This window comes from Grus americana, chromosome 10 (assembly GCF_028858705.1).
Source record: "Grus americana isolate bGruAme1 chromosome 10, bGruAme1.mat, whole genome shotgun sequence".
Classification (NCBI taxonomy): Eukaryota; Metazoa; Chordata; class Aves; order Gruiformes; family Gruidae; genus Grus; species Grus americana.
In genome coordinates, this window is record NC_072861.1 from 10,926,996 (window position 1) to 11,029,221 (window position 102,226).

General features: G+C 45.9%; 1 protein-coding gene and 1 long non-coding RNA gene across 11 annotated transcripts; one reads left to right on the plus strand and one right to left on the minus strand.

Annotated features, from left to right (window-relative positions):
• Positions 1-2,384: 2,384 nt before the first annotated feature.
• On the plus strand, positions 2,385-11,246 carry LOC129210525 (uncharacterized). Its single transcript, XR_008578557.1, has 3 exons — positions 2,385-3,005; positions 5,900-6,107; positions 6,972-11,246. It is a non-coding gene; the product is annotated as an uncharacterized LOC129210525 (long non-coding RNA).
• A 2,796-nt stretch (positions 11,247-14,042) lies between these two features.
• On the minus strand, positions 14,043-86,480 carry MAPK6 (mitogen-activated protein kinase 6). 10 transcript variants are annotated; one of them, XM_054836290.1, is made up of 6 exons: positions 86,408-86,480; positions 21,268-22,477; positions 20,409-20,553; positions 17,904-18,068; positions 17,042-17,243; positions 14,043-16,416 (listed from the first exon to the last, which is right to left on the minus strand). In XM_054836290.1, the coding sequence occupies exons 2-6, from the start codon at positions 21,820-21,822 to the stop codon at positions 15,318-15,320; spliced, it is 2,166 nt and encodes a 721-aa protein (XP_054692265.1). In that variant the 5' UTR covers positions 21,823-22,477; positions 86,408-86,480; the 3' UTR covers positions 14,043-15,317. The 10 variants fall into 10 exon arrangements, with proteins under 10 accessions (XP_054692265.1, XP_054692264.1, XP_054692260.1 ...); XM_054836289.1 differs by lacking the exon at positions 86,408-86,480 and adding an exon at positions 44,296-44,499; XM_054836285.1 differs by lacking the exon at positions 86,408-86,480 and adding an exon at positions 43,581-43,833.
• Between the last annotated feature and the right edge of the window lie 15,746 nt (positions 86,481-102,226).

A 102,226-nucleotide genomic window follows, 5' to 3' on the forward strand; every position in this document is an offset into this window, starting at 1 on the left:
GTTCAGGAAAAACTACCGAAACAGCCAGAGTCGAGCACGAGCCGAGGTTGTTGCTGTTTTTTGTTTTTCAGCTGTTTAAACTGCTACTCCTCAGCAAACTCAGGTCAGCGGGTACGGCCAGAGTCTGGCAGCGCAGTGCTCTCTTAGGAGCTGATGGAAATGCAAGCCGAGCTGGTCACGGGCAAGCGGTGCCATTGGGTGAGCAAGAGACCATCTCCTCTGCCAATCCAGGCACGATCTCCCCCGTGCTTCACTCCTGAGCTGGGGCTGCCGGGACTGAGCCTGGGCAGCCCCGGACGGCAGCAGGCTGCCAGCCAGCCTGCGGAGCACGAGAGCATGGTGGCCAGCCTCTCACCACACCAGATAGAAAGTGTGAGGGCGTAGCTCCATTTCATCTTTTGTCTTTCATCTCCTAAAATTGTCCCACGTTGCCTGAATGGGCTGGCATGTTTTCAGCACTGAAAACCAGATGTTGCCAAATTTCCAGTGGTTTTTCTTGGTGCTTTATGCTGCTACTTTAACAGAAGTATGCATGTCATGCCTCTTGCAAAACCAGATAGGATTTACTCCCTTAATAAGAGTCAGCTCTGTTTTCAGCTGCCTTCCTCTCCGCAGAGATGTCTGTCTAGCTCAGAAATGTTTCTGTCAGCTTTCCACAAGCGTGAATTCAGTAACACCCTCCGTAGCCACACACAGTCCTCTCCCAGCTGCTTGCTACCCGGCCTCCAAGCAGCTGCTTGGTTTGTGCCTGCAAAAATACTCACCTGCACGTTTTTGCCAGTAAAATGACTTATCTTTTCAATCTGCAGTTTTAGACATTAAAGCCAGAGTTTAGTCACCAGCTCTGTGCTTCTTACCTGTCGACAAGTGCAGCACTGCAAAGGCTGGGAGCAAATCTCTCCTGCGCTGTTTAGACAAACCCCTGTGACGTGGGGTGGGAGGAAGGCGGGCAGTGCAGCTCTGATGGCAGTGGTGCACGCAGGGGTGGGATGGCATCCTTCTGACTCCAGCTCAGCAGAGCTTTTGCCTTATCTTGGTTTCATGCGTACTCAATGCAGGCTGTTAACGGAAGCCCTCAAACCAGCCCTGCAGCTGCTGCAAGCTACGCTCCCTCCAGCATCCCACCTGTCTGCAACGAACACATGGCATTTTTTGTAGTTCGGGGCTATGGAATAGAAGGAAAACCGGGAAGGTGCACTGCATTAAAAATAAGCTAAGAGGGCACGGTAGGAAAAGTGTGCTAAGTAACTCGAGCTGTCACCCGGTAGCACTCACGCAGTGGCCAAACTAAGGCTTCTAGCTGCGTCTCCCAGATGTCCGAAGAAACGGTGCCAACCCACACAGACTGAGGCTTGCCAAGGGCTGCTGCCAGGAGCTGCTGCCCAAGTTGGCTTAAGTTTCGAGTGTGGCTCACAGTCTTACATACATCTTCATGCTGCTTGCCCCATCACCCAGCTTCAAACCAGGAAAAATAAGTAAAATTCTTGTAGCAGTTTTCTTAGCATTTTTTTTTCGTACTTGCTGGAAAAATAAAGTGGCACATTAATAACCATCTTCTCAGAAATATAGCAAAACAGTATAAAGGGAAGGGGTGGGGTTTTAGTGACGGCTTAGTTTTTGTGGGCCAATCACTCTAACCAAAATTTAGTTTCCTTAACAAATTGTAAGCACAAATCCCAGTAGGGAAAGGGCTTGCTACATGTCCAGGCTGCCTTTTTACCTTATTTTAAAAGCCCCAGAGAAAAACGACAGCTACCTCTGGAAAAGCGACCAGGTATGTGCCGCTGTATAGTGGGACACTGACCGGTCAGGGCTGTAAAGCAGGAAATACACGGTATTCCCTTGATTCGGGAGGGCAGGCACGGGCGCTGTCACCCCACGGGGCTCTGTCACCCACGCACGGTGCTGCAAACGCAGCAGGGACGGGTTCTTCCCGTGCTCACACAAGCTGGAAACTTGGGAGACAAGTGTCATTAGTGCAAATGGAGGTTTATGTTGAATCAAGGTACCGGGACTCGCCATTGCGAGGGCCCCGTGTTAAGTATCACCGCTGAACCCCGAAAATACTGAGCCCTGGCAGTACAAGAGCCTTGTGCCACTGCCTGGGTCACTGGCCTACAGCCTGCCAGTGCTCTGCCCAGCCCGAGCTTTACTGCACATGTGTGCATAATATATACATACATATATGTGTATATATCTCGTATGTGTGCATGTGTATGTCTATATAATATAAAGTTATCTTATGTATAATATAATGCTATATTATACAAATATAATCTTTATATAAATATACATACATATTATATATACATACACATATATGTATATATGCTTATATATACATGTATACACATATATGTGTGTGTATATATAATATGAAGCTATATTACATATAAGATAGTGCTACAGTATATGCATCTAACTTTATGTGTCTATATAAAGGGACCTGCCACGGCAGCAAGCTTGTTCCAAAACGCTGCATCGACACAGCTGCGTTGTCAGTGTCCTGAGCAATCTCCAGCGCTCACGCTGCTATGCCATTCTTCACACAACCATACCTTACATAGGCACCTCCTCGTTAAGCTCCCTAATGCCTTCCATGTACGTATGACAGCCATCAAATTAAATTTCAAAAGCTGCTCACCCCAGCTACATAGCTGCCTCTGGAGGGGGGGCCGAGCCTCGAGCACAGCCTCCACGGCAGGGCTGCTAACGGGGTCTCAGTGCTGGGAGCCATAAAGCGCGCTGTGACCACTTTGTAGGCCTATTTTATTTTTTTTTTTGCTTTGTTTTTTTGCTTTTTACCTGTGCATGACTTTATTTATAACTTTCAGGGGTCAGAAGCACTTGTACTACAGGTGGCTATTGATTTCCAAAAGGGAAGCAACTGATGAATCGCTGGAGGTCCAGCTCTAGAAGATGCCCAAGTGCTGCTTGACCCAGCATTCTCCACGCACCTGCAGGGACGGACTCCCCCAGCACAAGCGTGGGCAGTGGAGCCAAAGGTGAATGGCTCATTTCCCCCGCAATGCACTGCAGAAACAGGCTTTTATGAAAAATAGAGCACAGACCAAAACGGAAGAGGCGACAGCCACTTTTGAAGGTCACACATAACATTACTCCATGGCAAGCTTGCCTTCCGTGACTGACAAAAGCGGGATGGATCAAGTGTCTTCCAATAGACCTGGATTAAAAAAGAAGTCATGTTACTTGGAGAACTGACAGTCCCACCAGCAATAATAGAGGCTGCTGACAGTTCTGGCTTCACGATAAAAAGCATCTTCCCACGTTGTCAAAAGAGCTTCTCCAGTATGGGCATAAATAAGGCGTTATTTGAATGGAAATGTTAATGGCAAAGAGATATAAATCATATTGGTCTGTCGTAAAAATACACTGTAGCTGAAAAACGCGTTCTTGTTTCTCATATATATGAAAATGTGTGTGTGTATAAACAAGATATGCATATCTATGCATATCTCTATATATTTATGTATAATTCTATGCATGTGTTGTACACATGTCAGTAGCTAAAAATACCGAGCAATCAGTCCTTCCCCTAAGAGCAAACGTTTGGTGCGATGCGCTGAAGGCTCTTGTGCAAGATTTGACTAAATATCTTTCCCATACATAAAGGCTGTAACATAGCAACCATTGTTTTCTGCTCAGAAGCCACTATTTCCAAGCTAATTGTCACGAGTCCTACCAGTGGCCGCTGTCACGGCTCCCGAGGCAGTATGGAGCCGGACGAGAAGCAAGCGGCTTTCATCAACCACAACCTTGATGTAGTTGGCCATGGAGAAGGGGCATCGCCAAGGAGGGCTCACCCTTTGATGGCACGCTCTGTGGGGAAGGAGATATTTAGGTTAAGAGCCTGAAGTGTTCAGATGGCCTCGCTGCGACAGCTAGCTGCACCTGGCTGCTGACCGGGCTTGTGGCCACGGCTCGGGAAGAGCCCATGGCCTGAGGCCATGCTGCAAACCCTGAGCTGGAAGCGGTCGGCTCTTTTACTGTGTCATAGGTATATATAAATATATACATACACACACACACACACACACACACACACACACACAAATTTGCACACACATCCCTGTGTGCACATCAGGATGAAGGAGAATTCCAGCTCTCAATGTTCAAAACAACTTTCTCTGCCTAACGGACCAAAGCAGTTGACCACAGGGACAGTATCTGCAGCGTCCAGCTGCTGAGCCTGGACGATCACCACCACCATGGTGCTAGAAACTGGGGGTCCCCACCACCTTGGGCGCTGACACCAAGGGAACACCACGGGAGGCTCCCGTGATCGCTGCTGTGAGTGAATCCCCGGCCAGGAGAAGGGAGGGAGCTAAGCATAAGACGCACCAACCCAAGCACGTTGGAGGGGCGCTCGCCGGCAGGTTGGGGACAGGACGAGGCCCGGCCTGTGACCACAGGCACCAGCGCAGTCCCAGTCCCAAGCCCGTGCCCTGGCAGGCCAGCCCCCGAACTGGGCACTGCCGGCACCGCGCACAGTCGCGCCACCGCCGGGCTCGTGATGGAAGGAGGTGTCGGGTGCAATGCCTATATAGGGTTATATAAATGTAAAAGCATTTTATGTAAGCCTATTTTATCTGCAAATCATTTATATTTAGAACACCTATTTCTACTGGAAACGCTAAAACCATGTTACATAAGAGCTTGTTTAAATCCTTTGGCTTAAGGTTTGGGTAGGGGGAGGGGTTGGTTAATGCATGGTGCATTCAGGCTGCGTTTTATAATCACAGCCTTAACGTGCAGCTGAAAGCTGGTCTTGAAATCCTTCTGGCTTTCACTCCGCACTGCCACGACAATAGCAGAACACTTCGCTGGAGGGAAATTGGGAAATTTTCCTCTCCCTCATTGCTGCCTTCGTGTTTGGAAATTTTCATTTGTAATGCTCTGGATGTGTTGCCAACATAGCAGAGATGGCAGCTCAGCACTGCCCGGCCAACTTCCTAGGCCCAGGCAGTTAGAGCAGGCGGGAACACTACTGGTATCACCTGAGTGACAGCAGCATCATTCTCAGAAATTGTAAAAAAGCATTAACTGGAACTGACTATTTAGCAGTATAAAATTACTTACCTCGGCATTCGTACAACAGTATTTTCTAATGAATTAATCATTCCCCAAGCCCTCCCCTGAGGGACAGGCAGGAAAGATGGTGACGATGTCCATAAAATACACGTACAACCGCACCGGAGGCAGTTGAACCCCTTTGGATGCACGGCCACGGGACTGCAGACGCCAGCCCTGGGGCCAGCTCACGCTGCTCTGCCACGGCCGTCAGGAGGTTTGTTCCCCCTCCTACACCGGAGCAAACTGCTTTGCTACAGGGCTGGGGTAGGACTGCACCGTGCTGCGCTGGCCGGCCACGGATGCGCACGAGGTCTGTACGTTACAGCTTCGTCACGGCATTACAGCACGGCTCTCGGGGAAGGCAGCATCTGCCCGCACGGGCACCATCCAGCCCGAGGCCAGGCACCAGCCCAGCCTTGCCGTGCACCCCGTGACCCCCCTCCCTTGCTGCGGCAAGGGCCGGCCAGTGAACCCCCGCAGAGCCTGGCGTCATCACTTGCCTCTCCTAGGCGCGCGGCTGGAGCACCGCGTCCGGGCAGGGTGTGCTGCGTCTGCCAAACGACGCTGCTCCCCGGCACCAGCACACTTTGCTCTCCGACAGCAGCACTGTGCTGAGCCCTCCCATCGCTTTCTCATCCGGACGCTGCCTTTAATCACCACCGCTGCTCCAGTTCTCCCTGCAACTGCTCCATAGTCAGGTGACATGGTTCATTAGTTTCTATACATGGCGAGGACGTTGCATAGATTTCAGGGACAAAGTCAGCTAAAGGTGTAAATGACCTTTTCTCCTTACCTTACCTTACAGCTTCCTGCCAGGCAACTCAAACTCCCGCATCTCGGAGGAGCCCGGTTTGTCCGGCCCCAGCCAGCACACTGCTCCATCGTCCATTTTCCCTGCTGTAAAGTGGAAAAGACAACACACGCATTTCTTAGGGGTGCGGAGGGAAAGCGATTAACACCTCAGCCTCCCGCAAAGCCGCCTGAGACTCTCTTTCCCTTGCCAGGAAGTGAAGGTGGGTTAAACTATTTGAAAATGATCTCATTCCCAAATTTCTGTGAGCTGAGCCAGACGGGCAATGGGGCTGGGGAGGTGCATGGCAGCGAGATGGCAGTGGGGTGCCCTGACACCCAGAGGCAACGTGTCCCGCGGGCGAGTGACCCAAGGGCACAAGCGGTGGGGTCTCTGACTTGTTTTTCACAGCAGCTCCCCGAGTATTTTAAGGAGAAGGGGGGAAGGACCAAGGTGGTCTGCCACCGACCTGCTGCCACGCTGTCCTCTCTGCCAGCGCGCGGGGTGCCCGTGCTGGGGAACCGGTGCTTTCCCAAGCCCGCCTGGCCGCTGGGCCACCACGGGGACAGGGGACAGGGGCCCGGTGCCAGGCAGCTGCCCCGCCGCCCTGCCCAGCTCCCCACCGCTGCTCAAATAGCTTAAGAAAATTCTTCTCATACTTCACTTGAGCCAGACGCTGTAAATTGGATTAAAGTGGTGCCTGGAGAGATTTCTAGAGCTAAATATTTAAAACTAACATGAATTTGAACTGTTTTCTGGGCTGTCACAGGGGTGCCCCTGCCTCCCCCCGCGGTGTACTGGGGGCTCCCCAGCTCCGCAGGTTTGAAGCTGGCTCTTGTGTGACACTGCCCGCAGATGCCAAAATTCATGTCCAATCCTGCAACAGTGAAGCAGTTCAGCTTAAGAACATATCCTCTCTTTTCTTCTTGGGAAAAAATTGTACTGGGGCTGATGGTTAAAGGAGGTGGGCATCCCCCTGCTCCGGGGAGCTGCCCGAGCTGCTGGGGCAGGCAGGCTCCTAATTCCAGCTAATTATTTCACTTTAAGCAGTCCATCACTTTCTATTATTTCTCACCTGTAATAAAAGTCAAGTGATGTAGCGAACATCTGTGACGTTCATGGATGAGCACAGCATTCTGACTATTTTATGGACCTGGGGAGCAGATCTGTCCCATTGTGCACGGAAGAAGAGAAACCGAGGCTACAGGACCTAGTAGGCATGCCGGCATCCTAAGGACCCAAATCATCCGCGGCGCTGATGAGAAAGGCAACTTGCAGATACAGCAGGGAAACGCGGCGGAGCCCAGCTTCACTGCCGTGGGACCCGCACGGGGCTGGGCAGAGCCTGGGGGAGCCCGCCATTTACTGAGCTTTCCTTCCTCTGCTGGAGGGTCACACCGACTGGACTGACGACTGGCTAGCTGGAACGCCCAACTGGGAGGAGGCCAGGTGGCCAAGAGCAATTGCTCAGGGATAACCACAGCCCAGCTGACTAAAACTGCCGATACACTTCTCACCCAAGGGCCGTTTTGCATCCGTCTGATGCTGCATTGCATTGACAAACACCAGTGCTGCGCGGTGTACATAGCAGATTAAATCTGACCGTGGACGGTAAAGAAGTGGATAGCGGTTTGGACTCATGGAAAATAGTGATGTTTATTTTACCTTAAAGAATAAAGCCGTTCGGTTTAGCCTTAGAGATTTTAGCATGCATTTGCTAATGGCTCAATGAACTCGTAAACGACAGGGTTAAGGCTGAGTTCACGCTTGCTCCTGAGCATGGTCTACACGTTCTGGAGACTGGGACTTCGCAATGTAAAGCCCTCTCAGGAGCCCACCACGCTCTCCAGGCTGAAACCAGCCTCTGGCACCCACGGTCTCCCCGCTCGCAAAGGAGCGGAAACGCCTTAGCGATGGGCACGTGAGGGATTCGGTGAGCAGCCCGTCGCCAGCTGCACCAGAAGCCTCTGACGGTTCACAAACCAGCTACTGGTGATGGCAACCAGCTCCCCCGTCCGCAGGGACCCGCCACCCCTGCCGTAAATCCACACTGGTAACTGCTGCTGTCGGCCCCTGAAAGGAAGAGTCAGTTAGCAAGAGAAAAACACTGGTTGGTTTTTATTTTGTTTTAGGCTGGAAGGAAGCCACGGATCGCAGCTCGGAGAGCAGGCTGCGATCGGCCGAGAGAAATACGGCTCCCTGGCGACAGCCGAGCTGTGAAATAGAGCTTCGGTTCGCTGCTTGGCAGTGCCTGTGAGGTCATCTCAGTTAAATAAATACGATGCCAGGCTGATGTGTTGTAGGGAATGGTTTATGTCCTTCATCGGATGAAGCAGAGAGCAGGCAGGTGCAGAGAGAAGGTGAGTGAACACATTTGTGTAAATAGCCACAATCAGCCATATTTTGGGGAACACAAGATGCCAGCCCGCTGCCAGCAGAGCTACCCTGCTTCTGCCTCGGGGATCGGTGTGGGCCTACCAACATGCCAGAACTGGGTGTTTTCTCCCAAAACAGCCCCTGTGGGAGAGCCGCCCTGCTCCCGGCAGCCCTCCAGCCCCGCTCCGTTACCAGCTTTCCAACATCCTGTTTTCACCGGGGTTATTTTAATCTCCCTGCTTCCCATCACATTTTTCCTCCTGCCCATGCCAACGCAGACTGTGATTCCTGGCAGGCAGGGTGGAAATCTCCTCCCCGGGCTGCGCCAGCATCTTGGAGCCTCTTTGGAAGAACCAAAAAAACCTACTTCACTGCTGACATAATTATGCTTTTATCAGGACAAGAGAAATGATGCAAGGTACTGATTTAACCAGCCAAGGGCCGTACAGGTATGGACACAGCCAGACTCTTCCATGTTCTTCCAAGCTAGCAGTGAAATTTTGGCAGCTGCAAATTGTGAGCCACTCAATGGCTGCCAGGCTTGCCACCGCTCTGCTTGGGCTTTCAGGGTTTGCTTTACTCTTGGGTTTCCTCCGTCCTGGGTGATGAATCTCCTCGCCCCGTGCAGGTCCCTAAGCCAGTCACGGTGAGGTTTTGTACCTTGTCTCGCTGGAAGGCGATGCTGTACTCTAGGTGCTGCAGTTAGCAAGGTCAATAGAAATATGGACAGAAGTGCCAGCAATACCCAAAGGACGTTGCCGCCCCCCCCAACAGCTGTACAGGCTGTCGCCTTGCTGCTTCACAGGGCGAGGTGTGACGGAAAGCTGAGACCTCAAACGGTTGAGGTTTGCATAAAGCAAGTAAACAGAAAATTTAAAAAATCATGGAAAAGCAGTGAAATAGCATGTGTAAGGGTCCAAAAGATAATCTAATATGTAGAAGTAACTTAAACTTTCAGTATATGTCAACGTCAAATTTGCTAAGAGACTCTGTAGCATTTGCAGAAAAAAATTCCGAGGCAGACATAACACAAAATAAAAACCAAACCCATCTGCTTTCTTAATCATAGGCTTTAAAAATGTCTTTGCTAGTTATCCAGCTGTTTCAAGAGCCATACTGTTTAAATCTATATCCATACAAACACAGAAGTCACAATAAATCTGTAAGTTATTTAGGTCTATGGCTTTAAATTATTAAAAATGATAAAATTCAAGACAGACATTAAATGGAAACGTCATTTCTCTACAGCCTCTAGCACTGGAGATTTAAGCTCTAATCCAGTCTGAACAGCATCCTCAAGAACGAGAATGAGAAAATGTCCTTTTATTGCCAGAGTCCAGGTTTGGAGCATCCATAGCTGAAGCCTCAGCCACAAACTAAAAGTGTGTTTAAGGATCAACCATCTTGTAAAGCAGAAACTCTCCCCTGGCTATGCTTGTGGGGTGGAGACACCTTTTTGGGAAGATGTTGTGGCAATGACGACAGAGAAAAATGATGAGGTCTATCCTTTCCTTGCGCCAGCCATGGTGGGATTAGCATGGCAAAGGCGGCTCCACGCTGCACAGCACCAGAGCCTTAGGGTATGGCTTGGGGAACATGGCCAAATTCAGATATAAAGGAAAGCCTGTATTTTATTAGGCCTCACATCTATTCCAAGAGCAGCCAGTAATGTTTAAGCAAGAGGCAGGAGATCACCCACATGCCTTGGGCTGTACTCAGCCACGAATGATTGCTGGGAGAATGTAATAAGCCTAAACCAGAAGTTACCAAAAATTTGGAAGAATCAAAAGCATGAGCAAAGACACAAGCAATGTGGAACCATACCAAAGCAGGACAAAAATATATCAGCCTTCTACCAATTAGGAAACAAAAGTTAAAACTGAAAAAAAACCCCAACAAACCATCAGCCACCATTTAATCACGGCTCCCTACCCTATTATCAGTAAGGGCAGATTAATCCAAGTCCCCCCCCAGTGCAGAAGTCGTCCTTCCCCACGTCCCCCTCCGTATCGCCGTGCTGTTGTTACTCAGCGGCCCTCCATGCCAGGGAGCGCAAGGGACCGCTGCCCCGTGGCAGCGCAGGATGCAGGAGCCAGAGCGGGAGCCCAGCCGCTCCACCTGCAGTCCTGCGGGTAGCCACAGCCCAGCACCTTTGTTTTATCAACGAGGGGACCAGAGCGGGTGAGCAGGCTGGGAAAGGCAACGGTATCGCTGGCTCCGAAGCTGCACAAGTCATAAGTTCCCTGTCCCACACCCAACTGCAAAAAGCGTGCCTTCCTGTTTCAATCCACGCATAACATCCAGGCTGGGCGACAGCAAGGTTAAAAGTACTTTTGGCTTCAGTAGACCAGCACATAGATTACAAGAGGAATTTGATTATCACGGTTCACTATAGAAGGGCTGCTTTGCAGTCAGGATGCGACGGACAGATCCCAGAGAAAAGCCAATGCCGTTACGCGACGGCTGCTGCCAGCTATTGACACAGCTATTTGCAGAGCGTGGCCGTACCCGGCTATCGCCACGTCCACATCAGCTGCCGGCACAGAGCTCCCCTGCGCACACTCTGGTGCATGCAGATCACCTTATCAGCGACGCTAATTCTCAGTCGAGAGAAGTCATTGAACTTTTCAACAGTCAATATTTTAAGGAGTTCTCAAATAGCACTCGGAGTAAGCAGATAACCATTTTAAATATAGAGACACCGGAATGGAAGCCCAGGAGTGCTGGGTGCCAGCAGTGATCTGGATTATTTGCTTGTTACCAAATACCCCGCAGCGTTACTTCCCAGGTTGTTCAGCTCAAGTCTGACGCACACAGTGGCAGAACAACAAACAAGAATTTGCAGGATTTTGTAAGCACTCAAGTAATTCAAAGAATAAGGAACGAGTTGGTTCAGGGCTGCTGTTGCTCAGGATTGTATCTTTGGAAGAATGGGGACAGTTTACTTGTTAATTACGTGTAAAACCTAACCCAAGGCTTGAGAAGCAATTCCAAATCTCAGCAATGGAAAAGCAACATGAGTATAAATAAAGGAAAGAAGACTTGTGAGAGCAGATTGAGTTCAAGGATGCTCTTCCCCTCTGTTGATACCAGAAATAACCTGCACCACAGTGCGTCACTGAATTCCTCAGGACGCTAACTACAGTTCTCTGTGTTTGGCAGCACACACACCTGTAGAGTAGGGGATGAAAGTCCACACACACGGAAAAACTTGCTACCTCTGACTAATCACAAAATTTAGAAGGGGACAGAAAAAAAATAAATAGCAAAAATAGCTCCAGAGCAACATTAGTTCTATAGGGAAGAAAAACTCTCCAGGAGGAAGCCTCCGCTCTGTAAAAAAGGCATTAAAAACCTGTCCGTAAACTAACGCCTCCAGGCAATAAGCCAGACCAAAGTGAGAACTTCGCAAGGCTTTAAACGCACGTACCGGGCAGGCTTCTAAGAACAGAAAAAGCAATAGCAAGGTGAGAGGAAAACAAAGTCGGTCAAGACGTACAAAGGTAGCGCAGGCGGCTGGCTCCCGGCTGCAGACAGGCGGTCCTGGTGCCCGGGGCAGCACCACGCGGCCGCAGCGGCTGCCCACCCGCCCCAGCTCCCAGCTGGTTTGCAGAACCTGACGTCCAGCCTACAGCCCCAGCAGACCAGCTCTGCTCAAGGCAGAGACTAGCTAAGACACACTGCTCACGCTGTAATCATACCACTAACAGCAGCGTGGGCAAAGTCTTGTATGAATAGCTGAGATTATATATAGCAATTCAAATTAAATACAATGGTGAGGAAATTAACTGGCCATGACTGAGAACTCCTGATCAGAACAAAGTGTCCAGCATTGCGACGGTTGGCAATTATTAGCTCTCATGTGATGACAGTACATGTAAAATGCTCTGTCCTGGTCTGCTCAGTAAGGGTAAACGTCACCTCTTGTAGCTGAAGATCTTGGTAGATATACTTTAAAATGCTGCCGTTTAACCAAAGGCCATGTAGAGAAGAAAAGCTATTTTTAAAAGATAGTTAGCATCCTCAGTTCTTATTTGCTTTTTTGTTAAATAAAGGCATTCCATTTTACTTGGCAAGCTCATTGGCATGAAAGAGTCATCCCTTTATCTGGTTTATAATTTAAGCCTCTTCCATAATTTCTTTTTAAAGACAATTCAGTTCCTAGGTCACAGCAAAAGCTACTCATGTAACTGTCCTATTTTTTTCCTGCAGGGATGGGCACGGCTGACGAGCATGGGACAGAAACCATCTTCCACCCGCTGGGAACAGCCCCGGAAACCCTGCCCTTCCAGCAGGCTGCTCTCCCAACGCAGGACTCCTGCGCTTTGCCAAGGGACAACCCAGCACCACACTCAGGGTATCTTCACTTTCCAGCAGCAGATTTCATTTTGCATGGTCCTTATGAAGCACTTTCACTTTGTCTCCATGTAGGGAATTACTTCTGCTGAATACGCCAGACTGTCTAGCTGTACCCTCCAGTGATCCATGGACGGAGCCGTTACAAGAGCAGGGTTTTCACCAGAGCAGCCAGCAGTGCCTGTACAGGGTTGTTCCCCCAGCACAACCAGAAAGTCAAAGGCAGTGAAGCACTGCGCTGGATTTAGGCTCAACACTTGACTCTCCCCTTCCTTTTTGAGTGTAAAATGTTCCTTTTCTACCATCACAGGCTTCTTAAGTACTGTTGAGTTTCAATAGGGTTCTTAAAAAAAAAAAAAAAGGCAAGAAAAAACACAACCACAAAACACCCCAAACCACGACACTTCATTTGCACAAGATGTGTTTTTACGCTGAATTTTGTTTCCAGTCTCTAAGCGCTTCCCACCCACTGCTTTCATCCAGTCTCAAAAAAACCCCTACCACACCACTTCAAAACAGTGCCTTGCCTAGGAGAGGACAACCAGCCCTTTCCTCCTCCCTCCAGCCCCACACATACAAACTGATGCGGCTACGCAAATGTTCACATCCCGCGCCCAAGGGCGCCCACTGTATCCTATCTCCACAAGTGACCGTTTTCCGTCACGCTGAAGGGGCAGCTCCTTGTTTTAGGCAAGTTGCTGCTGTGCCACCTGCCAGGGTAGGAGGGATGGAAACATTTGGAATAACTAAAACACCATAATGGCAAAAGTTGTAGCAGTTTGCCCAAAGATGTAGCTTTTCTGTCCAGCTAATTAGCTCTCTCGGGAATGGTTCTGATGGGAGGAAACTGGAAGAGAAATACACTGTTCATTGCAGCAAGCCCTAAGGAGACTCCATCTGCACATTTTGAAACATCCCGTAGGGGTTACCTGTCCTGCTCCTGAAATCTCCTCATGACAGCGCTCCAGACGCGTTCTTGGCCAAGGGACCTGCACGATTACCTTCACGGTGCTAGCGACACAAAGGTGCTCAACGTGCTCACAGCAGTTTTTCCACTTTAACGCTGTTCTGTCTAAAAAGTTGATAAAACAGTAATGCTCACTTGTACTCTGAATTCAATTGCATTTTCACCAAAATTGGCTATGGACACTACCGTACACTTAGGCTTTCATAGCTGTACCACTACACAAGATTTTCTTCAATCCAGGTGGTAGTTACTGGGACAGAGGTCTACTTCTGGAGCCTCCTTCCAGGGCACAGCATCGCCAGCAGCGGCCCTCCTAGGGCAGACTGCCAGTGTCTCCTGCTTCCTTGAGCACCTTGTGTCAGGGAGCACGGGCAAGCAGGTCTGCCTTCACGACACAGCTAGCCGCAGCACCGTAGCGCCTCTTACCTTACATTGTACAAAGCATCACAAAACCAGTCATTTTTGCTGGCCATGTTTTTATTTGTTTTTCGTTTTAAAGAGGGGAGCAATGATACATCCAGTATTTCAAAAAATCAGAAGGTAAAACAAATTTTCAGAAGACCGAGATGCTACATGCTATATTTAACCTAATTTTATTCATGCTTGCTTTTGAGGGGGGTTGGGAGTGGGACAGGAATCATTCAGTAAAAACATACAGTAAAAACAAAATGTCTCACCATATAGAACTTTAACCTACAGTAATGTTGTACCTTAATTATTTCCATGCACACAACTAACATTACAAAATTTTTTTAAAAATGAACACAATTAAGACTTCTAGGAGCATTTGATAATAAAGCAATTCCTAATTTCTTTTGTAGAGATCAAGCACCTCCAATTACAAATTCCTATACACAGTGAGTGCTTTACTTGAAATGAAAGCTAAATAATAAAAATAAAAAAAATGTATTGGATAGCCTCAGAATAAGCCGATGTTAATATATATCCAGCTATGTAGGCAATAAAACCATAGTGCTAAACAAAAACTTTTATCTGAAAGGTAACTCAAAAATTAAGTTGACTTTCTATAATTACAGAAATATACTTATTTGCTAAAATAAATAAAAGTGCTGCATATTAACACTTCACTATAAAGAATGCATACCAGAACATTTATAAATATTGAATGATTTTCAATAAGAATAGCTACTACAATAATGCTGGCTAAATAGAAGTGCATAATGAGAAGCACTATGGGTGGTTAATGTTTTGCCACATACTGCTGTTACCTTGAGGTAGATAACACATGCGTACCAAATTCTGCATTCGTTTCAGTTGCTGCTGGTATCATGTGTCTAAGAAATGTGTACAGTATGAAAAACTCTAAAATATGCATGAATGAAAAAATGTTTTGGGAAAAATAGATCTTTTCATGCAATTTTTACAGTCTCACTGTGTAAGTTTCAAGGCAAGGTTCTTTTTCTGCAAAACATGGACACTGTTTTACTGAGAGCATGGTTTTTTACTTGGTTTAGTGCATTTTTGTTACCTCCTGCATTTTGCATTATTTTGCTCTATTCTTTAATTTTGTGTGCAAACGACATGCCAGTTTAAAAACAAAACTAACTCATGTATAGAAAGTAATTCTGGATTGTAAAAACAATGGTAAACAGAAAACTAATGAAATCCATACCAAAATTACACCGTCTGATTCAAGTAAAAAAATTACTTACACTAGTAATAAAAAAAGACAAACACATTTCATGAATATAAAAGAAATGTCTGCTGAGTGTTTTAATTTAGATGTTTCAGAATGCTGCTGTACGTTTTGTGGGGAATCTGGGGAGATGATTTCATAGCAGAAGGTGTTAACGTGGCCTGTATTGATTTCAGTGGCGAACCAACAGGGCTGTGAAACTGAGGAATACCTATAGCCTCGAGCTGCTTGTTGAAGAGGAGTTCTCCACTGTTACTGAGAAAGCTCTCTTCCCTTTCCTTCTCCCCAAGCTTCCCCTCTTCTACTGGCTCAGGTTCTAGCATTTCAGCATCTTCTTTCTTACTAAAAAATTTGTCCAAATAACTGGTGTAAGTATTTTCTTTTTCAACTTGTTCATCTTTCCTTACTTCGCAACAAAACTGGTCTATGAGGAAGCACTCCTCCCCGCTACTTACAAACTGACTGTCCCAAGAAGTTTGGTACAGAGCTTCTAACTGCGCCAAATTAGCCATTCCTTTCTCCTGCTTCTCTCTGCTTACTGACTTCGATATGAATCCTTTCAACTCTATTTGAGACACTGAGCTATTCAAGTCATTTAATTTATCAACATCAGTAGACTCATGTTGTAAACTAAGCTGAATGGTTCCTGCTATAAATGAATCGAAGTCAAATCCTTGATTCTTCTCCCTTTCTTTTTCAACAAGTTGCTGTGATGCTTCCTCAAGTGCTATCTGAGCTTTCACCAACCCATTCTTTTCACATTTAGACTTGCCTTTCTTATCAGACTTTTCTTTGCTCTGTTCCTTCCAGTTCGAAAGATCTATAATAAGCTTGGGCTCATAATAATGGTTAACTTCACTGTCTCGCCAAACTAAATTATCTAGGTATGAAGATGACCTCATTTTGTAATTACAAGTGTGACTACATTCCAGATCACAATACTTGTTTTCATGGTGATCCGAATACTGCCAGCAAGGCTCAGTAGAGAAGTGGGTGTCAAAGGCAGGATCCTCCAGATACTTTTCACGATCTCCATCCAAATATTTGCGAGGATCTACTTGCACTTCTTCCTCATCAGTAACATCAGAAAGAGCCCTTGGATCACGCTGAACTTCATCAGCTTCATAGTTATTATGAATAGGCCAGTCATGGTCTGAAAACTGACTTTCATGGTATCTGTAAAACAATTTCCTAAGTGTTAGCAGCTAAAAAAAACAGTCTTTAGCTCCCCAGACACAGTTAAGTTTAGAAATTCCCTCCCAGAATAATGACAATTCAACACAGATAAAGTTTGTCCTCAATCCAATCAGGTACTTCTTCCAGGTTTTTAGTTCATTCTGGCATAAAGTAATCCTCATATGCACATCTGAAAGATTTAAGTCCAGAATTACGTACAATAGCTTACTCCATTTACAGAACTCTTCTTTAAAGTGTGTTTGACTGACTGTAAGTGACTACTGTAAATCTCTTTACTATTATATGAGCTAAGCATTGGACAAGACAATCATACTTAAAACTCTCTTCATTTATTTTTTAGAGAAATGTTTTTGGGGAAAAAAGTAATGGAGATTAACTTTAGATTCTAGAGTCCTGAGTGTGTCTCAGGAACGCATCAGCATATCCAAGTCGGTCTTCTGAATTATAAGCCCAATGACAATGCACTGCCTCTAAGGGAAAGGTTTATTCTCAGGTCAACTTAAGAACAAACAAACAGAAAATTAAATGATGCCCACAAAGCAACGTTACTTCAAGCACACAACCATTCAGTTATGTTACATGCCACAGTAAGTGATAAATTTACCTTTCCCAATTGTAAATATGGCTGTGACTTTCATCCATCAGCAGAATATCATCAACCTCGTCTTCAATGTGAAAAGGATGACTTGAAATAGGCTCATCCGTTGGAAAGGAATAAATGCTCATATAAGGATGGGACAAAGCTTCTTCTGCTGTCAATCGATCCATGGGACTAAATGTCAAAATTTGCTCCAGAAAGTCCAGCGCTGCAGAAAAGAAGTTGTTATTTTTTCTCCTACTTTATGATATTTCAGACAACTAGAATTTAAGATTAAGGTGCAGTGCTTTGCTCTAGAGGTGTGCATTTGCTTAAAAGTAGCCACCTGTGAAGTATCAGCTACTGGCAGTACACTGTCAAATACGCATTCTGCAGCCATAGGAAAGATAGAAGAATAGCAGTCCAATCTAAGATCAACAATAACTTAACTTAAAGCAAGAAAAAATACTAAGAGACAGAATGCTTCAAGCTGAATCAGTATCCGCCAACAGCTATCAGGAAGCATTGCTGTCAGTTTGGTTTGGGGACTTTCTTTTAAAAAGAGTTGAAATACAGTTGTTTTCTACTGACTCCATTCCAATGTTCCCTTGCATTTAGAAGGCCAGTGTCTCAAGACAGAGTGATTCAATCGGTCTTCCAGTGCAAACAGGTCCAGCAGAGATTCACAATTCTATTCCAAAGATGACCAAGTAGCTATCATGTAAGCAATTTCTTTTTATGACAGTAGAAGACAATCCTTCTTCAGAGAATGCACAGATTCTTCCAACTGAAACTCATTTTTAATGATCACACACATGCACTGTAAAGTTGTTCACTATTTTATGATTCTGAAATACAGGAAGTATATTTTTTTTTCTGAATTACTTACCTTCAGGACTGATGCCTGGAAGCAACTGAGTTAAAGGTTTGTGTGGCTCAGTCATATCGTTTCTAATGTAAACTGGAATTACATTGAGAAGCTCCTGACGGTCCTCCTCATGTACAACAGGAATTGATTCTAGAATCAACTGCATCTGTTCAAGTTCATGTGCACCTAAGTACCAAGAGAAAATACAAGCCATTTCAACTTTCAAATGCTTCTGATCACTGTACGTGAAAGGCATGTCAAAATTTTGTGCTCTGAGCAGCTATTTTCAGGAGAAGACTATTATCTCCTGCAACGGAGGAAAGGCTGAAGTTCTAAATTTGAATGATAATAAATCTGAAGAGCTCTCAAAAATGCTGTAGTGCATGAAGAATTATAGAGCTGCTAACACAGAGATAAAGCCACCTAACCCTAAGCTTTTGCAAGGATGTTTTCACCATGGATGAGGTACTCTACAGCAACACTATCTTTTTGTTATACACTCTATACTGCGATCCTCCCCTTTCACCGATCCACTTAATGAATTCAATATTTGACCTCGCTTTGAATTATATGTCCCTTATTAATAAAATCAGTAGTGGTTTAGCTCAGCAAGATATCTTATGCCATAGCCATTTGTATTAATATTCTGCTCTGAAGCCCTGTATCACCTGTGTCAGGTGCAACACAAAAAAAAAAATCACTTGCCAGTTAAGCAGTATAATCTTGTTTAGACAAAAAAAGCACACTGTGTTATGACTGAAATTATAGCACACTTTTAGCACTATCTGAAGTTTCCCTGGGTAAAGGACTATAAGGGCCTATAAAGCAGGTGAATTTTGAATAACGAACGGCATCTATATTCAGTACCAGTGTTAAAATTGGAGTACTCAGAAATACAGCTTGTCTACCTCAATTTATTGTTCAGCTCCAAGCAGCATGTAGCATCCTAGAGATTTAACCAGCAGATGAAACTATATAGGATTATTTGCATGCCAGTGTTTCACCAAACAGCTCTGGACATCTAAAAATATTTTTCTAGGTATCTACACAATGCAGTTAGGGCACATAAATGAGCCTATAAACTTAGGATTTTGGTAACTGAGTTTAAAACAAAACAAAAAAATCTAACTCACTACACTGCTACTAGACCAATAAGGAATTCTGGCAAATACCAATGCTACTCCAAAAAAAAAAAAAAAAGCCAAAATGCTATCAGCTGCAATAATCTATGCTGAATGCTGAAATCTGCAGACTTTCTCCGACGATTTCACTATTTTCCAGTAGAAGTGCTTGATGCAATGGAAACCAAATAAATCTCTGATCAGCCAAGTTAATCCAATAGTTAGTAACTCAAAGAGTTAGCAACTCACTGCAAGTGAAGAAAAGCCTCTTCACATATTAATTGCTGATTTCTATAAAATAATGATTTCGAGGTGACAGTATTCCATTAATAGTACTTAGTGGGAAAAAGCTCTCAATTTCATTACCTTTACATACAAAGCTAAGAACACCGCAGAGGTGTGCTTTTAGTCCACATGTGAACTTTGAAATGCAAGCTCAGATTTTAGAGGTTTTATCTGTATTACCCCAGTAATTTAGACCAACAGGAGCAAATCCAAGAGCGAGGCTGAATGAGACAGCTGCTGCTGAGGCCCTGGGGTGCACATAAAATAAGCATTTCAGGGGTTTACTCTAGACTAGCTCATATGCTCCCAGCAACTGAATGCCTATCAGCAGGTGGAGCACATTGGGTGATCTCCTACAGTGCAATTGGCAGTTCCATTTTATCTAAAAAGACTCTAGTTTGCGCACTGAGCTAAATCAGCAGTGTGATACAGGATGGCCATCAAAAGAAGTCCTTCAAAAATTTGCTCTCGATCCTAAGCAATGCACTAATGTAGATGCACCCAATGAGACCAGTGCATTGCTTCGTATCTCACCAGAAACATTCAGAGGTTACACGTTTCCTTGGTATGTCACACTAAATTTTAAATCTTAAGAGTCCTCCCTAGAGTACTGAAAAAAAGGTCACTTCAAAATCGTCTGTAGATGACAAAAAAATAGGGAATAGGGAAAAAGGTCTACTCTTTTGTAATTTAAAATATAAAGAAGTGAGAGGTGATAAGGTTGACTACTTAAAAAGATCTTTATGAATATGATACTTGGGGCATTCATAATCCTCCAATACTCCCTGGATACATCAATTCACTAATACACACGTATTTAGAGCACTACTTATGCATCCAATAAATTTACCTTAACGTAATTACAGATGGATTTATCATATATGCGAGTACTAAATCGTGATATTTATCTAAATACACACCGGTATGAGTAACAAAAAATGAAATGTCTTGTGCTTTACAAATACATCAATTTATAGTTTGCATATATAATTGCATAATAATATAGCATATTAGTCAATGACTATTGATATTAGTCATGAGAATCAACCTTTCTTTAGGAAGATAATTAAGCAGTACCACTCCTTTTAGCAATACACACGCACATTTTTTTTCTACCCACCTGCAAAGAGGGTTTTCCCAGTCAGCATTTCAGCAAAGATGCAACCGGCAGCCCACATGTCAATGGCTTTAGTGTAGTTGTTTGGAGAAAGCAAAAGACGGGGCGATCTGTACCATTTAGTAACCAATCCTTCAGAAAGATGGCCCTAATGAAATTTAAAAGAAAAAAGCTTACTTACATATTTAAGAGGTAGTTTTTTTAATTACTTGTTTCTCATGCACTACTACAAGATTTTTTGGTCTGAAGGTCCTAGGGATAGTACCACATGCTCCCTACTAAGCCTTTCTACCTTTTAAAATGGAACAGCAGTATCTTTATAAGTAAACAGCAGCAATATAGAAGTATGACACTATTTATTAGTCAAATGAGGTACTGCAGCAAAATTTTCTTCCTCCCAGATGCCAAACAAATACAGAGATGATAACGAACTCTCTTGTGAAACATCGCATAAACCAGGAAGACAGTATCTCTAAATCAATCCCAGGAAGCAGCCACACTTGCACACTATGAATGCAGCACTTATAAACTTAGATAAGACTTCTATAGCTATGCCTCTAAATGTTGCTCTTAATCTCAGGTTCTGTGTTCACTGTTAAAAATCTGCTTTTCTGAACAATCTAGTAAAAAAGAAAAGTTTTATGTTACGCTTGCAGTAGTCCTATCTGAGACAAAACATGTCATCCAGATACCTGTTTTACTCTATTTGCAAGCATTCCAGTTCAACTGTATGATCCCTAACGTGGTATCCCACCTGCTAACGAGGCCTTCCACAGACTATCTACCTCTGCAGCAGGAAGATGCTATTTTAAGAAGGCACGGTTGTCAGTGTATCACGTAATTATTCCCACTCTTCACATACCTTGTGGGAATAATGAGGATCCATGATTCGTGCAAGACCAAAGTCACCAATCTTCAGCACCAAGTCTTCAGTATTAATGAAAAGATTAGCTGGTTTGAGATCTCTATGCAGAACATTTGCAGAGTGAATATACTTGAGCCCACGTAGCAGCTGGTACATGAAAAGTCTGGCATGATCTTCCAGTAAAGGGCCTTGCTCTAGCAGATTAGCCAGATCTGTCTCCATGTATTCCTGGACAATGTAAACACAGTTCAATTCTGTAAGGGAGCCCACGTCATCTGTTAACTGGCTTCCACTAGGACCAAGAATTTCAAATACTTTGACAATGTTATCGTGGTCAAGTCTTCTAATAATTTTGATCTCACGTAGAGCATGTTTAACACTCTGGGGATCTGTAAGGACAATTTTCTTGACGGCCACTCTTTTGTCACAGTCATTATCGACAGCAGAAAAAACTAAGCCATTTCCACCACAGCCCAGTGGTTTTAAGTCCATATAGCGAGAGCCCAGATCAAAACCATGAATGTTCATGAGACTTTCAAATTTTTCTGCCATTTTCAAATTTTTTTTACGTTTCTTTTTCCTCAAACTACTAAGCTTCTGTAAACACGCAGAGACACTTCCACTGGTATCTGAAGGAAAGGTCTTACAGAAAGGGAGAAGAAACACTTGGCTTTGACTGCAAGATGGTTTCTTGACACTCTCATTTCATTATGAGCCAGCCAGGCCTGTTGTGTCCCCTTGAATTTAGAGCCCGTGAGCTCTAGAACTCAAACTGAGCATAAGATAGAAAGATTGCAGCATTCATAGTTCAAGAAAGGTGCAGCATTTCTGCAGACATTAAAGAAAATACTCACAAGAAACTCAAACGGAATGAAATGACATACTATGCACTCAGCTCTACTGTGCTAAACTGGTTAACATTTAACAAAAATGTGAATAAATATGCACATAATAGGCTTCTATTAACATCCTCCTCCTCACAGTGCAGATACATTCAGTGTTGGACTGGTCCTGAGCAGCGTCATTCTATGGTGCTGGTAAGCACTTTTCTTCCTTCTTCCTCCTTTTTCTCTCCTTTGTTTACAGTCTAGTTAAACAGGAATCTGGCAGCTCTTGATTTACAAAAGATGCCTTCTGTTAATGATCAGGTGGCTCCAGCTCACCACAATCACAATCAAAGCTACCATCCATTTTACTCCGTGACAACCTGAAAAGGAGAAAAAAATACATCAGTATTCCAGCACGTACAGAAGTCTTCCTCCTCCCCCAACTCTTTACGTTATCCTAAACATACAGCTTCTTTACAAAAGCTGAACTAACTAGAAATGACATATGCTTTTCATACTCGTGGAAGAAAACTGACAATAATCACTAACCACCATTTCTAAACATATACTGTGAAAGTTTTAGATACAACCTATTGAGAATATAAGGCACACAATGAAAAATCCTACTGAATCTTAATAAAGAAGGGAATATCACAGAAAACCTGGTAATTCTCCAATAGAGCTGTTAAGAGACAAGTCAGATACAGTAATATCCTGCACCTCAGTAACTAAATTTTGGAATAAGTCTTTCCACTACACTTTTACTCAAAGACAAACACAAGGGTTTTAACTATTTCACCATAGTAAGAGTTCAGTGAGTACTGCCCACACAGCAAGGGTAAGGTTTGTGCACCCCCAGTATTCATTGACTTTCCAGAATATACAGCACACATCCAACACCACTTATAAAGCTTAAATCTTTGTGGCTTTGCATAAAGTTTACTAACATCTCAAATCATAATTTTGCCTCTACAGATTCATTGTTACAGGAATCATAGGTGTAATTCCTACATATTAGACAAAGACTGTTACTTATCAATTACTTCTACACTTATCCAACCTAGATTACAGAGAAAAACTAAGAGCAAGTACATTTTACACAGTAACTGATACATTCTATAACCATTTCCCCTAACATATGGGCACTTTCAGACATCATTTATTTTTTAATAGTCTAATGAATGCAACTACTATTTATGAAAACAAAAGTGGTAATTTTCTCAGTAAGCTTCCATGTCTGCAGCAGCAGAATGCAGTCATAAAGACCATATGTCGCATTTTTGCACAACATCCTCATTTCTTTTAAAAACACAAAGATGCCACAAAGAGATGAGTCAAAGGTGTACCTTACACAGTGTGGTAAGGGTTGGGCAATTCCATTACAAGTCACTTGTACGTTCTTCCCCAACAACTATAGGTCACATCAAGCCACTAAACATCTTCTCTTAGATCGTAGATTAACACATTCCAGTTCTTCACCCAGCTCTCTAAATAAATGTAAAGTTCTCCAAACTATCCCAACACTTTACAGTTAATTGTATGAGTGTTTTCCCTTAAAACTGTGGTAGCACTTCAGTGGGACAACTGGGACCAAGCAAAACAAGTCTCCCCACTCCCAACAGGGCAGCAAGAGCAGCTGACAAATTATTAACATATTCTAAATAATGGCCTCAATTCACTAAAGTAATCAGAATTGCATGCAGAAAAAAATAAAGGAAGGCACACCAGCAAACAGAAACAAGACTGTTTCAGCACGTTGAGGTTCAAGCCCAACTGCCACTAAGACATGCAGCCCCAGTGCCCTGGCTCGCTCCCTCCTGCCACACACCACCTGCCTCCAGGTATTTGTACAGCCACGTGACAAACACAGGCAAGAAGATGGAAACACATGCTATCCTCTGCTGGGCTTTTCTTTTTAAATCAAGATCACCAAATGCAGTACTTCTAAACTGAAAAGCATTGAGCTGTCCTCCACTGATGTGGTTTAATACCCTGCCAGAAGGGTGATCTTCAGAGCTTTCTTTACTCCGCATGTGTAACTATTGCCTTGGGATTCCTTTCTTCCCATACTGACAAGAGTCCTAATTTTAGACAGTGTTTTACAAGGGTCATTATAACCTTAGTACAAACATAATGAGGTAATGCTGTTACTGTTCCCAAAACTATTTTGAATTTATACCCGTATAAATCATCAGTGTGAGGACCCTTCTTATAATACCCATGAATTTACTTAAAGAACAAATATAAAATTTATCCTCGAGTTAATTAGGATAGCATCAGTGACTATCCAACTCTTTGCTCACAATTATAAAACCCAGAAGTCTAGCCTCTTGATTTTTAACTTTTTTTTAAACTTAAAAATATTTCCTCATTCACATACACCATTTTCAGGCTCATTCTGAGCTGCTGCCTGTAAAAAAAGTTTACATCACCCCAGACCATTTTCCTTTCACTCCCCAGCCCCCCCCCAAAATTGTTAGGGAAATTCACTTTTGTAGCTTATACTCACACTTTAAATTTCATGTTAACTCAAGGTCCAAGGCCTCTGTTCAAATACCATGCAATAAGCTGCATTTTATGTCCTTGGGACCATCTAAACCCAGTTGTATTCTTCCCCATAATTAGGCCCATTGTTTCACATTGCTGATGTCTTCAATATGCAGCCATACAGAATTGGTTTGCACCAGCTGGATGACACATCTGGAACCTCTCTTTTAGCTAGTTCCATTAAACAGCACAGGATCAGATTCAAAAAGACACCCATCAGTAGCACGATCTGCCCATCTCTTCACGGTAACTCAGATCCTACCCCTTACCATCATGACCAAACGAAGGCAGCAGCAGTACTACATGTGCACAGTTACAACATTACTGCTTCAAGGAAAAAGGGAGTTATGGCCCACTTGATTACTGAAGTAGTCGTCCTAAAATTTTCATTCTGTATCCCTGAAATGATGCATTTTTTAATCATCTGCTTATACTATATCCTTCCACTAGGTGACCACTAATTGCAATTTTCAGAAGGTATGTAATGATTTTCAGAATCGGAGTGACTGAACTAAGAAAACAAATATTGACGACATAAGCAACCCATTGCAGCCTTCAATTTGATCTGATCCTGCTACAAACTTCCTGTGTAACTATGAGGAAATGACTTAATCCCAAAGCCACAAAAACCAGGGCCCAGCTATCATTCAAAACAGGACCTAGTCCTAGGAAGCTGACCAAGCAGGCTACCAAACAGATATGGTACCTCACATGAGTGTGGTAAGGACAATTTTGTCCTAGCAAAAATGCCCCACTATTAAAACAAATGAAATTAAGATTTAGTAATTGAGAGTGATCTTTCATTTACTGTCACTGAAATTTCTAATTTGGAAACATAACAGATGAAACACTGCAGCAGGTTCATATATCATATTTCTCTAAACAAAAAAATATGCTTCTAAACCAACCCCACGCATCAACTACTTTCACATTAAAGACTTACTTCTTTCACCAGGCCAGTTTCATCTCTCACCTAGCGCAGCCCTTTGCTCACACGCACCAGCCCCTTTGCTGCCACTGCCCCAGAGCTGGCCCCTCCGCCAGGACTGCAGCCCCCAGCATCGCTCGCTCGCTCCAGGGGCCAGGGAAGTGGCTGAACTAGTTCCCCCATCCACAAGTTAATAGCACACAAACATTTAAGACAAATAAGTCCTGTGACCAGAAGCAGATAGGAGGGATGGAAAATAAAAAGTTAACCCCAAACTTTCTTTCACTCTAAGACAGTAACTACTTAAAGTGTAATCAACTAGAGGAAACAAAGGCTTTTCTCAAGCCAAAATGAGCTCAAACTAACAAATTTTCTTCTTTGCATTTTATAGTTGCTTTTAATTTTGCAAAAATAATAAAGTCAGGTTTTTAAAACACTAATACTTACAAAGAGTGGTACCAATATCCGTTAAGTTTATACATTTTCGCAGAATGGTAGGAGTTGGAAGGGACCTCTGGAGGGTCCTCAGTTTCACAGACAGTCATAACCACCAGTCCAAAGGTCTGTCTTGAAAATACATGCTAAGCAAAAATGACAAATTCCTCTTCAGCTGTGTAACATGCTCTAAGCACATGATGGACTGTAGCATAAAAAAAAAAGGGTGTTTATCACCCCAATTTATGCTGAATAGTTTATTCACACAGGCACTGATGTTTTCATTTAGGCTAACTGTCACCTTCCCAAGACTACTGGTTTTTTTAAGCAGTACTTTTACTCCTTCCTCCCACAAAGTTTAAAGAGGGAAACACGAAGATAGTAGTTTCCTAAGTGGTTTACAACTATGCTTTTAAACCAGATCAGTTCTCAGGAGAGGGCAACAGAAGTGACCCACAGAAGAGCTGTCATCTTTGAAATTATTCCTAGTGCTAGCAGACACCACCACACACAACCAGCTTCATGCATTATGCAAGCAGTCCCTTCAATTCGTGCTCAACTTCTGCATGTGGATTTATCACAGTTTTCAGGAAACAGGATGTACACTGAAACACAGTTAAGTACGAGACATTTACTTTTTCAGAAATACAAATAAGATAGATACCAGTTAATTTGATTATGCAGACCACATAATGATCAAACCATTACTCAGAAGAGAAAGACCACGAATGACTAATGACATATTATACAACCTGCTAAGTACTATCCCTTTGACTATAAAAATACGGGGCACAGAAGTATTTTTTTAGATCAGCCACGTTGCAGTCAGTAGGCAGAGTGAGTCATCGTCCAACTCATGAAACTGCCGCTTTTCTAAAGCCTCCTACTCGCTCCCCACACTGTTTAGGGAACTCTGTGCTGGCAGTCAGCAAATGTTACTATTAGTTTATAAATCTCCTGAAGGATCTGTAAAAGCACACAAAAATCCACTGCATTTTTCTGTATCATAAATAAAAGTGGTTCGGTCTTCCCTTCAGATAATTCAATGAAAGCTCACCACCAAAGAAGCCTACCATCAGCTAACCACAGCTTTCTGCACCTCGGCAGATCTGCTACCATCTGCCGTTCCACTGAACAGTTAACCAGTCAAGAGTGAATTAAAGATAACGACCGCAGAAGCGAGGACTGAGCCTGAGCCAGAGGTTGAAATGAAAGTTACCATTTTAGCTTTACAGCACACGTTTTCCGAACCCCATTACCAAACTAAAATCTAACTCTATTTAAACCCACCACTTTCTGGAATTTGTAACTGGTTTATAAACACATCATGCTATCATGATGTTATTTACATATACATACACACACATGTATTTATATATGAAAAAAAGGTTGTTGGTAGCAGTGCTTTTATCAACATTTGCACCAACCATACGACAACACACCAACCACCGTTTCTTCTTCCACCACACAATTAACTTCGCCATTGTCAGGCTGATCCAAAATGGCACTGAACTAGCCAGAGAAAGACACACGCATCACGCAGAAGCCAAGTGTGTGCATCCTGCCTACCCGAGGGTACCTGTTTTTCCAAATCCTGAAACTCGAGCAGCCTCTCTGCAAGCTATTTTCATCGGGTGTTCCAAGCGACTCATCAGAAATATTAAGTCACTTTTTCCACAAAAGGTGCCCGAGGTTACAGGGTGCTCCGGCAGCAGGAGCGAGCGGTACCTGTCCCCGTGTGTCCTGGTACGGCGGCGGGAGAGCGGCACCGAATCCCCCCGCGAGGAGCCGCCGGCGAGACCCCGCCGGCACCGAATTCAGCGGCAAAACTTCCGCAGAGTTCGGAGCGGCCGGGCTCCCCACCGCGCCGACCGGGCCCGCCGGCAGCCGCCAGCCGGCAGCTGTCCCGGCAAAGAACATCCTTCCTCCCGCCGCCCCTCCGGGACCAGCCAGCGTCGCCCCTTTCTCGCACACGCCCTCCAGACATCGGCGACCGCTCGGGCAGAGGGGACCCACCCCCGCCATGCCCCCCGCCGCGGGCCGGGCGGCCAGCCCGGCCCCACCACGCCGCGGCCACTGGACCCGGCGCCCCCCACGGGGCCGCCGCAGCGCGGAGGAGCCCTACCTTCAAACGCCCTTCAGGGCGCGGACGCTGCCCGCCGCCCCCCACCCCGCGGGCCCCGCTCCGGCGGGAGAGGCGACCCCCGGGCCCGGCACCGCACCGCCCGGGCCGCAGCCGTTGGGAGCGCTCCTCTCTCGGCGCCGCGCGGCCGCCCCCGCCCGCCCCGTCAGCGCCCGCTCGCCCCCCTCAGCCCCGCGGCCGCCGCTGCCCCCAGGCCGCCGCAGTGCGGAGGGGCCGGGCCCCGGCGGAGCAGGGCGGCGCGGAGCGGGCCGGGGGGCGCCGCCGCCGCCGTCCGGCGGGAGGGAACAAAGCGCCTTTGTGCGGCGGGGCCGGGCCCGCGCGTGCGGCGGCCCAAGACCCCCCCCCACCCTCCGCCGCCTCTGCCCGCCGCCGTCGCCTCGCCGGCCGCCCCGCCGCACTCACGGGCCTTCCCAGGCTCATCGGGGGCTGCGCTGCTCACACGGCCGGACCCCGCGGCCCCGCCACCGGCTCCCGCCCGGCGCCCACCCGCCTCGCCGCAGTTGCCGCTGCCGCAGCCGCCGCCATGTAACCCGGCGCGGAGGGCAGGGAGGAGCAGAGCCGGCGGTGGCCCCGCCTCCTAGGGCGGGGCGCGGCAGTGGCCGCCAGGGCAGGAGGGAGGGCGGCGAGGCCGGCCATGGTCGGCGCAGCGCAGCCGGGAGGCACGGCGGGTCTGCGCGGCCCTCTCGCCGGTGGGCCCGCGCCCTCGGGTCCAGAGGAGCACTTGACCACCTTCCCCCAGCGGGGTTGGCCCGGGGGCCGTGGCGGGACACCGTCTCGCTGAGCGGTCACCTCACAGCCTAGCGTGTCCTCATGGGGCATGGCAGCCCCCAGTAGCCCGTATGTCCAGTTAGCCAGAGGAATTCAGCAGAGTCTCAAAGTCCAGTTGAGTCAAACACCTCAAAGAAGTGGGCCTAGTGGAGCTGTGTGCAGGGGCCACACACTGCCACCGAAGTTAATGTGAACTAGAGGCCGACAGGCACTAACGATGGTCCTCTGGTACTGCATTAACACTCAAAGCTTCAACTACAATTGCTGCTTCCTCCTCCTATTTGACCTCTGCTGCCTCCCCGGCACCTTCCCCAGCGTCAGACTTCGGCTGCTGAAAGCCCTGGCAGAGCCTCACCTAGTATGGCTGAGGGCTTGCTTTCTCCAGCATTTCCCTCAGCCACACCACCGCGCACCAAAGGACACCCCACAGGTGGAGATGGCAGCGGGGGTGCAGGGAGGAGAGCTGGGCCGGGCCTCCATGCCCAGTTTACAGGCCCTGCGACAGCTGGGACAGGAAGGGGAGAAGAGGGGGACAGGGGGGCCCAGCATCAGGTGCTGCACTGCTGCAGATGTCGGTGCGTGGGGGTCCGAACAACAACAGCCAAGGAAGCAGTTGTGTGGGCCTGGTTCAACCGCCCAGGCTTTGAATGTCCCTCATGGTAGAGGAACAAAACCAAGGTTGGATGGCAGCAGGCCGAAGCGATGGAGGCAGGCTTTCCTTCTCCGAAGGGGACATTTTGGTTCATATGATTTGCAGTCTTAGTGTCATGGGGGACCTGAATGCTCTCCCGACAAGCATCTACAAACTGCCATCGCTGTCACCTCTGTAGACACCAGAAAGGATTTCTGTCTTGCTTTTGCATCTCCCTTAACGGACATAGGCAGAGACAGTCTACTTTTCCCTGAAAATCATAATTAATACAACAAAATAAAGCAAAATAATTAAAACATTAATTTTTTTCCCCCTGTGAGACTTTTATACAGCAGTCTTAGTGGGGAGAGAAGAGGCCTGAGAACACCAGGCCTGTAGGTATCAGAAGAGCCTTACACTTCCACTGACACCGTTTCAGTACAACTCTCAAGACAAGGTGTGGTTTCCCTGGGGTCCCTCCTATGCCTTTTCAGCGCAGGATCACTCAAAAGATGATAAAACAATTAATACTCAGTGGTTAAGCAGAGGATATTTATAGTTAGCACTAGGATAGACGTTACATTGCTTAGGGCTCTATGGCTCAACTCTTCTACCATCTGGACAGAAGTATCCAATTGACCCTTGTACTTTTAAATCTCACAACTTTATTATTTTAATAAACAAGTCATACATCAACATCCCTACCCAGCTTCTCTAAAGTTACTTAATTTTACTATAAGGAGAGGTGACTTGGGCATTTGATAATACAGCACTGTACTCGTAGCACACATACGGAAGTTAGTAACTGAACTGACACTTTACATTACAATATTTGCTAATTTATAGGGAGCTAACCATGCTGCCAACAGTGGAGAAAAGTCAGTAACAAAGATGCAGTTCTTCTGCCCACCCAGAAAAACAGAGTTGGAAGATCACAGCACTGGCTGCTCCAGAAGGCCTGTATTTAAATACAGCCTAGAAAAAAAACAACGTAGGAGTGCATATTTGGAAGAGGTGATGTTAGGATGGCAACCAGAGCCAAGCCACAGAGGAGTATTTACTTGCATTAAAGGAAGAGATTTGGGACTCAAAAAAGGCAGGAGCTGCAATGGTTGTATGTCTAAATCCAGAGCTATCTAGTCAATTAAAGAATCCATCCACCCATACAAAGTATTTTCATTACGAGAGACAAAAGAGCAAGCTGATCCTAGGGTACTGCAGTAAAAAAAAAATTATATTACAGCCTTGCAACAGCACCTGGAGAGCCCATTGCCATACCGTGTCCATTGGGACTATTTGGCAATACCCACACTGCCATTTCAGTCAGGTGGAGAAGTTGCACTTCCATGGAGTTGGCTCTGCAGCAGCCCAGACTGTTTGAAAAGTAGTTTTAGCAAACACAGAGGAGGCTGGCAGTGAGCAGCAAGCTTCTTCCCCTGGGTAGCACACACTCATAAATCTCACATGGTCCAGAAATGCCACCATTTTTCTGGGTTCCTAATTGACAAATCAAGAGCTACTTTCTTCTTTTTTTTCCCTCCAAATTCTTTTTTTCCATTCTAAGAGTATAGTCTGTGGTAGGATCTAGTGAGTGAGATCCTTCAATCTAGAGGAAAATCATGCAACAGGGGAGAGCATGGTGCAGGAATGTTACTTGTCTTCAGACTCACTATTTATAGAATTATAATGCATGCAAGAGTTGCTCAGAATTTAATTGTCTGTCACATGGCAATTTATTGGTAATCTGTTCTCAGATATTTTAATATCCTATTGATTGGGCTATAAATTACTGTGTCAAATTGTTTCCCCATTCCCCACAAAAATGCAATTACCTAGCATGTAGATGATATGCTGTATGATACCAACCCACCTGAAACATTTGCAGATACTAACTGTTAGTAAAATGCAGAGTAAGAAAAGAACTGGACTTCAAAGGTCATAAAGCCCAGCAATTAAAAAATAATTAGAACTGAAGCAATGATTCATTTATTATATCCAAGTTCAAAAAGATCAAACAGTAAATTCCAATGTAATATTTCAGTCCTGTGTGTGAATCATTACTTGTGGCATAAAAGGGAATGAAGTATTTTTAAGCATCCACACCCATTATGATTGGCAAGGGAAGAAAGATTTGGAGACAGTTTGAAAAGGTTGCCCAAGGTGACTTGGCAGCTCCAGGCCTTTGTCTCAGTTCCACTGCTTCGCTGGGCTTTTCTGCAGGAATTTTTTGTTTTCTGGTGTTATGCAGCTCTCTCTAATGGTTCCAGGTATTTTCAGAAGAGGCTCAACTTAAGCACGTACCTCTCATCAGACAGCCTGCGCTCCCAGTGACGGTTAAGGTATCTAAGGTGATACCTGGTTCTTGGCCTGTCCTGCAGGATCAGGCCCCTGGGCAGCCGAATTTGCTATGACACACGGGGGGACTGACAACAGACGGTGCCTGGGGAGCAGAGAGCATGCTGTCACCTCATTTGCACTCACTTGGTGGAACTGACTTTGCAAGCTTTGTACCGTCTGCGTTCTGACCAGGAAAGAAGCTACGACAATATTACGGGACTTAGAAGAAAGGAAAAAGGCAAACCCTAAGACCTTCATCTCTGTGTGAAACAATGGAAAGCCTGGAAAAGAACAGACCATTAACAGAGACTAATTCATACCAAAGGCAGCAAAGTACAAAGGGCAAATGAAAGTGGAAAAAGAAAGTTACAGATGATGTTCATCTTTGAGGTTAGAAATAAATAGGTTCTGTGACATACTTTGGAAATTCTGTGAATCTGCAGGAAAAAAAGTCATTAAACACTTAGAACAAGTCATTCTTCCCCCTTGGTAGATCATCAGCAATTTAGGACACTTCGGTACAGGTAGCAGCATGCAGGCTCCCCGCTTAATATCACACATTTTTACTAAGTCAGGCAATCCTGTTGCCTACTTTTTCTATGTCTTAACCAACACTTAGCACAGGGGACAGAGCAGCTGCCTAAAGCAGGAATTGGCAAAGCCATGGCAATACTGGGAGGAGAGGAAAGCTTAGAAAACTTGCCATGTAGCTGGGTCATCACTGAAAGCATCAGCCCTCTGTGCCTGAAATTCACTTGTAGGGCTGGAGCTCTCCCAGATTTCTCAGACTTTCATTAATTCCTCGCTAGTTAAACTTGCATAGAGATGCTATCAGTATTTCATGCACAGAATAGCAAACGTAGAAAAATTTACCAAGGTAGGCAATTAAGGCAGTATGTGTTAGGTTTAATCACCTTTTAAAGGACGACTAGTACCAACATTTTCACACTCGGGTGCTCCTAGTGACCCGAGTTGCTTCTAACTTCCCAGGATGGGACACAGGAGGTCTGCTGGAGCCAGGCTGTAGATCCAGTCCGTGGATGAATCTACAGCTGAAAAACGTTTCACAGAAAGAGGAACAGGGCTGTTGTAACGAGGCAAAGTATAGGATGAAGCAGAAACAAGAAGCACAGAATGTTTTTTTTCCCAGTACTTCAGGTACAAGAGAATCCTGCGTGTGACAGTTTCCCCCCGTTCAGACCTGCAGGAAGGCACCGCTGTCATCCCCACCTCCAAAACCTCAAGTGGAGTAGCAAGGAGAACACGTCTGCCACTGAAGTGGCAACAGAGCAATCGTCTAAGGCATCTCTGTGCTAGTTACTGCATCGGCTGCAGTGCTGCTAGAGTTTAAGGCAGCATATTACTGTATAGATATTACTAAATATCTGTAATACCTTGAGGACAGCGATGTGGAGAGATGCCCTAGAAGCAGGGTGGGGTGCTCTCAGCAAAAAACACATTTGGTTTTGGGTCCCTAGCGGAAAATATGTCAGCTCTTGAGCAGAAGTTATAAAGGCCAGATGATAGATTTATGGAGAACAATTATATGTTTTTGTAGAACTATTGCATTTAATTGCAGAACTATACATATTTCTATGTAGAACTGTTCTTGTTCATTCCTATAGAATAGTAAACCCTACATCCAGCATTTTGATTGCTATTGCATTACAGAGATAAAGCCTCTGCTGTGCAATTGTAAATACAGCTGGTGCTGCAGAACCTGTCATTTACAGAGAAAAAAAAATCCGACTAACATTCGCTAACATTTTCACCAACACCAGAATCCTCTTGAAATATATTTATAGGGGGCAAAGCTCAATACAAATACATGGCCATCAGCTCATACACTGCTTTAGCAGCCCGAGGCTACACAACTTTTACAGATCAAATAGCAACAAATGTTATCTACAAGCTTACAAGGGGAGAAGGGAGGTGCAGCGAGTTGAGGCATTTCAAACGCTTTCAAATATTATTTTGCAATAAACTACGTACAAACGGCATGGCCAGAGGTGAATCTTTGTCAGCTATCAAGATGATCCGTTGCTGCCGCAAGAAACTTGGGGGTTGGAAAAGCAATATAAATTGGTCATAGTAGAAGAGTCTCAGAGCTCTACTGCTACTTAGATTTGTACCCTGTAAACGCTATTTTTACCTAAAGATAAAAAAAAAAAGTAGCATTACAAATCACAGACTCCAATCCCGCCTAGGCCACCTGCAGCACTGTGGTACTTCTTGTGATTTGTGAAAACAGGATGAAACACGTTGGATTGGGAAACACATTAAGAAATCGAATCTTCGTGACTGCGCAGGCAAAGGCCATCCTCCATTCACTTTGCCCTGCACACAGTGGTCTCCACCATGCCCAAAGCTCAGGGATGCAGCTCTTTCACAAGCAAGCAGTATATTGCATAGCTAAAGATAAAGAGGCAAGAAGCACAGTGCCAGCAGGGTCAAGGCAGGCCAGTGGGAAGCCGATGTGAGTGCTGTTGCTCAGGGTGCATTTCATCTGTGGCCAGCACGCCTTTTCAGGATTCCCAAAATAGCACTTATCATAAACAGCAGATTGACTGGGAAGCACGCTGCTTCGCTTAATGCCTTCTGCTGTCCCTGCCAGACTCCTACCCCAGTCAGTCTCTTCAAGATAAAGAGACCGAAAACCTAAGAAATATTGAAAAGTAGAAACTTTTTATAGAACATCTACCATGAAATTATATGGCAAATATTCAGCATTGCAAAAGCTACCTTGAGCGACTTCTGTTATATCTTCAGACATCAAACCCCAAAGTTTTTATTTTGCTAACAAATTTTGGAACCACCTCCTCTCCCTTAATACTCTGTAACTTTTTCTCAGCACATGTTGCACCATCTATTTCTAAAGATTTCCGCTACAAATACATGGGACTATTCAATTCCTCATATTCCCCAACCTCATAACATCTTAGATTTCATTAAGATTTTCTCGGAGGTTTCAGGTTTTCTCAACAGTTTTGAGACACTTGCTGGGAGGGAATACATTTCCAAACTATTTGTTTTCTCATGAAGACTGGTTTTTGCCTATGTGCCAGAATCAGCAGACATTTTATAAATAGCTTTGGACAGATGACAGGAAATGATGCAAGATCTCAGGCCTCTCCACAGAGGGCAACTGTCTGAAGTGCTCAGGAAAGATGGACTTGCACCATTGACTGCTACACGGCGGGGGGGGGGGGGGGGGGGGAATAATGCACAGAAGCATCATTTACTACAGAGGGTATCAGACTTATGAAACACAAGATCTCTATCTTATTACAGCTCAAGCAAAAGGTCTGTTTGCTTGCAACAGGAAAATGAAAAACAGGAAAATTAAATTTTCCTTTGAAGAGGAAAAACTGACCAGAATTGTCTAAACTCGCTTTGTCTTTTACTCTCGAGGAGGAGCTTTCCCCTCCTAAAATGCTATAAATGCCAACGCATGCATTGGAGATTCTCCAGACTCCGACTGGTGCCAAACACTCGGATCATCTTCTTACCCTGGCATTTCCCATCAGCTTCAGCAAAAGCTCTTCCAACTCAAACTGCTTTAAATGGGCTCCAATAATAGATGCTTAGAGGTTAATCTGTGTCTATTCATCCAGTCCCAAGAACTATCTGTTCCTCTTTGCAGTAGTAATACAGAATGGAGCATCAACTCACTATCTCATATTGTTTCTTCCATGAAGATAAAGCACAGCAATTTAACCCCAGATAAATGTTTTATTTGGAATAGGGTCAAACTCCCAGCATTCCTAAGTCCATGGCAAAACTCTCAAAAGATTGAACTTCAACACAGTGACTCCAGCCTTCTCCCCCACTACCAGGTACGCTCTTCTTCCTAACAGCAGCAAGCACCTCTCAGCCAACTCCTTACCACACTTTCCCACCGCTGATGACCAAACAGCATGCTGTACACAGAAGACCACAAGTACTAGATAGTGTACCTACCCAGCAGATGTGCTTCTGAGTCATTCAGTCCAGAGAGTGCTGCGTTTAAGTCCTCTGCATTACCACGTTGCAGTTAAGCACCATGCAGGGGTAGAAGAGCTGGCCTCGAAGCAGCCACGGACCAGTCTCCTTTCTGCAGTGGGCGCTAGAAGTGTGCGAGTGTGTAAGCACACAACTCGTGCACAAAGGCATCATGATAACCACCCCCAGTGCTCTCTCCCACAGACCCAGCATTGGGGAGGCTGGCCTGAGACTTCTGCTGAGATTTTACTTTAATGCATATTTTGCATAATGCAAAATTGCATATTTGATCCCTCTTGCGACCATACCTCAGAGGCATCCTACTTTCAAGAGTGTTTGGTTTCTACCCATCATGTGTAAGCTATCTGTTCCCGTGACAGACAGAAGAACCTAGAAGCACTCCTACCTGTGAAAGGAGTAAATACATGACACATTTTTTGAGCTTTTGTACTGAGTAACTGATTTTACACACGATCTAAATTTCTGTAAGTCTAAAGAACAACTTTATTTTTCTCCCCATTAAAGACATTAAATCTGACTGAATCTTTGTTGTTTTGGAAATGTAAGATTTATTACTTCTATTAGAGGTACGACAGTGCTGAAACTGGGCCGTCCCAAACTTTCTCAGTTAAAGGCTGTGCAAACAGAAATGGAATACATCTGTCCATGTATACATTGCAGGACAAAAGCAAATCCACTTGTTAGTGGGTGTTCACACACCTTGTGTGCAGGAGGGGAGGGTACAAGAGAAGGTGGACAAGGCTTTGCAGAGCTCAGTGAGAGCTCCAGTGCATGAGATCCAACTGCCCTTAATGACCACAAGCATAAAACCCCCTAAAATTGTAAACCCAGACTCCATTCTTTTCTGCTCTAGGAAAGAGATCTGGTATATCTTTTTTGCTTCTTGACCTACAATGAAATGTGTCTCACATGCTGACTTACTGCACCACTGGACAGCCTCCTCCACAGCGACACACTCTTCTTGTACAGGGCTCATGCAGACTGCTTCTCAGAAATACCTCCATGGGATACCCCAGTGCTGAGGCATCACCGAGCAGCAGTCCTAAAACCAGAAAGTTATCTCCTGTAGGTAAACGTTTCACTGCATAGTTATGCCTAGAGGTTCTTTCATGATCTGAATAGCAAGATTTACTTTGCAAGTGAGCTGGAATTAAGAAGGATAAAGAGGTAGAGAAATCTTCTGCTTTTTAGTGCATCAGCATTCTCTTATCTCCAGCCTATCTCTAAACAGTTTTCAATTGCATTCAGTCAAAAACTGTTAAATGAAAACTTGAGATACCACATACATCTAAAGCTATATTTTATGACAGGGGAAAGGTATTCCTCCCTCATTCTTTGTGTTTTATGAAACACTGGAGAACCATTTAAGCCTCGGTTAAAATGAAATCAATTCCTATAAACCTATTTTAGTAAACATAAAAAGTTGCCAACCATTATCTCAAATGTCTTCTTATTGTTTAATCTGGACACTCCCAAAACAAAAGCAATCGAGATGATTCAAAGAAGAGGAGTTTCAACCTTTGGACCAGCTCTAATTGCAATACGCAGTTCTCATGATTGCTGCAATTCAGCCTCCAACATGATCATAGTGTGCTCTGCGACCTATGCCAGCATTGCCCTGGATGACATCAAGAGCTGCCACGTGGTTCCTATCTGTAATCTGATGTCCCCAGCGGATCACAGCACCACAAACCAGCTGAAAGATCTTCTTCTGTTCCCTTGCATCCAGTATCACAGAAGTTAGGTGCACAAATCCATTCACTGCAGTTCAGCAGTGGGAGACTATCTGTGGCAAGGTCAGGCTGCGCAGTGCGAGATCTCACTTGGCCACCTGAAGCAATGAAGAATCAGGCTTCAGCCACCAGACAACAGTGGGCAAACTCTTCTTGGTAGTCTATGTCTTGAAATGGTGGCCCAGAGGGGCTCACAAACCTCTCAGCTTTTCCTAGCTGTTAACTTTTCCAGGACAGACAGCCTCTCTAGCTACAGACTGTTTTGGAAAAGGTATATCCCAGAAATGAAGGGTGGGCATGAGTCTCAGCCCTCGCTTTCAGAATTGAACCATCCTGCCGGGGCTGGACTAGGAGTCACATCACCACTGCCCAAACCATCCTGCTCCATGGGCAACTCCAAGGAGGACTTAACCCTCCCAAGCCTGTCTGTCAGAGACACTTCACAAGACACCGCAATATCCATCAAAACCAAGGTGGTGGCTTTCCCCTCAACCCAGCAAAGGTTTTGAGGTGTCAGCTGTTTATTTTTTCCTGACAGACTGCTCAAGCTGGTATTTCCACAGCTGCATGGACTATCTAAATACTTCCTAGAAGTACAGAGTAAAGTGAGATTATTATAGTTTGTGATAATATCCCTGTTTAAATAATTAAGGCAATTAATTTGCTTCGAGTAAAAATGATTCAAGGACTATATGTACAGTTTGTGATCAAAGTACTACCCTGTACTCCATGTTTATCATCCTAGGCCCAATGATATTTGTTAGTAAACAACACAAATGTAATCATTTCCAGGCAGTGGTAAATCAGTAGCAAGACTCGAACAGGCTAATTGTCAAGTAGGAAAACTTCAACCAAGAACCTGTGGTAACTGCCGAAATCAAACAGCAGGGAAGTAATGGAAACTTTTGAACCTTTTCACAGAGAAGAGCAAGAAGATTTATCTTCTTGATTGCTCTAATGTTTCAGATAGCAGGAGAACATGGGAATATGGGCCTTAATGTCAGCTAGTAAACTTCTCTGACCTTTGAAGGGAAGTCCATGTGACATGACAATCACAGTAATCAGAACAAGCTCTATCTGCTCTGATACAGCTTTACTGCACGAGCAGATACTCCTTTTTCTCCTCACAAGTGCTCAGTGCTCTGCTTCATTCGTTGCACGAGATAGATAGTGCTCACCTGATTACCAGAAACTGGATACCATGAAAAAGTAAAATCACTGTACTGCCCTATGTCTTATTCATCACATATTGCCCCAGTCTGAGGACAGAACGACCAGGGCTTAAGGGCTCTGCAAATACCCATTAAATTCATTTCTACAATCTACAAGAGTGTCAAGCTATTATCATTTCCACTTTCCTGAACTGAGACACAAAGATCAAGGTCACAGTAGCCCTTAGCAGCAGATGCACAATTTAAGATTGCTAGAACTGAATTTTGGAAGGGATTGATCCTTTATTCCACTGTTCAACTTTTCAATCCACTTTTCAAAGTGATTGGTACTTCTTGCACCAAGTGCAGATCCCCGAAGTTCTGAATTCTCAGTTTTAGCAAGTTATTCTAGGCTTTGTCCAGGTAGTTCTGATTTTCCCCAGCACCAGAAGCTCCCGAGTAGTTGTGCTTGTACACCCCGAGTAGCTGTGTTTGCACACCCTCCACACCAGCCTCTCCACTCCCTCTCACCTGCTCATCTAGTTTCTCCAAGTCTCCTCCCATTTCACAGTTTCTATTTTATCTTCTCCTTTCCAATTAAAATCTCATTTTTACAAGCTTTTTCTCCCAACCAGCTCCTTAAAAATTTCCTACCTATTCAGTCCTTGTTTCTTCTGCACAGGAGTCAGGTAGCTACCTCCAACTTCTTAACTGGAGCCAACAGGAGCTACTAAAAGGAGTGCATAGGAGGAACAGTCCACTTACATTCAATTAAGGTGCCCAAACCCAACAGAGCCCGCAGCAGCCCATGGATGCAATCACAGGAAAATTTCTGTTCAGAAGTTGACTGGACTGGAGCACACCCAGGACCAACAGACAGCGTGGGAATTTATCTGCTGCCACATCTATCCAGTCTGCAAAACCTGAGGTCTCCAGTTCATAGGTATCAAGAGATTTTCCACAAAGATAAAATGCATATCTTTGATTCTGGATTTCAAGACTGTGCTCCTCATTTGGAACAGGCAAGAGCCTTTTAAAAAACTTCTTTTTGTTTGCCTGTTTCTAAGTAAGGCAAAATCAATGCTCTTCTCCACCCTGGTTCTTGTAAAATGACAAAATATATGAGCAAAATGTTTCAGCAAAGTTCAGGTTTGAAAATATACCTGGCACAAGAAATGCTTCCATCCAAAGAATTAGCTGTCAGCAAAGTCACGGTCTATCAAAACCGAGGCAAGCACTGAGACCAAGGCAATCCCAACACAAGAGCTTCCCAGCCTTGCCCGAGCCACCAAGGGGCTGCAAAAGCCATGCTCTGCTTTGCTATGCCACCACTCCCCACACGTACAGCCTCTTTCCATCACCGCTGCTCTGCCTGGGCAAAGGAACAGGCACGTTCACACCTTCTCCTCCAGCAGAAGGTACCCAGAAAGCTAACACGGGCTGCGTCACCTCTCCAGGCAGCCTTCTCCTGATGTCCCCAGGGCTGGAAAGCTGTTAGCTGTCAGGGAAGGTGGTGGTGAAAGGGTCTTCCTACACAGGAACACATTAGGGAGGGGGAAAAAAGTGGACCAGAGAGTTTCTGAGAAGGGTATAGCCCTGTCAGCGTCCTCCCCGTGGGTTGGTGAGAGGTTGCTGGGGGGACAGAGGGAAGCCCCACAGGGCATTCACTGCAGGGATGTTGAGGGCCCTATTCAAGCTTCTTTTCCCCTTCGCAAAGGTATTTTGGGAAAAGGCTCTCAGCGGTGGAAAGCAGGAGGCTGTTTCCTGTAAGAAAACATCCCACTCTCCAGGACAAAGCTTCTTCCTATTATTTTGCTCTGACGCGCAGTCACGCAGCCTCTCCTACCACCCAAACCCTGCTGCTTCCCCTGCGTCCTGGGCGCAGACCCCGACGTTATGGGGCTGTGGGGCAGCCAGTGTCGGGGCGAGCAGAAGTTGCAGATCCAGGGTTACAGGGTTCCCCAGGAACTAGGGGAATGCAACAGTGAAGGAGGGAGGGAGATAAGTGTTTAAATAATCTCCATCATCAGCTTCTCCATCATTTCAGGTTTTGGCTGGTTGGAGGGACGGACAGAAACCACATGTAACTGTGCAGGGGATGGGGGCAACAGCAACATTAGCCTGACTTTCTGATGGTTACAGAGGCTGTAATTTCTTTTTATTTCCACTGTATCCTATGTGAAAAGCATTTCAAGGCCTGCCCCACCCTGCAGATCCTATTCTGAAAAGCTAGATCTCACAAAGCTGTTTTCCAATGTGTCAAATTCAGGTTTTGTGGCTCTGTTTGACAGTTTTATGAAGACAGCATTAACTCCCAACTGAGCATAAGCAACCAAGTCACTGAAGACCAGGAGTGCACAACTCAGTGTCCCAATGCCTTGCCTGGGTTAGTTGTAATTCTCAGAGCCCCCATCTCCAGCTTCAGCAGAGTCTGCCTTACCCCTCCGTCATTCAGTGGCAGGCAGGTCAGCTCCCAGGACCTTCACCAAGCTATGGTCATGAGCAGAAGACCTCAGAGACAGCTTTGTCCCACCACTCCTGCACACGTGGGTTAATGCCGTGGTGCATCAGCGATCCCACCCGCTCCCACGCTGCCACCGCCTGTGGGACCTCACCTGGGCTGGTCCCCGCTGGGCACCCACGGCTGCAGGGCGGCTGCCTCACCTGCAGCAGGTACACAAACTGCCTGGGGTCCTTCAGCATAATGCTGGCAGCTGCAGCAGGCAGAATCTAGGAAACGCATCCCCGAATCCACCCTTGTGCTCTTTAAAACAAACTTATTTATGCTGCCGGTGGTGGCAAAAAATAGCCTGAGTCCCCAGTCTACCTTCAGTTATATTTTTCCATGTGCAGAACTGAAGCTCTGAGGCTCCTCTCCCTCTGCAGAGCAAACACAGCACTTGCAGGAATAAAGCTGTGCTTATATAAGCTTCTGAGAATGCCAAGTTGAATGTCTGACAGAGGAAAAACTTCTGGTAAAAACCTGGTTTTTGTCTTTTTGAGAGATTTAATCTATCTTCTGTGCATTCCTGACCTTCAGAAAGTATTTTCATCTCACACGTTAAGTATAACAATCCTCTTAACAAGGGAACATTTTGTTAGAGCTTTAAATTGGGTTACGTAAATTATTTGTAGTTCTGACAGCAGGTTTCTCTTCCGTCCACGAGGACAGTTGTTATGAGATTGCTACAAGGTTCATTTGCAATCACTGCAGATAATCATCTGAAGGGACTGTTTAAAATGAGATTTTATCTGGGGGATATGCTACAAGTTTATCAAGGTATAAAGGCTTTTTATAAAAGCAGAGGTTTTGCCAAATAATTTGCAATACAGTAACCTGCACCAGAACTAAAAAATCCCTGATGTGAATGGTAAATTGAGAAGAAAAAAAAATTCCAACTCTCATAAATTTTAGGAGGAACGGAACACAGAAGGGAAAAAACCCAACATACATATATATATATATATATTTATGTTGTAATAAGCATGTTCCAATCCATGAGTTTACCCTTGTTGGCTACAGTGGGAATTGCAAACAGTCAGAATTGGGCTCTTTGTTCCCAGCTAAGTACTTGTTTAGAAAATAGCAGAGTGGAAAAATTATTCAAGAAGTAACAGCACTACTTTTAGCATTCCATCAGAGCAGCCAATGACTTAGAAACACATTTTTGCCGTACTCTGTTTTCTCTCTTCCTTCTCCCCAACCCGTGACCAGGAATAGGGTTTGACATTGATTTTGAATGGGAAGGGTTCTCAGGCAGTAGAAGCAGCCTCCCGCCTCCCTTTCTCTTGTCACTGGTAAGGCTGATTGATTGGGAAAAAAGTTTCTACCAATTTCTTCAGGAGTGGGAAAAGACAGGCATTATTTGTAAGCTGGGATTAATTTTTTTAGGCTCCCCATTATTTTTATGAGCTCCTTAAAACCCCCAACAAACCAATAAACCAAATAAATGGAAAGCATTTTGTTTGACTGCAAGAACACTGATTCACTAAACAATTTTAAAATGAAAAATTTCAAATCAAAATACGGACATTTCATTTTAAAATCTTTGTAAGAGCATTTCAGATTTTTTTCTTCCTAAGTGACAACAGCAGTGAGTTAAAATTCAAGGAAATGTAGGGAAAGTTTCATCCAATGCTAAATATGAGCAATTGGGCCAATGTGGTAAACCTGATTTCTACACACTCCTGCTGACATTAAGTCCTCCACAGCAGTGGTCCAGAAACCAACAAACCCAGCCACCCCTTTTGCAGCACAAAAGTACTCCAAGGAGTGACATTTTCAAAGAGAAAAAACCTGAGGGTTTGTAAAGCACACACACGCTCATGCACAAACACAAGAACCATGCAAAAGGTGCTCAGCAGAGGAGGACCTTTACCCACAACACTTAACATCTACTACCATTTCCAAATCTGCCCAGGAATGCTTTACCTTGGTATTTCCAATTGTAATGAGCTAGCTCATGGTGTTTTATCTTTCCTTCATATTCCCTCCCCGGCTTTCTTTGATGCCAAATACTTATTTTCAGCAGTCTTTCTGGAGTTGTCTCATGATTTTATTAGCAGTCTCTCTTATATACTGTATCTACAGAGAATGCAATGCATCAGTACTTCTAGGTACAATGTTAGGTATTCCTCTGCTTTATCTAGAGATGCTAGCTGACTAATATATAATGCTTTTTGGTAATTCTCAAAGAGAGAGGAATGTTTGTAAGTGTTAGTTAGAAAGATTGACCTTAATCCTTTATATTTCTTTCTCTCTAAACAAACAGATCTCACAGGAGAATACACACAGACATTTAACTTACCATTACTGAAGCTATCTTTTGACTTCCTCAGTATCATTAATATTTAAGCAGAAAAAACAGAACAAACAATTATCCTAATGACACCACACCAGAACTAACAAAGTAATTTTTAAAAAGTCATCCAGAAGAAGTGAGAAGGTCGACCAGAAAACGCGAGTCAGGAATAGCTGTGCTCCGATGAGGAGGGGAAGGTTATGTTGCTGTGATATGAGTAGTGCACAGCTGTTACTCTAGTAATAATTCATCATATTAATATTTAAATGAGAGGAGGAGGAGGGCACAAGATTGTGTGTGACTCAACAGTCCCTCCCTGTCCTTAAGCAGAAAAATAGGGCACCAATACAGAAAGAGCATTAGGAGCTACAGAGTGGGAAGGTTTGTTTTCATTACCTCATGAATAAAAGTGGGCAAACTGGTCCCCGAAGAAGTCTAGAAATTATCCTGGGTTTACTACTGAAAGTTAAATTTTGTTTCTACTCTCAGAAGAAGACATTACCTAATGAATAAATTGATCTGGCAACCAGTGCTCTAGGTCTGGACGTGGTGTTTCTTGGATTTCAGTAGATTTCCAGCAAGCTTCTATGCTTCCTGGAAAGAGCTGCCCGCAGGACCCTCGCTTGGCACTTCCTCGCCAATTGCTGAACCGCTGCTGTACTTTGCCATTTATCTACAGACATGTTGATAAAAACCATTTCTTCAGTCAGGGCTTACTTACTTCCAGGCTTGTTCCATCATCCTGGCCCATCGGGGTCTCTGGCACGGGCAGGCTCAGGAGACCTGTGGCACCTGAGGAGGAGCAGGAGTGGCTGCCTGCCCGAGGGGGTGTTGCGAGGAGCAGAGCCTCAGCCCCAGGGAGCCTGGGGGAGCTTCAGGAGGCAGAGCAGCAACACCCAGCAACAGCAGGCTCAGCACAAGGTGGAGGGCTGGAGGAAAAAGCTGATGCAGGCATAACCCAGACAGATGTGGGTGGCATCTCTGGCAGGAGAGGCAGCCTGACCACGCTTGGTTGCATATAGGGTTGCACAACTTTATCCAACAATTCAATATAAACACACCTCTCACATGCTAGTTTTGAGGGTTGGGTTTTTCTTTTTAATTCTGTACAAGTCCTCCCTGTTAGCAGAAAGAGTGTTTCTATGACACCCCCAGCTGAGCATCGCCTTGTTGGCTATATAAATCTATAAAGTTAATGAGCACCCGTTTAACCAGAAATACAGACAGAGACTCCAGAAACGGCCATGAGGCTAAATAACAAATAGTTTGTAACAGAACAAATCCACAGAGAAGCATTCAGCATAGTGCCCAGCATGAAAATAGAAGGGACACAAAGTACAACCGTTAAGAGATGCTAGACTCATGCAGTAGCATCAGTTCTAAGCACACCAAGGTAAATTCTTCATCAGAAATTTTTCTATTTTCTCCTAGTCAGGAAGAGACATTTCCCTCCTTCATTTAATTAGCCTAATCCTTCAAGATCAAGTTTGCAAACAGCATGAGTTAATGTTGATATTATTTTTAGCTGACTGATACAGAGGTTTTATCTGTTGCATCCTGTACAACAGGATTTGTGTTATTAATACATTGCAGAAAACACCACTCATCAGATCTCCATATGCGTTGTCAGTGTCCCAGTAGAGTGACCATTTAAAACTGGTCTTCATAACTTGCAACAAACATTTGTGCATAAAGCAGAATCAGATCCCTGGGCACATTGACAAAACGGGGAATATTGATCAAGACTGCTCATGAGTAGATGGCAGGGGTGTGCAAGAGGATGATCTCCTCTCTGTGTTAGTAATTACGCTAATGCAGGAGAGGTTGGGCTCCTCCTTGGATTTTGGGAGTGCTGGAAGAACAGACCTGCCACACTGGCTTTAAACCCCAGCAGAGCCCTCCCCTCCAGCTCCACTGCCATGCTGCCTCATGGGTAGGACGGATCCATGAGGCTGGAATTAGCCACCTACCCCTTAGCACTCCCAGCTGGGAATCACATGTTCCCAATCACGTGGGGAGCAGAAGCCATCCTCCAGTTCCTTGAGCTTCTGTGTCAGCCTCTAGTGACAGCTCCAGCCCCAACAAGTATCATGTAATTACTGTGAGGTTGAAGACCATTTGCACTCCCAAAGCTGCTCCCTCACTAGTATCTCAGCTATCGGAGGGCTCAGTCTTCAACCAGCTTGGATGGTGAGTTGTGTCACTGGCCACAGAAGAGTTGAGGAAAAATACTGGAAGAAGCAGAAGAGTCCCTGAAGTAACAAATCTCTCTTTCTGCATGAAGGGGTTGGGTCTGGTCCGCTGGAATGCAAAATATTTGCTGCTCTCTCTACTAGTAGTACCAAACATGATTTAAGATAAGTCAAACTCACTCCCTTCCTCCTTGTACATCCTCCTCCACACTACATGCACACATATTATTTCAGAACAAAAATCCTCCTTGTGCAAACAGTTGTCCATATTTCAAAGCATTCATACACAATTGCTAAAAGAATCTGCAGAGCAGCCTCCAGTTTTCCATTGGTAGCCTGAAAAGGTTAGCAAGCCAAAGAGGTCTCACTACTATTCCCTCCTCCTTTTTAGTCTGCATTTTAAAAAGCAACTGTATGAAGCATAGTAATATACTTTAACAAGGAGAGAAAGCTAATTTTAAATCAGAAGAAAAACTGTGGACAAAAGTTTAAAAGTCTTTGCAACCACTGAATTGTTAATTGAAAGTGAATGTGTGATAGAAAATAAACATTTTCAGGTAGAGATTGGGTCAACTGACAGATTTGCTAGCTTCTTTAGAATACCCCATTGCAACAGCTTTTATACTGTCTTTATGGAAAACTGTCAATTTCCAGCTGGGCTTGGTGGCAACCAGATCAATGTACAAATTTTGAGGAGGCCCAGAAGCCCAGGCTTGGATTTGTTCTTCTTCCAGTGACAGAAGAAGTTGCTAGTTTAATCCAAATCCATGCTCGTGGTTCAGAAGAGGCTCCAGCTTCTCTGTCCAAGTACCTTTGCGGTCAAGGCTTTTTCAGGCTTTGTCCCGTGTCTGCCCAAATGCCACGCCATTCCAACGTATGCTCTTAGTTAAAAAGAAAGAGAGGGGAAAAAAAAAAAAAAGCAAATTCATCCAATTCTTTTGTTTCTAAAATACATTATTAACTGCCCAAGGAGGCTACCACTGATTTCTCAAGTGTCCTTGGGTGCACTTTGGTGCTGAAATTCCTTTTCTGGGGATTTGGGGGTAGCCTCCATTCACCTTGGAGAAGACATGTGCCAATTAGAGAAGGACTGAGTACAAAATTCAAAGATTGGTCAATGGCAGTCAGCTTCGTTACCTAGCGAGTCTCATTTCAAGAGAAGTAACCTAACTCCTAACTCAGGAGATACCACACCATTCATTTATTCATTTCTCTATAACCAAGCTTCAGGCCCGCACCACAGTCACCGAGCAACTCACGGACATAGAAGAGTTCACTGCCAGGCTGGCCGCTGCGCTTGCCCCAGGAACAAAGGGGTCAGTGTGAAGAGCCATGCTGTCACCAGAAACCCCAAATCCTCATCACATGCAAACTCTAATTTAATCAGCAGCACTAGGGTTTAAAGTTACGAGCACCAGATGCAGAGTGCTGGGCCCTGCCCCAGCACGGTCAAACACAGCCTGCGTCCATGCCCAACATTTCCTTAACCACATGGGCTCCATAGCTCAGTCTTTCTAGATGAAACCGGGCAGTCGTGCTTCCTGAAGGCCACACAAGTGGACAAACTCCCCTCTGGCTCTGCAAAGGCCACATGCCCCACTTGAGCTAACAAATGCTCTCAGAAGTGCTGTGTCTAACTTTGATTTTGAGTAACAGCAGCAAGGCTCACATAGTTGTTTATCAGTCAAAAAAAGAGGGGTAGGTTTTTTATAGTCTAAACTTTATGAAGTGATAAAGATCTATGAATCATCTAACATGCAGTTTATCTACAGACAAATAGGATTAAAAATAGAGCAAGTAGTTTCGTCTCTTTTTTTTTTTAAATTGGAACGGAAACAAAAAGAAAGCTGGCAGATGAGGAGAAAGAAGGCTGCTGAGGATGCTAAGCACAAGGCTATGGCTGAGGACTGCAACGAGAGCTTCCTCAATTATTGTATCATCTCCCTGATGAGAGGCCAGATCTTAGGTACTCTCAAGTGGCCCTTTTCTGTAATGAGGATCGCAGTATTTGGCCTATTCATATTTTTCATTTCTCTGCACTTGGTCCAGGAAATGGCAAGGCTTGGCATTTTACCACTGGAATCAATGCAAAGACTTCTGCCTTTTAAGTGCTTGGCTCTGCCTCAGAGTTTTTTAATCTTTCCTTTCCTAAATGTAACTGATTGACGGGAGTGTGCATCCCTGGGTCAGTTTTCAACTCATGATCCAAATAGCTCCTCTTACCTTGGAAGAAATCCCAACAGTTCCCAAAGAATTTTCCTTAGGACAGTCTGGAAACCCTCCTTGTCAATAAATAATTTCTACCAAGTGAAACACTGACAGAGCTACTCTGCTCAGCTAACTACACTGTGAAACATTAACCTCCTTCCCTGCCTCGTGGTGGCAGAGACCGTGTTTTGCTGCTTCGTGACCCATGAGTGACCTCGCTGTGGACTCTCGTATTTTCAGCACACCTCCCTGAGGTTCGAGATTGAGTTACGCAGCACTTACATTTAAAGAAGCAGATGGGGGAAAGCAACTGTCATTCCTTCCTTGTCTGTACTGGGCACTACATACAGTGAGAGGGGGCAGATGGTGCCAGCACCATCTCTTCCTCATCCAAGGATGCTCGGTTTCCCCAACAGCCTGGCAGCGGTGCTGCCTGACGCAAGGGGCCCTGCCTGCCATCACCTAGGGATCTTGCTGCTCCAGCACACTCAGAAGAGCTTTGGCTTCAGGGGCTGGGGAGGAAGAGGAGAAATACGCTGCCAAGGAAAGCGAGGGCAGATGCCCGCTGCAGAACCAGCTGGCTATGGGACCACAGAGGCCACCCCCTCTGTGACACAACATGTGTCCCTGACAGAGCTCCCTGGACACAGCCATGCCTAGCAGTCGGTAGCACAGTTGGGCAGCACCAGCAAGTCCAGTAGCACCACTGTCACCTCAGAGGTCTCTGAGGCTGAGTGACATGGGTGGCACGTACTTCAATGCCATGACATGTTCAGTTGTGTCTGCAGTGAGACAGGGCACAAATTTGTACCTATTGCTGCTGGGCAGGAACCGTGATGCTGGAGACACCAGGGCTGTTGCTCCACAGAGATCCAGGACCTTGTGATAAATTCCTGAGGGTTTCAGAGGGTGAGATGCTCTGGGATACCCCTCCTCACTCCAACAACCCCACCAGAGAGGGTTTGCCCAGGAGAAGGTCATGCATGATGCCAGAGCAGCACATGGGCAGGAGCCACCTCACCAGTATCCTAATTGACACCTATGCCTCTATCTCTTCCCTATCCACTCCTTCCAACCTCACCCCTCCACTGAGTAGTTTCTCTACACCCACACTTCTCCACACCCACAATTCTCTCTCTTCCACCTGCAATAATACGCAGCCTGGCTGTGCTGACAAGCCCATGCCACACTATTCACTTTTGCTAGCAAGCCCAGAAAAGGAAGCCTCGTTCAGACCCTTACTCTTGGGGTACAAACCAAGCAGAGGACCAGATCTCTCTGCCTCATCTCCAGAGGAGCTTTACACCTGGTGGCATTGCCCTGCACAGGTATCTATCTCAGGAGGGCTGCATGGCTTTGCCAAGCTCGCGCCAGCAGCCCAGAGGTATTTTGTAATTAGGATGCTTCACTCGAGCAAGAGAAGTTGTTAAAAGAGACAAGTATTGAAGAGTGTTTTGTGGAAAGGGCTGGGGCAGGAAAAATAAGCCAGTTTAATGTTCGCATAAAGAGCACTGATCCAGAAAAAAAAGGAAAATATTTTTCTTTTCATTGAAAAACAACCCAAAACAAACTCCACTTTTCCTTCAGTGCAAGTAGACCTCACAGCCTCCTGCAGAAAGGCTGTTGCAGCCCTTCGAGCTGGCCCAGACTTGACAGTACTGCACTAGGAGAAAGAAAAAAAGCCAAAGCCAACAAACAAAACCCCCACTCTTACTCAGAAGCCAGCCCTCTGCCTGCAACCTGCACACACTAGTCACAGCACAACCAGGACAGCCAAGGAGAGATTAGGTCAATTTATGGGAACAAGCTCGCACAGCTCAGAGTCCGCAGCTCCCTGGAGAGCCCCAAGCTTTCACCAGGGCTGGCCAGGTCTGGCACGAGCAGGTCCCTCTCTCCCTTGTGCCCTGACTTCTTTTTGGAGCTTGTGCCCCCAGGGGCCCTGGGCAGCTCCTAAGGGACGCAGGGAACAAAGTACACGCCATGTCCTGGCACAAGGTAACAAAGGGCCCTAAGCTGCACCGTGCTTCCAGGTGTGAGACTCAGATTTTGGGCATGCCTATTAAGAGGTGTCCAGTGCCAATCTGCAAGGCTCAGCAGAAGAAATCCAACGGAAAAGCCCTATGGCCCTTGGCTGTCTTAATGTCCAGTTAGCACTTCTACTTATGAGAGCTGCTACTGCCCGGCCAAGTACCTCAGTCTGGAGCACCCACCACAGGCAGATAATGCTGCAGATTTGGCACCTGGGCCTCAGCACTGCCACCTGCGTGGACTGCTCTGCCTGCTGGGTGCTGGCCACCTGGCGAGTCCTCAGCTTTTTACCAGCTCAGCACGAAGGAGTTGTCAGTGGAGCTATCTATGGAATACTGTCTTGGCTGACATCTCCTTCCAGAGCTTGTGGCTGAACTCTTGTTATTTTGCCTTCAGCACCAGCAGCTCTCATACTTTCAACAGAGATGCTAAAGCAGGCTGAGATATTGCTTGAGAAACCCAGCTCTCTGCTCTACCTGCTTTACCCGCTCAGCTTCCCTTACAGCCCTTTCTTGGCCCAGCTAAAGTCATTTCAGCAACTTGGACGGTAAAACATTTAGCCTTAAGGTCACAGCTGGGAGGAAGCTGTAACAGGGCAGCATAGACATGACCATCCTTATACAGTCCTACAAGTTCTCTGAAAATAGGTGGTTGCACATAAGAGATAATGTTAGTGCCTGCTGTACATGCCCAGTCTTGAGAGGTAAATCCATAAGGAGCAATTCGCCCTGCTGCATACTGAATTGACCCAAGAGGTTTGGATGTATATATTCAGAGGCTGGAAGTGTAACAGTCACAACAGCTACACCACCCCAAATGTGGAGATATTTCTGCCACATCTTCACTGTAGCTGGCTCAGTCTTGAGCCTGTAAATGAACAGTGCCTAAGGCTAGTGAAGAAGGTAGCAAAGCCTCTCTCAGGAGCTGAAACTATAGAACATACAACTGTTACAGGGAAGGGGAACAGGGGAAAGAGGAAAGGGAAAGAAGGAAGGGAAAGAATTCAACAAAGGTTGTATTGTGCATGAGGATCAAGCAGCTTAAAGTGCCATAAAATCCTGTATACAAATGTGCTTTCAGTAAAACAAAATAGCAGCTATTCTCAGGGAGACCGTAGCTACCCTCAGTGATTATTACAATAGCTAGAATGATGTGGAATTTTTTCCTTTTTGAACCTGATGCTATCACTAGTGGTATGTACCTGTATACTTACAGAATACTTTAGATCAGCATATCAAGTTCAAATGGAAACTGTTTAATACGTTTATACACCCAGGCTGGATAGGGCTTTGTTCAATAACCATTTCTCATGGTGAGATAAGGGACAGAACTGAATGCAGCCATTAACTGTCAATCAAAGCACACATTGGTTTATTCCTGGCTCTCCTTACCCCTGGCAAAGGATAAACAGTTTAGATAACCCTCAATTAAATCTCTCCAGGACCACCTAGTCACAGATTTGCTTTTGATATCCTACTTTTAAAACCATTTGTCCCCATCTACTGAGTTTACTACAGGTAGAGTTGGTGCAGCATTACACTTTTTTATTTTAATCCTTGCTTTTGCCAGAAGGTTAGTCAACATCTTGAGTCCTACCCCACTTGCTCAGACAAAATCTCACTGATCGCAAAGATGAATGGGGCTCATTTCCTCATTTTGTCCCTTGGGATAACAAACATACTTAATAATGCTCCTGGTTACATATGGCTCATATATACTGCTAGGGCCCTCCCGTGCTGCCTGTTCCGGAGCAGATTTCCTGTATCCCAGACAGCTTCCCATTTAAACAGGCACACACTTCCTTCCCACCATGCAGGTGGGACTGTACGTACCTACGATCCTGCCTTATTAAGCCCATATCTTCTGAGTGGGTCACAAGGGCACACTGGAAGCAAAGAGGTAGTGTTTAAGCTGTGAAACAGTTATTCTTTCATCAGGGCAGCAGTGAAACCAGCACTGCGCAGATCCACAGAGGAAACTCTGCCATAATAAGCTTAGATCAGAGTCCCAAGTAAGTGGAAACATGCCAGTTAATGACTTCCAGCTCCAGCATGGAGAGCACGCTGGAGGAGGACAAATGAAGCAGTGTCTGTCCTCAGCTTGGGAAGTCACAGAGCTCCTTTCTTCTAGATGCTCCATTTGTGTGTTTGGAGAGGGGGTGGCTTTAGGGATGGACACACACAATGACAATTAGAAACATGCCGCATACTTGGATCTCAAATCAAACAGGCTCCTCCCACGCTTTGTAGTATTAATAGTTGGCTCTTCATTTAACCTGTTACAGGACGGAGCTATTACATGACTTTGGACGGTGCACAGAGTCCTGAGACCGGTACTGCTTCTCCCTTGGGGCTGGGAAGGCAAGGAAGGGAGGCGGGGGATGGAGGCCCACCACCTGCACTTGGGTCCCTTCCTTCCTAATCACAAACTTCAGCCCAAGCACTTCCAAAAGTTACTGAACTTGTCATGGAATAAAGGGCACAGCCACAACCTCATCCTTCACAGGACACGGAGAAATCCTCCAGCACGCAGCCAAGGCATCCAACCAGGACTACAGGGCAGGGAAAGGGAAAGAAAACTGCATCTGTGACCTGCCAGTGGATTAACATTTAAATAAAGATCAAGCTCAGCGATATACAGCCCTTTCAAAATTAAAGCTTGATAGGAGCCCAGATACTACCCACACGGCAGGACCAGTAACTATCTGGGAACCAGCAACAGGCCCACAGCCAAAGAGAAGCAGGTCAAGAGTCTCTAAGGTTCAACCACTATAGTCAACACACACAACCAAAAGGGCCAAAAAGTCTGCAGGACCATACAGATAAGCAGCAGGACTGCTGCAGGCCATGCTACCGCTCCTTATCATCATCCCCACTAAAGAGGGTTGACTGTTCCCATGTTTCTCAGATGTCCACCTTAACCATTCATGGCTCCCATAGTCAGAGGGAAGTTTGGGACTGAAATCCCACGCCCCCACCCTTTTTGCCTTTAAAAGACCCAGCCATGCAATTCCCCTGGTCTTCAGCAGGCCCTCAGATTTGAATGTCCCCGGCAGGATCACGTCTGCTCTGTCCTACCTCTCTCCTCCACCACTCCTCCAGAGGCTGAGCAGCCTGTCCCATCACCCCCATCTCCTCAGCCAGGGCCACCCCCAAGGGCTGACAGTCAATGCATTACCAGGCAGCCAGGTAGTGTGCGCCACGAGGGATCACTGCCACACAGGGGACGAGGTTAGGGTGCCCTTGCTGGTGGAATGATCCAGCCAGACGCCAGCCAGAGGCCCCTCAGATAAAACCTCCAGGAGATAAGGCTGGAGAGGGAGAAGGATGAGAAGCAGAAGGACGTGCACTGCCTCTGCTCTTGCTGAGAGACACCTTTATGCTCCAGCACCCTGGGAACCGAAAAGAGTGTGTTCTGGGGCTGAACAAATCTGAAACTTTAACTTTCAGAAGTTTGTGCAAACAGTTCTGCCTGGTTCTTTTGCAGCATGCGAACCTCGCTTTGAGCACACGTTTCCAACCAAAACTCAAAGCAAAACTGCTGAAACCACAGGCTTTTACAGACTCTCTGCCCAAAATAACTACCTTACCACAGGTTTGCTCAAAATTCAAATCTCTCTTGCAGGCAGGGCACAGGGTTTCAGGTTGGTGAGGAAAACAGCAGCCATGGGCTCCAGGGAGAAGGAGTAAGGCAGAGAGAAAACAATCAAGTCAGGAGCCCAGCCCTCCTTGTCTGAGCAGCAGTCCGTACGCAGTGCAGCCAGCAGCTCTGCCCATCTATCGCTTGAACCATCAAACCTGTTCCTGAGCTGTCAGCATTTCTGAATGTAAATCCCTGTAAGTAACGATGAGGTTCTTTACCTTAATTACCACATCTGTTTGCTGCCCACTGGGAATAAGGACCATAAACCTTTTCAACACTTGCATGGGCACTTGACGAGCTTTCTGCTCCCCCTGCTTTGTGGCCACCCTGTGGGTTGAGCACCCCACAGTCTGCCCGTGCTCCAGCCATGACCTTGTGCCTTCCTGCTCTGTTGTAATCCAAGCTGGGAGCCTACTTCACTTACTCTTTTTAGCAGCCTGTTCTCCTTATCTGTTATAAACTCAGCAATGCTAAAAACACAGGACACAATAGCACTTGGATGGGACACCCCACGTCAGGAATAGCTCCCTGGCTCCCTGAGCAGGACTGCGGCTTGACAAACCTCCCTTGACAAACACCATTGCAAGCCTTGGGGAATGTGGGAACAACTTCTCCCTCCTGTATACTGGGTCTGCTGCTCTCCTCCCTGGATAAAAGGCCGTTCTGTGCCTCTCGGTCACCGTTCAGGGCTGCCAGAACAGCCAGAAGCTGCTCTGTGCTTCCCCCCCACCCCCCCATAAACCACAGACAGAAGAAAACCACAGAGGGAAGAAACGCCTTAAATCAGCATTGGAGATTTGGCTACTACACTTCAGTTCTCTCCTTTCTAACCAGGCAGATTTATAGCAGAGATAAGTATATGCTGAAACAGTTTGCTGAATCAGAATCAAAAGAGTACTCAGATTCTCCACTCAAAAGCTGCTTTGATACCTCAGTTACGCTATTCACTTAAGCAGTAGATGTAAATGAAATACATCTTTCCATGCTTTTGATGCTGATAATTCTGTAGGAAAGACTGTGTATCCCATCTCTAACAGAATTTGTTTTTCATCGGCAAGACCAACGCTGCTGGGTGGCACAAACAGGCGGTCACCTTGTCAGAAGTGACACTAACAGTCGACGGGCTTTGCTCCCCAGCAGTCAGGCTGCTAAAGGCAGTTTGGCAACTACCTGCTCTTCAAAGTACTCTTAAATCTCTGGTCTGAAGACACAGTCTAGACTAAAAAAAGCTTTGACATAACAGCCCTGTCTCTAACACCACATTTTCCTCAATGCAGTAAAAATCATAAACTTTCCTAGTAAGAGTACTTTTGCTGGCAGAGCATCTCCCAGTTCAGTAAGTAAAATAATAACCTAAACAAGAAAAAAATCATGTTGATTTAATTATACACCTACAATGGGATTTTAATGATACAGAAATGGCATAGCAGAAATCTTTTCTTTAACCAGCGTTTCCTTATTATCATAAGCCTCTAATGTAGACCTGGCCTTAGGGACTTATGGGACAAATTTAAGCCCTAAGTCACTTTATGCTGGAAAAATCTGTAACCGTTATCCTTTGCAGATGCAGAAGCCAGTGCACTCTGCTACACAAAGCAAAATCATTTGCTTTGTTTGGTTTGGTTTTTTTTTTAAAAGGCTACTGTTTACTTGATTTTAATTTTTCCCCTTACAACAGAGAACAACCCTAAAGAGTTTTGCAGACAGCTTTTCAAAATAAACATGCAAGGTCACGCTGCTGTGAGGAGGAGGGAAAGAACAAGCTCTGCTTCGCAGAGCCAGGAAATGAGTTCCGGGGGAGCAGGAAGCCCCGCAGCGAGGGTGGCAGGTCCCCGGGAGCACCCGAGACAGGGCCGGCTGCTCCTAGCCCCGCGGTCACTCAATCAGCGCAACATCATGTCCCGTCACACCAACAGCTTCAAAGCCAGGTGTTGCGGTTCATTTCTGAAAAGCTTTTATTGAGGAAAAAAACCCCAAAACAAACCAAAGTGAGGTTTACGTTTGAAGTTACTTACACATGGCTTTATGTTTTAAAAATCATCACAGGAACAACAGTACTGTAGGATATGACCCACTTGGTTACACATATAATTCAGTGTATGCAATCCAACATTGTGCTGTATATCTATTTTTTATATATGTGTGAGCTGAAACCCTACATTAATTTCTATAGTTAATGACAAAGAGGTTAGGGAAGGCCAGCAAAAGCAGCCTCCATTCGGGTAAATGCTCGTCTGAGTTTCAACACCAGCCACATAGGAAGTTTGCAAAGTAGGCCTAGAGGAGTAATTAGAAGAGGTTGACCTCAGTGTTAAAACATCCTTCCTTGCATTTTCTCCTTGAAGGGCAGATGATTGCATGCAATCAAGTTGGAGCAATTAAAAAAAATTACCATTCCAGCGGCTGAAAAGTACCACCCTGATCAGTTTAAACTCCCTGCAGCAGGTGACTGGAGGTGTCCTGTCTGATTATGCAGTGGGAACACAAGCAACGCCAGTTCGTGTGTCCTTGCCGAGGGAGACAACGCTTCTCTACCAGCGCAGGTGTTCGCCCGCGATGGTCTGGCCTGTGGCATAGGTTCTTCGAGGGGTCCCTTATGGCGTCAGATACGGGACTTCCCAAATCAGACAGGGAGGGGTTGGATTTCTGCTCTCCCCTTGGCCGTGCTTTGGCAGCAGTGAATTTGGCAGCAGTGCCAAAGCACGGAGGGACATGCTGTGCTGCAAGGCGGTGGGATTGCTGGGCGCTGGATCAGCTAAGGAGCAAAATCACCATTCCCAGCTCCAACACCATGCAGCAGTTTGGGTCTGTTTCTGGGGAAAGCATCATTTTGCACAGGGCAGAGCCCTTCCCAGGGCAGAGCAGCAGCAGCCTGGGGGTGCTGTGCGGGAAGTGGGGATGTCTTTCTCTTACATAGACTACTACAGCTGTATTAAAACCAGTGAGCAGTTCACTCCAGCTAAGTTCCACCCAAAGTAACCAAATATCATCCTGCCCTGCTCATGTTTGTTTTGCTTCAGCCTCCTGCTTTTCTCCCTTGTTCTGACAAGGAAAGGCCGGGGCGAAAAGAGAGAAAACATGTTTTCTGCCTTCTTTTGAACAACAGAGGATTCTGCAATACACTGACATGTGAGGCAGCAAATACCAGGAAGGGCCGGAACAGCGTGAAACCCTGAAAGCTGGCAAGAACTTTACCATTGACTCTATTAGTGCTGTATGGGTAAAGCCAGGGACTGCTTATGCAATAGTGGCTATTTTATGTCTGAATGAGGGGTTTAATTAACATTGATCATGCCGGCCACAGCGATTTTTTTTTTCTATTTAATCAACTAAAAAAATCATCCCTTCCCAAACTGTTACAGTCTATCAGAATAAACACCCATTTGGAGTCTATACGTAGCTTTAGAAACAGGGGGAGGAAGTCATTTCCCTTGACATTTCCTCTACATAACCTTAATACAACGTAATAAACAATTCCGCTATGCTACTACCATTGTTACTAAATCTAGCATTGAGACGCTGCTTTTCTAAGGAAAAATTCAGGCATGAATTTTCAAGTCGTATCATCACTCAACAGCTTTCCCACCACAATACCGAGCCCTTTCCTAGACAGAAGGGCTAATGAGTCCCTTCAGATAATGGCACCAGTTTTGGCTCATTTCCACAGAAATAGAAAAGTCAGTGGCAGGGCCAAGTGGGTAAGAAAGTCTCCACATTGCAAAAAGCTGAGCAATCCTGTGAGACGCTGAGCTGCTCTGGGTAGGGGCTGAGGGCACGCAGCCCTGGGCAGAAAGGCTTCAGCATCCTGCAGGATCAAGCTGTTACTACTGAATTCCTCTCTTTTGCAATCTGTCAGGGAACAGCTGTGCCAATGTGGAAAAAATCCCGGAAAGTTATTGAAACATTCTTACTATTAAAGACCTCATGTTTCCACTGCAAACGGATAAAACTCCCAGTGAGATTTCTGGTGTCTTTTAAGGTCAGTGTTTGCGGCATTACAAAATATCAGGCGGTTTGTGATGCTGTACTCACGGATTTTGGGAACATTTTTAAGACTAGAAAAAAATTGCAACTCGCTTGTTGTGATTTACACCACTGCTTGCCCGTAAGCATACATAACACTAATTTACTGTCCTTTCTGCCACTTCTCAGTACTGATCTGACCTCTGTTTCCTTGTGTGCTTCCCTTCTGACTTTGCCCCAGTTTGATCTAGTGACTGGGGCTATTTTAAAAGAGTCTTCCATTGCCGGCATTTGAAATCCCTAATGAAAGGGACTGCAGTGACGTGCTATGGGACTGCACAGCACTCTGCTACCTTTGGCTGTAAGGATATTCTGTTCCTGTTGTTCAAACTGGCAATCCCAAAAGGAAGGGTTTAAAGAGAGGCGTCACAGCAGCCACTCTCATCTTCCTTCATCTACATCAGTATCCCCTCCAAGGTGGGGGGAAAGATTGCAGACAGCAGAATTAGCCGTGCTGTCTGTCTCTGAACTGCGTTGCTTCATTTTTTCCATAATCACTAGTATATAATATCCCTCTTGGGAAAAAAAACAAAACCTTTTACGAACAGAACTGAGGATCACTTCAAACTGAGAGGGTTTTTCCCCTTTTTCATCACTCTAGAAATGCACTCTGGATCGACAGATTTTAATATCTCTCTGGCGAGGAGAGATCAGACACTAAATGGCATTCCATGCAAGTGAGAACTCATTACTGCGAAGCTGTTGTTTCTTGCCCAGCCAGTTAATTGAAGCCTATAAAATTTCCATTGTTCAAACCTGGAGTATCTCACAGGGTATGCCTGGACAAGGCAAATCCCAAACCCTCATTCACTGGACTGATACATGGGTTCCCAAACATGCACAGGATGGAAAAGTAACCCAAGACTGTGCCACCTGAGCAGGTTCTGTCCAGGGATCTCCAGCAGAGATTTTAATCCCATCTGTGGAAGTAAAGACACTGAGAGGTGAAGTCACTTGCCTTGAGGCATGCAACAATTTAGTTGCAGAGCTGGAAATAAAACTGAGGAATATGAACATGCTGGACCATGCTATAATCAGCAGATGATATTGCTTCCAAGTTCTAATTAAAGAGCTGTCATTACACAAAAAGCATTTGTAGTTTGCAGTAAAACTGATAAAGCTCAATAGTCTGGAGTACTGGAGGGAAGGCATATGTTTTTTAAATCTCCCAGAGATGATAATATACTCTTCTTTTTCAGTCTGCCTCAGCCCCTGTAGCTAGCTGATCCCAGCTATGAGGTCTCTCTCTGCTCTAACAAACCCAGGATCCTGCCAGTCCAAATTAAGTAATGCTTAAAATATATAGTCTACATTACAATTTCCTACCTGAGACTGTTTGTGTGAAAGGAACTGCACTGTAGCACTCATGAAATAGAACAACCAGTGGGAAAAATAATAAGTCTGGGAGAAAACAGAAGCAGCTGATATGCTGCAGCCATCATTAAAACAGCTGGCAATGTTTAAATGCATGAAAATAGGTGGTAATCCAAATATAAATAAACCCATTTGATGTCTTGGGCATGCAAGTGCACACACAGGCACACATGAATACACACATTTCTCTGCAAAGGGAGCTCCCGCTTCCAGCTAACGCCATGCCTAGCACGACTCCAGCAGCCGCTTGGCATTGGATCCAGCCCCAGTGCTAAGGGTTTGATTGCCTTAGCACTGGAGCAGCTGCTGGATTGACATCCCCAGCTCTGGAAGCCAGGTTGGGGCTCAGTGCCGCTGCTCCTGCTTCTGCTGGGGGCTGCCTCGTGGGGGCTATGGGCACCACAGGGCCAGTGGCACCATGGGGCGGTGGCAGGGCTCTGCTGCAGCTGGGCACCAACGCGTGCGCAGGCAGGGTGTTTGGGTTGGGGGGAAGGTGTGCCCAGGGTTGCTCAATGCCAATGCCTCCGGCTGAGTGAGGAGCAACAGAAACTGTCTCTCTAGAGTCCTGTCCAGCCCTGCTCCTTCAGACAGACAGCAGCTCAACACAGACCATTGTGAAAGAGGAAAGGATGGGGCACGTGTACTTCTCCATGTTTCCCACAAAAATGAAATACCTCAAAGATTTTCTTACGTTCCAATGATCACTTGGGTTTCTCACCTGGTAGGCACAGATTGCTGTGAATATCAGGGGTGCAATCACTGCTGGGAGCACAAAGAAGCTTCACGTGCAGCCAAAGACCAGATGAGTTTGTGTGAACTGCGTCAAGCTACAAGTGACTGAGAGCTGGTGTGTCCCATAGCTTCCAGTATCTGGTTTGCTAAGGGAAAAAAAAAAAAAAAATCAAAATGAGGCCTTCAACTGAGCTTGTTTTCCGGTCTCTTTCCCCCATGTGCCCTGGGATCCCAGGCATTGCCTTCCCGTCACAAAAGCCTGCCATGGCACCTGAGCACAGCACTGGGCTCAGACCCAAGCCACGACCCAAGGTGAGGACTGCTCCCTGCAAGGCTGTTTGCATGCTGCTATTGTGGGCCCTGAGGAGAGCCTAAGGAGGCTGGTCCTTTATTTCTGTCGCTCTCACCCTATGAATGTTCATGCTTGCTTCTGTTTCCCCCACACAACCACGTCTGGAGGCCAAATGCACAGACCCTTCAGTTCTTGAAGCAGCAGTGGCTTTCAGTGAGAGGAAGGGTACCTCAGCTGGGGGAAAGTGCCTGATGAAACTTCAAGATGGAACATTTTTACACCTCAAAAAGCAGCCAGGCCACTAAGCCAGATGATAAGCAGAGCTGGCGTGCATGGCTGGAGACAAGGCCGGGTGCTCTGAGGAGGGGAGAGGGCTCGGGGAAAGCTTGCTAGGCAACTGCGAGTGCCCAAACGTGTGGGCAATGTCTATGGCCATGCGCAGGGAGAGAGGCAGTGGCAGGCCCAGCTGGACGGGGAGAAAACGCTCTCTGTAGGAACCCACTGCTTCCTGAGAAAAGTTTCCACTGGGGACGACCAGGCCCATCATAACTTGCAACTGCTAAATCCATTCCCTTGGCAAGGAGGGATGCCAACCAAGATCCATCCTCCTCATGTCCTCAGCCTGAAAGCATGGGGCCCTCACGCCATGCTGCTCCCGGGAGCTCCCCTCCCTGCCCAGCCTGGAGAGATCCTGCCTGCCCGCCGGGAGCAGGAGCGGAGCGTGCTTTCTGTCCTGCGCAGGGAGGCTGGAGACCAGATACCAGACCTGCCCCTTCTGGTTGCTGAACAGGCTGTACTGCAGAGGAGCTAGAGACCATTTTGTTGATAACTCACTCTTTCTTGCCTTCTGATTCATGGCCAATGTCTCACCTGGAGCAGGAGCTTGCCACCGACAGCCAGCACGGCACCGGCCAGTGCCCGGGAGGGGGCACAGAAAGCCCCAGGTTTCCCTGGCTGCTCCTGGGGATGTCTGCCCAGCCACTGCAGGAGTTGTACGGGGTTGAATGGACCAGGCCCTGGCAGCATGGAGAGGAGAGCTGGGAACCCTCCTGCCGCCTTCTCAAACTGAGTCATCTCCACAGGGGCGTTGCTTTTTTTAATGGTATAAAAATGAAAAATAGAAAATGCGAACCAGCAGCGCTACATTCTGTGGCACTGGTAACCAGGGCTGCCAAATTCTCCCTCTGCAGACGGCTGTCAGAAAACGTCTGCAGTTGCAGTCTAGAGCCTGGCAAGGTCTCAGCTGCAGAGAAGCCAGCCCCTGTCCTCTACCTCTATTTTTTCCTTATTTGATCAAGTTTGACAAAGGCTGTGCCAGAAGCAGGTTTTAACAGTGACTCAAGCACACGTCAGCTCTACAGAGGCGCAGCACAGGCGTGTAGGCACCGGGGCAGCAACCAGGTCAAAACCAGCAAGCCCCACATCACTGCAAGCACGGTTACTCACAGCTGAATTCCTTCTACCTCCACCTTGGGATTTTGTTACGGGCACTTCTGGAGCACGAAAAAAGATATCTTAGAAGGATTTCTCCAAAAGCAAAAACTCATACTGGGCTAAAGGTTCAGCCAGTGTTTCAGCGGAGCTCTACCAACGTTTACCACAAAAAGAGACAGAGAAAGGTGAAATGCCTTGAAAAAACACAACCAGAATTATCTGTAAGGTGCTCTGTGATCAAGGTGGTGTGCTAAGAACAAGGCGCATCAAAGTCTCTAGGAGATAAAGGGGAGGGAAAAAAACCCCAACCAAAAAAAGAAACCAAACCCAGGTGCAGTCGAGGTCTTCAGCTCAGAATTTCAGAAATATTCAGAAAGAGCAGATGAGACAAAGGCTTGTGTAATTGCTCTTTAGACAGCAAATCGGGGCAGGTTTCGGGAACTGTGAAAGAAAAGCCAATTCTGCTGCAGTGCTTGTGAGGCGAGGCACGGGGTCTTTGCCCTCTGGGGCAGTTGGCTCCTGTGACTTTACTCTATTCACAGAAGCTGGAGGCAGCCAGTTGGTGGGTCAGAGTATTCTCTGGAAAGCAGCAATGTACTTGCCACTGTGCCTTGCAAGGCACGGGCCATTAGTGCATCATTATGAGCAACAGAGTTGAGTTACATAAGTATCTATTCCCAATTACATCTAGCATAGTGGCTACTCGATCAGATTTCTTGGTCAGAAATCATCTTTGAACTGCTAGTTCCAGGGCTTTTTCTTTTTATGTTGATCAAACACATGTATATGGTGGGGGCGCAGCCATTGGATTTCTCACAGACTCTGTTGTGGACCTCTCAGCTGTGTCACTGCCTGCTGCAGCTGCCGGGAAGGTAGAACAAACCCTTGTACTTTCATTACACGCAAGAGTAGCACTCTACACGCATACCTGCGAACAAGTCGAGGCTGCCTGTAGGGAAGTTCGTGCTTGGCAAAGAGAATTACAAATTTGATTCTAGCAGCACTAACCAGTTTGCCTTAATCAGACGAGGGGGTCACCAAAATTACCAAAGGATTTAAAAAGATTGGTTCCTGGCCTATACCCTAACCAGAATTCTTCCGGGTATGTTGTTGAGATGTGTTTCAGTCCTGACGGGGTGAAAACCAGGTACTGTATTCACATTGGCAAGCCATGCACCATGCATGGGGGACACAGAGAGACACTGTCCTCCCGCTCCTGCCTTCCCAACCGCAGCTCACTTGGGGCAAGACAGGACTGCAAGGACCTCTAACATCTTGCATGCCTTCTGCATGACCAAAAGCAGAACGTCTACACAGTCTGTGCTCCAAAAAAGGCACTCAGAAAAGAAAGAACTTTTTTCTCTGCCCACTCAGAAATAAAGAGATCAAGCGAGAAATCCTGACTCAAGTAAAATGAGCAGGACTTTGCTACTGATTTCAACAGGCCCAGCTTTTCACCCCGAGAGTCTGCTCTGCTGTTAAGTAAGGAGATAAGCTGCCAGCAGCAACAGTCTGGCCTCGGAAATCTGGAGGGGTTTGTTGGCTGATTGCAGAAGCAGCAAAAGCACAGCTCAGCCACAGTGCAGATGTAACTTGCATGCCTCCCGCTTTCAGAAAAGCTGAGGGCTCCGTGTTGTTTATTGTGCAATAGGAAGACATTAATAATGATGCTTGATGATGTTTAAGAACAGAGATAAAATTCTCTATTATCATGGATTATCAGTTTGTCAAAGGGGATGCTGGCAGACAGAAGCTTTACTGGGATGAGGTTTGCATTTCAATGAGCAATCTGCACAGAGAGCTTTCAGCTCCTCCGCGCATCAGATCCAGGCAGAAGCAGATCCGTGCTGGAGTGTCCTTCCAAGATGCCCTGCAGTGCTCAGAACGGTCTGACTCCAGCCAGGTCACAGTCAAGGCTGTCAAGGCTAGAAATTATAGACGGCCTTAACTGTAGAAGATCCTGCGCTGCAGGGTGAGTAATTGGGGGTTTAGAAAAGCACGCTGAAAACAAGCATATTTCCTGCCATTTATAAAATGCCGCAAAAGTACAAACGGGAAGCACTGGCCTAACGCTTAACCATCACCGTTCCCTCAGACCTGAGGTGCTCAGATGCTCTCATGAAGAAAATGGTAGGAGCACTCAATCCAGCCACCTTGAAAAGACTTGAGGGACTTTGCTGCGAGCTGGAGCCAACCCCAAGCACCCAGGTAAAGACAAAGAGAGTAAACATGTAGGCGAGCAGTGTCTCACCTCATGGGGCCTGTGCTGAGGCCCACACAGACAAACCCTGCTGCAAGCATGCTGCTGGTTGTCTAAACCGGTGGCGACGACAAGGGAACCAAGAGTGGCTGTTCCGTTGCTCCCAACCTCTCCCCAGCACCACCCTCCTCCTCCCATCACGCTGCTCTACCCTACAGCCAGCCTACGAGGCAGACTAGGCTTGTCTAGCAGATTGAGGAAGGTGCCTAACGAAGGCTCTTCTTTTAGCAGTAATTTCTTTGCTGTTCATTAGACTTGCACAGTGCCTGGGAGCAGAATACTCTGAATTAGGTGCCTTTCAAGAGGCAGTAGTACCAGTACAAAACTTTGCACAGATCTGAACTTAAAACCAATGCTCAGCATGAAAAAGAGGTTATCACCCTTCACATTTTCAAGTTGCTTTTAAAAACATACTTAGGTTTCCCTGAAATATTGTGCATCAAGCAGCTGTCTCTTTGCCAAGCTACCAAGTATCTTGAGGCTCACAATGGAGTCTCGAGCTGATAAAGCTGCCTGTGCATGTGGTTGAGGAGGCTCTGGGAGATGAAAGGCAAGCCACTTCCCTGCTTTGGGCCGTATTTCTACCATCCACAAGACTCGCACAAAAGACAATGTTGGCTGCATAAATTCTAATGGCCCGGAGGGGCTCAGTGCAGGAGGCTGCTGACAGCAAAATCAAATTCTTCTTGTATACAACACCAACCCTCTGCCATACTTTAAAACAGACCTGAAAATGCCAGCAGCCACACTGATTCACAGTCACAAGACAAAACACCGGCTGCTCTCTGTTTGCTCTCCAGGATGTAGCCACCAGACTGCACATGAAGGGAGCATCTGCTGTGTGTGCAGGGAGTGCCATCGGCTCGGGCACATGCACACACACACACACACACACACTCCTCACGTGCACACATGCTCACCAGCTACAGCCTTACACTGTAAACACAAGCTGCTGCTCAAGTGCAACGCTTGGCTGAGCTCCCTTCCACCTCTACAGCACTCGACTGGTTCGGAAACAAGCAGGTTGCTGGGATAAAAGCAACCAGGCAGTACCCCTCCTGCTGCAGACCTGCTCCCACAGGTTTCATACCTGACATTTGCATAGTGCTCTTTCCCATAGGGCCCCTACATGTGATAAAGGCATGCGTGCAAGGAGGGAAGCACCATTATCCCCATTTCTCAGGTAAAGGAACACAATGCTTTGCACGTACCATGAAGATCGCATTCCCTGCAGCAGAAAGGCAGGCGTCCAGCCCCAGGCTGCTCCTGCCTCTCGCCAGCCCTTCTGGCTGCAGATTCGGCCCGTTCCTTCTTGTGTTATTAGCCACAGACTTGGGGAGCAGGTCCTTTTGTATGGCCCTGCCTTCACACTTGAAGCCTGTTCTCTCCCTCTTTAATTCTTTGTCATTTAGGCTAGATAACCCTTATTTCAGTTGTTCCATACAGAATGTGATGAGGAGGAGTAATGCTGCTATTACTTTTGCTGGGGTTTGCTGCTATTATTTTTGCTGCTCTTCTCTGGTGTGATCCACCACTTTCCTCAACTAGAGCATGCAAAACCCAGACGCGGAGTTTCAGCTATAGCCGCACCTCTGCTGAACATGGCTGGAGAATCACTTGCCTGGGTCTTACCAGCTACACGGCAGTTTATCTGAGCCAGCGTGACAGTCCCCTTGCATAGTCCCCCGCTATGAAATGCAAACACACAGTTTCACTGCAACTAGGCAAGGCAAAGGCAGTTGGGAACTCAGGGAGGCAAGTGCAAGGGATGCTTCCTGATTGTATCCCCATTTCTCTCTGTGCCCATTTCTACATGGCAGGGGAAGAGAAGGTTTGAAAAGTATTTCCCTTTGCAAGCCACCAGGTCCTGAAAGCCCCCCCGGCAAACACAGCCCCAGCACAGTTGCCTGCGCCGAGCAGAGGGCAGCAATGGCTGCAGCTGCAAACAATGTTTGGAGGCAGCAGAGCCCACATGCATTTAACAGACAAAACCTTAACAGACTAAGCACGCAGCGTGGGTTGACACAGCTGCCACCCTCTTGCTGTCTCTCTGCTTTCCACAAAAATGCACAGTTTGTGCTTTGCTGCCCGGGGCGGAGGAGATGCATTGCTGGCTGAGCTATACGCCTTCCCTTGCCTCAGTAGAGCTGCCCCAGAGCAAAGGGTCAAGGTTTAACCTGCCCCTCTCCGGCTCCCCTCGCTGCCCAGGGGCAGAACTTGCTCTCCCCAGTTAACACCGCTCACCAGCGCTGGTTCGACACAACTGGTACGCAGCCAGCTTCACAGATGGCCACGGAGTGGAGTTTTCAATACAAGAAAGAGTTGAAACAACAAAAACCCTGCAGAGGCTGATTCAGCTCATGAACCTGCATCCCATTAAGCAAGTCATTTTTTCCAGTTGTTCAGCGCAGGAACCACGCGGTCGGGTACGGCTTCCCGGGCAGCGGCCGGCCGTGCTGAATCACCTCTCCAAACTGGACCGAGGTTGTTCCTTCTACACTAGGAAACAAGTCCTTGTAAAAACAAGTCCTTGTGACAAGGGCTTCCAGCCAACTTTATACTGAAGCCCCACTGGCAATCCCATGTGTTTCATCCACTAGCGGCCCTCTCAAGAGCATGCTACTGCATTTTGGGAGTGATTCTGGCCAACGGAGACCTGCCCAATGCAAAAAGGAGGGAGTTTCTTAACGTTCCCAGCTGGCACCTCCCAACATCTTGCAGGCACTGTGCATGGTCCAGAAAACAACGGAGGTGTCTGTGATGCTTTGTGGGGTACAAGGGGCAGCACAGCTCCCGAGGACTCGAAAGGAGGCAGGCACCGTCTCCGGCTCTTGCACACAGAGCATTACAATCCAGAGCCAGGGCAGACAGATTAAAACCACCTTTCCCTCTTTTGTATCATGGCCTGGACTTACACTGTCTCGCAGACAACTTCACACAAATCTGGTCCCTTTGAGATACTCAGAGTACTAAAAGTTCTCAAAACCTAGTAAACCTACAGCTAGTGGAACAGCTCTACAACTGGTTTTCTTCTTGATCACTGCTGTTCATGAAGTGATGCAGTCTCCAGACAGGATGTGGTTTGTGCCATTCTGCATGTCATCCACAGAAGATGCATGACTGAAACAGTCATCAGCTGGGAGATTTCAAGCAGGACTTTAAAAAAAAAAAAACAATCCCTCAACTTTTTTTTTTTTTCTAAGGTGGGTAGATATCCCCAGGGATTCGCAAAGATCCTATAGTAAATTAGGAATGAAACTCTTATCCAAAAGGATAGGTGACAGGAACTGAATGTAACTGCATCTTTCTGGGATTGGCTGCCTTTGAAAATATGTCCTTTAGTCATTTAGTTCAAGCCACAGTTGCTTTTAATTTAGCTTGGGAGGCTCTAACTCAAGGAACAGCTCGTAATTACTACTGACATATATACTGCTCTCTGAAGTAAGACACACTGAATTGTGAGTTTTAGTAACAATAGGATAAATATTAACTGGCTAACCATTTTGCAATTGTTAAGCAAAGTCTAGAGATATGGGAGTTTGCTTAACAAAATAGTTCAGAGGAGTTTGCCGTAGCTCTGGACATACTTTCAAGTAAAAGTCATAACCAGGTTGTGCTGGAATCACATGAAGATGATGGTAGAATTACCAAACTGTTTGAGGATTTGACCTCTGGAGCAGACTGATGAATGGTTTTGGATTGAAAATGAAGGCTCTTATCCACTGTGCAGACACCTACTTGTTGGAAACATGAGGAGTCATGTAACTGATAACACCAAATCTGATAAAGATCACAGAGCTGATCCAGAGAAACAGACAGATGCAGGATCCTTCCTGTGTTCTGACACAGTGTCAAATGTTGACCATGAAGCTTTGGATGACCGTTGGGTGTTTTACCAACTACTAACCTTTATAGAAGCCCAGTACGTCCCGCTCACTTTCATGGGGCTCAACCTCTATACCTAGAGATTTCTGCTGCCTTTTTTCTATTTTCTTTTACAGTTGACAGTTATCAAAAGATAACTTATTTAACAGTATGAAGCAATGAGCACCCAGCATAATGAAAGTTATAGGCGTTTCTGTACTGCTTACAGGTAGAACTTCCCTGAAGGCACCATCAACAGCCTGGTGCTGCACTCATGCACACACGTTCACTTGTCATTGCCTTCCCTGGCAACCGTGCAGTATCCATGCCACGTCAAAAAATTGTCCTTAGCTCCTCATTAAACGCTGTGTTTGGCTGCATTTTGGTTTTGCCAGTTTACAGTGTCTTGAATTTGGATGAATGAGTATCACATTACAGGCTAGCATCTGGTCTAGATAATCTGAAGCCAAAGCAGCACTAATCTTGCACCGAATCCATGTCAACACGCTTACTCATGTCTCCTGGGTTAGGGAATGCGGGCTTTCCCTTCAGCCTGAGGTTGGACCAAAAATACCAAAGAGACGCTGGCAGAAACTGCAATTATAAATGAAGACATCACGAAACCAGCCCTGCATAAAACCAAGATCATGTTCCAGCCTTTAGCTGGTTTCTGCGTTAGAATTACTGAGTAAAACAAGTACAAAATTTACCAGTATCATTGGGAAACATTACCTTTGTTTCATGCCCCTACCACAAACCATTATAATGAAGCTAGACAGTGTTACAGTAAAACAAAACTTGGCAAGCCATACACACCCAGGATTTTTTACTTAAAGAAATTTAAAACTTGGTTTTACAAATTTCCTGGTACAGGATAGGACGTTTTTAGCCCACATAAAACCACACATTTTCATTAGCTATGAACTACATAATGTTTAAACACTGACATAAAAACTGAATCACCTCAGATATTTTTCTTCCTTCGGGCTAAGTATGTATTTTGGAGACGGTCCATTGACTATCCGGTAAACAGTATACTTCACAAAATGGCCCGTTTCCTCCCCGTGCAGCCAGACCATTTAAAGGAGATGTTCATTCGCTTCCTGTAAGTAACGTTTGTGGAGGAATTTTCCACTGTGAAGCAGGTCAAGAGCCAGCAAACAGCCCTGGAGCTCTGTGCAAAACCCACGTGGTGGAGCAAGTCAGGGAGAGCCCACACCGAAGCAGTGGAGATGGGGAGGCTGGAACGGCAGCGCCTGGCCAGCACTGGCCAGGTAAGTTTTGCTTAACAGGAGGCAGTAGGAAAAGTGTAACAAAAAGGTATTAAGAGAATCATGTTTTTTCCTAAAGCCCAAAGGCACCAGACTATATAATTGCAGAGTACCCCTATGGCAGCAGGCTTTGAGACCTGAATCCCAAAAACACACAGCGTCTGCTGCCCAGTGCTGTTACACCAAGCAGACGGTCACTGCTCTCGCCTCCCGGGTCCCGTTTACTCTGTGGGGCCATTTGCACCCATGAGTTTCTGCTGGGTTAGGTTCACATCAAAGAAGAAAACAACAAACAACTCAAATCCTTCCAGCTTTCAAGTGTTACAATACTAACAAGCGAGGACTTCCAGCACCAGAGCAGAGGCTATGGTCTTAACAGCACTCTTTAAGAAGAAGAGAACCATCATAGTGTGTCAGACTGGATCAGAGCAACAGTCAATCTAGCCTAATCCTGTTTCTGACATTGGCCAATACAGGACATCAAGAGCAGGAGAAGAGGATGAAATCAGGAGGAATTCAGTGGCAGGTTTCATCATGCCCTTGGAGATGATGGAGAAGACCAGGACTGGACCACGGACAAAGGGACATGACAAAAGACCGCTTTCTGTGGAGCTGGTCACATCCTCCATTTTCACCTTGCCTGTATCCAACGGTCTTTTTGTCACAGACAGCAAGGCACCTGCAGCTCACTTTCCTTGTCTCTTTGAGGCATAATGTGTCTCACAGCACCAGTGTGTCTGGGAGGTACCTATCTACTGAGAATGCACTTGTACAGATTGCAAAAGCGCAAAATGCCTGATATACCAAACACACCAGATTTAATACCTATAGCCTGTCTGCTGGAAAGGTACAAGAGGTCCAAAGCAGCCAGAAAACACTGAAACCCAGGTGAGCACTTGCATATCCTGAATTTCCAGACATCCAGGAATCCCAACAAATGTGCAAAATGTCCAGCTTCCCCTTGGGTAAAACTTGTAGGTGGAAGAAAGGACACGTCTAGAAGGAAGTCTCCTGCTTAGAGCGGGGATGGAATCTCGTTATTAGACCTGACTGAAAAATGCCCAGCAGACATTGAACAATGTGACTTCATAGCTCTCTGCCCATTTGTGAGAACGTTTTGACAAAACGAGTGAAATGAGCTAAGACTTCTAAGACTTCAAGCCAATCAGAGGTACTGGGAAGAGTGACAAGTGGGTGCTATTGTGAGAAAGCTTAGCAGCACTGCAAAATCCAACAGTACTCCTAAATTGCAGATGGAATTGGACAATTACAGCTTTGTACTTTCAACCAAGGACACCACACCTTGTCTTAAGACTCTTCAGAATGCTTTCTTCTGTCCCCAAGAATGCTCTTTGTCTGCTGCGGCAGCTGGTTTTCCTCCATGAGCTGCTCTCATGCAAGCTGTAGCCTCACTGGGGGCTGTGATGTGGTCAAACATAATGAACAGCCACAGCAGTCTCTCATTGTGATCTGACCGGCGTTTGGGCGAAGATCTCCATAACAGTTCAGCTAGTGGCTGATGGGGATGCTAGAAAGTAACACGGCTTCTAGAGTCACTGATGTGAGAAGGAGCTGGTAGGTACTTTTACAGCATTTTGAGGAGGTGAATGCTGACTATTAAAGTCAAACTTTTCTGAAGAAACATAATGTAAATAAAGATAAGCCGTCGTATAATGAAAGACAAGAAAGCAGCAATCTTAAAAACTACTTGTGTTCAGCTGTAGACACTGTTGAACATCAAAGCTCTTTTGCAGTTTTGTTGTCTCAAACCCAGAGAGGTGAATAATATGTTGTGCTACAGCTGTTTGTTCTTTAGGACAAACATGGGATATTATATTTTCATTTAAAGATATAATCTTATGAGGTGTTACTTACAAGGACAAGGCATGCATAGTAAAGAAAGCCATATGTTACACATAAAAAATAAAGGAATATAGCTGAAGTGTTAGCAAAGACTTGCATTACTACAAGAAAAAGGACTTAAACCTTGAAGTCATTTCTGAAAGACTCGTAGAAGCATGCATACAGAGAAATGCATCTGATCATTTAGGAATCCTATTCTTGGGCTGTTTCATTACATTTGGCTCCCAACCACCTCTTCACTGCCTTTTCCAAGTATAATTTTTTCTATGTAAAGTATCTTCTGAGTAGCATCCTTCTAGATTTCTTTAAAAATAAACTTCAAGTAACCATGCAAAGCCTCTGAAAGATGTATGCTTTTGGGGATAATCCAGCTTTTTTGATCATCACAGGAGCAAAAGAAGTCATAGTCAAAAGAAAATAAAAACAGAGCCTATCAATGTCTGATTTAGGTAAGAATTAACCAACCTCACATTCACTGCACAGATGAGTTTTCTCACTTCTTTTGTTTAGACCATTGTTGCCTAGCTTATTCACCCATATTGCCTTCTGGAAGAAAGATGACTAATCTGCAATATTTTTACAAAAATGCAGTGTTTACATCGGGCTTCTTGATATGGTCTATGAACCCACAGAATCCAGCTGGATCTCTGCTGTCTGTGACATTTGCCATACATAGTTTGAGACACCTACATCAATAAAAGTAACCTGCAGTTCTCAGCGTCTCGCATGGCCCTAGCTGAGTTGAAGGGCTGTCAGCTGGCATAGCTTCAAAGCACTGTTAGAACAACTTTATACCAAAACATGCTAATTACCACAGTCCGCATCCAAGATTGGCTCTCATTTATTATTATATTGTCAAGGAAAAAACTGTGGCATCCTTAAAGATCTGAAGGAATTCCCAAACTAATCACTGTTGTATATACCCAGTTACATAGCAGAACATTAAAACACTATGATATTTCAAAGCCAAAAAAGAGTAAAAAAAGAAAACCACTAAATCCCTAACATTACAAAAATTCATTATAAGGCATCAAAAGAAGCTTTATTTGATGCCACTTCACTGTCCTCCCACACACCCACTAAGCACGAGCAGCCCCTTCCCTGCCAGCCATTGTCCCACAGCCCAGGCACCACCATTTTCTATGTCCGTCTTAAAACAGCCTCCTCTTGCAGCAGATGGAAAAGCTACGCTACCAACCGCACGGAAGTCAGAGTCCTCCCTATTTTGGCCTACATACCTCCAGAAGAAGCAGCAGCAAGAGCTGGAGAGTCTTGTCTGACTGCAGCACTTGCCATTGACTGCCACATCTCTGGTCTTCCAGCCTCCTTACTCTTCACCAGGTAAGGCTCACGAAGCATACTGCAAGAGGCGCATTTCCCAAAAATACATAAGCTCCACAGTACAGGTAGTTACAACTATATCTCATGTATCACACTTCCACGTGAGGGAAGTGATAGGAAGTAATAGTTCAGATCACTTGTGAAAAATGATGAACTTCCAGATCAGAAATTTCTATTTGTTCTTAAACTTCAACCCAGAACTGCCTCTCTCTCTCAATCACATTTCTATTTGTATTTCTCGTTAGTAACTGGTGCATACTTACAGGCTGACTTTAGTATTCAGTAAGAACAACAACTTTATGCTTTTCACCAGAAGAAAAAAAAATCCATTCACAAAGACTTGGTTCAACCAATCAATCAAGCTATGAAGCATTTCAGCAATTTAATTTAAGACTGTCTTATACTGCTAGCCACATCTTGAAGCCAAAGCCAATGTTGCTTCCGCGGAGGATAGGAGCGTAAGACTGGAAAGCACTCTGTGATCATTCACCTTGATTTCCCCAGGCCACAGGATCTGCTTCACAGTTTCAGTTTGAAAGTTTAAACTTGCATGTGCATTTATCTCTAACACTTACATTGTAACCAGGCTTTACAGCAGATGCCCCCAGCTCTGAGGATGGGTGGAATCAGAAAGTCCAGGCTGGCTTGGTAAACTATCCTAAAGGCTCTTCATGGTGCCTTTGCCTTCAAACAACACAAAAATCACTGGATCTCCCACTTGCTCTCTGAGTAAAAAGTAAAGTGTCTACTCCTGACATTTGGATAGTTTTATAATGGGCAAAGAGGCCTTAGGTAGAGGTTCCACCCTCGTGCTCAGGTATCTGACATCAAAGGGCACTGTCAGAGGACAGCTAATAGGATCCCTGGCCAAGTTCATAAGGCATTCTGTGTTCTCTGCATGCAGGGATCAAGGGTCTCGTGCTCTGCAACTGCCTTTGTCCCATGGCCAAGGCTTTGCTGAGGCAACATAATGCCAGCTATAGCTGTCAAATGTACTATTTGCCCCAAGATAATTCCTTTTGGGGGAGTTATTTGCTGCAGCGCATGGGAACCAGCACTGAGGGAAGACAAAATCTCTCCTATTTATACTGACTTCAGCCCTGACTGTCCACAGCCAAGAATCAAACTTGAGTTGGCAGTTTGGTTGATGACACACAGCTCTAGTCAAAGCACATCGGCTCTCTGCAGGGCTATTAAAAAAAATCCCAAACAGAATTAAATAAAAGCCACCACCATGTCTAACCAGCAAACAAATCAGACAGGATTTGAGTTTCCTCACCAGGGCACAGACATCTGTTATTAGAAAATCCCAACTTCTTAATCAGCTATTTGACCATCCAGGGTTTTTTATTTCAGTGCAGAGAAAAGATTCAGGATATTTTCAAGTCTCCAGATGCGTTTCTGTAAGAAGCGGGACATCCTGCCTGCTTTGTATTTCTGTTTCCCTTTGTATGCTCCAGGTTACACAGATTAGCGTTGCCGGTAGATTATTTGCAATGCTGACTAAAGAGCATCACTGTAGGGACACTGAGAGAAAAAAGATCCTCTGCAGCTGTCAACAGTCATAACATAACCACTCTGGAGTTATTACAGCTTTCAGCATAAGCAGAGCGCAGCAGGAACGCTGCTTGTTCTAACAGACCATGTCCATGGGTAATTATTTATAAAATATGTGGTAGCTCAAGCTGAGGAGTGAAGACTCCACCATTCGTTGACTCCTGTTGAAAATTATCTTACTGATTCTTAAGTCTTCTGCATTTGAGCAGAGACAAACATTAATACAAAGGACTTGTTCCAATGAACTTATTTATGCAAGTGTCTTATTTTATGGTCATTAACTTTCATAAAATTAACACATATACAATTTTAATCTGTGGAATCCAGGCTCCTAAATCCAAGGGGATCCACTCATTGAGAACAAAGCAGAAGTTTAAAAATTACATTAATAAGCAGATGATGAAGCAGCGGAGCTCCAGGCCCCAACCATGCTATGTGGGAAGAAATATGGAAATCCACCATTCTCTTCCCTGGACTGCTTCTAAATGTCTCTGTCTTCCTCTGTTCAGTGACCTTTCCATCCATGTTTACTACCAAGTGAAACAGATTTAAGTATACCTCCTATTAGAACAAGGCAGGAGTGAAACTGATAAAAAAAGTAAGTTTTTCTTTGTTTGTTTGTTTTGTATTTTCAGGTCACCCATCAATGCAGCAAAGTGACTGTGTGAAAATTTATTTTTACTTTAAAACTTAAAATCAGTGAGTAGACTTATTTACAAGGAACATGCAAAGTCCTGTTTCCCTGCATGCTAAAGGAACTTGATAGCAGCAGCCAGGTTCTTTGCACTAATTTTCTTCCTGAGAGCTACCAATTAACCCCAGAGGTTCTCTATCTTTCTTTGGGAAAGTTAATTCAAATGAAGGAATACTACAATTTTAAAGTGAAATAGCTATTTTGGATGAACGCTATAGAGACTGCTGTTCTAGAGCAAAACTGCCTTTGGAAATAAATTAAGCTAATCCACAATAAAAAACCCCAGTCAACCTGGAATATGTTTTTAAGACAAGCTAATCAGAAACAGTTTTAGTGGGACAGCCATTCCAGAATAACTCTTTGAACTCCTGCTACTGCTGTGATTACTTTTCCACTCCCTCTCTCTTTGCTGCTCTGTCTCCTTCAAGCATATACAATAAAAGCGTAAAGAGCACCCAACAAATCCTTTCCACCAACATGCCCTGATTTTCGTGTGGTGGTATGTGTTAGGTAGGGGAATCAACCGCTACTTCATACAGGACTGTAACTGTTTCTGACAACCTTCTCCACGGGCAATGCTATCCAGCCCAGCAGGGTTTCTCTGGAGCCCCAGCAGCAGCACTGTCCCAGCTTTAACAGAAGGAAACAGAGATATCGGAAACTCAATTTAGATAAAGTGACACAACAAATTGACGTCAAACAGGATTAGCACCTTCGTATCTTAGTTCCTCGGTAAATACTTTAGATCAACAAGTGACTTGCCTTAATTCCCGTCCTTCTGAAGATTGGAATTCATTTTTGCTTTCAAATCAACTTTCATGTGAGATATTGAAGCACTTGAGAATAATTCATGATGAAATTAATTTAACACCATATATATCCTGAATAGTAGCATATCTACGTACCAGAATACAGAATGAGGACCCTAACATTAATCTGCTAGTACATGAAAGCACCAGCAACACCAAACCCTAGCTCAGCACATCTTAAAATTGGGCATATCCAGCTGGGCAGGCAGCACACAGTTACCTGAGAACTTCCATACAATCAGTCTTAGAAAAGTTGAGAGCTGAAGCCATGGAGCCAGGTCATCTCGTTAGAAGCTGGAGAGAAAATTGCTCCCCAGGCTTGATAACCCAGAACTGTCCGGGAGAAGGCTGTTAGTGCTACAGACACATGGCTTTTTTCTTGCTTTTTCAATTTCATTCACAAGGTTAAGGATGCTTGTAACTCGTATTTACTATGAGAATATTGTCCAATCACTCCCTACCCAAGTGGTGAAACATTATTCTGTGGATCCAAATTCAACCTTATTAGGAAGAAGCTGGAACAAGTTTCTTATGTAAGGAACTTCCATTGCTACTGTCATTTCACAGAAAATGGGGCAAATTTATTTCTTCTTTTAAAAAACAAATAAACAGAAAAACCCCCACAACCCCAGCCTAAAATCAAAGCAATACCAAATTGAAAAATTTGCTGTGAGTCACCTAAAGCACACCAGGGAATTCCCAGAATTTCTTTGATTAGAGAGTATAATCATGTATTTGCATACAGACACACAAAAGGGACCCAAGCTAGGAAGAAACACTCCCTCTTTCACTTGAACGAACACCAACTATTGATGCATTTCATATGAGCTGTGAGACACAAATGGATCTCAAAAGACTGTGGGCCCATCTGCAAGTTATTTACCCTGCGGAGGGGGTGACTTGCAGGAGCATTTGTTCTTCTGCTGGGGAGAAGAAGAACTCGCAGTACAACCATGTTATAACCCTGTGTTATAATCCCTCAAAACAAAACCAAAAAAAGCCACCAAACTAGGACTTGCAATGAAAATGCTTTAATCTCACCTGTGCATGCCAGAGCAGGCTGGGATGCAGACGGGACACCGCTGAGTTACAACACGGTGCCACGGTGGGGTAAGGCTTGCTGCTGGGAGGAACTCCAAATGCTCCAGCTACTTTCACATTGCAAATACATCACCAGAGCCCAAGGAAAGTGCTGGACAATGGGCTATTAATTTACATCCTGACATGCTGCAGCCAAGCAAGGGACTAGGAGGGCAGTGAAAGCAACCAGAGGGAAGAGTTGCTCAAGGATGACTTGGAGATGTTAAGACTTGAAAGTCCAGAGGGAGCCTTGCCACTGAGCGGCTGGCTGCACAGGGAACTGGAGGAGAAGCTGAGAAAGCCTGGGAGTTAACAAGTTACAGGGCTAAGGCAGAAAACTGAAACAAGCTGCCTGCAACTGAACTTGGTCAGCCCAGTTAAAGCTCAGATGAAGCTAAATCTTAGCTTTAAACTAAGATTTACACTGCTTTTTCTCCCATGTTTCTGAGTCCTCAGAAAGCTTACCCTATTGCACTGTGTTATTTCTTTGATTAACACGGCTTAGCTTGTCTGAAAGCAGGGAAGAAGACCAGTCTAGTTAATTAAAACAACAGTGAAGGCTCATGCAAGACCACATCACATCAGCATTTCTGTCCCAGTGCTCTCATAAAACACAGGAAAGCTGCGCTGACTTTAACAGCCACATGCATTTATCTTGGTTGTAGCTGTATCAGGTTGCTACACGCCACAGCAGAGTGAGGTAGAAGGCAACGTGATGCTTGGTGTCACATTGTACTGCAGTTCAGAGGAAGTCAGCTTCTGTACAGGAGAAAGCAATTAGCTGGGAACAATGGATACGTCCGTAATGGCAGTCTGGGGTGGGAGCGCTGGGCTGGGTCCAGCCGTGGCTGTGAGGGCTGACTGAGTAGGCTCATGGTTGGCTAGCTAGGACAGGAAAAATAAGCTGCCTTATTTTGTTATTTTACCTCTCACAGTGTCTAAATAATATGTCTACTTATTTCAGTTTTCTGCTTAAACACGGTCAAAATTAGAAAAAAATATATTGAAACAGGTACCAGAAGCACACACAGTGAACGAATCAGAGTTGCTAGAGAATATTCTCAGGCACCGATATGACTGGATGCAATGGCAACAGCAAGAGCAGTAATCTCAAAATAGCAATGTTTTACAGGACACGATGCACGAGGGCTCACTTACACGACTGACACCTCTCACTAAAGCACAGCTGCTGGGGTTACGGCAGAAATTTACCTGCAGCAACATAAGGTCTTACCACGGACCGTGTGTATGTATTTAGCCAATTCCCATAACTTGTGTTGAACACCGTGTTGTCCTGATGAACTGGAGTGCTATCTTACCTGACCTAACCAGCACAGAGCCGGTCGAGGTATGCCTGACATACTTAACTTCCAGACTTTACATCTGCTGACTTACCGGAATACTAGTCGTATTTCTTTTGCCTGCTCAGACATGTTACAAATGACTTGCTGCATTTCCTACCACTTCAGACGGGGCTGTAACAGCAAGAGGAGGAACTTAGTAATACCTGGAACCAAAGACTACTCTGTAGTCTCAGTGCAATGCTCCTGATTTGATATATTATCTAAAAAATCATTCACAATGGAGAAATCAGAGATTAAATTATTTCCCTTTTCTTTCTATTTCTAAAGAGCTTCATGTGACTTCATCCCACAATGGCACTCTGTACTTACTAACTGTCACCTCGAAGTACATCATTATGAACTAGATGGATTCAGTGTGACAGTGAGGGAGGCATCGCTAACCCTATTTTACAGAAAGGGAAACCAAATCATGGAGTCATGAGGTCTCTTCCCCAAGGCCATCTGCTGAAAACAGTGACCATTTTCCTGGCAAGAGCGGAGCTCCAAGCACATGCTGCGTCCCAAAGACAATAAAGGAAAAGACATGCTGGCAACCCTGCACGCAAACTGGATGACTCCCTTAGAAAACGTTTTGTCAGAAAACCTCAACAACACGCACTACCCCTGAAGATGCCCCTACTGCAGATGTTTGCAGCAGGCGGAACCACCGCGCTCGGATGGAGGTCAGTGCTGGCGCCGGGCTCCCGAGCGGGCTCTGTCGCACCAGCAAGGCTTGCAGCACAAGGCTCGCTTTGAAGCGCGGATCAAATACAAGCCATGATTGTTCCTGCGGCACTAAACAGGAAGCTTCACTCCAATGGCCGGAAACGAGACGTTAAAGCACAAATTTCAAAACCTGTTGCCACAGGAGAGCCCTCCAACATGTGGCTCTTCAAGCTGTGATACTATTACGGGGCTGTGAAACACTCATCGAGGACCAGTCTTTGTTAGAGAAACTCGCAAGCAACCTTTATAGGAAAATAGTTGCTGCAAACTTTACAAGTCCAGCTGTACATGGAAGTTATATGGCTAAACATATAAACAGTAGCTCCAAAACCAATTAATTTTGGCTGGAGGTGGCTGGGCACTGGAGGCATTTGTCCATGAGCCATATCCAAGCCTCTCGCAGTCCAAGCCAAACACAAGTGTAAAGTTCTCAACAGATGAGTGCCCAGAGAGGATCAGTGCTGTGCTGGTTTAAAGCTACTTCTTCAGCTACTGGTGCGAAGCTGTTTCCAGGTCAAGCCTCACAAAAAAATATTTCTAAAGTGCAGTTTCACCTGAAGAGCCAGGAAACTGGGCTTTACAGCCCCATGCTCCTCTCGCTTGGAAGATGGTACTCCTAATCCCTGAAGCTCTGCTGCCTTATTCCTGTTATCAGGGCTGCCAAGGAGCCCTTGGGGTACAGCCTGCAACTACAGCTCCATACCAGCTTCCCCAATGGCACCTAGGGCTTTTTGAGCTTCTTTAGACCCCCACAACTTCTGTTCCCAGCAGGCACAGCCTTGACAGGAGCACACCTCCTCGCAGTGTCCATGAGGAGCAGACTGCCCAGCTCCTGATGGCGAGCTGTTCCTCATCTAAATCTTTGTGGGGCTCATGTTGCTTCAGAGAGGGGGTGATCTTCACCAGCAGTTTGCAGGGAGGATTGTCAGCCAACAGCCAGTTTTCTGAGGGTGGTTCTCCCAACCCTGGCACAGAGGTCACATCGGGAATGGAAAAGCAGGTGCACGGAACTGAAGCCTGTTCACATCAGCTGAGGTTTGGACCGTGGAAGTGTGCTCAGGTGGTGAAACATAATCAGCTTCAAGTATCTGCATACTGTGAAGTCAGAAGCTGTCTCAGGAGCATCACTCCTGCCTGATGCTTGTCAGTGGGCCACCTCAGGTGCAGTGTTGAGGGGTGAGGAGAACTCTGCAGGCATGCTTTGCTCCCCCCAGGCAGTGCCCTGGAGACAAGTGAATTAACCCAAGCTGTATCTGCAAAAGCTCCACTCCCAGGATTTCTTATAATCTCAAGCATCTGAATAACTAACTGTGTCAAACATTTACATGCAAGACGATCAGCAACACAAGAACTTCTTTCTGATGACAAGGTCATCTGAAGCCACACAAGTTACATCTGTTAGCTAGAAAGCTTGCTGGTCATGTCTGCATGGGGGAAAAAAAGAAGCAAGAATGAGGATGCATTCTGGGAAGGATTACTGAACTGGCAGAGAAGAAAGTGCAATTTAGCGCTAAAAATAACAGTAACACAAGGAGATTCTTGGAGAGATTCTCCAGTTATGCCCATGGGCACTGGAGAGGAATCAAAGAGACAGACTCCTACAGGAGCAAAGCATGCCAACTGCTGAACACTTTACGTAAATTGATCCTATGGGCACAAACACAGTTACTAAATGCTAAAAGTTTGCAAAAATACAAGCTAGAGCGCTTTAAGGCCCACAGGCTGACAACAACCTCTCCAAGACCTACTCAGCATGCCACATAGCCACTAGCACACTGGGTTCACAAACTGGATTCGCGCTGGTGGTCTCAGCAGAGAGGTGACAGGCTAAGAACACCTGCACTGTCCGATGTGCTTCAGGAGGACATCGCCCTGCAGTGTCTCCTCGAACACTGGGCTATATACAGCTGCCACCAACATCTCTGTGGGCTTCCCCTGTGGGTGGAGGAGCGAGGACAGGAACTTCAGTGGTAACGCAAGTGGGACTTTCTGTCATAAGCAATACTCTTAGTCCAAAAGCAAGAATAAACCTGGGCAGGAATCTCCTCTTGGGCCACCAGCTATTAGCAGCAGCTCTCTGTGCTGTTCTCTTTTCCAGCTCCCCATTCATGGGTTGATTTCACACCCTTACTGGGTTATTCTTTGTCCTTCACACAACACAGCTCTGAGTCTGGTGGCTCCTTGCTCTAAGGGAGGTCTTTCCTTTTGTCAGCCTCTGTACAACCCTTTCCAGTGTTCAAATAGGCCAGTGTTTTTCTTAAGCTCTAAACAGAAATGAAAACACAGACAAACTGCCATTTGACCAGTTACGCAAAACAAAACCTCCTTCAGCGAGGTATGATTTGTGGATTAAAGTTTTTTTCCCCTTGAGCTCAGCGCAACCTAAAAATCTCTTCCAGCAGCTTATCACAATTTAGCTAACCCCAATCCTTAAAAGACTTCTCTATCTCAGCACACCAAGGAAGGTCTTTGTCAGAGACTTTCCAAAAGCTCTCGGCAAACCTGCTGCATACAGGGTACAGTACAGGCTTCTGAATTTCACAAAAGTCTGAGATGCCAGAGTGAGAACTGGGGGGTTGGATGTCAGGAGCAGAACAAGCCTGGGCATTATTTAATTTCAAAACACTTTGCCAGTCATCTGGAAACTCATCATGTTGTTCCAGGAGCATGGAAAACAGGGGGCTTCCATCGGAGCACATTGCTGCTCACATCCAGGCTTTGCGTGGTCCTGGAGATGTGGCCACTGCTCCCTTGGGCAGACTGGAACTGGTTAGTGAAACAAAAATGACATAAAACAACTTATAAAATCCCTCCTGATTTCCAGCTGCTTCTTCACAGACTATGCTTCTTTCACCCTCTGAGACATGCATGAACATGAGACTAAACTGTGTGCAGTCCAAGGGATTAATCAAAGGATGCCGTGAATTTGCTGGGAGAAAGCAGACTACATGCCTGCAGTAACAAAGGGTGTAAAGAGATCACTATTAAAGACTGTCACAGGCTGCTTTGGCAATTTTTGTCTATTCATAATAGCTCTGTGTCGTAGCCTTCTGAAAAACCAGAAAAGATTATCATGTGATCTTACCAGTTTCACAAACAAGACCACACTTCTGAAAATACCTGAAAATCTGGATAGGCACACAGACAATTTTCATTATATTCATCTAAAGAGCATGATAAACTCCACAACCAGCAGAAAATGCATCCATGTTAACTTATTTGCAATGGAGATACCTCTTGCTAAACAACCCCAAATTAGCTGCTGCCTAGAGTTCGAGCTCTATGAAAATATACCTATGCCTCCTTGAAAAAGTAGCACATCATATACAAGTACTTATTAGCACACACAGAGTTAAACTCTGTGCACTGCCCTCTTAAACAGAACTGGTTTTGAGATGTATTTGTTTAAACAAGTTAACAGAAATGTCAGGGGCCATTTCACCGACTGCACATGACGACAGCCGCCTTCCTCCTCTATCAGCAGAGAACAATTACACACTGGGAAACAAGGGCTTACTAATATTGAGTCAGAGTAGGAAAATCTGTCCAGAAAATACATGCAAATGAAAGAAAGAAAAGATAGACTTTGCATTCTGTCTTCCCGCTCTTCCTCCTCTCTTCCCTCAAATAATGTGAGCTAAGCAGAGACTGCCTTTCCTACTCCGGCTTGAAAACCCCATGGAAGAATTTGGCACAGCCAGCCTCATCTGTTCCCACAACTCCCACATGGGTCTTGATAGTAAATCGGATGTCTGGATAAAGCCTCGCTAAGGTTAACGACTTCTGGTTATCTCAGGGCAGGATACTGTTTTCCAGGAGTATCAGGAAACAGCACATCCTCCCAAGAATGGGTTTGTGCATAAAGCGCAAGAGCTCTCGGATCTACTCCAAGATGAGAAGCTCCGGACTTTCAATGATGGCATGAGCAAACCATGCTGGCATTTCCCTCCAACCACAAGTCCGACCACAGGGGACGTGGGAGGCTGCCTTCCTTCACCTTCGTAAGGACCCAGGGCCAAAGGGCTCGTTAAGTGTTGCGTGTGATAAGGGCCTTCAAAGAATTCAATTTTCTTTGAGTGTAAGAGCCATCTCTTCAATGTTTAACTGTAAATACTCACTAATAATAGTGCACACCCAGCACCAAAACTGACTGACAAGATTAACTGTGAAACACCAAGTTCTCTCTCATGTACACCCCTCCTTACTGCCTCTCCTCTTTTCCACACCAGAAGTGAATTTGCAAAACTTCCCTGATGTCAGGAGGATCCCCACATTCTCTCCCCCAAGTGGTGCATTCCCACTCCGGCACCTCTTGGAGAAATCACGCCACCGGTGCTCCCTGCCTACAAGCAGCAGGGCAGCCATGGTGCCGGCACCGGCAGGGCCACGCTGCACCATACCCGGACCAGCGGCGGAGGGGACAGAGCCCCCACCTGCGCTCCCTGCGTTAGACCTGGCCCAGCAGGCACCAGCGGTGCTGCGTACAAGGCGCTGACTCAAGCTGAATTTAAGGTCCGTCCCAATAAAGGACATGGCGGCAGTCTAATCGCAGCACCAAAAAGAGATGTTGATGCTTTTTTCTTGAATGTGGATCAGGAAAAGAAGTTGCACCTGAACCTGGCACAGCCGACAGCTCTCCCTGGCCAAAGCCTGCAGCACCACACGCGACAATGCTCTGACTGCCTGGGCACTACTTCGGTACAAACAGAAACCGTAAGGGAAAACAGGGTTATGCCCTACTTCGGAGTTGATTTCCAGTCGTGGCCGTGACACAGCACAGGGCTTCAATGCCAGTGCCTTTGCTTTCTCATCCAGGATCCAGAGGGATCCGTTGCCGTTGGAGAGGCTCTGCAGCATCTCTCCGTATTTCAAATGGACAAGCCCTTCTGAAAACACCAGCAACCTCCTAACCCTCTTTAATTTTTAAGAGCGAGACTTGCTCAAAACAAACTAAGAAGAGCAACACCACTTCTGAAATTTCTGATTACACATTTAACTTTTGGTTTTCAGGAGAGGCTAGAAACCAGGTGAGATGCAATGAGTTATTCTGATATAGTACCACTGCATTTCTTTCAAAAGGCTTAACCCATAAATAACTGAATACTCCCACCTCTTCCAGCCGCACCAGTCCTCCTCTGCCTTCCTCTCCCTCAAGCAAAGATGTCATGCGTAGGTCACTCCTAAAGTCAGGAGACTTCAGCTATTTCTCATTAAGGAAAGTAGAGGGTTCTGCTAAGTCAGAAAAGCTACTGAATTCTGGGAAGTTGCAGTCTCATGTGGCAAACAGACCTGCTTATGTTGTGGCTTTTCTAGATGTGTACTGTAAAACACAGCGCTGACGTGCACAGACACCCCTGGAGTAACAGCAGCCTGCGAAGGCAGCATTGCATGGTCCTCGACGGTTTGGCACTCAGGGCACAGCTGGGCCTCCGGGAACGGGGGGGGTCCTCGTCTCCCTGCCTGGGTAACACCCAGAAAGGCATCCATCGGACTCATACGTTTCACTTTGGGTTCCTCCATTGTGGTAAAATGGCCGTGCAATAAAACATGACCGATCTTACCCACTTAATTCTCCCCTGAGAACTCTCTCTGCTTTTAACAATCTCTCCCTGGTCTCGCCTCCCTCACTGGGCTGTTGTGCCGATTAATTAGTTAATGTTTGCAAGGTGCTTTGAAGATGAAGCGTGCTAAGTACTCAGCATTAAGCACGATTATTATAAAAATACTGCAGGCTCTGGCAAGGCACTTGAGGCAGGCGAGCATTACAAGTCGCTTTATCCTTTTGCCTCAGAAGTACCATCACCCGCAGCATGTTTCAGTTAGCCAGAAACACACGGCACGTCTTGTCTTATAGCTTAATTATAAAACAACGTCTAGTCCCTCCCGTGCTCCGTGGCAGAGCAGAAAGGCCAGCCGTCCTTCACGTTGCACGAAACCCACCGCCATGACAGACCAAACAGCAAACTGCTTCCTGCCAGAGCAAACAATCTCCATAATGCCCCCAAACGTGGGGATGTTAGGTGAGGGGACCCCCTGCGGCAAACAGTCAGGCTGCAGAGGGATTGTGGCAGATGATAAAGAGACCAAAAATAGGCAGAAAAAACAAGTTATGGGAAAATTCAAGAACAGAAAGTGCAGCAGCAGGAGCCAGAAGCGAGGGAGAGCAACCTGAGTCTGGGATCCAGCCGGAGAGCTCCAGCAGGGCTGGCTGCAGCCCCGGAAAGACGCGTTACCCTCCTTAGCCACCTCCCTGGTCCCTCCCGGAAAACGCTACTCCTGGGTCTGCATCTGGGTCAGCTCGGTTCCCCGTTCAGCAGTCAGCTGCCACCAAAGGCAGGTTTACACCAAGACGCTGGCCCAGGAACTGAAGTCCTGAGATGTGGACACATGTCCCCTGCTGCCCCAAAAAGCCCGAGGGATGGCTTGAGGTGACACTGTGCAGCTGCAGCCGCTTGCTCTGTCAGACGGAGTCAGAGCCTGCGCCCCCGGGGAGTGGTGCCGAGCAGAGGGACACGTGCTGGACACTGCCACCACACACCGGGCTGCAGGAGCAACGAGCACTCCTCCCGCTGCCACGAGACCTGGGTGAGGCTGAAGAACGCCAATAGCCCTCTGCCCTCCAGATCTATGCCCTTGTATTTTTTATACATAAAATAGCAAAACACGCAGTTTGGGATTTCCTCAGTAATCAGGGAAATCCATTAAAACCTTTTTCTTCTCCATGCCAGTGCAAGACTGTTGCCTGTTAGTGTTTATATAGTCAGTCCCTCTTTCCTGTGTATTTTCTTTACACTTACTCTCCTAAAAATATTACAGTTGCTATTCTTTATGTACAGCATATACTCCAGAAGGAAACAAGCTGCTAACCAAGCTAGTTAATAGGTACATCTGTTACCCCATCTATACTGAAATGAGCTAGGAAGCTTTTTTTCCAGAACCGTGATGCTGCCAAGATCCCTGAAGCCCTGAGCTGCTTTTCCCCAGCTTGAGCACCAGCCACCGTGCAGCAGAGGCTCGCCCTGGAAGCCCGCTGAATTAGTGACAGGATAAGCAAGGGGAAATTTATTAACAAATGAATTCCTGCTACTACAAACCACTTCCACTGCACTACCAGGGCTTTTAAAGGTTCATGGCAGGATAAGCCATCTCCTTTCATTCCCCAGAGTACAATTGAAGGCTTGATTTCCATGATTGCTGAGCTCTTACTGCAGCTCCCCTTAGCTGCGGCAGAAGCTGCGAGTGTTTAGCTCTTCTGAAACACACCAGTTTGATGTGCGGAGGGGGGCTAAGCACCCCCGCTCCCATCGAAGGCTCAGGATGCATCCAGTAACTTTCCGCTCCTGATGTGAGGAGCAGGTGTGAGTACGTGCTCAGAGAAGCCTGTTACACGCGGTGTCCATGGGCTTTGACGTGGGGCTGCCCAGAGCAGGGACGGAACAGGCTGCACCTGCCGAGGCAGCTTTGACTCCAGCTCTTGCCCTTTGCCTGCAGGTAAAGGCAGCCAGGCGTGGGGAGAGCGTGCCGGGTCTGGGGTACTTTGCGGGGCACTGATCACAGCTTTAGCCTGCACCAGTCCAGAAGACGACTGGAGCAACAAGCTGATGCGCTCATGAAGGGCTGGACCTCCTGAAGTTCTATAGTAGCAGCAATTTTAGCCCTAAATTTAATTGGCAAGAGGAAGATTTGATAGACGTCTGCCCTCAGAAAGTGCTTTAGAGAGACAGCAGATTCTTCAAAGTAATTCTCCCGCATCACCTACAGTTCCTCCTTCTTATCTAAATGCGATATTAGCAACCCAGCTGTTGATGCTCCCCAGGGATTTAATTATTCACAAGAAATCACTGTTTGCTGCAGCCGGCAGACAGTGCTGGATAAGGTCTTCTGGGATCAGACTCCAGGCTGCTTTATGGCTCGACATTAGAAGGAAATCGCATGAAAATCCGTCTTCTTGTACATGATCAGATAAATGCAGTCATCAAGCACAAAGTTGAAAGCTCTTCAGTGAAGAGGAGGTAGCAGGTTTGGGGTTTTTTTGGTTGATTTTTTTTTTCAAATGCTGATATGAACTATTAAGTCAAAACGAAATCATAAAGCACTTACTCAATCTCTAGTGTCTGCCAGACTCATACAGGCTTCTGTGGGAGGTCTGTTTGAACAAGGCTATTTTCAGCTATCCACCTGGAAAAAAAAAAAAGAAAAAAAAGAGAAATAAAGAGGATATTGTTTCAGTATAATCTAGTCCCACCACGTGATGCTGGCTGATCTGTGATAAAATTTCCAGAGCTCAGCAGGTGTTTGGGGAGTGACTGCAGCTGCCCATTCAACACAACAATACACAACCACAAGAGAAAGATGCGGAACAGAGGTCAAAGAAAAAAGAGTGTAGGAAGTTAGGTGTGAAGACGAATGATGAAACTTGATAAAACTTGTGCTAAACATGATTTACAGTAGAGAAATTAACTTCTTCTGGGTGAGGGCAAGTCGGTTGGTCACAGCTACAGGGTACTTCTCCATCCCACTGACAATCACAGGTCTCTGCACAGCCAGATCCGCTGGGACAACGGGCTGAAGATCCCAGGAACCCCAGGTCAGAACACAGCTCACAGCACACTTCGTCACTTATTTCTTCCATATCGTTGCTACTACATTGGGCTTGCGGCAAAGAGGAGAGATTTTATTCCTTCTCTTTCAGAGCTCCTATTGTCACAGAGAAGCTGCAAATCAACAGCGGAACGATGACATAAATTCAAGCAGAACCAATTCTTTGCTGTTTACGTAGCCCAAACACCGACACAGGACAAGGTTTCAGCTTGCTGTCGATACTGAAAAGCCAAGGTCCCCACAACCCAGACCTCTTGGCTGTCAGATGTTTCAGAGCAGCGTACTAAACGTAGTCACGACACTAACTATACCCCATGTACTGTCTGCATAGAGCAAAACCCTGTGTGTAGACCAGCTAGACAGATTTATTTCAGCATGGGTGTCGCGTGTAGGATAAACAATACATGCTTATCCAAAACTGCTACAAAGGCTGCTATACTGCCGAAACTCAGAGTTAACTATAGAGAAATAGGAATTAAAGCAGCAAGGTTGCTAAGGTCTGACAAGTACAGACTAAATGACATTAAGGAGATAACATGGGCTCAAGCTACCAGACAGGAAAGAGGATGGATCAAGAGTGCTTGCATGTACGCTGGCTTCCCCTTCGGAAAATAAGGCGAGCATCGTTTTGCACAACTCCGTCCTGACCCTTCTGGAGAGCGCTTCCCAATACGCAAGCAGAAAGGCTCGTGCAGCCGCGGGCAGGAGGCACAGCCCCACACCGCTCACCCGGGGAGTCAGCCCCCCTTCCTCCACGGGGGATCATCGGAACAAATTATAAACTAAATGCTTCCCAGCAAGACTTTCACATACCAGGAACTTCTTGGTCAAAGGAGCAGCGCAGTAACCTCAAAGTTTTTCCCACAGAAGCTGGGGATTGTGGGTTTATGAAAGTTAGGTCCTTTTACTTTCTGTGCAAGCCGGTTTTAATTCTTGCAAACTCTACCCACTTTATTACTGAAATTGGAGCAGCCTGTTCCAGGGGAAGCACATACTCAGCAGCTCGCCCAGTTTTGCTCCTATAAAAGGAAAGCGCAAAACCAAATCAAAGAAACTCACTTACTACAGAAAGCTGCGCTTGGTCTCTGTATGGATATTAAATACTTTGGAAGACGTCTAAGTAAATTGGTGTGGAAAACTGACAGTTCTAAAATAACTTAAACATTTTATTATTTTTCTCTGAATCCTCAAACTCTTGCGCACTGTTCTATTTTCTAATGTAAGGAAAAAGACATTAAAAAAACTCCCCAGCACGAACGACCCAAAAGAGCTGATGGCCGAGGCTTCTCCAACGAAACCTGCAACATAATGAATGGTCTGACCAGCCCGTACAAACGCTGCACTAGTTGCTGCCGTGACTTGCACATACAAGGACTTTAAACCTGATTGCTACTGTAATGATGAATCATTGCGTAACTGAAGCCTCGCAACTGAAGTATCATTTGCAAAGGGATCACCCTCTGCTGGTTTTTCAGTTCCCTGTTAGTTTTTTCACTGCTGCAACTCTAGTCCCTAGAGAACGACCATAAACACCCCTAAGGTAATGACCTAGCTAAACACGACGGTATTTATAGCACTATTATTCTCCCTTTAGTGCATTTCGGAGCAGAGAGAGAGCAATCAGACCCCTTGAGGATTATATTCTAACATATCTACTATAAATATTTATCGGACTGATTTAATTTTAGCTTTACCTGGGTCTTTCGGGGACACACAGTGGGCCTTAGCTTGGGAAACCAGAGAAACAACATGACCTTCTCACGTTCCAGCCAGTTTCCCCTTACTGTGGCTGGGTTCAGTTACCTGCGCGTCACCTACCTCGTACGGCCTCGCAGCGTCACCGCTTTTCGCAGAATGAACACCAGGACTCGCAGTCCTCGGTGGATGCCGCGTTTATTGCTGAAGTTAATGTTGGAGAAGATAGCGGATTTCATCTTATTTTCATGCCACATAAGACACTTCACCGTGACAATGAAAAGCCTGGCACTGCCCAAGTTAGTATCACTCCAGAGAGGCAATTCTTTTCTGCCTAGTACAGTACATTCTCATGAGAGAAAGATGTTCATTCAGCTACTCAAATAAAAGAAAATAAAATCCTTGGAAGTAAATTGCTAGAACGACAACATACCTTCTGGAGCGTGAGCTTTGACTGTGGATGTCTGCAATGATGTCCTGCCTATGTACTTCACACCTTGTCCTGTACATTTCAGTCTTGCAAGCAGCTCCCTTCTTAGGCACGGTTCCTCAACAGATGTCGGATCCTGCTTAGGAGCCTTCACACCAGCTCGCCTGGCACATCTGTTCGGTCGGAGGGTTTGTGGGAAGGCAGGAGGTTCCTGCCACCGTTCTTCCTCAAACAGCCCCAGGGGCAGCCGCTATTTTAACCCACCACAGCACATCGATTATTGGCACGGTGTGCTGCTCCACTCCACACGTGCTTTGTCCCCAGCGCTTGACTTCAGGCAGCCTTTGGGACTAGCAGAGCCAGCCTAACATAAGGCTGTGGGAGAAGCCAGCAGAACCAGAGGAGAATCACTGCTGCGAGAACTGCCCTTGCTCCAGACACACTGCTGCCTTCAGACAGGGAGACCTGGCACTGCAGGGTGGGACAAGACGGTACCACTGCCCTGAGGATGCTGAGGTAGTCCAGCATGGTCTCCTCGGCTATTAGCAACACATTGACCCTACCAATTAACTGGAATGCTTGACAGATAGTTAAGCATCACTTCACTGGCAGGAGAAAAGACCAAGAAGGATTGCGATGAACCGTGAAAGTAAGCAGGATTTGAACAGCCTCAGATCTGCATCGCTGCAGAACTACCACAAGGCTGGAGGGAAAACGAACTGAATCACTCAGATTTGACCATTACAGGCAATTCGTCTCAGCAGAAAATGTAAATACATGAAGGAACCTTTGCCAAAAATACAGTGCCTCTTCTCCTCCCCCCCTCAGTTTCAGGGTGGAGACAGATTCCTCAGACACACACTTGCACGGCCAGTAACGCTCTCTACTGCTTTACAACGTTATCAGATGCTGGGGGACCATACAGTTCACAAGTGAAGGAGTTTAGTCCAGGAACAAATTTTCCTCTTTTTAAAAGAATTTTTTTGGGAAAATAAACTCTGATTATTTCAGTACTCCCACGTACACTGTGGCTCTGAGCAAAGTGGCGTGAGGGAAAGTCCAGGCCATTGGAGCAGGAATAGCTTTGGTTTGTTTTGTCAAAAGGTTTTGTTGCTAAAGAAAACATGGCACTGAGCTGCACCTTGAGTCACATTTTGGTACACGAAACATTCTCAGAGGCTGCAGTTCCCCCTTGTTCTCCCTACACAGGCCCATGCGTAAGGGCAGGCTGAGTCCCAACCCCTAAGGGCCAAGAGGCGTGTGCCGGGGGTGGTTACAGGCACTGAGGTGACACTAGGAGACACTGAGCTCTTGGCTTGTCACTTTTAAATCCTTCCTTCTCAAAACAATTTGCTGAATTCTTGGTGCACAAGATGGCATGAGCAGCACAAACTGCCACAGAAACTCTCACTGCGAGGTCCGCCTACCATGAGGTCCACCTAACCTAGGGATGATCAATCATCAAGATGATGAAAATCCTGCCTGGTTCTGCAGCGAGGTGGAGTTCACCCCACTTGGGCAGCAGAAGCGGCTGACTTCTTCCCACCTCACACCAGGCTGCCCCTTGGGCTGTCAGTGACAGAACTTTTTATGGGGCTTCACAAACTGAGGAGCAGATCTAGGTCTTAATATTAATAATACTAAAAGCAAGAAAGATAAAATCAGTTTTGTGTTTGCTTTAAACGCAGACCTGCTCGGCGCAGAGTCCCACGCGCAGTTGCGTCACCACGAAGGGAGGTTCATTCAGTTCCAGAAGCTGGGACAAGAAGCCCAGGGTGCAGTGGGGAACATTGCCACCAAAGTGCCCACACCATGAAACTACACCCACACCAGCCCGCTGCAAGAACAGCCCTGTCCTTCACCCCATGACTTCCCACTGAACCACCACAACGGCGGCAGCAGTACCGACCAGGCTGAGGAGCATGCTGCTTCACAGGTCACCAGCTGAACAATTTCCCCAGGAGCCCGCCCAAGCCAGGCAGTGAAGCAGAGCCTTCAGCCCATGGCGCATCCCAGACCCCTTCAAGGGAAGTCTCCTCTCCCCTCTTGTTCCATGTGAAATAGGTGGCCATGGAAAAGAACAGCATTATGGGAGGGGATCCTGTCAATGGTACCTCCCAAGCTCTGCACACCAAGGACAGCATCCTGGAGCATGGCCGGGATGATGGCTTCACATTCTCTGCTCACTACAACCTTTCTTCATGGATCTAAGTGGACCTCACAGCTTCTTAATGACTGTTTCAATAAGGATGCAAGATTGGATGTATCTAAAATACCGCAGAAACCAACACGTCCACAAGACACCAACTAGGAGGCATCTTGAAGCCAAGGAAACAGTGCTGGGCTGGCGGAGCAGGGGTTAACCAGCTGCTTTGGCCACTCACCGTCCCGTGAAGCAGCGGGTTAAAATGCTGCAGAGGCTGCTTGGAGAAGCTGTAGCGCTCGAGGGACAAGGTGGTGCACAACAGGCAAGGATGGGCGTGGGGGCTGCAGGATGCCTGTGGAGAACAGCCTGCCTTCCAGCCCCTGGCTTCTGAGGAAACCACATCTGCAATGCAAATTGACCGTGCACAGGCAAGTTATCATCCCAGGCAGATTTGCAGGCCTGATCTTTCCCTTCTGAAAGGCAAACTGGGATTTTCACCATAGGTGTTCATGCGGTACAAGCACTGCCCAGCAGCCAACTGCTAGAGGAGGGATAAGCCAACTATTTCAAATGCAATTCAACAAAGATTTCTTTGGAAAAAAATCCAGAGTCTTGGGGTTTTCCCTGCCACTCCCAACGTACTCATCCCTGTTACTGCCTACCTTTACCAAGATCAACACCCAAGCCGCCCACCAGCATCAGAAGGTGTTTCGATGTCGCGTATCCCCAGCAAGCCAGCTCCAGCACTGGGGAAGGGACAAGGCTGCTCCCATGGGGACACCGTGTCAAATCGGGCAGGTGACAGGGACAGCCGCAGGTGGAAGATAACAAAAGATCTTTCTTAAGCGCAGTTTTACACAGTGCCCTTGGTATTTGATATATAATCCATTTATCAGTATCACAGAAGGTTTATACTTGTATAATTAAGCTAAGCATTAAGTGAGTAACTTACCTCGCCCAGAAAACAAACAAAAACCCACAAACTCCACAAGCCCTAACACAAGTATAAAGTGTCACATCAGACAGCAAACAAACTTTCTGTAGGAAAAACACGAGACACAAATCCCTTCACACAAACAAAACAACCTGCCACACGCTTTTGAACCTAAATTTCCCGATTTCTACAGCCGCTGTGGCAGGGGGCAAGAAGGAGTTACCGGAGCGCAGGAGAACTTACTACACCGGTTTGTGGCCGGCAGAGCTGCACGCAACCCCAGCGCTGCAACGCGGCCAGACTCCTGCTCCCCGAACAACCAGTGGACCCCTGGCTTCTGCCGGAGGTTTCCTACCACTGCCCCGGCTCCGTCAGCCCCGCAGGCGGTGCAAGCCCAGCTTCGGGCACAGCCAGCCGGCTTACCCGAAATCACCACCCAGCGCACGTTCAGCAATCCCTTCTACTGGCACAACTGTGGCAGTGCCCAAGTGCTGGGCAAAAATGAACGGTGACATTTTGAACGTGCACAGTTAGCGGGTCTCAGGGGCTCTCTATGGCTTCACCAACCGGATTTGTTTTAAGAGGGTTTCAAGCCTTTAGCAGACCTTGCAGGCTCTCACCCCCCCACCTGTACCGCCCGTGAGGAGCACGGGAAACCTTTGTACCTGCACCAAAGGTGAGCGAAGCAGAAAAGCCCCCTCAGCAAGCTTCTGCGCAGCAGCACACCAACCTCCAAATGGTCAAACACATTATGTGATAAGAAGCAGCAACAGTCACTGAATAATTTATGTGATCAAATGCTCCAGAAATAGTTTATCAGCTCTACTGGCTATCATTATTTTTGCTGAATCAACAGCTCCCATCAGAGCATATGCTCTAGCAAAAACAAGCAGCACTGTGACAGGTTAGGAAAGACATTTCCTAAATTAAATGCACACCCCGCTTGCTCCGCTGAGCCATAATGTAGTACATACATGGAAATCTAAGCAGCTAAATGCATACTCTTCCTGAAGCGGCTGGCTGAGCACACACAATCCGTCCCTTCAAGGTTTTTCCATTAACATACCCACGTGTAAAGCTATAAATCAAAATGAAAGAGAACAGAGCAGGCCAGCAGAAGAGCCAGAGAAAGAAAATACATTGCAGGCTGTTTTGCGAAAGGCGGTGATTAACTATTATCAGTTAAAAGCAGTTGCGGATAGAGCGATTCTGCACCTCAGCGGCCTGCAACAGAGGGCTGGGGAGGTGGAAGGAGGCTGGAGAGAAACGAGGTGTTCAGTTGCTCCTGAAAACAGAAACAAACATGACAACATTTTTTTTTTTTTAAAGAGATCAAAACCATTACTAAATACAGACTTTGATTCAGAATTTGCCGCAGGCAGAAATAAGACAATAGTATTGCCTTCGGCAGAGAACCCAAAGCAAAGCAGGGGGACGCAGCAGTGAAGCACAGAAAGTGCCCTGGCCAGAGGACGGTCTGCACGGCTGCCCTGGTACCTCCCCGCGGGCACCCAAAGAGCTGGTGGGGCCCAACAGGCTGCTCCCAGCCAGCACAGGAGCAGAACTTACTCCTGCCACCCCTCCGCTTCGGAAGGTAGCGCCTGGGGTTTGCTGGGGGGCAATTATCAGGTCTTTGCTGCAAACGTTCCCCAGGGACATGCCTCGCTCCTACAAAATCTGAAAGCCTTCCTTGCCGCCACCTTTCTCCAAGTGGCGGCTGTGAACGGCTCTTCTTGTTGTACAGAGTTGGCAGATTTTCAGAAGAAGAAAGGAAACCTGCCATGAGGCGTTGCTGTTGAACAAATGATAATTTGATCAGCACTGGGATTACACGACTTCTTTTGCTAGTGGGAGAGCACGCATGGTATGCAAGCCCCCGTACTTGCACCAAACTCCATGGAAACACCCCGGTGGGATCACCTTGGTAGATCTGGCAGCAAAAAACCCACTTGTTTTCCCAAAGGTGCATGGCGTTGGACAAGAGGAATCCCAGCGTATGCTGGGATCTTCAGCTCAACATACGAATTCCCCTCCGATTCTATATCGATAATACGCAAACTCCCAACTACCAGCTGCATGCAGAAGGCAATCTCATTTTCTCCCCTTGATCATGCTGAGATGCAGCAGGGTTCACAAGAACGCCCCGGACCAGCAAATTATTTTGGTGCGGTGAATCAGTTCACTGGGCAGCGGAGAGCACGCCAGCGCGCATGACGAGGCAGGAAAGCTGCCAGGTGCCCTTCAGCTGCCGGAGCAGTTCCTCTCTGCACAAACACACTGGCACAACACCCACTCGCTATCTGGCAACAGCAGATTTTAGACTGCTCAACACTGCTGTTAAATACAGGAACCGTTTTAGAGCACAACAACAAAGTCACACATAACAGGTTTAACCAAAGCTGCGTATTTCCCTGCTATGGAAACCGGTCACAAGAACCAAAAAGCTGCCCAAAGACAAGAATTTTGTGTGCTGCTCTCTCCTAATCTGCCCCATTCCCTTCTGAAACCTTAAAAGTGATGAACGGCGACATGGACTAGTTACAGCCGGCCCAAAGCAGCAATCTAAGCTTTTCACATCAAAGCTCTGCCAACGCGTTATCAAGGGTCGCACCGAAGCACAGAGGTATTTCACCTGCCACCTCCAAATGACCTCGTGCAACGGCCAGCCTTGCTTCATCTTCACAAAATGGACTCCCCACATAGAGACAGACAACAGACCTTTAAGTTGTAAGGCCTTGAGACACGTTTTTTTCCCAGCAGCAGGAATAATCCAGAAGTCCAAGCAAATGGGAGCTGGCAAAAGCTTGGTGGTCCACAACTGAATGAGAGAGATGCCACCACGTTTAGAAAAAAGCAGCCATGAAAATTGCAGCTTGTCCTCATCTACCAGGAGTAGAAAAAGTACTGACTGAAGCTGTAGCAGAAGGGGAGCTGAGACTCAGAAAACCTTTGGAAAACTGGAGACAGCTGAGCAGCACAATCATTACTGGGAATTTACAGGTTAAAATCTGCCAGGACAGCTTACATCAAGTTTATCCTGTCTCAGAGCATGGAGGGCCACGTTCAAACCTATTTTTCTATGAACCTAAACCCACTGATGTTTCATGCCAAGCAACCCAAGAACCAAAGCACTCCGCATTCTGTACTGCAGAACATTGGCTTTAGGTATTTGCTGCATCTCAGCAAACGTTTTCCTGCGTTCTGAACATTTAAGTCAACTCTTTCTAGGGTTTGTAAGCTATGCTCCCAGCCATCTAACACCAGGCCCTCCAGCTGGTCCTCCCCTGCCGTGTCACGCCGTGGCCTGAACTCACAGCCCGAGCTCAGAGAGGCTTCGCACGCAGGCTGCACCCCCGTGCTATCAACAGCCACACGCTCACAGGACCCTTCCCGTAAACCGACTATCCCGGAGCTGAGTAAAACTGCACCGTGTCTGAAAAACACCTAACAGACCGTAACTTATGCAACAGCCAAACATTTCATATGTAGAAAAGTACAGCCCTGCCTTGCAAGAGCACAAACACACCGCGAACGCTCAGCCGTCGAGATGGAACGATAAACAAATGACTAATAGTGGAAGACACGTGCGCGGCAGGCCTGCACGGGACGGCGGGGCACGAGGAGCCCGGCTGCGCAAGCACGGGGCTCCCTTTGGGTTAGGCTGCTGCGTGCGCACCCCAGCGCGCTGCGCACGTGGACACGCACAGCTTGGCCAAATCGCTGGGGTGCAAAGGCACAGAACCCGTGCGTGTGCTTATTTGTAAAATATCACACACTTTTGTTGTTGAATGCAAATAATTTCTCAGCCTAAATTGCATTGGTATGTTTCCTAAATGTTGGTTTGGGTTTTTTATCCAAGTTTGGGGTTTTCAGTTTATTTTACAGTCGTCTTTGTTACCAGTTTTAAAATACATATATTTATATGGTTTAGAAAGAGCCATCTGGAATCACGTCCTGAAAAACACATCCTTCTGGCAGAGAACGTGTGTGCTTCTGAGTAATTAGTGTGTGTTTATAGAAAGACAGGGCATGCTTGGGGTTTTTTTATTTGTGAGCCCACTCTTCATTAATTACCACGTTTTCCAAAGAGTGAGAAATAACGTTCTGCCCCTCTCAAACTCAGCCGCAACATCCCCCATGTACAAGGCCAAGAAAACACACACACGGCAGATGACCGCGATTGTGCCTTCGCTGCCGCGCACCTCGGGTGCGTTTCCTTGGCGTGGTCCCGCACGGCTCTGCCCCGGGGGAGCTGGCTGCCTGCGAGGGGCAGAGAGCCCGCGAGCACCGCAGAGCCAGGCGGCCGCAGCTTCATCCGACCAAGCCCCTCTGCTGGATTAAACACCTGCAAAGAGCTCTGCTGTTTCTTCCAAAACAACAGATTTTTTTTTTTCTATCTATACCATCTATTTCAGACTTCCTTTAGTTTTAAAGCTTTTCAGGTTTTCAAAACACCTATACAATCTGGTTTAAGAAACATCTAAGAGCTGGACCCCTTCAAAACCAAAGGCCTTCAAAAAGCCAATTTACCTCAAATCTCTAATAACTTTTGAAAGCTGTATAGTCTTTTTAAATTTTACAGTCACAGCTTGCTGAAAACAATGCGTGTTTGCTCAGAGTTCAGCCTCGCAGCATGAAATGCATCTGTCTTCAACTGCTCCCAGAGACCCCCACCTCAAAGGGGACACCTTGTTTTCTTAATGCTCAGAAAGCTTGAGCCCTCGTTTCCAGCTCCCCGGCAATAGCAGCTGATCCGCCAGCGCGCCTTGGATGGCGTTGCGCAACAACAAAAACCTGTTTGGCCCAGGAAGGCCTGAAGAGATTTAGTAAGACGTTGTGAAAGGAAGGAAAAAAAAGAGGGGATAAAGATAGGCTCAAAAGGAGTTTATGAAACATGCCTCAAAATAGATTTCTTCCCTCGGAAAAGCTTCCTTCCAGCTTACCTGGGAATTGTTCTTTCTATGCAGCCAAGTGCATTTCAGATGCAAGCTACCGCCATAGCCAGTACCACATATAAAGCTATGAACTGTCCCAAGGGTCCACGTTGATGCTCTCAACCTTTCCCAATTTGCAGCCTCAACTCCTCACGGTAGTATCAGCTCTTCTGCATATCCCACATACGCCTGTTCACAACTGGGCAGCTTTCCGTAGTTACGTGGGGTAACTTGCAAAGGAGTTCAGAGACAGAAATCAGATTTAAACCCGCTGCTCTACACGGCTCTGTGACTTCTGCAGAGGTGGAAGTATTTCTAACGAAGAGATGGCCATCACAGTGCATTACACCTCCATGTAATTCACATGATGTAAAGTCAGAATTGCCTTTAACAAATGTCATTGTCACCTGTATTAAGGACATTTAAATGACTTGAAAAAGCTCAGACAATCCTGCGTACTCAAAAACTTTGCTGGCTAACTGAAGGGAAAGTTGTCCTAAAATTTAAAAATACAGGAGCAGAGGTAGTAAATAAGCAAGAGAAATGGCAGCCCTGAAGTCCAGTGAAGTGCCAAAGTACGAAAGGACTCAAATCTTCAAACTGGCAGTGCAGCATTCACAGACTTAGTTTTGCCCAGCATCTAGCAGTGTCGTGCTACGAAAGGCCTGAGTCTGAAGGCAGACACCACATACTTGGTGCTGCCCGCTACATGCCAGCAGCTACTCCAGATCTAGTGTTGGAGAAAGTCTGAGCGCCAGAATAATCCTATTTAGTTCCGAGAGATCAAATAAGATTCGTAAAAGGGTAACATATCCACAGATTAGTGACATGTTCTTGGTGTAAGTGTGGTCACTTTGCAATCATGTTCAGAAAGCATTTTCATCCGTAGATATAAAGAAAGTTTTTGACCATGTCCAGAGACATTAGAATTACATGAAAAGTATACATTCAGGAATATGAATATATATGAAAAAACCTGGGAATGGTATTCATAAAACACTAATCCCCCCTTCCCTATCCCTCATACAAATTTTGACTCACTGGCTGATACAGGGATGTTCTCCCACAGCCACACGCACTATCAACAAAGGGAGCATGTAGCGGAGCCCAGCATCTCTTCCTTCGCAAAGAAAAGCCCCTAAGTATTCTCTAGCAATCAACTTTTCTAAACGGGGCTTTCATCAGAAGGCAGAAAGTATTTAAAGATACTATCAAAATGCCAGTAGTTTAGGCTGACAAAGTCCATGCTGATATTATCTGCAATTAATTCACGGTGAATCCAAAATGATGCAGTGATGCAGGTGCCTTACAGCCCAGCAGACAGCTGCATGCCTAGCCATACCTGCAATTACAGCAATTACCGGTTCTGAACAGCTTCCCACAGCTCTTTGTTGACAAGGTCCTTACCAATAGCTTAGATATGAAACTCCCAAGTCTTTGCTCTTAATTCTTTGTGCTGTGCCTCTGCTATGAAGACAGCAGCATCGTTCAGCTCACAACAGAAAAGCCTCCACCCAAGGCAACCGCGAATGAACTGCTTCCAAGAGAAAATGCAGTCCACTTGGGTCAGGGGAAAGCACAGCTCAGTGGACCGCGCGGATTGTTTGTGGCACCCAACCACGGGGAGACATCGCCTGAAGGGCAGGACGGGGCCCTGCTGCGGGAGCTCCCTGCCCCGCTCTGTTCCAAAGCGGAACACCAGCCACCAGCCAGCGGAGATCCTGGGAAAACATTATCTAAATGCTAACAGCAGACACAAACCTAATTATCAACCAGACAAGCACCATAAATAACCTAAATAGATGCACAGATGTTACTTCTGTGATAAGAACAGGGGGGGTTAGAGCTGCAGAAAACTCTGGATCTCCTTCGGCCAATACAGGACAACTCCTGCTGTCCTTGAATATTCATCCCCCAGCCTCGTCATTTTTTCATCGTGTTGCAATTAAGTGTATTTAAACTCAGGCACAGATAATTTAACACCCATCAAACTTTTTTATTTACATCAACAACCTATCCAAGATGTCTATATAGTAAGGGCAGCCAGATAAGTCAGCTGGCCATCAAGATAAAAATCAATATACTCTCTACATATATCCCACCGCCCATGGCTAAACATGACTGCAAGAAAAAAAAAAAGCGCTCGAGTTTAGCTGAAGATATAATCCCACATCGGAACGCTTTGGCTCAGTGGATAGCTCTGCCGTAAGGGCGCTGTGCACGGCGGGACTTCTCTTTCCTGAACGGAAGGTTCAACGAGCTCACGGAAACCGTCTGGCGCCAGAACTCGCTACCTGTTACAATGCCGCGTTCCTCGCGCCGGGCTCCGCTGGACCCCGTTCAGAACCTGCCCCACGGCAGCCGCAGTGCCGCTTGCTGGCTCCTTCTGTACGGTCTTGGAAAAGTTTCAGTCAGGCCGAAATGAGCAGTGACAACGAGCAGGCACATCCTCCAACTGCACGCTCGGCTGGGTGCTGAAACGAGACCGATGTGTCTTGGTAACTGTAGAGAACTGCTAGTAACTAATTCCTGGGTTTTCTACCGAAGATACTCGTCTATCTTTTTCTTCCCAAGCACGCTTTATTCGCACGTCCTACTTAAGAAAAAGAAAGCTTATTTTCTCAGGGAATCTGATCTGCCTCTTACTGGAACAAATAAATCTTTGGGGTTTATAGCAGTGCCTCGGCACCCAGCGACAGGTCAAGGCTCAGTTAGTGTTTTCACTGTACCACACGTTTCTTGAATCTTTTACAAACCTACCGTAAATACTCGCCAGGGACTACCAGAGGCTTTATACACCCTCATTACATGAATGGACAGATTTTTTTTCCTTAAGACAGCTTTCACATCCTAGACTGAGTGCCTGTAGGTCACTGGGTTAAGGATCCTGCGTGTTTATTCTGGAAGCTGACCATTTTCTCTCTACAGTACTTTAGCTCGGGTTGGCTATCCTTCACCAGAAGCCCAAACTGCTGGAAGTGCAACCCTCCTTAAAAACCACAGCCCTGTCAAGTCAACTTGCTGACTCGACGGTTGTTCCCCTCTAAACTGATTTCCATTCACTGTTACATACAGACCACTGCAACATGCAGCTGAGGGGTATTAGACCATTTATGCATAGTTGGACTGTTAGAAAACTTACATACTTTCCTGAAAAAAAAACTTACATACTTTCCTGAAACTATAATTGGAAAGCCTTCATCAACTGAACTCTTTTTAAAATACAGGAGGTTGCTACGGGATTACATGTCTTCACTGTAGGTACTGTAAGAGTTCGATCTGTATCCCATGTTCTCCCACAAGGCTGATCTAAACGTAGTTAGTCCCAACATAAGGATGCATCCCGGTCATTTTCAGAAGACTGATTTAAGAATCCAAACATATTTGAGCCAAAACTTGCAGTTCTATGAAACCATGAGCTTTTCACATTAGACTAAAACTGCCTATGTTCAATAAATCACTGGTGTAAGTTCCAGGAAGAAAAGAGGAACACCATCTACATCCCAAGGCAATTCACAGAACTGTTGGGAAGAGTAACAAACATGTTTAGGCAGTAAGCTAACACTCCACTATTTCTGTCCTTGTTATTTAAGCCTCGTTTCATCATCGACATGGAGCTGTAAGTGATCACTAATGCTTCTCAAAATGACAGTAGGTATTTTGCATTTTTTTCCAAAGGAAGAATATTCTCATTTCCTTTCCTAATCACCAGAAAAACCTGTACCGAGAGAAACAACACAGAAAATTCAATCCAAAAGGCAAATTATTGATCTGACATACATAGCGTAGGCAAGGGGGGTACGGAAACGGGGCGATAACTCAAGTTGTGTTAATGCTAATATAAAACGAGGTATACTCTAAGAAAAATGTGAAAGATCTATCTTTACTTAAAGAAAGATAACTTTCAGAGTCTAAATTAACAGTTTCCCATAAACCAAGAGAGATTAACTTGCTTGCAAGAATGGAGAAACCCCCTAACATTATCAGGTGTGAATCTGGAAATCTGCAAGCTGCCCAGGGTCAATTTTAAATTGCACAACTGTGATTTTGGTGTTTCAGGTTTTTTCCAATTACTTTTGAGAGGGAAAAACAAGAAAAGAAAAAAAAAATCCAAACCATGTTTTAGCCACAACACTTTGGCTTGATCTTTCCTTATCTTCTCTGGGATATAGTCCTGCCTTCACAAATATAGCATAGTCCAAGTAGCAGTTTATTTTAAGCTGACAACTAAGACCAGGAGATAGCAAGCTCATGCAGTTTCAATTCAGTTACCTTATTCTATACCAGTAAGCAAACCTCAAAGCCGCAGGCAGTAAACACCATCGCAACCAAAACTGGGCCAAGAGCTACTGCAGGATTCTAGAGCTCAGAATTACACCTCCCAACCCAGCAGACGAACACCAAATACAAGTGCACTAAACACCTGAATGGAAGGGCTGGTGCTGCTGTTACCAAAACCCCAACGTTTATTTCCTTTACGTATTGAAAATGTCAGTGTTCCTTCAGTATCCATGTGAATTTTCCAAAAATGGACTCATCATAAAATCAATAGTAAGTCTTATTGTAAGAACCTGTCCGGTACAGAATTTTTGGCGCACATCTTGACACTCGAACAAAAAAACCCAACTCAGAGAAGTGCCAAATTCTCGGGCTGAGATTAGCACCTCACTTCCACAGTTATATTCTGAAGTGAGGTATCTTGCAAAGAACAGGAAAAGCATGAAGCAATATAAAATGAGCTATCATCTGACTCAGTCATAGGATATAAAAAAAGAGGGTATGTTAGTTAATACTTCCACTGTTTTAGAAGATTTTTCTTTAATTTACAGTAAATCAAGAATACAACATGGATACGATTCCAGGACTAACAATAACTGCACGAATGCTACTGCTTCCCAGAAAACGTCAACATAACGCAGAGACATGAAGTCACGTTTGTTGGTGAACTGGCTCTACCACCTCTCATTTCTTCAAGCCTAAGCCTTAATGGAAAAAAAAACCCCAGACCAAAACAAAAACCGCTTTCTGATGTTAAGCTTCCACTTTAATAACTGATTTCTTCCAAATATCAGCCCAGGAAACTAAGATTTATAGGCTTTTAAAGCATAAAAATACTCTTTAAAGACAACCACCAAAAGCCTCAAGACCAAGTCCTGTCAAAGGGGTTTTCATTTTTTTT

What these genes read in the sequence shown, in the direction of transcription:
- MAPK6 (XM_054836290.1), bottom strand. Translation starts at nt 21,822, where the DNA reads ATGGCAGAAAAATTTGAAAGTCTCATGAACATTCATGGTTTTGATCTG. An exon ending in ATCCTCATTATTCCCACAAG is followed by an intron (nt 20,554 to 21,267) that starts GTATGTGAAGAG and finishes AAATTTCATTAG; the next exon opens with GGCCATCTTTCTGAAGGATT. An exon ending in TCCAGGCATCAGTCCTGAAG is followed by an intron (nt 17,244 to 17,903) that starts GTAAGTAATTCA and finishes TCTTTTCTGCAG; the next exon opens with CGCTGGACTTTCTGGAGCAA.